Consider the following 144179-nt stretch of genomic DNA (forward strand, 5'->3'; position numbering starts at 1 on the left):
TGTTGTTCCAACTTGCTTAGGAAGAATTAAATGGCTGCCACTAATTCACTCAACCAAAGGAGAAATATATAAGTGGGATTACAATACAATCAAGACCTGGACAAAGGGATCATCCAACTAGTCCTGAACAATCTTATCAAATGAACAATGAGCACAGGTTTTCGTGAGGAAAGGACAAAATGACAGATAAGAAAATAGAAGAGAAACAAGGAACCCAAGCCAAATTCATCCTTTGATCATACTTTAGTGATGATTACCTTGGTGACTTAGAGTAATAACTGAATCATGAACTGACTTTAACAAACATACAAAAACTACTCCAATTTGCATCATCTAACGCACTCAAGATTATGAACAGGCTTTAATAAGAATCAAATTCTAGAAATAACAACTATAACTCCAAAGACCTTATAGTCCATTCAGGCTCAACTTCAAAATGAGCAAGTGAACATAGAGCTAAACCAAAAGGAAATAAATAAAATACACATGTAATTTCAAACCAGGGGAATCAAATATGCAGACTACTTTTTCGTACAGACTCCAATTCAACTCAAAATGAAAACTTGTTCATAACACTTAAGCTTGATGGATTAGCTGTCCAATATATGACATGAAAGAAATCTAACTAAACAAAACTATATTAAGACAAAAGATCGCACAACACTAGCACATATTCACCCTCGTAAAGAAAAATTTCACAAAGGAGAATACAGAACCTAGAGCTGATATATCTATTAGCCCTTTCCATCAAAACATTAAAATGAATCACCATAACCAACAGTACTCCAAAAATCTCTCTAACAGACTGATAACCATCCAAAACATAAAGGCGATTCGAACAAATTGGTCCTGTTATGGATTCTCCTTCCAAATTGCTATAGCAAATCAACTAATCATAGGCTCAATATTATCATTATAAACAAAATTCTCATTCAAACCATGATTTGCAGAGAAATAGCAAGAAAATTACCTAATGAAGAGTTTTTCAAATGCACGGAGGTAGTAGCAGATCCTCTCGGTTATGTCCTCTCCTCTTGCCGTCGTAATCACCGAATCGAGGGGTATTGCCGAGATTAAGGCAATTTAGTCAGAATGGCAAAGTTGCCGGAGTTGTGAAAATGAGGTGGGTTTGGAACGGTGGTGGCTGTAAGGAGAAGATGATGGGTTTGGTCAGTTGATGGTGGTAAAAGGGGTTGGGCAAAATGGGTTTTGGGAATAGAAAAGCAAATTAAGAGGGTTTAAAGGGGTAAAAATATAGAAGAAGAAAGAGAAGGTGGGATGGGAGCTGAAAAGGAGGTGGCCGGAGTTGCAGAGAAATGGGGTTTCAATAAGCTTGAGTGGGTTTTGGTCGGATTTAATGGAGACCTACCAGATCTGAGGGCAAGGAGGACGAGAATGGTGAAATCTGGAGATGGAGATGATGGGGATGGGGTTCGATTTTAATGGTGTTGGTGATGGAGAGGATGACGGTGGCTGAAATTGCAGAGGTGAGGGTCGAATTTGTAAAGGGATGGTGGCGGTGCCGGATTCCGATGGTCGGATTCCGGTGGCCGAGGTTGGAAGATGGGTTGGACGGAGATGGTTTCAAGGGAGGTGGCTGTGGGGATAGAAATGGGTTTGAGAAGAAGGTAATGGATGAGGTAGTTGAGGGTGGAGAGGTCTTGGGAGCGTGTTCTCGGATTCCGGTGGGATTTGCCGGAGATGGAGGTGGTGGCTCGGTGGTGGTGGGAATGGGTTTGGATTTTTAGGGATTTCTGCTTTCTTCCTCTTTCTCTGTTCTCTGGTTTCGCAAATGGAAAAACGAAAAATCCTCTTCCTCTTCGATGCCCTTTTTTTATATATATATGCAATGAGAAGATGATATATTTACATCCCCCTTTTCCTCCGAGACAGCCCCTCTAATGTATTCAATGACCCCACTTTTACACAGCAAAGGGGGTGGCCAGGGTGAGAAAAATAGAAATGATATTGTTTAAAGCCCTGCTGTTCCATGGGCAGCCCCCATCCATGTATTTTGGTATTCTTCTATACAGGGCTAGTGGTCCAGGTAGGAAACAGGGGGGATAAAACTTTGCGAAATATCTTCTCTCTTTTGATCTCAACCCTCCAAATCACCTTTATGGATGGAGGGTTGGGATCGAGGGCTTTTTAACAACCTAGGAAGCTTCCTAAGATGCTCTCCCAACTAATCTTAACCCTTAACCCCCCCTTAAGCTAGATTAGGGTCTAATGATTACTTGCAAAAGAAGAAAGGAATCTTTCTTATTTACAGAAATGCCCAGCTTCTGGATAATGCACCCCTCAATTAAGTTGTACATTAATCTGCATACCCCTATATCTCCCCGGATAGCCCATTACAGAATATTTGAACTGGTTTTCTAGGCTCCTGCGCACCCCTTTTCTGGCTAAATCACCACCCTTCTGAACTTGCCCCACGACATTGTCTTAGCTCGTTTGCTAGGCAAACGGGCTCGGATCGCGACGAAATTTTACAGGGACCTTGGTGGGATCCTAAGCTAACTTGGTAAGAAATTTGGGGTCCTATCTCATTCATTTGATGTGGTTTTGCTCCAACAGGGAAGGATTAGGACACGGTCAAAATGGGGTGTCTACAGATTCCTATACGGGAAACTTGATAAGGAGATCTACATGGTCCAACCACAAGGATTTGAATGTCGGAAAAATCCTAGCTATGTATGTAAGCTAAGGAAGGCATTGTACGGCTTAAAGCAAGCACCACATGCTTGGTGTGGGAACATGGCAGAGTTATTGGTATTCAATGGGGTATACCATAGCACCAGCGGATTCCAGCTTGTCTGTGAAGAAGATAGGAGGACATGTGGCTATTGTTCTTATTTATGTTGATCTTGTCATCACGGGAGATGCCATAGAAGAAGTAAAGGCCATTCGTAAATATCTTACCGTAAGATTTGAGATGAAGGAGCTCGGAGAGCTCAACCACTTTCTTGGTTTGAAGGTAATCTATAGATCTAAGGGTCTATTTTTGAGTCAGAAGAAATACACATCGGACATCTTAAAGAAGTTTGGTATGACCAACTTCAAGTCGGTCTCAACTCCGATTGTGGTGAATGAACAGTTATGGAAAGAATATGGGGAGATTTTGAAGGACACTACAATGTATAGATGGCTAGTTGGGAGTCTTATATAATTATCGCTTACACGGCCTAATATAACTCATGCAGTCAGCGTTATAAGCCCATTCATGGAGAAAGCAAGAAAGCCACATCTGGATGTAGTTCGTCCAATATTGCGATATCTTGCAGGCACGATTGATTATGTATCCTTTATGAAAAAGGGGTTCCATTTGAGATTATGGTTGTTGTGATGCTAGTTATGCAGATGACCATTCTATATGCAGATCAACAACTAGATACATATTCAGTGGCAGATCTAGGGGAGTATCTTGGTGTAGCAAGCGACAATCAACGGTTACTGTAAGCCCGAGGGTTCATCTTCTTACCTTGTTTTGATGATTCTCAAACTAAATTGATTATGTTTTTTAATACTAATCAATTTGCTTTGAAGTGTTGTTTTAAGACAGGACAATCATGGAAGGAACCAACACACCACTTGGTTGTGCTTGAAGATGTACCACACAGGAGTCAAAGGAGCTAGAGATCACATGGGCCAACTTACCTTGGAAGAACCATCAATGTGGAGCTCACCTCAATACACTCAAGCAAAGCAAGCACACAATGGAAGATCTATGAAGACCAAGACCAAAGAGCAGTGTAACTATACTTAGACTTGTTGTCCATCATTTCTCTTTGGATTTCTAAGTCAAGGCAAGCTTTTCAAAATATATTTTCAAAAAGACTAACACTCCCCGTATTAAACTTAATTGGTTAAGTGAATGTTTGTGTGGTGGACCAACATGTTAGGACCCTCACAACATTCCAAATTATCATAAAAATAGAGTTCCAAAAGCCCAAAAGAAAATCAGCTCAAACAAATTGAAAAAATGATGTTATAGGCTTCCCGGAACTCAGAGATTTGTCTCGGAACTCCGAAAAATGATCCAGGGATTAACATTCTTTGGTCGTTTTCTCGGAACTCAGAGAATTTTTCTCGGCTCTCCTAGAATGGTTCTCGGAACTCCGAGAACGTCGCGACAGCACAAAATATAGCCATTTTAATTCAAACGGCTAGTTGCTTTTTGAGGTGTTTTTGTTACCTCCACCCCCAAATGGTCATATCTTGTTAAGAGCTTATAAATACACATTCAAGAGGTTCATTAATTTCTATTGAATGATTTACCAACTATCCTAAGCATTTAAAAACACTTGCAAACCCTTTTGGCTTAAGATTTTTCCTTCTCCACCAAACTTGCCTTGCACTTGCAAATCTATTGAGTTTAGACTTAGGTTTTCAACTTGTTATCTTGGAGAGCATTCAAGGGGACTTCATTGTGCATCAAGCCTTAGAGGAAGGCATAGCAATCTTCTTTCTATTCATTGTAAAGGTGACTAGGGCATCCTATTCTTAATACCCTAGGGAGAAGCGCTTAGAACTCGGCGAAGAAGGAGAGTTGGTGTAAAGGTTACAAGGGAATCCTCATTTAATATCCTTGAGATTGTAATCGCCTCAGAGCCGGGCATCGTGGAGGTCTCAAATAGTGAAAATCCTTGAGGACGATCTCAAGAAGAGTGGAGTAGGACTCTGCCCGAACCACTATACATAAGTGTGTTCTTTTCTCTTCTTTGGACTTTCTTTGTTTTGAGTTTTGGTTATGCATTTGTATTTTGATACTTCTTGAGCTAACAAAAAATTAAGCAAGAAAAGATAATTTGAATTAGGTTTAATATTTGAATTTAAAATGGGATAAATTTTTGAGAAAACCAATTCACCCCCCTCTTGGTTCCCTAGACCGTAATTTCAATTGGTATCAGACCCTCGTCTCTATTTTTCAAAACCCTAACCGCTCTAGAAAAAAGATTCTAAAATGGCAAACTACCCTCAACACCAAGAAGGTTACTCAAACACTAGGCTACCTTATTTTGATGGAATAAATTTTGGATATTGGAAAACCAAAATGAAAATCTTTTTAACCCAAGACTACCAAATTTGAAGAGCCGTTCAAAATGGATATACCTTGCCCACTAGAAATCTAAATGAATGGACCGAAGCCGAACAACAAGCCTCAAACTATAATGCCAAAGCCATGAATTCTTTAGTTTGTGCTTTGTCACCCAGAGAATTCAATAGAGTTTCAAACTTGAATTCGGCTAAAGAAATTTGGGACACCTTAGAAGTTACCCATGAAGGAACTAACCAAGTTAAGGAATATAAAATAAATAATCTATTTAGGCAATTTGAACTTTTTCAAATGACACCCGATGAGACCATTGCCGATATGTACACTAGATTCACTAACTTAGTCAATGGGCTAAGGGGACTTGGGAAATAATTTTCAAACCGAGATTTAGTAATCAAAATCCTTAGATCCCTACCTCTATCATCGGAATCTAAAACCTCCGCAATCACCGAAGCCAAGGACATGAAAACATTAAATCTAGATGAACTAATAGGGTTCTTGATAACTCATGAAATGATTTTCAAAACAAAAGCACCTGAAATTAAAAATAAAATAGAAAAAAGAAAATGTGTTGCTTTTACTTGTAATATAGGTGATGATGAAGAAGTGAAAGGAGATATGGAAGATTAGGTAGCCTTCATAACAAGAAGAATCAAGTTCTTACAAAGGAATATGGGAAACATGAAGAATAGAAAGGCCAATCCTCCATTCAAGAAGAAAGAAGAGCTAGGTGATGGATCATCTCAACCCCGATGCTACGAATGCAAGAAACTTGGACACATTCGTCCGGATTGTCCACTCAACAATGAGCCTACTCCAAACAATCGATTCAAGATGAGAGAAGGCAAGAAAGGAATGACCGTCACATGGGATGAAGACAATGAAAGCGAATGTGAGCCGGATGATGGAGAAGATTACATGATCTCAAGAAACGTGTGCTTCATGGCTTCAACAAATGATAATAAAGAGGTAAGTACGTTAAATGATGTTATTACTTTAAAAGAAGTGCACATGATCAACTAGAAATTGAACTTGATAAGAATACATCTCTTGAAAAACTCTCTTTCTAGTTTGACAAAATAATTTGGTTGGTTAAAGAAAGATCATGATTTTCTAGAAGAAGAAAATGAGAAATTTAAACTTGAAATTCATGATTTGAATGCTACCATCAAGAATTTGAATAAAAGTAGACAAGAGCTATCTGTAGACACCCCATTTTGACCGAACCCCTAAACCCTCCATGTTTGAGCAAAACCCATCAAACCAATGAGTTAGCGTCCCAAATTTCATCCTAAGCTAGGTTAGGGTCCCACCAAGATCCCTGCAAAATTTCGTAGAAATCCGAGAACGTTTACCTAGTGAACGAACCGAGGCAATGTCGTGGTGCAAATGCAGAAGGGGGTGAATTTATCCTAAAGGGGGGGTGAATTTATCCTGAAGGGGGGGTGAATGTATCCTGGAAAGGTCGCGGCCTGGGGCAGAAAAGACACGATTCGGTCGTGTATATATCAAATTTTCGCGCAATCCGCGCGCCCAATCAAGTGGTTGTGCCAATATTAGAGCCCTTTTTACTCTATAAATACCCATTTAAGTTTTCATTTTCTAGAATTAGGGGATTTTCTAACCTAAATCAGAGAGAGAGACAGAGAGAGAGAGTTTTTCTACAAACCCTAGCTTCATATCTTCTTCTCCGGTGAATTTCCGCAGGAACCCGGCCAAGCTTCTTTCCGCCAGTTTCTTCATTTCTTTATCCTTTTAATTTTGCGTATGTTTTTCCTCTCCTTTGTCATTTCACAAACCCTAGATCTCACCATTAAAGCTATAGCATTTAGGTTTCAACCTTTAAAAACCTGATTTCTATCTTTTTTCCTTGTTTTTACAAGCCTTTGTCTCAAATTCGAAGTTTATCCTCATCTCTCTTTGATTTTTTTTCAAATTACTTAGATCTGAGAATAAGAAGAATTCATAGGGTTTGCAAAGAAAAGCAAACAAAAGAGAATAAATCAAGCTGAGTGAAGAAGAATTTTTATTTTATTTTTACTGGCAGAAGTTTGGATCGTCATTTTCATTGATCAAATACATCAATTTCCTGCAAATTGTCGAAGATCCAGCTAGAAATTATATCGTTACTTCATTTGTCGAATGAAATTTTATTGGATCTGAAATTTTGGCTTCATTTCTGTTGATTACATAGCATTTTATTTTGGATCTGATCGTTAAAGAAGCAGAAGAGCAAATTAATCTTGTCATCTGGATCTGATTTCTCCAATCTAAAGGAGGTAAGCAGCAAGAAATTTCAGGCCTCAAGTACTTTCTTTTCCGTGTATTTTTACTTTGATTAGCTTTAGTTTTTTTTTTACTCTTATTCCTTTCAAGTCTTTATAATTTTTTCTAGTTAAGGTAATCTTGTATTATTTGGTTTCATGGTAATTTAGTGATGACTACACTGTTTTGACGGTAGAGTATAACTTGCTTATTTAATACAGTTATGTTAATTTTTAATGCCAAATTTGTTTGTATTACTCTCATTTTTAATCAACACCACTCAGTTTTGACAGGAAGATATAAATCAATACTTGTTATAACAGTCAAGGCTTATGGAGTAGTTTTTTTTAATTTTTTTTATGCCTATGGTTCTTTCAGTATGGATCCTAGCATATAAAGTTTCTAGTGTTTTTATAATCTCTAAGAGTTTCAGTTTTTGTAGCACTATGATTATAATACATATGTCTCATTTAATGCTTTCACCTTATATATCTAGGTGCTCATTGAATGTCTGGATTTATTGCGCTGCATTTTTATCCGGAAATCATGTGTTAATCTAATATACTTCAAAGTTAGGATGGCATCTTCTTTAGCTTTGTTTATGTACCAGCAGAACTAAATTTTGCATTTGGCCGTATTGTTCACGATAGCATTCAAGTTGGTTGTCTCTAGTTCCTTGTAGTTGCTTGAAATCAAATTTCCATTTTTATTTCCATTTTAGTCCATATTTCAGTGTATTCATGTTGAATTGTAGTATTCTGGAAGGTTAAATTTGTAGTATGGGTTGAATTGGGTTTGGTGTAATTCGCAAGATAGTGTAACACCAATACAATCCTCTTCTTTTGGATGACAGCGAACCCCTCATCATTTACCCTGCGTCACAACCTACTCCCTCATCAACCTCCTCCATAGCCTATCTCTGCAAATTTTTTTTTATCATCATCGTCATCTCTACATCCGTCTTTTATATCCTCCATAGCCATAATCATATCCCATCAGACCCTGTTTCTTTCAATCTAAAATTCCTTTTAGCCATATCATTTTTTTCTGACCCTCACTTAACCCCCTGTTTTAACAGACCTAAAACTCTATTACTCTTGTCTCACATTGTAGTGATGGGTCATTATAAATGTAGCCCAATTTGGTCCTTCTCCTTATTTGCCTAGAAATGCGTCAATTTCTTTTTTCCAATTTACTGAACATTAAAAGATGAAATGTTAGAACCTAATAATGCTCACACTATTGTTTGTTTATCCCAGTCATATTTTGACTATAGTATGACTTATCTGTTCATTTTTTAGTTGAGGGAATTTGGTAGGATTTGCTTGTTAGGTAAATTTTGTATGTATAGATGACTAACCCCTATATATATATATATCTATATATATATATATATATATATATATATATATCTTAACATAGTCATAAAATTATGCTAGTCACGAGTGTGTGATAGTTCCCCAAATCCGTTGGGTTACTTCTTTTTTATAACAACAGCTCTTGCCCTTTTAGTGTTTACCCTTCACACCCATGATCCGGCAGCCCTTTCATATTGATAATGATAACCCTCACTCTCATTTGATATTAACAACCCCATACATTTTGATATTTGCAGCCCTTTCACTCTTGATGACGGTAGCCACTACCATTTTTGTATTTGCAACCCACACCATCTATTTTGATAATGGCAGCCCTTATGGCTTTGTTTTGGCAATCATCTCTTTGATAATGGCAGCCTTTACACCATTGATAATGGCAGCTCTCATACCCCATTTGACATGCACAACCCTCATTTTACTTTTGATATTTTCAACCTCCATCTCTATTAATTGTAGCAGCCCCTACACCCCTTTGTGTATATAAGTCATTTGGATTGTAGTAATGTCACACCATATTCAGTAAGGTAGTAGTGTCATCAGATTCAGTAGGTTTAATTTGTAGTAGCACATTTCATCTCATAACAGTTGTATAATCTAATACATTGATAGCTTATGTCATTTTTTTATGCGTGTAGATGATTTTGTTGAGTAGATATTCACATACATGAAAAGGGTATTCACTGTTTTCTTATTTGTATGTTCTGCACATGTTGTATAATATTTGCTATGTACAAAATTCGATTTTAGATTCTTTGCTTGCATGTTTGGATTTGTGTTCAAAATTCTAAAATATCATTCAATTTTAGGAATCTCGCACAGTTATATCACTTGTCTTATGGTCCAGTAGACTTATTTCAAGCATTCTTTCTTTCAAAAATCTCTCATCATTGCTGAAACATTAATTCAGGACAGCAACAATACTATATCATTTTGTTTGACACATTGACTGCATGATAACATTCAAAAAATCAGTTTTTCATCTCCTTGGAATTGAATTATCTTTGTGTATTCTCAATTGAATTTTGGTAACTCAAGGACTAATTTGGAATTTGGAGCAAGGTAGTTTCTTAGCCATTAAGGAAATAGATTGAGTCCCTAAAGATCTCTTAAATCATCTCATCATAGCTTGCTCATAAGAAATTGATTTATGAGACTTGGGTGGCATAGTGTCCTTGAGTAGTATAGGGTGAGTTTCTTTTAAGACAAAATTTATTTAGTGATTATTCATTTAATACCACTTTACTGACTATAGAGAAAGGTTTGTCTTGGTTATTACTTTTAAGGTGTGTGTTATAGGTTATAGGAAATGCTTATTTGGTAATTATTCATTGAATACTACTTTACTGACTATAGAGAAAGGTTTGTCTTGGTTACTAATTTTAAGGTGTGTGTTATAGGTTATAGGAAATGCAAATGTACTGTCTATGTCGAGTTACTCTCTTGAAAATGTTCGTGAGTATGGTGTTGTTAATGAATAAATTTTTTTTATCAACTCAGATAGTATTAGCTTTGTTATATATTTATTTTTGTTGCAAGGAATATTATGACAAAGGATAAACCTAAAATCAATTAATATAACCTTAAACTGTTTGGCATATAATCTAAATTAGCTGTAATACAGTGTGTGTTCCGTGCATTTCATGAATTTAGATTCTCATATTAGTAGCTCAGTTTACGTTTTTGTGTGCTTGTGGATTTAGTTCGTCTTGATTCTAACTCAGATCAGGTTTTGTGCATTTTATGCATTCAGTTTAGCTCATCTGTGATTCAGTTTAGGTGCAGTGCATTTCATGATTAATTTGTGTTTACATGCTCAGAGTATTTTGTCATTATGTTGCTGATGTTTTCATTTTAGATTTTAAAATTACATTAAAAACTTCATTTTCATAGATTATGGTAAGGTTCTTATTTTATTTGTCTGACCAAAAGGGAATATGCTCAAAGAATGTGATTACTTGATTATGATTTTTAATTCTGAATCCATAGTTTTAGAAATGCTTTTGATTAAATGAGTGAAGATATGGAACTTAACACTCTATTTCTATTTGTGGTTTTGGTACCTGAGTACTTGAGATTATAGGTCAAAATAATGGTTTTATAAAACAAGAGAAATTCAGGTTTATATGGTTCATAGAGGTCTCCTCAATTTAGTTTTGGTGTTTGATACCTTCTTTATTTTGAGAAAAATGTTATTTTCATTATACAAGAGTCATCCTAGGCAATTCTTTTAACTTGAGAACGCTTATGGTGTTGTTTTGGGGTATATGTTTTCAATGTTTTGGCATGAAGAATATCTGATTATGCTAGTTCTTTAGTCATGATAGTCTGGTATGGCAATGAAGGCGATAGCCCAAGCCCATCCTTAGGGGATTAGCTCGGTCCAAGCAACACTCCCCTCTTCTATTTAGAAGTCTTTCATAGTCCTTTAGACACCCTTAGACATAGGTTCTCTTGTTCATTGCATGGGCGATGAAAGAGTTATCTGGAGCCCACCATAGGAGACACTCAGTGATTTTAATGATCAGTGTCTCATTAGATGGTTATTCTCATTTAGAGAGACTCGCCCAGTCTTATTCTCTTGTTGATTCTTCTCTTTTAGGAGACAAGCCATGTGTCATTGATTTTAATGATCATTTTCATTTGAGAGACAGGCCTTGTCTCATCTGCACACTCTTTCAGAGAAGCGCAGTGCAAGACTCTTTTTTTGACTCAGTATTCTTAGGTTTTTTACATCTTCTTGGGATTCCTTCCAGTCTATCATCTATTTGAGACACCGATTTGTTTGTTTAGGACAATCCTTAGGCTAAAAGGGTTCCGTCTTTTCATCTGACACTTCTCCAGGCTAGGATCACAGGAGTGTTCTTTTCTTTCTGGTTGTCTCCTTGTTTTCCTTTGGCTAAAATGGTTAAATCTCTAAAAAATTCAAAAAACACTTGAAAACATGAAAATTCAAAAACAACAGAAATAAAAAATATTTTGAAAATGTCAAGAGTGATTAAGAGTAGTTGGGAGAGTCTGTTTCCGAACTACGTTGGCTTGATCCCTTTCCACAGGGTACGTAATGCAGCTTGGGATTCTTATCCCAGGTCCAGCCAAACCTTTCAAAATAAGCATTTCAAACCTTCCAAAAATATAAAAATTCTTCAAAATCTTTTACAAAAGATCTTCCCCTAGAGTTAGGAGTCTGTCCTAGATGTTTGGGGTGTTTTAGAGTTAGGAGTCTGTCCTATTTGTATTGATATTGTGTGTCTTGTCGTGTGAGTGTCCCTAGAGTTAGGAGGCCTCGAGTCGTGGTCGGTTAGACATTTAGTCGAACCGATGGCTAGACTAGGAAGCATTTAGTCAGCCCATGGTTTTCCTTAAGATGCACAGCTTAGTTACACATAGGATGTAAGGCCCACCTGCATTAGCTTAAGGTTAATTAACTTGCATTAGTTAGAGCATATAGAGAGTCCTTAAAATTACAATTCACTTGAACTTAAGCAATCGCACAAAAAGCTTTAAAAACCAGTCGAGTCTAGTTGATCGAGTCTAGAATAGCGGTTCTAGATGGTTAGGCATCGTAGTTTAGAATAGGTCATCGAACTACGTTGATTCTGATTCTTCCCGAGGCCAGGATAAGTAGAGCAGCCGGGATGGATGGCCATCCTGGTCCGAGTCAAGTATTGCATTAGAGTTTTAGGGTTCGTCGTGTCGAGTTGTGTGTGGGGTCGAGTTGTGTGTGGAGTGAAGTTGTGATGTGTGTTTTGTTGTGTTTTCTTACTTTCTTGTGCAGACCTTATACCTTTAGCTGTAGCATGCATGTGTTTGCACACCAAAACTTAGACATCATTTAGGTATGACACTCATAACCTAGTTATTCTTAGGTGACACTTATTTTATTTCTTTTATGTGTGCTTATTAATCATTTCCGAGACATGCATGATTAGGTAGACGTCTTCTTGGAGATATATGTTCCCATCTCACATGACTTTCGCCCAAAACTCTTCAAAATCAATAAATAAATGGCATAAGAGACCAGGTGCTCGCACTTGGGCGGATGAAGTGCTCTTCGGACCTTTCAAATTCGTAACCAGGCACGAACCTTCTTTTATATCTTTGGTTATCCATTGCAACAGAGTATAGTATGGGATCCAGGGCCTACTTCCTTGGATGGCGACTCTTCTTTGTTTAAGGTACGCCTCGAATCCGGGCTAGTCCCCGAATCGAGAGGTATCTCACTTTTCATCGCCACTCATGCTGTGAGAGGCAACCTTTTTTAGAGTTCCTTGGTAGAGCTCTCCATTCACATGGATGATCCAGAGAGACTCTCTGGGGGCTCGTCCCCCGCCTCTCTCGGATCAGGGTCCACAGGCTGGCGACTCTGCTGGGGAGTTCTTGGAACATTGCCTAACTCTGCTAAAATGCTATTTTAATTAATTTGAAGAATTTTGGGCTAAAATCATTTTAAATGGGAACTTTATCGTAATAATCCAGGAACACCATATAGGTGCGTAAATAAAACAAGGGCTCACACATTCACTTTCATCCCTTGCATATATTAGCATGTTTTGTGTTTACTTTCTGCTATGGTTTGTTGTGGATATACTATCAGATGACCTATTCGAGATACTATGAGTAGGAGCCGTGAGGGCTATACCCGCCTTCTAGTGCCACCGCACCAGTAGTATACTCAGCACCTGGACACTTCATGTGTAAAACAGACATAGTTCGTACACTGGACTCTCTGTCACAGTATACAAGTAACTATGCACCCAGCCAGGTGGACCTCGCAACGGTACCCCTTCTATATATTGCATTGTCCTTTTGTTTGCATAGAGGGACGAACATGTGTTGCTTACACATGTGGAGCCTAGAGTTAGGGGCCTTCTCCTATCTATAGATTAGGGTAGTTCACCTTGTGTGGCTACAACACGGTCCTAGTACACTCATCAGTCTGTCATGAGTCAAGACCTCCTTGACTCCGTTAGACTAGACTAGGGTTGGTGCCCCTGGTTAGGATATATGTATATATGTGTATATACCTATTTATATTGATTATTAGTTTAGGGCCTTCTTATTTAGTGGAGATTACCTATCTAATTCAATCAATTATATCAATTCATCTTTTAGATCTAGACCCGACCAGTGGCTCTTATTCATCACTCTTATGGTCGTGGTCTATCTTTTGATCTATTCTTGAAAATTTTGTCCGTGTAGTCCTTGATTATTGGACTAGAACCTACTTTTTAGTAGAAATTCCTTGTCCAAATCAATCATATATATATATATATATATATATATATATATATATATATCCATCATTCAGATTTTAGATCTGGTCTATGACCCTACTTCGTCGTTTTCTGACCATGATTTATCATCTGAACCACTGATTATCAATTTGATCCATGATCGTTTACCATCTATCTTACTTACCCTTGGATCATTTCAACAATCATCGATGGAAAAAGTATGATGTTACTCGTAACCTTCGAATGCATGATTTATTGTCAATATCATTCCTCTTGTGACCTTATATTTAAGGTTGACCTTTGTTCTTACCCTATCCTATTTACCATCTTTGATTATCAGATGATTTATATTATTGATATCATTCTTTTTTTTTGTAACCCTATATTTAAAGTTGACCATTTTCTCATCTTATTTACTTTCCTTGAATCATCAGGTGATTTATTATGTCTATTGAAGTGTTCAAGGAGTGGATTTCTGATCGTAGAGGTGGTCGTCTTAGTTTCTCTGGTCATAACTTTTCCCATTTCTACCATCTTGTTACCCATGAGATTGACTGGAACTTCCTTAAGGCAGCTGCCACCTTTTGGCAACCTGATGTCCATGTGTTCCGATTCGGCATGCAAGAGGTTTGCCCAATTTTTGATGAATGGTGTTACTTGATGGATCGCGATCGCTCTGGCCCCTTGGTCAAGATTGATACCAAGTTAGGTTATAATCATGTCTTTAAGCAACTGATTCCCCCTCAGGTTGCACCTGTCAAATCCTTCTTAAGTGATAGGGGTGTGTCTGTTAACCAATTGGTCAAATTTTTTGCTCAGCCCAGTAAACTTACCAAAGAATTCCAAACCAGTCGTAGTCATGCCTTGGTTTTATGGTCTACTCCAGATGGTTACTTTACCAAGATATCCATTATGCTTCTCCTAAACTTTTGGACTTTGTATATCAGATTTCCCAAGGGAGTAATCCAATCCCCACCATGCTTGCAGAAACCTTAAATGGATTGGATGATATTGTCAATGAGGTCCGTACCACTTTTGCTGGATCCCCAGTCCTTCTATACGTTTGGCTCTGTTTAAAACTCCAAATTTATGTACCTTTGCAAAACAAAGATTTTACCTTGTCCAAGTATGATAAGTGGGAACGCAAAACTTTCTCCTATACTAAGGATGAATGGATTGAGTGGTTAGCTTCTCGTCAAGCTGACCAAATTACTTGGTGGTTCCCTGTTTATCATCAGTTTGTAACCCAGACCCGAGCTAATAGAATTGTTTAATTTCTTGGTCTAGAGAAAACCTCATTCTATATCCCAGACCATATCTTCCGTCAGTTCGGAGGACTCCAAACTGAATGTTCGCATGGGATTTTTCAAACTGAGTTTTATCTCCCAGCACCTAATCGTCCTCTTGTCCAATTCGATCGTCATATTGCAGAAGGAATTCGATCGTCATATTGCCGAAGGAACCTGTAGAGATTAGTATCATAAAGTAATGCAATCATCATGGAGCTTGCGAGGCAAGACTTATTGTGGCGTGTCCGAAGAGTATTATCAGTGGTTACTGGAGAACATAAAAAATCGTAAGCCTAAGAAGGCCAAATTGGAGGAAAAAGATGATTGAGAATTTTCATCTATCTTTTGTCATAAACATCTTATTATCCAGAGTTTCATTTGTTATGACATTCTATCTTTTATTTTACCTGTTTTTACCTTTGTAACTCATTCGGACATCATCAATGAAATGTGATCTTGCTTTATCTTATTTTTATTTGACCAGAATACATTATCTCGATATCAATGTTGTAATCTAGTGTTTATACTTCCATTTCAGGATTCTTGAGTAAGCAGTCATTGTTTCTAGGAAATCTCATATTTCAAAACTAACCTGGTCCCGTCAGACATCTGATTCCAGGCTGAGTAGACAGTCTTTATCACCCCCCTCTTTTACTTCCCCGCTATTCCCCCTTTCAAACTTTTAGGAAACTCTTTCACCCATTCTACCTATACCTGAGCAAATGGCTTAATCTGCAAACACTCTGGCCGAGATGAATGAGTTGATGAAGACTATGCTCCAATAGATGAATAATATGAACGAGGAGATAGTCAGGCTGAAAAATGACAGAGAATCTACTTTTAAAGAGCATGCATCTCGGCAAACCCCAGTTATACCTCCTCCACCTCCTATGATGAATAGACCAGCAATGTTCACTGTTGATGATGACTTTGATGAAGAGCAGTATGCAGAAGAGAATTGTCACCCTAATCTAGATAGAGCTGATAAGGGCAAGGTGATAACGAACAGACTGGACAGGTTGACCACCCAGGAGATGGAAAATATAAAATTTCAAGGTCCGAAGAAGTTGAATATGGCTGATTTCATGATTTATCCAGGAGTCACACTGCCTCCGAGATTCAAAGTGCCAAATATGGATAAATATGATGGGACCGGGTGTCCTAGAATCCATCTGATGTCAGTTCTTCCGCTTCTACAGCAGCACGGTTTATCTCCAGAGCAGGTTGCTCTCCTATTCCCTCGATCATTAGTCGGAACAGCCAAGAAGTGGTTCCTGCGTTTGAAAGCAGAAGAGATCAGAACCTTGGTGAATATTGCCAATAGGTTCGTCGAACAGTTCTCCATGGAGGAGGGAATCGACGTAACCAAAAGAGATCTCAAAGCGTTGAAGCAGGGTCATAATGAAACTTTCACTTCTTTCATCCGCAGATGGAGAAGGAAAGCTGCGCAGATGACTTATCGTCTGTCAGATGAAGACCAGATAAAGATTGTGGTTAAGAATCTGTCTCCACAATATTACCATCATATGGCCATTCAATACTTCCTTGATTTTAATCATCTTATAAAGACTGGGACCCAGATATACGATGCATTGGCTAAAGGCTTAAGGTCGAGAAATCCCTCTGATGTCGGAGAGGGGAAGAGACATGTGTTAGCTCCGAAGGAAGTACATAATGTCAATTATGTCAGACCATCACCCAGAACAATCACTGAAGTGAGAAGAACGCCGATGGAGCATAAGCCACCTCGTCACTTTGATCCTCTCCCATATTCTTTGTCCGTGGCTTTGAAGAAGCTGTTGAAGGACAGGAAGATCAAACTACCTGACATTAAGCCTTTGCCCATTCCGTTACCGAGATCCTGGAGAGAGGATCAGTTCTGTGACTATCACCGCAATACCGGCCATATCACTGATAAGTGTTTAGCTTTGAAACATCAAATACAGAACATGATCGATAGGAAGGAGCTGGCAATTGAACCGCCAAATGTAACCAGAAACCCCCTTCCGACACATGCAATGCCGCCTCCAGCTTCGATTAATGTCATTTGCACTGAAGAGTCTGTCATTGATCCCGCTTCTTTCATATGTGCCATTGAATCTGAGGAAACTTATGTCTAGAAATTTGAAGAAGAAGATGAGTGGACAGAAACAGAGGAGCCATATGTCTTGTCATGGAAAGACCCCGATGTAGCCGGGTCGTCAAACCAATCATACGTTGTCCAGTGTGAAGATGAGAAGAAAGAAAGCGAGGTTTTTATTCAAACTGACAGGTTTAGGGTTTGGTCAAAATGGGGTGTCTACAGGTATCGAGTCGTGTTGAATATTTTGTTGTGTTTTTTTTAACTTTCCTGTACAGTCCTTATACCTTTAGCTGTAGCATGCATGTGTTTGCCCACCAGAACTTAGACACCCATTAGGCATGACACTCATAACTTAGCTATGCTTAGGTGATATTTTTTTATTTATTTTGTATGTGCTTAATATCCCCGGGTCATGCATGTTTTGGTAGACGTTTTTCTCGAGGATATTTGTTCCCATTTCACATGATTTTCGCCCAAAACTCTTCAAAGTTAATAATAAATGGCATAAGAGACCAAGTGCTTGTACGTGGGCGGATCGAGATGCTTTTCGGACCTTCCTCATTCGTAATCAGGCACGGACCCACATATATTTCTGGTTATCCATTGCATAGAGGATTTATTTTTATGGGTTCCAAGGCTGACTTCCCTGGATGGCGACTCTGAGTTATTTTAGGTACTTCTTGGTTTCGAGCCCTGATTCTGGATCAAGGGGTATCTCACTTATATCACCACTCGTGTGTAGACACCCCATTTTGATCGAACCCTAAACCATCATTTTGAATAAAAAATCTTTTAAATAAGCGAATAGTGTCCCAAAACTCACTCTGAGGTAGTTTAGAGTCCCAAGAATATTTAGGATTTATAGTGTAAATAGGAAAATAGCTTATCCATTTAAGGAGGGGTGTCCCTGAAAAAAAAAGCAAGGAGTGATACACCATTGTCTTTAAGGATTTAGAGGGGTGAGTTATCCTAAAAGAGAAAAATTCTGTACAAACAGAAATGTCACAATATTTTTTTTCCACATGTCCAAGTAGTGGAAAAAAAAGAATATCTTTTACATTTCCGCCTAGTTTTTCGAGCACAGGTATGACTGGCATAAAATCTACGATTGGATTGAAAAAAGCATAAGCTTCGGGGAATTTGGCGGATATTTCTCTTTCTAACCACACAATCACGAGTACCCCTATTGTGATCCCCGATACGGGAGTAAAAATAGGGACAAGCGTCCCTATAAGGCCATAGCCTTCTTAGACTCAAATTCAAACTCTCCTTCTTTATTTTTATTTTTTTGAGAAAATCGTTTCTTTGCTTGAAAGACTCGAGGAAGAAGTTGAAAAAAAAAATGGAGCTATGGATTCTTGCGCAATTTAACTCAATCTTATGTTCCAACTTAAATGAATCTTTCAGGCCGGGATTGTCAGTAATAACTCCACTATCCAAAAGAAGATTGTTAAGAGGGAGAAATGGTCTAGCAAATATGTCATTGTTTTTATTTACCCATTTTCTACCCAAGCTGCCCCTCTAGTATAAAAATAATGGGCTGAAAAGATGCTATGAGGGTGGCACCATTTCGAGAGTTCCTTGGTAGATCTCTCTTTCATGTGGAGATCTAGAGGATGTAGGGACTCATTTCCTCATCATCCTAGGATCGGGGTCCACAGGCTGGCGACTCTGCTGGAGATCTTTCGAGATATTGCCTAACTCTGTTAAAATGCCATTTTAATTAATTTTAGAGAAATTTGGGCTAAAATTAAGTTAAATGGGAACTTTATTGTTAGAATCCAGGGGCACCAGATAGGTGCATAAATAAAACAACGGCTTACACACCACTTTCATCCCTGCATATATTATCCTGTTTTGTGGTTGCTTTCCTGATGTGATTTTTTTGTGGATATGCTATTAGATGACCTATTTGAGATACTATGAGTAGGAGCCGTGAGGGCTATACCCGCCTTCTAGTGCCACCGCACCAGTAGTATACTTAGCACCTAAACACTTCGTGTGTAAAACGGACATAGTTCGTGCACTGGACTCTATGTCACAGTGTACAAGTAACTATGCACCCGGCCAGGTGGACCTCGCAGCCTTACCCCCTTTATATATTGCATTGTCCTTTTGTTTGCATATAAGGACGAACATGTGTTGCTTACACATGTGAAGCCTAGAGTTAGGGGCCTTATCCTATTTATAGACTAAGGTAGTTCACCTTGTGTGGCTACAACACGGTCCTAGTACACTCATCAGTCTGTCATGAGTCAAGATCTCCTTGACTCCGCTAGATTAGATTTAGGGCTGATGTCTCTGGTTAGGATATATATATCTATATCTATATTTATTGATTATTAGATTATGGCCTACTTATGTAGTGAGGTTTCCTTATCTAATCCAATCTATTATATCAATTCATCTTTCAGATCTAGACCTGGTCAGTGGATTTCACTTGTCACCTTTATGGCCATAGTCTATCCTTTGACCGACTCATACTTCGTATCATTGATCTATATCCTACATATTTAGATTAGGGCCTATTTCTTAGTTAGGTTTTCCTTCTTAATCTAATCAATTCTTTCTACTTATCCATTCTGTGAATAATCATTAGATTATTGGCTCTTTATCCATAATTTATCCCGTGATCTATTGTTCATAAAATTGATCCATATTTTCCATTGTGAATTTACATTATTAGATTAGGGTTTACTTCTTAGTTAGGTTTTCCTTCATAATCTAATCAATTATCCTTATCCATTCATCTTTTGGAATATGATTAGATCGATGGCTTTTCATCACCATTCTTATTGCCATGATCTATCCTTCGGTCTTTTTGTCACAAATCTGACCCATGGCCAAGCGTCGTCATTCATGGTCAGTCTTTCATTTGATTACATCTCTCTATGACCATATTCTGTTTACCGCTCATGAGCCCATCTTGCCACCATCATTTGGGTACAAATATCATTGCTGAGGGCCTTATACTACAACGATTATTCACATACACATATGATGACTTGTGGGGATCTCTTTATATAGCCGTCATGCTGCCAAATTTTATCCAATACACTTTCAGTGTGATTGCTATCCTTTTAGGTTAGTTGATAAACCATGAGTTTACCTTACCACAATCCTTTTTCAGGGTTGTCATGCTGCCGGATTTTACCCAACACATTTTCAGTGTGATTGCTATCCTTTAACGATATTGATAAATCATGTGTTTATCTTACCATGACCATTCTTACAATTGTTATGCTGTTGGTTCTTACCCAAGGGAGAGATGTGTTTGTATTATCTCTTGTTTCAACTTGTGTATAACATTCAACGAGATTGCCTCACACTAAAGTTAGTGTTTGTCATTTCCATGACATGAGTCAGACCTAATTGACCTCACCCATCTGCTGCACCGGTTTCCTTTTATTTTACCTAGACAAAATGGCTGTACCTATGGACATCCTAGCGAGAGTGGTAGAATTTCTGAGGGAAGTATCAAGAGAAATGTCAAGTGTGAAAGAGGAAGTGGGCTTTCTGAAAATAAAAGAAGATGAAAAATCCGTGATTTCTGAAGTGGTAGAATTTCTGGGGGAAATATCTAGAGAGACGTCAAGTGTGAAGGAGGAAGTGGCCTTTCTGAAAATAAAAGATGATGGAAAATCCATGATTTCTGAAGTGATAGAATTCCTGAGGGAAGTATGTAGAGAAATGTCAAGTGTGAAGGAGGAAGTGGCCCTTCTGAAAACAAATGATGATGAAAAATTCGTGATTTCTGAAGTGATAGAATTTATGGGGGAAGTATCTAGAGAAATGTCCAGTGTGAAGGAAGAAGTGGCCTTTTTGAAAATAAAAGATGATGAAAAATCCATGATTTCTGAAGTGGTAGAATTTTTTAGGGAAGTATCTAGAGAAATGTCAAGTGTGAAGGAGGAAGTAGCCCTTCTGAAAACAAAAGATGATGGAAAAATTCGTGATTTCTGAAGTGATAGAATTTTTGAGGAAGTATCTAGAGAAATGTCCAGTGTGAAGGAGGAAGTGGCCTTTTTGAAAATAAAAGATGATGGAAAATTCATAATTTCTGAGGACTCTGTAGTCCAAAATCATCCTCATGTGATCCTCGTTCCTGTCCAGACCATGGAAGCACCAATTAGTGATTCTAAAGACAAGGAGCATGTTGAAGAGAAGAGTCTCCCACCTCCCATTGCCGTAAGAAAGGAGAACGAACTTGCTAAAGACGTTGAGAAGTTGCTTCCTATGATCCTTGTTTCTGTCTCAGTCACGGTAACACATATCGACGATTCTAAAGGCAAGCAACAGGTTAAAAAGAAGTGTCTCCCATCTCCCACCTCAGTAGGGAAAGTGAAAGAACGTGTTAAAGAAATTGAAGAATTGACCATTGATCACCAAAGCGTGAAGAATCCAAGGAACGATAGCAAATCAGTTGCTGATTCTAAGAAGCTCAACATTATTGAGTCATCTCATCAAGCATCTCGAGCCGTTGTGTAGAAGTTTGGTCAAGGAGATGAGAAACCAGTACAGAAACCTAAGAAGAAGTTCACTCCACTACCGAGACCTCCAACGATCATTCTCAAGAAACTTGTTAAGGATGGGCAGTTGAAACTCATGGATCCAAAGCCACCACCTAAGGTTTTTCCAAGATTCTACAATAAGGACAAATTCTGTGAAGATCACCAAGGCCCTGATCACATCACCAATCGTTGCCGTTCCCTCAGATTTGCAATCCAGGACCTCATAGATAGGGACTGACCCATTTGGCCCGGGTTTAATGCTACTCAGAATTCTTCACCTAGACATGTTACAATTCTCTCAACTGCTACAAAAGCTAACTCAACGGTTGAGCATTTTGAAGATCCCTTCGTCATCATTCATCCCACATTTGAACTAGGAGGTACTTCGGCTACAAATTTGGGAATGTCAGAGCTAGAAATGTGAGGAGGTAGTTATATGCCAACGAGATCGTTACCGATGCCAGTTATTGAAGATCACCTGAACCAGGTCAACAGGACCTACACCAGGGTTGAACCTCTAGTTATGGACATCATGGAGGAAGGAGTGCTACCCATAACCTTCCAATGCCAGTTCATTTACCATTGAAGAAGTGTCTTGTATTTTAAGTTTGTCTTTCACTAAGTGTACACCAACTTTCTTCTCTCAAAGTTGGTAAGTCTTATTGTGTCGATGTCAAAAAAAAAATGTGTGTTATGTTTGTCAATCGTGTTCATTCAGAGTTTGTTGTTTCCGTCCTTTGTCAAGTCCAATGTAGAGCCCATTGAGGCGCGTCGAAAAAAAAGCGATACTGATGTACTTAAGAGTCTTCAATTCAATAAAGTTGTTCATTTTGTATCTTTAATGTTCTGTGATTCACTTTTAGATCTAATGTTTAAAATAAAATTAAAGACACCCTTCTCGGATGAAAATGCGGACAAAATTTCCCTCAAGATCTGAAAGATGGTCAAACGAGAGGAAGAGCGTCGAGCATAACCACTCAAAGAAGAAATCGAAGCTATTGATAGTGGTATCGAAATCTAAAACTCGGAAAAGATGGATTGGCAAAACTTTATCTTCCGATGAGCGTAAAGAATTGATAAACCTATTTAGAGGGGTTTGAGGTAGTCTTGCTTGATCCTATAAGGATAAACTGGGTGAATGCCTTGTTGTGATGAAAAGCACGACTCCATTGGCTTTACACATCAGTCGACAAGCAAAATTCAAGAAAGAAAAGCATCAGACATCCAGTGGAGCTGATGAAAATTTGATAGAAGGCTTTCAGAAAGACGAAGTCATAGACTTTAGCCCTAAAAAAAACATTTGGGTTGTGTATTTTTAGTATGATTCCAAGGTGGAACATTTCAAGAATGAGGACATTCCTAATGTTAAAGGCAAAAGAAAAATGAAAGAGAATATTCAAAAGAAAGAAAACCATGAGAGCAAGACAAAAAGGAGAAGGGAATGTGTCCCTAAGACAACTCCTTAGAAAAAATCAAAGACCCAAGTGATGGAGTCTATGAGATATATTGAATATCAGAATCAACTTCAGCATTTGGGGATTACTGAGAGTTGTATAGTCTTGAGCATAATGTCAAGATCTCTGAGACAAGTATAAGTTTGAGTGGAGCATTGTGGTCGAAGCCTTGCCAGAAAACCGTCAGACTCTTCGACAAAAATATTCAAAGTCTTTGAACCTTAAGCATTCAAGAGCTTGTACGTCAAAAACACCAGGAGGCTATCCTTGGACGTTTGAGCCTTTATCGCCAAAATCCCAACGTTTAAAAAATTCTTTTGTGAGTCCTTTGAGCCTACACTTTAAAACCAAACATTTCTTTCAAAACACATAACAAATCAGGGGCATTTTATGCACCTGAACTACGCGGACATGATCCCCATTTTTGGGGTACGTAGGTAGTCTGGCTAGACCAAATTCGGTCCAAATCTTTAGAACCTTAGATATCTAACCTTCTTGAACCCAAGCCTACCTAGAAAGTCCTTCTGCTGAAACAAGCAAGGGTTCAAGGTGTATGAAACAAAAACAGAAAGAAAAGAAGAATGAGAGTCTGAAGACCCACTAGGTTGAAAACCCGAAAGGGCGGTCTAGAGTTATGTATTTGCTAAGTCAACAGCCAAAGAGGTTGGCTTATGCAAAGGTTAGGGTAGCGATTTACAGGATTGAAAAACCTGAAAAAGGAATCCAGTCAAGGGCAAAGACTTCCCACAAAGATAGAGTTGATGAGATACAGAATGAATCTCCTTCCTCATTCATGAAGAACTCAAGAATTCAGGTAGTGTGAGAATTCCAGGCAGAAGGTGAGACAAATGATCTGCTAGATCAGAAACCTGGAAAGCAGTAGTCATGGATTTTTGTGAGAAGAGAATCAATGAGATGGAGTAGCGATCAGTACACACGGCAGGATCTTGGAATCCGAGTAGTGTCAGTGAGACGTACTGTGACACCTTTCTAAACTAGGGGCATTAAGACTGAGCAATCTGAAGGGGGTAATAACCATGACGAAAATCTTGATGGAGGAAATTAGTGCCTTTTGACATGGTTTTCGAAATTATTTTGAGAGTGGTTAGCCTTACTATAAAAAAAACACATGAGGTCTAAGAGTGAATCAAAATTAAGTCGAGTCCTTCGAATAACGTACATCTTCTTTGAGAGAGTCTTTGGAAGTCTATTCCTCATTCTTATCCATTTTCCTTCAAGGTCCAAGTTGTATGGCACTGGAAGAATGAGTGGATACCTTCCAAAATGAAAGAAAAAAAAGAATAGACCCAGAGAAAGGCAAGAACTATCCTGTTCAGACATGGTGAAGATGTCAAATCTCACAAGCAGTGAGTATTGGGAAGAAGAAAACCTCAAGTGATGAACATCATTGAAAGGAGAAATTCTCGGGCTCAGCTATTATTCTATCTTATTTTGAAAAAAGAACCTATGCAAATCCAAATCTTCCTTACCTACCCTGGTTCTGCTTTCCTTGAGATTCTTGTTATGGAAGTACAACACACTAGGGGCATCTTTTATGACTTGCGTCATAAAAGATATCAAACACACAAAGGCAATCAGTGTCAATGTTTACAACAAGTTGAGATAAGAGAGATACGAGCACGTCTTGAGCCAAATCTCTGAACTCTTCAAATGAGCCCTCTTTCTAAAAGAGTCAATTTCCAAAGAAAATTAATTTCTCCAGCGGAGTCTAAAATTTGCTCCCGCAACCTTCAAAACCTCAGCAGAATGCCTTTTCACATGTTGAAATGACCAATACTCAGAAAAAACCCATTCAGTTATTTGAGTCTGATCCTCAGCAAGGAACTCGTACTCCCCAATCTTCTCGGCAAGAGACATTTAATCCCAGAAAAATCATTCAAAATCAATCAATTTTCAACAACACCCATTGGTTCCCAAGGCTCTTCGTGGTTTGCCAGTTAGGTACCCCATGGACCCTTGCATTCATGTGTGGCTCTTCATGATCTGTCTTTTAGGCTGTATCACGGACCCACTACTCTTATTCATTCAAGGCTCTTCGTGGTCTACAATTTAGGTACACTATGGACACTTGCTCCTTGAGTGGCTCTTCGTGATCTGTCTTTTGGGTTGCATCATGGACCCACTACCCTTATTCATTCAAGGCTCTTCGTGGTCTACCATTCAGGTACACTATGGACTCTTGCTTCTTGATTGGCTCTTTGTGATCTGTCTTTTAGGCTGTATCATGGACCTGCTATCCTTGTCCTTTCTTGGCTCTTCATGGTTTACCGGTCAGGTATGGCATGAACCCTTGCCTCCTTTATGGCTCTTCATGATATGTCCTTTCAGATATATCTTGGACCCACTATTCATAGTCATTCCATTCATATCTTGTACATGTCATTGTTTCTGCATGCTGGGCTCTTCGTGGCTTATTGCCATGGATCCCAGATTCAATGCTTGGCTCTTCATGGGGTATTGTCGTGGACCCTTGATTCTTTTCTGCTGGGCTCTTTGCGGTTTATTACCACAGACCCCAAATTATGGCTTGGCTCTTCACGGCTTGTTGCCGTGAACCCTCGATTACTTCTTGGCTCTTCGTAGCTTATTGCTATGGACCCTCGATTCTTGCTTGCGAGGCTCTTCGTGGCTTATTACCACGGAGCCTCGATTCCCACCTGCTTGGCTCTTCGCGGTTTACCACCGTGGACCCTCGTTATCCGCAAGGCTCTTCGTGGCTTATCACCATGGACCCTTGATCAAAATTTTCATTCAACTGTTGTTCTTTCTTGTCTAATTTGGTGAAAAGCTGGACCGCAGCTCTATCTAGTTATTTTGTTGTTAGTAATGAAAGTCAAGTCATGATCCGTCATTCCACAGTGTACCGCCACCTAAGTGCAGAGTCACGAATACCTGTGTGACCGATGTGTTACCTGCGTTATATGTCTGGTGGGAGGCTGTCTCACCAATATGTTTTGAATGCTGAGTTATGTGTCGAGAGTTTCACCAGATTAATCATAAGTCATGTTGAATGTGAAATTTTAAAACTAAAATCCATTTTACCCTTGTGAATACCGTTTCAAAACCTAAAAACCCAAAAATTTATTTTGTTTTGACCTTTTTGCTAGTTTACCTTTGTGAATATCATTTTAAAACCGAAAACTCAAAAATTTGCTTTTTTTGATATCAGGTCGGCCAAAATGTGTTGTCTTGTCAGCTTTGTCATTCGTGTGACAAGCACACTCTGCCAAAGAGGGGCATTTGTAGACACCCCATTTTGACCGAACCCTAACCCATCATTTTGAATAAAAAATCTTTTAAATAAGCAAATAGTGTCCCAAAATTCACTCTGAGGTAGTTTAGAGTCCCAAGAATATTTAGGATTTATAGTGTAAATAGGAAAATAGCTTATCCATTTAAGGAGGGGTGTCCTTGAAAAAAAAAGCAATGAGTGATACACCATTGTCTTTAAGGATTTAGAGGGGTGAGTTATCCTAAAAGAGTTGTCCCGTAGAAGAAAGAGGGCAATGCATTATTGGTTGTTTCTATCTATAAAGGGGTGTGTATTATCCAAAAGAAGATTGTTAAGAGGGAGAAATGGTCTAGCAAATATGTCCTTGTTTTTATTTACCCATTTTCTACCCAAGCTGTCCCTCTAGTGTAAAAATAATGGGCTGTAAAGATGCTATGAGGGTGGCACCATTTCGAGAGTTCCTTAGTAGAGTTCTCTTTCATGTGGAGATCTAGAGGATGTAGGGACTCGTTTCCTCATCATCCTCAGATCGGAGTCCACATCGTGCTATGCTATGAGGGTGGCACCCATTTTGAGAGTTCCTTGGTAGAGCTCTCTTTCATGTGGATGATCAAGAGACTGTTGGGGATTCGTTCATCACCGCTCTTAGGATCAGGGTCGTATTGGTCTGTTGGCGAGTCACTCATTTTTTGTCTATTTAACCGTGATTCTCTTGGAGTCACCAGATGGTAGTATTGGAGTGTTGGACAAACCTTCGAGGTCAATAATGATACACGACCTGGAATTCTTTACCTATTTAATTGGATAACATCTACGGTTTTGGTCAGAGCAGTAGGCCTAGAAAAGTACCTAGGCATGTGGATTTGATAAAATGTTTATCAAAAGGTTTTCAAAAAATAAATTTTAAAATGGTTTTAGCAAATGCATTTGCGAGCCGACACTGCTTGGCTGAAAGGTATACCATGAGTGAGCCTAAGGGGTAGTTAATGTCCACTCTCCGTAGGTCTCAACTCTATAGATGTGGACTTGGAGAAAGGACTTGCATATTTGATGTGATTAGAGGTATGATGATTTGACGGTTATCTTCAGGGTTACGTCTCAATGAAAGCCAATAACTCAATGTGATTGTAGCATTAGCTACATAGCAATAATCGAAGTGGGGCCCATTTATAGGCTCTACAGGATCTACCGTTACATCCTTGCTACGATCCCACTCACTACTCGATTGAACTATTATAATCTATTAGATAGAGGTCTCGCATTTATTTGGTTGCATAAAAGAACTAGTTTCGTGGCATTGGATGCGTTGAAAGGGTATACACAATGTATAAAGTGTATTTGCCCTATGGGATACATTGGGAATACCAAAATGGTTAAGTATTAACCATAAAGGTTATTTTGGAAATTATAAAAAAATATGGATGGATCTTTTATCCCATTGGATGGGAGGAAATATGTTTATTTAATTAAAAAATTAAATAAACAATTGTAAGTTTAGCCTATAGACTAGTTTTACTAAAACAGTCATAACTTACTCATCTCTTTGCCAAAATTAATGTGGAAGTACTCTTTTCGAAGAACTTTGAAAGATCTACAACTTTGTAATTTATGATGTTTTCTAATTCGGCCATTTACTTGTCCAAAAATGAGGTCAAAATTTGACTTACAACATTATAGCTGGAATGTAGAAAAAGGAAAGAGTGTAGGAGATATTTTAGGGATTGTTTTTATCCAATAAAGCAACCCACGGTTTTTACTTGGAAAAACTCAATTTAGGAATTTCTAAAAGTCCAAGAATTTCTAAAAGCGTTCCCCACATTGTTTGGTTTCTATTTTGAAAAAGCAAACTAGTTTGTTTCCAAATTGGAGCTTCCAATTGTGGTTAGTTTTCATTATTTTGGGGATTTCTCTAGAAACTTTGGATTGTGCATATGGAAATTGAAAACTCTATAAATATAAGACATATTGCTAGAGTTTTCAACAGCTCTTCCATAATTCCATATGCTGAAAATTCGTAGAGACACCCCAAAGTCTTTCTCTTCTTCTTCTTCTTCAATTCCATCAACTAGTTTTGTCTTTTCTAAGTCAATGGCAAACATCCAACCAAGCTCCATTAATCTAAATACATATTTCCATATTATAATTTGATTTAGATCAGATTATAATGTAAACAAAGAGTTGTTTACAAGATCCTTTGTGCAACGAAAGGAATCCATCGGTTCAACTTGCGGTTTCGCATCGATTAGATCATAGGCAGATTTTCGAGGAGTAGATCACGCAGACGTTTTTCTTCTCATCAGAAAAATAAGGTATTTATATTTATGTTTATTAAATCACTATAAAATCAATTAGTCCATAGGAATCCTGGATTAGAGCAAAAAATTTGTTCTACACAGCTTAATTTTCCGCTACGTGTAACAATTTTGCTCGGGGTTTTTCCAAGCTTTCTAAAATAGCCAATATCATAGATGAGAGGGCTTTGTTTTGTGGGTCAGAGGGACTTGTGCTGTGTTTTTCCTTTTTCTCTCATTCCTAGAAACGCCAATGACTTGCTAATCGCATATCAAGAGCATCTTGCACCTCATTTTATATTACCTGAATTGTGTTGTAAAAAGTGTAGTATTTCAAAGCCTTTGGCGCAGGCTCCCCCCCCCCGAGAGTGGGTTTCGTTTTGCTATATTATTTTAAATTCAATTTTTATTTTTGAAAATTGAATGGTCAGATTACAACTGTATACAACCTTTCATTACCGTTGTTGTTCATTTAATACTGAATTATTTGTGGGATTTTGTCTAGCGTTTTTTTTTTTTTTTTGGGCAATTTAAGAGCTGATTGATTTTCCATTCAATGCTATATCTGACGTTTTTGAACGTTTGAGTGCAGAAAATTAATATGAGTTAATTTTCTATTTATTCTGCTGTCCTAGAAATTCCTATAAATAGAGGCTTTCACCTCATTCAGAATACACACAACCAGGAAAGCTCTCTCCCCCTAGATATTGTCTTTCCAAAATATTTTTCTCATATACCGTCATTATTATACACTGCCTTCCCAAATATGTTTCTTTATAAAATTATCTTTGCTTGCTTTTCCGTTCAATCCAGTAGTGCGGATATTTTTGTACTATTCATGTACCCACTGCACTTGCGAGTGCACGCTTGTAGTGAAGAGTTGTTGAATCCTGGAGGGTAAATCGCCAACGAACCTGTTGCACCGAAATACCATTTCAGAAGGGCGAAACTATTCTTAAGGATATTGTCATTCGACACGCCTCAGTAATTTCTACTCTCTATCTTTGATTAAAATACTAGTTTATCCAACAAAGTGAAGTGCACCTACTCTTTTCTTTTTAATTAATTTGGCATCTTTAGAAAAAAAAAAAAGTGGACAAAATTAAAATACTCCGAAAATGGGTGTTTTGTTGTTGAATGGGTATTTTGGAGAGGTTAAATTGGTGTTTTGTTGTTGAAGCTTTACGGCAGCAACACAGAGTAAAACCAAGAGAAACTATTGATGAGCGGAAGGATCCTATCTAAAAGCTTTGGACTGTGGTAGAATTATTGGGCTGTTCGTGAATGAAAATAGTGAATCTATAAGATTCGATTGATCTAATAGTGAATCTTGATCATCCTGTCTTCTACTGGCGAATGCCCCTATATCAAAGGCTACGAGTGTTTGACCTAGAGGACAGAGTCATGCTAAGGAGAGGGTTGCTTGGTATTGGGGTCCACGATCTTACATAGGTGTATACATGTTATTTACGTGAAGCAATGTTCTAGTCTATCTAGCAGTAGGTCATTCGAGTCACATATGTCGTGGGAGTCTATTTAGAGAGGGATATATGACGTGGGTGGCCTAAGGCCTTTGCTAAAAGTCGTCAATTATTTATCTTCCTATAAAATTGGGAGATGATAATTTCGCACCCCCTGTAGAATGATTCACCCCACTCTAATGTGAGTTGACGTCTATTTACATTGGAGTGAATCATCCTACATAGGGTGCGAATTCATAATGAAACATCAACTTTAGCCTACAGCTGTCTTTCTCAGTATTTATCCTTTTTATTTTCCCAAATTGGGCATACTCTTATCAAGGGTTATAACAAAGACGTTTTCTTCTATATCTAAGTCGACCTAGGGTTTCGACGAGATTAGGGTTTTTCCTGCTAGGGTTTCTGGATCGACGAAATTAGGGTTTTTAGGGTTTCTGGATCGAGGACGAAAAAAAAAAAAAAATCCTCATATATCTTTGTTTATCTTAAACGATCTCAATGAAAAGAACTCCAGCGGGGTATCCTTGTTCTGTTAATACGGCGAAATCTCTCAAGTTAAAAAGGGTTTCTTGGCCTTCAGATCTGAATCTCTGTCAGGTAAAACCCGATTTCTTCATAAATCCTTCATATAAGAAAATCGTAAATCCCATGACGTGTTTGATTTTGTGGGGTATTGGTTCTATTTTTTGTTACTTTTGTATTATTCGTATACGAACTCCTTAGTTTTCCACGAGAAATGTTTTGGGTTTACTTATTTATATTTTATTAGTTTATTGCCGGGAAATCTTGTGCTTTACTTATTTATGTTTTATTTTTTCGTTATTTTTGGTGTTCTAGATTGCTTTTTTTTTTTTAAAATATATATATTCGATTTTTATTTTTCCCATTTATTTTGGGGTTTCCTTGGTTATACTTTCTTATTTTCATGTTCTTGATATAATTTCACAAGTTATATACAATTTTATTGGGCGATGAATACCCCCCGGTACTACGCATTCACCCCCCTTTATCATGATTTGATGTCAAAAAGCGTTAAAGTTGCCCACTGTTCACATCATAAGGGGGGCGAATGCGTACTGCCGGGGGGTGTGTGAAAATATCGTCTCCCATTTTAATTTCCAATCATGTATAATAATATTATTTTTATATATCAACAGCCATCTTTTTCAATGCGTCCAACAAAGAATTGGCGAAGGAAAAGTTGCATTTTGAATCCAGCTCTCAATATTCAAGTCATTGTTATGAAAACATAACTTTAAAATGATTTCAAGGAATAGCCATATTAATAATTAAAATTAAGCTCTCTTTTAGTAAGGATGGTAAAGTTTTTTTTTTTTTTGAATGGCAACTGCATTAAATGACCAAGGCGAAAGAGACTGAGGAGAGGTCAATACATGAAGAAAGCAAACAAAACAACTCAAGCAAAAGAAAAGAAAATAGAAAAGAAAAAAAACAAGCAAACAAAGTACCAGACTCCTAAGCGAGGGAGGAAGTCAAAAGTCAAAATCTCATCTCTGGCAACCCTCTAATGGGCGAGACGATTTGCCTCACAGTTAGCTGATCGCTATACGTGTCAAATCTTGATGTCGTGACTCTTCTCGAATCTCCTTGATGATGTCAGCCAACCTCCATGGATAACTGATATCATCTCTCACCCATCTATCTGAATCACCCTCAATAATCAAAGTGATCAATCTTAGTCTGATCAACCATTTGAATCCCAAATCGAAGAGCTTGCACTTTAGCCCCATTAGAGTCTGTCACCAATTGGGCCTGGAAATACCCATCTAATCTCTTTGTCAGAACTCCTCAGAAAGCCCCAAATGCTGTCCAAACTCAGGTTCCCAATGCTCGAACCATCGAATTTCAATTTCAGGAAACCTTGAGCAGGGGAGTTCCACCTTGGGCTGGGACACTCCATCATGTAGCAACTTGACAATATCTCTTCCTAGGATCTTTAGAAGGTAGTCGTCCAGAGTACTCGTAGCCCATTGGATAACCGTAGAGAGATTTTCCCCCTTGCTGCGATTGATGGACTCCAATGAACATCTGCGACCTTTGACTAAACTACAAGAAGCTATGAGGATAGTGCCCCTGTCTCTTGTTTTAAATGTACATCTTGAAGTAAGTTAATGGATTGTTAAGAAAAAAATAACCAAAAATTTGTTATTGTTTTAAGATGGTAGCTCTGAATGTACCATGAGAAGACCCAGACTAGGGTAAAGCTGATACTTGTGATTTCATTTCTGATAAATTCAAACTGAATGACATCAAGGAATGAACATATTACTGGAGAGCTCGGTTGCAGATAAGTTCTAAAGAGCTGGTAAATCAATTGAATGATATTGTGCATCATTATATCACTTAATTCATAAAACAGGTATGGAGGTTACCATTGAACGACTTGCAGAAATGCATGAATAATTTTAATAGAAGACACTATAAACTATCATACTACTTTTTCTTTGCATATAATTTTAATGTAAAACCAATGTCCTTAATGATAAGCCTGATCCAAATGGACTAGAATTTTTTATCTCTTTTTGTTAGGGATGCAAGATTCATTTTAAAAATGAAAATAGAAGTATACAGGGATGCAAAATTCATTGATGCTAAAAATATACCAATGAACGACAACAAGAATGAAAATGCCAAAGCACTGATTTCCAATCCTACATTGACAAGGCTTCTTTGATTTGGTTGGGGAAGTTCAAGAAATACCATGAACGCAACAGCTTACCAAGAATAGTCGGATTTAAAATGTTTAAAAGGTGTGACTTTTTGGATCTGCATACTGATTGAACGCGTAAATAGAATGCCCAAACTCCAAAAAGCAGCACCAGTTCCTCTACAAATTCCCTTGAACAAATTGCTGATTTTTCCCTATAAGCTACAAATGCATGAGAGTTGATTGTTGGTTTGGATACTGCACCTTAGTTAATTGTTCACTTCATAGTAACCAGTAACATTGCCCTAACGCGACCAATAACATGGAATTGGTGAAGTGGACCTTTGAAGGTTGTGGGTGTCTATTCATTCCAGGCTTCCATTCTATCATCTATCAAGAATGAAAAAGGATAAATCAGTTAAATACCTGTATGTTTAATGGCTAAAATGCATGGTTACGTTACCAAGATTCCAGACTAAAAAATTCCACGCATTCCATGTAAGATGCTATATAAAAGTGAGTTTTGTTTATGTGATTCATAGTGGAAGGAACAAATAGGTTAGCATTTTCATTGCAACCCACACTTCACAAATAAAGTTTTTTTTTTCTTTTGATGTAGGGAAACATATCCAAGAAAGGAAAAATGTTCCATAAATATATTTTCAACTCCCAATTAAATCCTCATTGTCCCCCTCCTGACTTTTTACCCAACTTTTCTTCTCTCAGGCACAACGAAATTCTATAGCAAATTCAAATAAAATCACAAAAAAATTAGTAGCTAATATAACCTGAAAATTATCATTCAAAAAAAATATATATAACTTTAAAACCCCAGTTAGTACAAGAAAGCTTTTCCAAGTATAATCAAATTGAAACTAGCTGATATTAAGTTCTTAATAATAATAAGGGATTTGCTAGGGACCATCGCAAAAGGCATTTCGCAGACAGGTTCTTGCATGTGAGGGCAGCCACATAGGCTCACTTTTCAACAAATTTGGTCTAAATTCATGAGGTGGTGGTTCTCTTATGCAACAAGCCATCTGTGAAATGCCTTCTGATTTGGTCCCTAGCAAGTCCCTAATAATAATTTGTTTACAATTTACAAAATAATAATTTTAATTTGTTTAATCCAATTGTTAAGCTACCCTCTTATTGTAACAGAATCAATCTCAATATAACTCACAGAAATAACAGTAGCATCAGTCTAACTGATCATGTAGCATCACATCATGAACCTTACGAATTCACACTACAAGAAGAGTATCATGCATCACACTTAAAAGAAAATAAAATTTCTTTCTAATATGAAAAACTACGAAAAATTTACAACAAAAGGAACTTATATAACTTGTAGATAAAAAAGGAACTTATATAGCTTCTCAATCTTTAAAAATCATTCAGTATGGTATATGTGAAACTTCTATAACATCGAAAGCACCCGTAATTTTAGACAGACCCCAAACACAAAGCTTTTACTGTTCTTATTTGCAAGACTTCTAAACATTCTTGAACTACCTTATTAATTAGAAAAAAGAAAAGAACTCCTAAAGAGAAAATTGGAAACATGTTGGGTCCATCAAATTTCTTTAATTTTTCTTGCTCATTTCGTATTTTGAACCTTTAATATGAATTCTTATCTTAGTTGTTGATTCTGTATTGTTCCAAACATAGTTTTCATAAAATGTCATTTCAAAATTGAATCTGGGATAGAAATTTCCACAGAACATTCCCATCAGAATTTCAAGGGGTGGTGTTCCAAAAATTACATCTCGAACACCCTCCACAAACATAGTGACGATTACCATCAGGATTTTTTTTTAATTTTCAAAAATTTCCCCATCTTTTGATAGAATTTTGAGAAAAATGAGGGGCCTTTTTTGTATTTCATCACCTCCTAAATAGAATGGCGGGGTTGAAATTCATCAAAAACCTCAATTTTGGTTGCAAAATCTGTTAGCAGGTCTGAAAGCATTACCAAACTGCTAACATATAGTAAAATTGTTGGGTCACTTACAACACCAGGTTTGTGTTTCCTCTATCGATAGTTTTCCCTTTTGTTCTTTACCTCTTTCCTTTTTTAGGGTCACTGGTATATGCTATTATTCTTTCATAGGTAAAAAAAACTTGTTGGATAACATTTAGATGACAACTTGCTGGTAAAAAAACTTCCCCTGAATTGGATCGTTCTGGTTTCCCTATTCCGGTCATCCATTTCAAAGAAGAGGTTCTAAGTGTAGAATAGAGAAAAATAAAATTTTGAGAGAGCACCACAAAATGATGAAAAAAAGTTTTCTTCATTCTTCAACCTTTGTTTGGGGTTTTGGGAAACAAAATAAGCCTATCAAAAATGGGAAAAATCTAGAAAATTTAAAAAAAATATCATGACGCTAACTGTAATTTTGTGAACAAGATGTTCCGGATGTAATTTTGGTAACACTTCATTCCTATCGAAATTATGATGGTAATGTTTTGTGGAGATTTATATTCCAAATTCTATTTTGAAATGTCCGAAACATTAAAGAATCGACAACTAAGATAATATTTCATGTTAAAGGTTCAAATTACAAAAAGAAGAAAATTGAAGAAATTTGATGGGCCCTATATGTTTCCAACACTATCTTTATGAGTTATTTTCTTTTCTTTTTTTTAATTAATTGGGTAGTTTAAAAATGTTTAGAAGTCTTATAAACAAGAACAATAAAAACTTTGGGTTTGGGGTTTATATAAAATTAGGCGTGGTTTAGGTTTTATAGAAGTTAACATATACCCTATTAAATGGTTTTTAAAGATCGAGAAGCTATATTAAGCTCCTTTTGTTGTTTTTTTTTTTTCACTTTTTGATATTAGAATGAAATTTCATTTTCTTTATATGTGATGCATGTGATTCTTTTTTTAGAGTGAATTCACAAGGTTCATGATATGATGCTACATGATTGGTAGAGTAATGCTATCATTTCTATGAGTTATATTGGGTTTGATTCAGTTACAATAAGAGTAGATTAATGATTGGATTAAACAAATTATTATTTAGAACTTAAGTTCATCTACTTTCAATCTGATTATTATTTTCGCAGTTGGAAAAGCTTTCTTTTACTTATTAGGGGTTTCAAGTTATATTAGTTGTTGAATTTTGTGATTTTATGTGAATTTCCTGCAGAATTTTTTGTCTGCTTGAGAGAGAAAATTTTGGTAAAAAAAAAGCAAAGAGGGGGATGAGGAGGATTTAACTGGGAGTTGAAAATATATTTTTTGGAATATTTTCCCATTAATCTTTATTTGTGAAGTGTAGGTTTCATTAGGCATGCTAACCTATTTGTTCCTTCCACTATGAATCACATAAACAAAACTTATTGTTTATATAGCATCTTACATTGTGTGCTTGGAAGTTTTTTGTCTGAAATCTTGGCAATGTAACCATGCATTTTGGCCATTAAAAGTACATGTATTTCAAGTCCTGCATTTTAATTTTGTAAATAAAATATTTCCATGTGTTCAATGGATCCATTGATAAGCATATCATTATTTCAGAGCCACAGCACATTCCGTATATCGAATTAATGCTGCCCAGACAGATCAAATATTTCAGTCTCAAGTCTCAACAGCTTATCAACAGTATATGCTTTTATAATTGGAATTATTCTACTAAAGTTCTACCCTCATGGAGTTTATACTTTATACACAACCGCCTCTTATAACAACCTAATGACCTGCTATATCTTCATTGAGATTGTCGAGGAAAACCTTTTACATTTGTTATTTAAGACACCCTTTATCAAATGGAATTCTTGGAGGAGGCTCTGGGATGTCGGTTACATGCTGAACATATGTTGAGAGGGAAGATTAAGGTAGTGTCCAGGAATATATTTTTCTCATGTGTTTTTGTGGGATCAGATGGTACATGGAAGGATTAACTTTTCTGTTATTTTAAAGAAATTTACCATGAACCTATGATCTCAGTTATTTTATGATAAAACAATGGAAGTACAATCATTCAAAAAACAAACAAACAAACAAACAATGGAAGTACTGAACATCAATTGATCATATATCTCTTGCAACTAAATTGCCACATGGAATGTGCAGTGTCTTGGAAATAACGATATGCTTATCTATGGAGCCATTGTTGAACACGTAGGAATATTTTATTTACAAAATAAAAGTGCAGGACTTCTATAGATCTTATATCAAGCTAAATTTGCATTCAATCATCATTCAATTGTAATATGACTAGAGATTACCCTATTTTCTCCATTGTTCTTATTTATACGACTTGTAACAATCGAATAGGGACTTTTAATTCAAAGGCATTCAAGAATCTTGTGACAATTGTCATGAGATCTCCTATGATAATAGTTCTAGAGAATCACAAGAACTGCAGTTGAGATGATTTAGGCTTCACCTTCCACTCATTAAAAGTTTACCAGTGTTAGAGCTTCCAAACAAGTCCCCAGAAAATGTAAGTTCAGAGTGGGATACTACAACGATAAGCCCCAGAAAACGGAAGTTCAAAGTGGAAACTAACTTGCTACTACAACGATAGGCCACTTGGGCTATCATTACTGTACATTATCAAATTAACCTTGACGCTGGGATGCGGGACTATCATTCAAAAAAAAAAAAAACCTTGACAATTGAGATGAGAAACTACTGCATCTGAGCAGAGTACACATGGATTCATCTGACCAGAGCACACATGTATTCATCTACCAACTTGGAAAAGCTCCACTAATTAAATAGTGATAGTAACAGTTCTAATGAAATGAGAAAATTGAAAAGAAGAAGAAAAAAGGCGAACTTACCAATTCCCACCAGTGAAAATTTTCAATTAGAACAGTTCAAGCTTACATATGAGTAATTTGGAATATCCTCTCCCTAATAAGATGTGATAATATTTCATGACTCGAATTATAACCTTAATGCATACTTTATATATTTAAAAGGATGGCATGATGCTTTTCCAAGAATATTGTGGTCTTTGGATCGTCATACATGTGTATTCATGCATTAATGCATCTAATAATGTTTCGATCTCCTAATGCAGCTTTTGAACTTTTAGTTCAACTTCTATGGTTGATGGAGCAAATCTCCATCCTGAATTCGTTTAGCTGATTAGATTTTCCTTGGAGGTTAGTGGATCCAATGTAGGAAGTTTTAGATTTCTGGGATTTAGTTATTTTATCCTTGTTTACTTGTTCGTTGTTAGGCCAATTCTAAAGCAGAAACCTTGACCAAGGACGGGGGTGGGAAGGAAGGATTTACTAGTCATACATATGGAGTGGGAAGGAGGAATTCTATTTGATTTTGTGCCTTTTATTGTTCATGATTATGTTGGTCATATCCTCTATACCTCTTAATGCTCCCTTGATGGTAAAAAAGAAAAAGATGTGCTGCTGAATTTGATTTTAGTCATTCATAGTCTTGTACAGGTAGCATACATAGTCATGTACAGGTCTTCAGACGTAGGTTGGTGCAAGTAAGGAATTATTTTGGAGGTGATTTAGATTGTTGGATAAATATAACAACACTGATCAAGTTTTCATGCTCTCAGTTGCAGACATACATGTATCATTGTCGGAACGGTGTGTTCAACCTAGAAAGCCCAAAAATTAGGATTCATGGATTTGGCAGCAAAATTTTAATCAAATTTAAGAACTAAACATTTTTATGTAATAATATGTAAGGGTGTTCATTATTCGGTTATAACTGAAAAACCGAACCGAACCGAATTGGTTCGGTCGGTTCGATTTCGGTTTTTTTTTTTTTTGGAAATTCGGTTATTTGGTTTTGGTTTCGGTTATCTCAAAAAAAAAATCGGTTAACCAAAATAACCGAAATTTCGATAAAAACCATTATTTTTTTAAAAAAAAGTGCTATATGGGCACTCCGTAGGATGATCAAAACCATCCATTTGATTGATCACAACTTAATTAGGGTGTGCTCAAAAAATCATTTCGATTTGATGATCCTAGCCTTCCGATCGAAACCAAGATTTTGTTTTTTTCCCTCTTTTTCTCACACTATTCGGTTAATTGAAATAAACGAATTTTTTATCGGTTCGGTTTCGGTTTGGTTTTGGTTACCGAAATTTGATAACCGAAATTATTTCGGTTATCAAATTTCGGTTATTTCGGTTCGGTTATAACCGAATAACCACCCCTGATAATTAGGGGTGTCAACGGATCCACTTCGGGTCGTATCCACCTATGTCACAGTCACGATCATAGTTGTTAAACTCTTACGATTCGTACGAGTCAACTCTCGAGTAGAGTCGAGTTGCCGGGATTTCGAGTCGAGTCGCCCATGCGAGTCGCCTCTGTCGAAAACTCTTACGAGTCATTTGGTGACTCTTACGAGTCGCTCCGAGTCGAGTAAAAAAACCATGACTCTTACGAGGTCGAGTCGTTGGGCCTGGGCTTTCTTGCTTTGATGGTTGAAAACTTGGAAGTAGGAACTTAAAACTTAATTATTTTTGTTCATGCAAGTTACAAGCATGTAGTTATTTACTAGTAAAATGGTGGGCCCCGCGCCATCAAAACATGAGATGTAAAATGGTGGGCTCCAATCAAATGCATAGGTTTGGGTAGGGACGGTGGACACCACCTTGTCACATTAGGGGTAAAATGGTGGGCCCCACTTTCTGCATTGGTTTGGGTAGAGACAGTGGGCCCTACCAATCCTAGGCATGGCCATTAAATATTGGGCCCCACCCCATCATAGCATGAGGTGTAAAATAATTAGTCCAAACCATTAAAAAAAAAAGTTGGTCCCACGGTGTATGCATGGGTTTGGATAGAGTTGGTGGGCTTGGCTCATCGGATCAAGGGTAACATAGTGAAGCCTACCCATGCTATTCTTGGGTATAGAATATGGGCCCCCCCCACCCCATCAAAAGATCAAACCATGATGCAGGGGAAAATACTTTCCAGGAAAAACTTTTTCTGGAAAAGGTGAATGACATTTGGAAATTTACGTGCTTAGTATATATTGTGGATTATGTATAGATATATTATGGATAGATGGATACTTTTGGCTTAGTGCTTTATCTATGTGCAATTGAGTTATATATTTTTTTACATGCTTCATCTTTTGAGATATAATGATATTTTTTTCAACTACATTTCTATTGTTTTCAAAAACTCTTACGAGTCACGAGTCATAAAATTAAGAAATCGAGTCGCGGGTTGACAACTATGGTCACGATCCGTTCAAATTCCTTATCGGTCGGGTCGGAGTCGGATTGTTCTTCGGATCCTACTTTCCACGTCATGATCACGATCCATTTTAATTCGGACCGTCCATCGGAGTGTCATTATGTCCCACTAAGCTAAGTAAACAATTAATTTTTTAAAAAGAGATAGAATAGCAGTCCACTATTAGTGTGTCTCTATGCATTTTCTTCAACTAAATTAAAAATTTATCTATGTTTAATCTATGTGTATAATGATGCTTGTAAACAATAAAACTAATCAAAATTTCATACACAAATATAATGTATAACTATTATCAAAGAATATGATGCATAAAGAACAAAACCCATCTCTCTTTTTCTTCGTGAAAGTATGAAATGAAACGACTGAAATGAGTGAATTCGCATTCACATCAGATTCATTAAGTGATAAGAGAAGTTTTGACCAAAATACCCTTCATAGAATGGTTAGCATTAACAAAATTTGGAGGGTATATTTGTAAACCATTTCAGATCGTTACTATCCAATGGGCATCTGTGGCGTGCCCATACACAATCCAAAATTTTTCGGAACCCAAATTTGATGATCATGCCCTTGGATCCTATTCATATGTTTACATCCCGTTCATTAACGTTCGGATTCGGACGATCAATCGGACCGTCTGGATCCATTGACACCCCTACTGATAATATATAGCCACAATAGGTTATGAATTGGGAGCTTTAATAGGTTATGTACATGTAATGTTTAATTTTTGTAAATGTTTTCTATTGAAATGGTGGAAGTAGAACTGAAGCCCTATGCAAGTATGAATTTATATTGTTTGCTATTCAGATAAAAAAAATTGGAAAAGGGAATCTTGAAGTGTTTGGCTTGAATCCATGGAGTGTCGGTTGGGCACATGTCCGACATGGGTAGTGTGCCCGTTTACAAGAATCCGTGTAACATAGCTTGTTGTCATTTTACATATAGAGTTTGCTACCTTTTTTTTATTATTGTTGTCAATTAGGTGGGGACTAAATTGTGTGATTTGAATAGTCATTGTCGTATGAAACAAAATTATGTGAGACTAAATTGTGTGATTTGAATAGTCATTGTCATTTGAAACAAAATTAGGTGAGAGACTAAATTGTATGATTTGAATAGTCATTGTCGTATGAAACAAAATTAGGTGAGACAGTCAAATTGTGTGATTTTAATGGTCATTGTCCTATGACACAATAAGTTGTACTGTAAAAGGTGTAACAACAATGTATTAGTGATTTGAAGTTGACTAGAAGAATGATGTATCCATTCAAACTTGATACTTGCTCGGCATTGCTACTGCATCTATATCTTTGGTCCCTTGGATGAGCCTAATTCCAAAAGTCTTATTCGTATCATTCGTAGGGAGGGTGGAACTAAAGTTGATTGTCTTGCAAAATTCGGGACATGTAATAATTTTCTTGCCATTTTAATTTCTAACTGTTCTGCTCCTCTATTGGTCAGATGGTGGGGAGTTGGTCGTAGGGGAGTGTTATAAGAGAGTTTGGATTAGAGGTGCGGAACCTAATATCTATGCGAACCTTAAAGTATGAGGAAGTAGAACGTCTAATGCTTTCATGTATAGGTCGGATGAGTTTAGTTTAGTGGAATTGGCACACCTCCTCCCCCCCCCCCCTGCGCGGTTAACGTTATTCTTTATGTTTTAAAGGCAACGAAAAACGTTAAAGGGGGTGAATTTATCCTCAAGCAGTGAACCATTCTCACAGAAACCGTTAAAGGGAGAAGGGGGGATCAGTTCCCTACTTTAGTTGTGGGACTCTTTAAAGTTTATATTCATCTAAATCGTTTTTCTATTCTCTTACATGGTTGGAGGTAACCCATAATCTCAATCTCAAGCGTGGGCATGGGGACTTCTTCCTCCAAGACTGGACCTTTTGTTCGATCAAAAGTAGGAAATTATGGCTTGTGAGCATGAGTATGATGTGTTGAGAGGTGGATGATATGGCCGATCACCTCTTTATCCATTGTGTAACGGGTTGTATGTATATATACACACACATATCCAATGCATCAAATCAACAATTAGTCGATGCATTTGTGAAGAAAAGAAAAATAAATAAATTTAAAAACCCATAAAACAAGCACTTGCCAAGAATAATGTGAAATACCAAGGTTTTCGATGAACTTTGGTCGAAATTTCGACATGTCGACCGAAGTTTTGTAATTTACAGGCTAAGATGATAGCATTTCGGTCAGCTTGACCGAAACGTCGTTACTAAGATCTACATATGTTGACTGAAGGATTTCGTTTCTGTGAGGATGGAAATGGAAACATGCCATTCGTTTCATGTTGATGTTAGCCGAGATTTAGAACCATTGGTGTGGATACAAATGAGTGCAGAGCTTCTTTCAGTATGTTATATGAATTGAGTGTGTCTAGCAGATTAGTTGGGTGGTCTCTTTGAGGGACAAAGGGCACATTTCACGAATAGCCTTTCATATGCTGATATTTTGAAGCAGAGGATTGATACAATATTTGGAGATGTTATGTGATATACAATTATTTTGAAGGAAGATGAAGTAATGGTAAAATCGTGATGAAATGACAAAAACCCCACTTGGCTATCTGAAATTAAACTTTGATGGGAGCTCAAGTGGCAAACCCAAGTTCGCTTGGCATTTGGGGGCTGGTGGAGTGGGGTGGGATCCATCTATCTAGATATCATCATATACATCCAGAAAGCCGTATGCTTTGGAAGAAGCTTGTACAGTTTGGGAATAGTTGTAGCCCCTTTTAGAATGAAAGAGTTAAAAGAATTTGGGGCTTGAGAACTCTTGGAATGGCTGAGGACATTCTATATATACCTTTGTACATTCTATATGTGGAATGTGGGGGTGTTTAGAGATGATAAAATTGAATTAGCCTTCTTAGGTTTTTTGCTCCTATTAGAATGAAAGACTCAAAAGAAGTTGGGGCTTGAGCACTCTTGGAAGGGTTAAGGACTGATGTGATTCGATCTCATTTTTTCCCTACATACATAGGGACTCGTTATTTGTCTAGCTTTTATTTTCTTGGAGGACTTTATATTTCAGCATATCAGTATTTTAGAGCCTAGATGTGAGGATGTCCACATCTTCTAGGCCCCACACCACTCACACACCACCTCACCATATCCCTTACTTTGCCTTGACCATGACTTCCATTTTGATCTTTATCCTACTTGTAGGGTATCAAATATTATCCGTTTTTCTTGATTTTGGTGTCATTAGAAAGGCTTTTCGATTACCTGTCTAACGAGCCCAAGATCACGCAATTCAAACGTGGTTTGAGGAAGTTCTGGATCATTTACCGGGGTAGTATATATTCATGATTGGATTTTTATTTCAGAGTAGTTTTATTTTTAGTGTGGGGGTATTTAGGTTATTCGTTATAACTCAAGTCACTTAAGTTATAGCTGTCCCTGGAGAGAGTCGGCTACTTCATGTATTTAGTTTACTGTTCCAAGATGGATTTTCTGTAGGACTGAGACTCCTGCAATGACATACGCACACTGTTGTTTACATTGTAATTATCTAAGAAACATACACTTTTTTTCTATTTCGATGCTTAATATTTCTCAATTTTACATATAATACCCGAATCGTCCTTTCTGGCTCGTAATTTTTTAATTTTCAAAATTTATTTCCTTGATTATATATTGTTCACTGGATGTCGCCTCAGTTGGTGAGTGACGGACCAATTTGTTTCAATGCTTACGAGCCAAATCTTTGTTATTGAGCCCCGTCTTTGTTATTGGACCTTCTTGGAAAGCAGTCACGAATACTGCTCTTAAGTCAGCACAGTGAGGATCATATTGTTGTATTTGAAGGTGTGTATGAGCATTCGGACATACTTCTATGATATATTGGATAACTTATCGTTTTTCTTCATTACTAAATCCATTAATACCTCACAAGATTTTCATCAGTGTTTTACTTTGTATTGGCACTATTTATCCTTAGGAATTGTGTCCTTATTTTCTCAGTGCAATGGGAATACTTGCAAAGTATATACACTACTAGACCGTTTATGGTATTTATTCCCGGTCCTCATTTTCTGAGTTAATTTTCTGAGTTAATCGAGAAGTCCCGCAAAATATATACCCTACTATACTAGACCATTCTATAATACCTTTTCTGCTGTAAAGTTTTTTTTTTTTTTTTTTCGGGCCTCAGTGTTATTCTGACAAGACCTTTTTTGTTTAAGCATATCTTTGATTTAGCCCTTGTTCATCCCTGTTTAATCAGCTATGGACTGCCTTCTGATTACAGGTAAGACTCTTTCTGTCAGAAGATGCTCCTTCGCAATCTGGATTGAGTTCCCAAGATCACCTCCAAGCAAAGACTTCATGGCTATGGCATTCGACAGTAATAGACTCCGATGACAACCTACCACCTGGGTTTGAAGGGCCTCAGCCAAAGGCCCCTCAGATACCTCTGATCAAGTGGCAATGCCCTCGCAGAGTAAGCAAGTGTTCAGATAATTTTTCAACTTTTTGATTCAATCCTTGAGATGAGTTCATGATTTTATGAGGTCTTTTCTTCTTCAAATTCCCCCATTGGGAATACGTTATGAAGACAAACAGACTTCATATTTATAGCCACTTGTTTCTTTGATGTGCAGCTAATATTGAATCCTGACTGGCTAGTTGTAGCTGGAGAAGAAAGCAAAGAGGTAGAGGTTCAGAACCAACGAGAGTTGAGAGTTCTCGAAGCAGTTTATCCCCGTCCATCTGCCATTCCTCCAAGGTGAGCTCTCTCATGAATTACTCTCATGGACTACTGTCTATATCTCTAATTCACAAATATTGTCTCAGGAATTTCTCGGCAAGGGAAAATCTCGGGATATATTAAATGTCTTTTATTTTTTCGGGTTTATATCGGAAAAAACAATAAAAATAAAATTATTTAAAATATAAAAATTAAGAAAAAATAAAATATCATTTAAATATTGTAATAATAGGTAAATGATATTAGCACAACCATATTTTAATACATGCGCGGTCCGAGCTTGTCTTTTAGCGATGTTTGTGTTGATATCATTTCCCTAAAAAATATCGTGATATTAAAACATCGCTATCTTTTTAAATTTCTTGACATTATTTCGAGATTTTTTGTTTTATCCGTTTTATCAAAATGTCGCGATAAAATCGCTATATTTTGAAAATATTGGAGATATTTGTGACATAGCTATATCTTACACTGAACTTTATTCATTCTCCACACAGCCCTTCTGTTTCGTCCGAAGCACATGAGTATTATCTTGACAATCTTCACACTCCTCTCATTCCCATAACTCCCGCTGAAGAAGACGATGCTGCCGACTCATTCGATCCAATGCCATCAATACCCACAACTGTAAGCTCAATACAACCAAGCTTACCCAAAAGCTTACCTGAGATGGGAAAACCACCACAGTTGATAGACTTCAGGTCACAAGATAATATACTCTCTGTTCCAAAGCCAACACTCCCCAGTGAAAAACCTACGGTTGGGATCGTTCCTGGTGTAGAACCTGATGTTGTGGCAGCTGCCTCTGCTGTCTTTACGGCAATTACGAGAAGCAACGAGGAAGGAAGCTTAATAGACCCTGATTTGCTCATCAACATCTTAGCCAACCCAAAATTGTTAGAACAATTGGTTTCAGCACACGGAATGCCCACCAACCTTCTAATCACACCCAAACCCACCCCAATGCCAGCTACCGTCTCAACTTTGCAGCCTCCCAATGTGAACATTATGGAGTCTAAGTCACCCTTTCCCGCCCCTATGCCTGGAAACTTATTTCCCCTACCAAACACCATAATTTCAAATCCAGGGCCTCAACAGGGCATTGTTCAAGTCACGACGAATGCCCCTGTTGTGAAGGATATAAACTACTACAAGAACTTGATTCAACAGCATGGAGAGGAAAAGCAAGATGGCCCAGACCATAAGCAATTCAATAACTACCATAACTACCATCCTTTTGGTGCGAATTTGGAAACAATACAGAGCTCTAAACAAAGAGATTCGAGACCGAAAATTCCGAAGCCTTGCCTCTATTTTAACAGCTCGAGGGGATGCCGACACGGGTCTAATTGTCAGTTCCAGCATGATTTATCGTTCAAGAACCGGACTGGCAGTATGCCGGAGGGACCAAATGGGAAGAGAATTAAAATGGAGAGTGAAATTACTGGGAGGAGCTGAACTGGGGTATGCTGTTTTTTCATGTATTTGTTCTTGGGGTTGTCGTTGGCTGTTCTGTTCTGAATGCAAAATTGTAAATGGCAGCATGTTTTCTTACTCCTTATCTTCTTTCATGTGCTCGGTAAATATTGTTTATTTCGTCTCTTCCTTTTTTTCTTTGAAATTTTGTGTTTAGAATTACTTCTAAAACTTAATTAAATGTGGAAATGGTATTTCCTTTGAAAGTTTGAAATTTCAATGTTGTGTGTGTATGTGCGTGTTTGGCGATATTGGGATTTATCCACTGAGATATAGTTTTTTTTTTTTTCTTATTATTTTTGCAGAGCATATTAGCCAATAAATTGGTAATTTTTTTCTCGCTCGGAATTTCCATCGCATCGAGTTAGGAGCAATTTTGATGATTGGAGGTGTCATGGGATCCACCTTTTTTTTATCGGTACCCTGTCAATTTTTTAAAATAATTATAAGGGATTACATTCATGTTTAACCAATCCCATTATAATCCTCATCAAGAATGCTTAACAAATCATCCGCAAGAGAAGAGAAGAGATAGGAGATTTGCCTGTTCGCTTCACTCCCAGTATGTGAGAATTTCCATTAAGATGAATTTATCTTGAATTTTCTTGATATCAGAAACACTGTTTCTTGCTGTCCATGAGCCTGCAAACTTCTCAGCAGTGATGTTTATAGGAAACATGAAATAAGATTCAATGAAGAGGAGAATCAAGGGTGATCCAAGTCAATCCACAATGAACACTTGATTCCACTTTCGATCAATTAAAGCACCCAAAAAGTGATTAGAGCAATCATTAGGCCCCACATTATGAGAAGAAACATGAAATGGTAAGGTGTGGCCCATCATGGAAAACATTGTCGAAATTAAATTATTGCCATATGTATAGTCATGGTATACATCAAAATGATATGGAAGGTGGCAGGAGTTCAAATTGTCTACGAAAATTTCAAAACAAGTGATTGTCCTGGTGAAGTTCAATTAAACTTGAATTAGATAATCAAGGTAGGTAAGATTTCTCAATCTAGCATTAGTTTTCAATCTCGATTCGCCTTAGATCACCCTTTGGGCATGTTTGGACTGCCAGTATTAGGAATCAGAATTGGCATAGGAAGTAGATGGTGCCATAAATTCTTCCATTCATTTTGTAAAATAAGCTTATATGAGCTAGAGCTCACAAACATAGGGGCCCGACATTGTTTGGATGATCCAAACCATTCATTTGATAGGCCATCATATAGATAAGGTGTGCCCAAAAAATTAGCTTCATAGGATCATCCTAACCCTTCCATTTGTGGAGGTTAAAATGGGCAGATTTATGGAGGTTTATACTTGTCAATTTTAACCTCCACAAATGGAAGGGTTAGGATGATCCTATGAAACTTAATTTTTGGGCACACCCTATCTATATGAGGGGGCAAGAACCGTAGAAAAACGCAGGATAGAGGAGAAGGAAGGGCAAGTTAGTTCCTAAGGAAAAACCGCGGAAAAACGCAGGACAGAGGAGAAGGGTGAATTAGATCATGAATTGATGAGGACTGGACCCTAGTGGGAAAATAACGGGGCGAGGGGGGGCATGGATCGGCTATCACGCATCCTCATGTTTTGATGAGGTAGGTCCCATCAAATCTCTCAGTTTTTTCGAACAAAACCTCAATCTGAGTTTGAATTCCAATTCGAATTTTGATTCAATTGAGGACTTTTTGGCATTGGTTATTCTAGCACAAATCTTTTTCGTTCTTAAAAAGGATCAGTTTGAGTATGTAAATGCATTCATTTCCTTTGCATCTATCCCAATCTATGATACTATCAGAGTGAAACAAAGGATCCAACGAAGAGGGATAACGTTGAGCCAAAAGATCTGGATTCAAGATAAACTCGTGAGGAAGTGGTATCTCTAGATCTTTCGGTAAAAAAACAAAACAAAAAAAACGTTTTGACAGGGTCGTGCTCAGTTTTTTTCCACCATGCATAGTATGGGCCAAGAATACAAGCATATATAGAAACTAGTATTCTGGTCCCTTGCTATGCTGGTGTAAAATGATGGGCCCTACACCATCAAAACTTGAGGTGTAAAATGGTGGGGCCCACCCTAATGCATAGGTTTGGATAGAGATGGTGGACCCCACATCATCAATAACATTTAGGGGTAAATAGTGGGCTCAACCTTATGCATAGGTTACGGTAAGGATGGTGGCCCCCACCCATCAAAACTTGAGGTGTAAAATGGTAGGCCCCAACACACAAAAAACATGAGGTATAAAAAGTTGGCCCCATCCAATCAATAACATGAGATTTAAAATGATATGCATGGGTCTGGGTGGAGATGGTGAACCCACCACATCAAAACATGAGGTGTAGAATGGTGGGTCCCACCCATTCTAGTCATGGTTGTAAAATGTTGGGCCCCACCAATCATAGCATGAGGTGTAAAATAACTGGCTCACCAGAGCAAGTGTAAAATAGTGTCCCCCAAGGCCCCAAACATGCTATGCTTGAGCCTAAAGTGTTAGGCCCCATCTCATCCTATCAAAACAAAACATGAGGTATAAAGAAAAGGTTTTCCAATAAAAAACTTTCTTGGAAAGAAAGCAAAAGACAATGGAAAGAAACATGCTTAGTATATATTATTAGCGAATTGCTATCGTCAATCTCAAAAGGATTTTCGCGGCTAATCTGTCGCATGTCAGACCACCCACGTCGTGAATAGAGACAAAAGTTGTTGTCTCCATTCATGAGGTGGCTGGTCTGACATGCAACAAACCAACTGCAAATATCATTTGCGATGGACCCTAGCAAACCCCAAATCATTATAGATAGATAGATTATATTCCCAAGATTTTATATGCCAAGTGGGCAGACACACTCGTTTTGAAGGTGCCGCCCTTGATATTTGGTCCAACAGCAGCTCAGTTTTAAAGAAGCTTCTATTAGATCAAATATCAAGGGTCGTACTTCCATCGTACCACTAATACGAGCATGTCTGACCACTGAAATATAATTTCTCAATATTTCCATACCCATGATTCAAAACATATCATAGTGTGTCATGGGTATTTTGGTATTTTTACAAGATAATTTTCATCTTTTCACATTAAGGACATTTTGGTATTTTTACATGTAAGGACATTTTTATGAGTGAAAGATTGAAGGCCCTATGCATTTGAAAAATCCACTCAAATGTAAAAGACTCTTGTAAATTGTCAAACTAGACGACTGCTTTTGCAAATAAAGCAAATGAGAAGACCTATTTTGCAATTTCCACTTTCCAAATTCCAATTCAAGTTCAAGGGGTGCGAATTATCCTACAGAGTGTGCGAACAATTAATAATTCCTCGAGGACCCAAGGCTAGTGGGTGTTTTGAAAAATTCACCCAAATGTGAAAGTCTTGTAAATTGTCAAATTAGAAGACTGTTTTTGCAAATAAAGCAGAGGAGGAGACTTATTTTGCAAAAACCCATTTCCAATTCAAGTTGAAAGGGTGCGACTTATCCTACCTACAGGTAGGGCTGCAACTCGAGCCGGGTTTTACCCAACCCGCATCGACCCGACCCGAAAATAGCCTGGGTTGGGCTCAGGTTTCATGGGTTTCGGGTCGAGCCGGGTTGATCATTCAAAAGCCCGCATGAATCTCGGGTCGAACCGGGTTTGAAGGGGCCCGACCCGACCCGACCCGACCCGAGTTACATAAGTTATGTACATTTTTTTCTATTGTTAGTTAAAAGTTAAAAGTGAAAACCCACGCACCCACTGTTACTGTATGTGAGTGTAATTTCTGCTTCTATGGGTTGAGTTGATTCAAGTGTTTGATTCAGCATTGTTTGATTGTAATTACAACATTGTTTGATTCAAGTGTTATGTGAGTGTAATTACATCATTGTATGATTCAAGTGTAATGTGAGTGTAATTTCTGCTTCTATGAGTTGAGTTGCCTTGCCAAATAAGAATTTTCCTTAAAAAATTGCGTCAACGTGAAAAAACCTGACCCGACCCGAACCGACCCGAGATTTATCATGGGTAGGGCCGGGTTTGGGAATCGTGGGTTTTCCGGAAAAAAACCCGACCCGACCCAACCCGAGATATTTCTCGAGTAGGGTTGGGTTCTCCAAAACCCGACCCGCCCGACCCGAGTTGCAGCCCTACCTACAGGGGTTGTGAATTTATCATCTCCCTTTCCAAAAGACAACTAATAATTTCTAGGGGTGCAACTCGAGTCGGGCGGGTCGGGTTTTCCAAAACCCTACCCTACTCGAGAATTATCTCGGGTCGGATTTAATTTTTTACATGAAAACCCGAGATTTCTAAACCGACCCTACCCAAGATAGTTTCTCGGGTTGGGTCGGGTTTTATTTTTTTAGCGTAAGATAGCAACCAATTTTAAAGATTGCAGAAGAAAAAACAAATCTTCACACCAAAAATATATAAATTTATGTCATCAAGTGTATATCTTTAAGAAGGACACTATATTTTCACATAACAGACATGAACACTTCAATTAAAACAATTGTATCAATATGTTGGTAAATAATTTTCTATGTTATTCAAGAGATATTTAAGAAAGTCACAGTGCACCTATATGAGTCGGGGCGGGTTTCAGGTTTTTTTTCTTTAAACCCAGCCCTGCCTAAGATTGAGTCGGGTTTTAAATTGAAAACACAACCCTACGCAAGACCCAAGATTTCTAAACCCGACCCAAGTTATTTTCGGGCAGGGTCGATGCGGGTCGGGTAAAAACCCGACCCAAGTTGCAACCCTAATAATTCCTCCATGACCCAAGGCTAGTGGGTGTTTTTGAGGGCTCTCTCTCTCTCTCTGTCTCTCTCTGTCTCTCTCTCTCGATCTCGACCAAGAGCAAGAATTTCAATGGCGCCTCCTGGCCCTTACTCCGGCACCAGCACTTTAGCTCTCGTAACTCTCTCTCTTCTCTTGTCTCTCCTTTTCTACATATTCTTCTTCCAAATCTCTTTCCTTTTTAATTTTCATCTTTCCCAATCTACAGGTAGCTCGTGCTTCAGCCCTCACCTTTGGTCTCGTCTACGGTACCATGAAGCTCAAATATCTCAAGGTTAATACCCTCCTCGCCAAGTCCATCAACATGAATTTTTGTTTCAATATGCAATCAGCCTTTTTAATTTTACGCAGATCAGATCAGATGAGATCTTCAGTTCTTCTCTTTTTTTCTTATATTTTTGTTAGGGTTTTAAACTCTGCACATCTTTATTTGATTGGATTTAATTTCATTTATTCTCTATTCTTCTATCGTTGTTATGAGTAGGTGGAGTTTAGATCTTGATCTAGGGTTTAGCTAATCAGCAGTGTTTATATTTTTTAGCTTCATTATCTGATGGTTATGCTGTTAAGGAAAAGGAGATTTGTCTTATTTGATGAGCTGGATCAAGTGTGACTTTACTCGCGGAGATTAGGGCAGTTTGATGAAAAACTTGTTTAGAAAAAAATGATGCCAATTATGACTTGAAGGAGCATTTGATGTTACAAAATTCATTTATTAGCTTATAAATGTATCCACCTTGTTCTTCATGCCATTCGGCTCGTTTTGTAGGGTTTGGAGATTCTTCATTGGCTGAAGGGGCATTTGTTAGGTGTTTTTTATATGATGTCGTTTGTGTTTGATTCATTTGATTTCCATGAAAATGATCATTGTTTTAATTGCTCCTCAAGTCTTTATAATTTTTGGTGTATGGAAAGCCTGGATTGGGATGAGATTTTAAATGGAAAGACATCTGATGCTCTGCAAGTGTGATTCAGAGCTACATGTTCCATGACGGACGGAGCTTTGATCACTTTCCATACTGATACAAGTTCTTGGTCCAACACCACCCCTGAAGGTTGGGGTGGATGTGAGATAGGTATTTAAAGGAAGCTAGGAATCATTCTTCTTGGATTTCCTTTGAGGAGGGTGCAAATGGGCAGGTCCTCGCCCATGTGGTGATCGCCTTCAGTGTTTCAAAATGCGGATGTAGCTCAAAATGTGGACAAGGCAAATCCTAGTCGACTCAGCGTGGTGCGATCAAGTGCTCGGTTGATTTTTTATTTTTTTTATTTTTTGAAGAGGTAACTTTAATTGATGAGAAGAACCCATATACATTTACAGAAATAACCGCGCTAAAACAGTCAGCCACTGCTCTGCTTCTGATCTCCTGAGTATTTGACAAGGGTGCTCTTTTTACATACCAAAACAAATCCCCAATAGGGGCCATTACTCGAAGGTTGGAGCCTCACCTGAGATGGTTATCATTCCTTCCGTGTCTACTCCTTCTTTTGCAAGCTTATATGCATCCTCTTTTGCTGAGCGACGCATATGTTGAAAATTTGGTTTAATCGACACCACTAGATCTCAGATTTCTGTGATAATATCCACTAGGGTACAAGGTCCCACCGCTTTGGAAGTAGCCCATGATAGAACATTTGATGCGCCACCTTCGACAATCAAAGGACCGTTACCATTGGATGTGTTGTGCAGATGTCTTGTATTCTGGCATTATACACGACCCTAGACGGGTCGTAGAATAGGGTAGCCTACCATGTGTCGCTACATACGTTGTCCTAGTACACAAACGAGTCATGAGTCGAGACCTCCTCGACTCCGCTAGATTAGGGACTAGGAATGGTGCCTTTGGGTAGGTTAGTTGCTATACTTGTTAGATTTAGAATCATCCGTATCATCTTTAGATCTAGGATTCCCATGTCATCACACCTTACCCAATCAAACATCATCAATCTTCCATGGCTTTAGCTCGCGATTAGATCACTGGCCTTTTATCATCCATCTTGGATCGCCATCTCCATAGCCGCGAGCTATTTACCTTTTTTTTATCTTTTGATTGTGAGCTTGATTCATAGCCATGTTTCATCATTCTCTCTTATCCCCGAAAGTCAAATACTGTAGACACCCCATTTTGGCCCGGCCCACAATCTCCGCAACCAATTCCTGAATTTTCGAAACCGAGCCCTGACTTCGCCAAAATCGAACCCTAATTGTGAAAAATTCGAGAAGAAACTCCTTTGCGAAACCCTTTTGAAAATTCTTACAACCCGGACAATCCCCAAACTCCCATCGGTACCCTTTATTTGAAAGTCCCAATCTTTTCCCTCATTTTCGAAAAATGAAAATTACTAAAATACCCCTCACATTTTGATATTGGCACCCCTTTCTAGTCGAATCCCAATTCCAAAATTTGTTCGCATTTTCAAAAGGAATTTCCATCTCCATTTCGAAAACAAAAACAAAAAAAATGGGGGTAATATGGATTTTCCAAAAAAAAAAAAAGTATTTTTTCAAAGCTTTTTAATGATTTTTGAAAAATGATTCCAAGTTTCCAATTTAGAAGAATTTTGGACATTCGCTCGCATTTTTAATAAATTTTCTTGAAAGAGAATAAATAAAATAATAAATATTGGAAATTCCCTTGAATAGGTTGCTTTAAAATGGCTTTTATAAATTTTGAAAAATAATTGAGAAACGCCTAAGTTTTAGAGAGACATTCTTCTTGTTTGTCTCTTGTGGTAGGTTTCCCCCATAAAGACAATTGGACAAACAAAAAGGGGTATTGGGTGCAAATTGGATTGGTCTCATTATAAGGGGGTGTTTTTGTAAATGACACCTTGCTTCCTTTTGAAGCAATCAAGGTGTGCCATTAGATCAAATGGGGCATGTGTAGGGTAGAGATTAGGTAGAACTTTCTAGAATTATCTAGATATTTTGGGAGGGCAAATCCTAACCATGGATCTAATGGGGTGAGATGGGAGGCCTAGATGAAAGGAGAGGAGAAAATATTTTAGCAAATATCCTTGGAATATTCCAAGTTAGTTAGAGTGAGGGCTATTCTTAGCCATTAAGAAAAATCAAATTAGATGGTTTAGATCTAAGCCTAGAGGGAAATTATCTTGAGGATAATTATTGGAATATGCCAAGATTGGTTAGCCCTAACTACTAGCAAAAAGGTGAAATCAAAGGCCATGATTTGAGAGATATTTTCTAGTCTTCAAGGGTGTTCCAAGTGATCATAACCATAAGACTTCATATCAAGGGCTAAGACTATGTTAAGGAAATAATAGCTCCATTAGAGTGCGCAAGGGCAATATTCATTGATGCCAACAAAAGGGCAAGATTGAATAGGGAGAAAGAGGCTTGAAGAAAAAGACAAGAAAAAAAAATCAAAGGGAAGGGAGGAGAGGACTCTTGGTTTCAAGAGACTCTTGAAATTTTGAGGATGATCCTCTCTCTTTTGCAAAATTGATTTTGCAGGGAAGAAGACATTGGAAATAAAAAAGAGCCACAAAAGGAGGAGTCTTTCGGTTAGGGGACTTCTCATTTTTCTTCTTGCCAGAAACTAACTGAGAGAGAGAGAGAGAGGAGGGGCCGCCCATCTTCTCCGGCCACTCCCTCGTCTCCGGCGAGCACCCACCCTCATTATTTCCTACAATTCCGACCCCGACCATCCTCTCCATCAAACCCTCCTAAATCCATAGCAACAATCTTGTTCTCCAACGAACCACTATTTCGGCAACCTCTACAATTTCCGGCCACCCCGTACCATTTATTCGACTGGATGATGATTTTGATTGGCTCCACTAGGGATTAATGGCATTTGTCGAAGAATGAAGGTGCGTTTTTTGCTGAGGACTGGACTCGAATAACTTGTTGGGGATTTGGGTGTTGATAGTATTTTGTTGGGGAATTGGATTCTGAAGGGGAGTGATTTCTGTGGGGAGTTGATTCTAGAATCTGCTAGGGAAACTGATTTCGTTAGGGAGTGAACTCTGTTGGAGAGTAGACTTGGTTGGCAATTTGGAAGTTTGGCCCGAGATGTGCTCGGGCCTCTTTCATCTCAACTTGCCGAGGATAAAATTGTTCATACCTTTGTGTATTTGGTTGCATAAATGACTTGGCTAATAAAAAAATGCCCCTAGTGTATATTGTGCTTTGACGAGGGAACTAATATTATGTGGAATGGGATGTCTAGTTATATCAGGAAAGTGGCTAGGGAGGTACTTGGAGAATCTAGAGGAAGTGGGCCGCCGTCTAAAGACACTTGGTGGTGGAATGAGGAGGCCCAAAAGGTGATTAGGTCTAAAATAGAGTGTTATAAATGTTTGCTTAAGTGTAGAAATGAGGAGAACATTGAGAAGTATGAATTGGCTAGAAAAGAAGCTAAGAACGCAGTAAGGGAAGCTAGAGGCAAGGCATATGAGGATTTGTACCATATGTTAGGGACGAAAGAAGGAGAAAAAGATGTCTACAAGCTTGCTAAGATGAGAGAAAGGAAGAGTAGGGACTTGAATCATATAAAATGCATCAAAGACGAGAATCAAAGATTGTTGGTAAAAGAAAACGAGGTTAGAGAGAGGTGGAGAAGTTACTTCGATAAGTTGTTTAATGGAGAACCCGTAGCGAATTTGGGAGAATTTGATGACGTTTTTGATGATACAAATCGGAGGAATGAAATTAGGTAAAGCTAGGGGGCTTGGCGATATTCCTATTGAGACTTGGAGATGCTTGGTTGATGTGGGTTTGGTTTGGTTAACTATATTATTTAACAATATTTTGAAGACTAAGAAGATGCCTGATGAGTGGAGGAAGAGCACATTAGTACTTATTTATAAGAATAAAGGGGATATTCAAAGTTGCACCAATTACTGGGGAATTAAGCTAATGAGTCACACCATGAAGCTTTGGGAGAGGGTAATTGAGCATAGACTAAGAAAAGTGTAAGCCCAAGGGTTCCCCATGGGTTCATTCCTCGGATTTCAAAAAGAGACTAAGGTGTCAGAGAATCAGTTTGGTTTCATGCCTGGACAATCGACTATGGAAGCTATCTTCTTGATTAGGCGGTTAATAAAGAGATCTGGAGAAAATAAAAACGGACCTTCATATGGTTTTAATTAATTTGGAGAAAGTGTATGATAGGGTTCCCAGGAGTATTATGTGGTGGGTCATTGAAAGGAAAAAAGTGCCCACTAAATATGTTGATGTGATTAAGGATATGTACGACGGAGCAGTAACTAGTGTTAGAACTACGGATAGCACGTCCATCGAGTTTCCAATTACAATAGGACTGCACCAAGGATCAGCTCTAAGCCCTTATCTTTTTACGCTAGTTATGGATGAGCTTATGGAGGGTATCCAGGATGAGGTGCCGTGGTGTATGTTATTTGTAGATGACATAGTATTAATCGACGAAACCAAAGCAGGAGTAAATGCTAAATTAGGGTATGGAGAACTACTTTGGAATCCAAAAGTTTTAGACTGAGTAGGACTAAGACAGAATATATGGAATGCAACTTTAGTAATGTTAGGAGGCGGGACGAGGATGTAGTAAATATGAGTGGACAGGAGGTACCTAAGAGGGATATCTTTCGCTATCTTGGTTCAATTCTACTTAAGGAAGGAGAGATTGAAGAGGATGTTAACCATAGAATAAGAGCAGATTTGTTGAAGTGGAAGCTCGCCTCAGGAGTTCTGTGCGACCGTAAAATCCCTACCAAGTTGAAGGGAATGTTTTATAAGACAGCTGTGAGGCCAGCCATGTTGTACGACTCAGAATGTTGGGCCACCAAGAAGCAGCATGTGCATAAGATGAGTGTAGCGGAGATGCGAATGCTTAGATGGATGTGCGGCCACACAATGTTAGATAGAATTAAAAATGAAGACATTCGTAAAAAGGTGGGGGTGGCACTAATTGAGGAGAAGATGAGAGAGCACCACTTAAGATGGTTTGGACATATCCAACGTATGCCTTTGGATGCTTCGGTGAGAAGAGGCGACTCGTGCCAAATTGATGGAGTAAAAAGAGGTAGAGGCAGACCGAAAACAAGTTGGGTAGAAACAGCGAGGAAAGGCTTGATAGCTAGGAAAATAATAGAGAATATGACCTTGGATTAGATAGAATGGAAGAAAATGATCCAGAAGAACCCAACTAGAACCAGGATTAGAGCTAGGTAGATTCCTTTTACCTTCTTTATGAATTTTTTCGAAAGGATTCATTTAGCCGACCCCAACTAGTTTCGGACAAAGGCTTTGTTGAGTTGAGTTGAGTTGAGTGTTTATTGTGCTTACATGACTCAAAATTTCAAGAGTCTTTTGCATAAATGTCCTAGCTAGCCAAGTCATAAAAAATGCCCCTATTGCCCTTGCACACTCTAATAAAGCTATTATTTCCTTAACATAGTCTTAGTCCTTTATATCAAGTCCTATGGTTAGGATCAATTGGAACACCCTAGAAGACTATAAAATATCTACCTTTTAAGCTCAAATCATGGCTTTTGATTTCACCTTTTTGTTAGTGGTTATGATGAACCCTCTCCTAACCAATCTTGGCATATTCAAAGAATTATCCTCAAGATATTTTCCCTCTAGGCTTAGATCTAAACCATTCAATTTGCTTTTTCTCAATGGCTAAGATTAGCCCTCCCTCTAACTAACTTGGAATATTTCAAGGCTATTTGGTAAGATATTTGCTATGATAACTCCTCTGGAAAATTTTAATCACCATTTGATAAATCTTTAAATGATAAAAGACTAGATTGGAAAGTGCAATTAAAGAAACATGGTTGTGTTAATGCCATTTCCCTTGGGTATAAGAGTTGTCTTTTGTGTTTTCTTGGCCAAGAAGAAGAGATTTGTAACCCGAGACCAAAATAGTGGAAAATCTTTCCCCGTGGACGAAAGCATTGCCGAACCACGTAAATCTTATGTTTCTTGTGTGATTGTGTTTCTTTGCATTGTTCTTTTGGTGTTTTGTTGCACATCATGGTTGATTCTTGTCGAGAAGGTATTTCTCAGTTTTTTCTACAGGATGAAAACCACTTCAACCCCCATAGGAGTGCTTGAGCTTCTGCTTAATTTGAATCACAAACGCCAACTGACCCAGAATATGATAATAATACTCAACCCCCTGAATCACGAAATAATCCTCCAACGCTTGCGACGCCTTGGATTTCCTTTTGAGCATCCATAAAAGTTTAGTTTTGTCCATCCAAGTGGCAGAGCAATCCACTTTGGCTTTAATTTTGCTTTCTTCCTCTCCTCCTCCTCCTTCTCCTTCTTCTTCTTCTTCTTCTTCTTCTTCTTCTTCTTCTTCTTCTTCTGAAACACTTTCTCTTTCAAATTTCTCAGAATTTCGCCAACACTATAGTAAAATGCTTCATTCCCCGACCCACTCCTTGCTATAATGTCAGATTTGATATCAATCGCTATTTTTCCCCAACCTCTGGTCCCATCTTGGAAAATCCGGTTATTTCTCTCCATCCATGTATGCCAGATCCATCGCATAGGGAGCTAGTCTCCAAAAGGATTGTCCCACTTCACCAAAAGGACCTCCATTCCAATCCAAGACGATGGTCTTGAATTCTTGATGGACTTTTGAAATGACCAAGATAAACCAAGGCTCTTAATGGTCTTCATCCACAACCTATTAGAGTAGGGACAACGAATTAAAAGATGTTCCAACTTTTCTTCGCTCAACTTACACAAAACACACCAAGAAGCCAAGTGGACTTTCGTTCTCTTTAGGCAATAACACGTGTTATTCTTTTCCTTACCATCGTCCAAACGAAGGCCACAACTCTTGGCGGTGCTGATGACTTCCATATCCGAGCGCTACGATATGCGTCTCTATTTAAAGAGGCCAACCTGAAGAAGAAAGAGCGAACCGAGAAAGAGCCATTTGGATTTGGGATCCAGACTCTATGTTTGATTCATTAGGTAAGCAATAACATGCGTACAGGAAGGAAAGAAAGGATGAAAGGCTAGAAATCTCACTCTCTTTAAGGTTATGCCTAAACCTGAGAGGCCAAACCACCCTCGCATCACCCCCTCTCCAAGTAAGGGTCACTAGGAGGTATAGGCTCGGAAATGCATGGCACAACATGGTTTTGGGTAGAGCTGTGGCTAGGCAAGTGCTTGGTTGATGTGGCTGAGTACTAGATTGATGCGGTCATAACTCGGGAAAGTCAAAGGAATTTTGATTGACTTTGCCAGGCAAAATGCTGACTTTGACAAGAATGCGGCTAAGGTAAAAGGGAGTCGACTTGGGTGAGTTGACGATGACGCATGGGAGTTTTGAAACTATGGTTGCCTTGGCAACCTAGCTTTCCAGGCTAGATATCTACAAGCATTGTTTAAAAACTTGCATCAAAATTTTTACCATTAAAAATAAAATAAGACTAAAACTTGTATCAGACAGGAACTCGCCCATGCTAAAACCATGGTTAGCAAATGCCGTTTTTTATTTTGAAAAAAAATCTTTTGTAGGGATACCGTATAATATTCCGTTTTAGACTATTCAAAGGAAAAAAAACTTCTTTATTTTGAAGAAATTTTTCAAAACACATTTTAGACATTTTAACGTGTTTTTTTGGCAAACTTTTCAACTTCACCCCTATTATATTTTAAAAATGACACAATTACCTTCAAGAGGTATAGCGCTTGATGTTTGTCTTTTATCCATGTCATAACATTTTTTACAGATTCTTCTATATTTTTTATATTAAAATTAATGTTATTATCGGGATTATGGTTTGCATCTCTACATTGATACACAGGCACACATATATGCACATGTACTTGTTTTTAGTCCATTTATTTAAAACCAAAATAGATTAAACACGAACTTATTTTTTGAATATCAGTTTATTGGACCGTTTTTTACTACATTTTTTTTCAACCAATAACGTATTAAACTTGAATTTTTCCGCTCCCCTTTTTTTTGTCGTATCACATTTTGCTTACTATGGGTAAAATGTGCTTAACTATGGTTAACTATGACCTTAACTTTGATGGCTCTAGCTTGGGGAATCCTAGTCTCCTTAGAACCGAGTTTGGAGTGGTGCTCTGGGCGTTTGCAGGGCATATTGGGACAGCTGACGCTTTGGAGGCAGAGGTGCGTGCAGTATACCAAGGTCTGGAGTTGGTTAAGAAGGGGATTCATCTAAACTCATGAGTTGGCTAAAAGGTTCTCACAAACTTCCCTGGAGATTTGATAGGTTATTCGGTGAGATGTTTAATTGGGTGAGGCCTATGGAGGTTGTGTTCAATAATGTTTGGCGATCTGCTAATCAGGTGGCGGATAGTTTAGCTACATAAGGAGTCTTCAAGGATTCTCTAGCGCTCTTTGACTCTCTCCCGCCGTGATCTTCCTGTTGTGGTCTTTTTTACGCTGTTGTATCCTCTTCTTTCGATGTATCTTGACCATCTCCGTCGTTTTTATTAATATAATTGGCTACCATTAAAAAAAATGTGTAAAACCAAGTTGAGTTAGTTGCGTTTTTCATTTACTCAAGGAGTTTCTGATTGATTCTCATAAGGCCAAAACCGAGTCACATGCGAGCCAATGACTTGACCTGACGAGTTATTAAACAGTGGCCACCACAATTTGCGCCAAAAGCTACGACCCTTAAAATGGTTATTTTCCTCTTTGGCAAGGTTTTTAATTTCGGTTTCGGCCACGGAAACAGAAACGTTTTGGTTTCGGTTGAAATTTGGAAACCTGTAAAAACATGAAAACGAATGAAAACATATGCAAATTATATAATTTTAAGATGAAACCACATGAAAAGCTAGAATAAGCAAAAATACACAATAAGAAACCATCACATAAGAAAGACAGTCATCCATCATAAGTTTTTTTTTTTTTGAATGATCGGCATAATAGTTTAACAACACCGAACACCCAGTGACATGTATTTCCGTGCATGTCTATTATTCATTACATACCGCGTTTCACATGTAATTCATATAAAATATTATACATAATACCATAGTTTCAAAACTCCTCTGCGTCATCGTGGACTCCCCCGAGTCAACTCCCTTTTACCTTGACCTCGTTCTTGTTCTAGTTTGCATTTTGCCCTATAAACTCAATCAAAACTCCTTTGACTCTCTCCAGTTATGACCGCGTCAATTAAGTACTCGGCCGCGCCAACAGAGTACTTGACCGCATCATGAACTGCCTAGGATTTTCTTTAGCCGTATTTTGACCTGCATTCGCATTTTGAAACTGTGCATAATACATACTATAGTAGTTGGAAGCTCCTTGGGTGGCTATGAAACTCATTTCCCCATAACCCCATTCAGAAACTTTACCGAAAATTGGGGAAACGTTTTCGAAATGCACGGGAAACATATGAGAAACATGCATAAAACTTATGTGAAACACTTGAGGGGAATGTATGGAAAATGCGTGGAAACCATATGTGAAAAGTGTGGGAAACATGTGTGAAACTTCCAAAAATTGCAAAAACACGCCAAAAAAATGTGGAATAGATATTAAAATGAAAACAATAGCATATATTATAATAAAAATAGAAATAAGTAAAAAATTATATTGCCATTAAAAAAAAAAGTAAAAAATTATATTAGAAAATAAAATATATAAAGAACATACATAAATCAACGTATGCCTCTAATTTAAATAAACATTACGAAAAAAATTATAAATGTATGTATTTATGCATAACATCCCATAGAAATTTGAAATTAACAAATTTAAAATCGACAAAAACATTTTTTTTCGCGGTCATATGCGTTTCCATTACATTTCTCTATCGTTTTTGAAACGTTTCTAATGCGTTTCCTAAGACGTTTCTCAATGCATTTCTCTTACGATTTTCCATTGTTTTTCCGTTTCTAGTTTCTCCTATATTTTTTCCCCGTGGTTCCCGTTGCCGTTTCACATTTCGCTTCCTGAATTCGTTTCCGAAACTGGTAACTATGATACTTGCGCCACATTTCACATGCAATTCTTACGAATATAATTAAGTAACATATACTGTTATAGTATGGCACTTATACACTTGTGGTTTTGGTTTCGCTATACGTTTTAGTTTCGGTATGTATTTCCATGGGGATGAAAATAGAAACATTTTGATCGTTTTGTGCAAGATTCAATTTAAATTTAAAACATGCTCTTTGGAGTGAATTTCTGTAGATGAGGGTTATCAAGCTCTTAACCTAGGAAGAACGCATATCTTTACACCTTTCATAGATTGATTAGGAGATTGGAGGAAGGATGCAACTGTGATTTTGTTTTACAAGTGCTTTTAAACATTAAAACAACCTTTTTTATATTAAATAAGTGGTTCTACAATTGTTTGTTCTCTGTTGAATGGTGTTGAATGATGATTTTGTTCTATAGTTGCTTTTCAATTTCCATGATTTGGTTGTTTTAATGTTTGATTTGATTTGAATTATTATTATTATTATTTTGTAAATTATAGTGAATAGAAATTGCTCTCCATTATTCATAGTAAGTACTCAAACTTTCACTGTGCAGTATTCCTGTGTAGCAAAACTTGCATTGTTCCTGTTAGCTGCTAAATATTTACTTTATCCTCCTTTATCATTTTACACAAAAGAACTCAAGTGCTTGCTTTCTCTAAAAAATCCTTCTTTTAGTTGGTTGGTGTAGTCAAGTTTTGTTACCTCAGAAAAGTAATAACAGTGTGTCAATTGGATGGCTGGCTACTTTTGTCCATTCTGTTTTATTGAAGGAGAACTATAAGTGATTGATAATGCTACAAGTCTTTCTTTTCTACGCCTTTATTTTCATACAGAAATCAATGCAAAATTTCAAAGAATTGCTTCCTGGTTGACCAATCTATATGCTACAGTTGAAGAAGGTAGTAAGGGTCAGAGTTGGGGTCGGATAACAGTTGAAGAAGTTTTTTAGATTCTTGTACATTTTAGATGGACAATGGCTCAAGGTGATACATGGTTGGGTTCAAATAGAAGTGTGAGTAATTGAGCACTGCTTGTTGTAGTTGGATCACCGCACACCATGGAAGCCACTTAGATCTTTATTCATATTAGGTGGAGAATAGCCCAATGTTACACTGATTAGGGCTCAAATAAAAATTGAGTTCTTTTCTTTTAATTGAAAGTGAATTTAATTAAAATAAAATCAAACTGCAGTAGCAAGATTTACAATTTCCAATTCTTAGTAGCCTTAAAAGTGGCATTCCAGTTCACACTTTATTTGTTTTGCTGCTTTCCTCGTGGCTGCTGAGATATATGCCCCCTTTTTGTTGAAGAAACAAACATTGATATTATGGAAAATTGAGATGGATTGAAGTAGGAAAGTGTCTCCTCCTTGAGACATCTAATGTTCCTTAGTAAGGCCCGCCTCAATATCCATATAATCAGGGAAAGCTAGACAAGAGTTTAACTATTTTGAATGGCAAGAAACTCCATTAGGACTTTCAAAAGTTTACTCCTCCCATCACCATCGTCAGGATCTGACCTCTTAGCTTGGCCCTTGGACTTGGACCCCATCAAACTCAAAGGAGTGCTTGCACTTTTCTCTTAGTTTCACCTAGCTCCTTTGTGGCCTTTCCTTCCTAAAATGGATGGGCATCAACCAGTAGGGGAGTAAGGTCCAAAAATGGCCATCTAATATATCCTAAGTTAATAGAGATGCTTTTGAAGCATTGCTAGGGCATGTCATATCCTGAAACTTCTAAGATAATTCCTCTAAGAAGTTCATAGTTGAGGACAGTTTACCACATGCACTCCTTACACATGTTATGTGTTGTTAAGAAGAACATGCATAAAATAGCATCCTCTTGCTTGGCTCCCCATGTTCCAGAGTGATGATATTAGCTTACTAAGGAGACAGACTAAAAAAAACAATTATATACATAAAAGAGAAGACCTGTTCATACTAACAGTAACATGTAAAGAAATAACGACATGTCCATCTTCTTACACTACATAAAATGACCTTGAGTGAGCAATGTTTTGATTTAGAGTTAGTCACTTCTCAAAGCCTTGTCCTATGTTGCCAGCCAACTGAAAGGAAGAGTATGAGCTACAATTCTTTCCATAAGACTCTAAGGACCTTCATAGAGAGTAGAGGATAGAAAGATTTTAGTGAAAAGGCCCAATAAGTTTCAATAAATAGATCGTCGAATTTTATTCTCCCTTGATTAGAATAAAGATGATTTGGATGGGCCATCTTCGATAGTCCAGGATCCATCTTGTTCGCTTTTGCCGATCCCATAGAGCTACATGCAAGAAAGGTAAATGTAGTTCTAGATCGAATGGAATAGGGCTTTTTGCTTGTCAAACCAATCAAAGATCTATGCAAGGAGATTCATTCTTGGGATTAGATTGTGGAAGAAGGAATTACTCACCATGCATTCAAAGCTTTTTTTAGAGAGAGGAATCATATATTTCTGTGTTGATTGTATCACATTGTTGATTGCAATAAGCTACCAACAACTAGGTCATTTGGATAACTACTATTACTTCTCCAAAACCACTCGACAAAAACTATGAAGGGAATCATCAATGACTCCCTCAAAATACACCCCAACAGGGACCTCATCGACTCCCACCCCTCTTTCCACTCTCTCGTTGGTCTCTGTAAATCCATTTTCACTCTAGATTGCGCTGTCTACTTCTCAATGTGTTAGACTATATGCCCTAAAAGCCGGTCATTTTGTAGTGCATATGAGTAATTAATCTATTTTTTGACAATTAATGGGTACATTAAAGGAAGTGTTACATGCTTTATTACATTGACACATGTTTGTCCTTCGCTAGAATCGTAGTTATATCATGCCAATGGATTCACGGATCCTAAGGGACCGAGAGATTTGCTATTCCAGTTCTTTGCAGGCCTAAATGGTTCCTGGTTGGGTTTGAGACTGGACATCTCTTCCTGTACACAGCCAGCATCAAACCTTGCCTCCATGCACGCATTGGGGTGGCCTATCTCGGTCGGCACTTAAAACCAACACCAACGATTGCAGTACCGCGCCAAAAGGCAGCTAGATGACATCATCTCTGCCCAATCAAAGGGGCACCAAACCTATTGCTCGCCCCTTAGTGAATCCTTTCTACAATTGAATCGCATTGCTTCCTTAGAACAATGTCCCTCCGTAAACTGCATTCCTTATCAAATTTCCCATATACTGCAGTCGTTCGTAGATCTTGCCTTGCGCAGTGGAAAAACAGATCCCACTTTTATCTTCTTTGTTTTCTGGTTTCATTCAAGTAGCTTAAGGAAATCAACCTCCTGGCACCTGAACTGTCATTGACTCCGAATGCTGGTTGCCTGAAGAAAGTGGCTCCCTTGCCTTGCCCTGCCCTGCCCTAACTGAGATGGATGGGGGGAGTGGGAGTGGGAGTGACCATTTGCGAAAAGTGAAGAGAGGCCATGACTGATTGCACACTGGGGTAATGGACCCTAAGTAGTCATAATGGGTGCTATGATTGGTTAACACACTGAACGTGATCATACTAGAATAGCTTGTGGACAAGAAACAAGGATGAGGATATTCTACCTAGATAAGGCCCTGTATATGTCCTTAGACCTAAGGGGTCATATTGGTCTGTGGGCCCGCTCTATGGCTTTGGTCTACCTAACCGTGATTCTGACTTCGGATCGCTTGAGGGTAGTACTGGGTCATAAGGTAACCCACGAGGTCAATAAGGATGCCCTACATGGAATACTACACCTCTTATAAAGGAAAGTCACTTGCAGTATCGATATCAACACGAGCCTTTAAATTAGCTTGGCCATACGATTTGGTAAAACATTTATCAAAAGGTTTTCGAAAACAATGGTCATTCCTTTCCATAATGATTCTCATTATCCGAGAAGGAGTGTTGTATTTGGAGCTTTTCTGTTCTCCAAAGACGTGGTGCGTTTGGCCCGTCGTTCAAGTTTTCTATTCTGCTCTCTTTATTTGAAGCAGTGTAGTTCTTCCTTAATGATGGCTTATGGAGGGGAAAAGGTTGTACCTTCTCTCCTTCCCGTACCAGTCTCTCTCACTCGATCCGGGTATCCCAGAATCATTCTGCGATTCCATCAGCCACTGATGTATCGAAAGGACTCCAAGGCTGATCTCTTATGCTCTGTTTGGTTGCCGAAATTTTTTTGATTCTTGGGACTTTTGTGGAATTTCCGCAGGGAATCCACATTTGGTTGGTGGGCCCAAAATAATCCCAGGAACCAAAATAACCCCGCATGAAGCCCCGGGAAGGAAAAAAAATCCCAAGAACCAAAAATAAGCTTGCAGAAGAATTTTTTTCTTCCCAACAGTTCAAGCAACCAAACAAAGCATTTTTTTTCCCACCATAGTTCGGTCAACCAAACATGGGATTTTTATTTTACCGGAATACTTCTAGGGAGTTTTTTGTCCCACCAATCTCCTAGGAAGTTTTTTGTTCCACAAAAATCCCAAGAACCAAAAAAATTCCGGCAACCAAACGGAGCATTAGTGAAGATGTACCTTTCTTTCTTTTCTATCTATCGTGTTGTCAATCTTGCACCACCGATTCGAAAGAAAGTTTTCTCTTCAATAATATCCCCTTGGACGAACCCTGGTTCAGTATTAATGCGGGTTAGTGAGACTAAACTCGATCTTTCCGCGCTCATACATCGGTATATTCCCTGGGTTTCCACGATACCTCTTTTTCAGGGTATCTCATGGAGACCAACCTGGAAATCGGTACCGACCGATTATCTTCAATATCAACACGAGCCTTTAAATTAGCCCGGCCAGAGGATTTGGTAAAACATTTATCAAAAGGTTTTCGAAAACAATTGGTTGTTTTTCAAAGGAATTTACAAATGCATTTGCGGGCCCAGGCTTATAGATTGGAAGGAGTACCTTGGGTGGGCCCTGGGGGTAGTAAATGTCCACCCCCTGTAGGACCCAACCTAGTGAGGATTGGAGGTAGGAAATATGCATAAGATGTGATTAGGGGTATTTGGATGATATGACGGTCATCTTTAGGGTAATGCCGCCCTGGTGGGGACCACTTACCTAAATGCGACCGTAATAGGACTACAAAGCGAGGTCGCAGTGGGGCTCTAAAAGTCTTGAAGGATCGACAGTCGGATCTCTGCTACAATCCCACTCATTACTCACTTGACCCTTGGTTTTCTTGGAGAATCTGGGTTTTGGATTTTATGGATTGCATGGATGAATGGGATCAACTGTATGAGATATCGCGAGGATTTACACCGTAACAGTGGTGTATGCACTTAGGTGTACATACTGTAGTATTGGTTTATGGAGATTAATTAATTAATTAGATTAATTTCTCATTGGATGAGAAAGTTTCTAATTTTAGAACTCTCCTACGAATGATTCCAAATTAATTAATTGGATGAAAATTGGAAACTCCAAGTTTCCACTTCCAATTGGACTTCATAATTTGTTCGTGTAATATCTTTCCTGTTTAGGATATGCGATCATTCAAAGGTTAGGAAATCTTTTAGTCTTCATATATGAAAAATCTGTTCCCAGATTTCATCATCTTTCGTAACTAATTAGATCATACAAAATGTTGACATTATCTGCCTTAGCATCTCTTGTATATTCTTTTCTTTGCAGATAGCACTTTGTCAATTTATATAGGTTGTTATTTGATTGATATAGTGATCTTGGATCTACGTCCGGAATATGATCTAATTTTATCCGGATCATTGATTTCTATCCGTTCATGATTTTCGAAGCTTACTCTTTTGCTTAAACTTCTTCCCAATGGATTTGATAATTTGTTCATGTAATACCTTTCCAGTTTAGGATATGTGATCAATGTAAGGTTTCGAAATCTTTTAGTCTTCATATTTGAAAAATCTGTGTCCAATTTTAGATATACAGTACCCGAAAAGCCACCAACATTGTTTCTCTTCTTAGAGCATCACTATATCCTGTTTATCTAAAATTCGAGCTAGCAGTTGTTGTGTACTTATAAACTACTGCGTGCATGATTGTAAGTGGACGAGATCCATTCACCGCATCTCGTCCTTTAGTTTGCACCAGTGTTTAAAAGCTCGTTGACTCAACTCGGAACTCGTCCGAGTCAACTCCTTTTTACCTTGGCCGCGTTCTGCGTTGCACCGCATCTGCATTCCGCATTTTGCCCTATAGAGTCAATAAAAACTCCTTTGACTCTCCTGAGTTATGACCGTGTCAACCACGTCAACTATGTTCTTGGTCGCGTACTCGCCGAGTCGACAAGGATTTTTGTTGGCTGTGTTTCACATCACATCCGCGTTTTTAAACATTGGTTTGCACGTTTATGACAATGCTATCCAATATAATTACGCCATTATAGGGAACTTGTAAATCTGTGTTACACTCGAAATATATTATTCCATTTACTAGATTTATGTTCACAGCTCCTATTAACTGATCTTTTAGATGTATCCATCTCTTATCTAATACAGTGACACATATGAGGATATCTTTATTTTTGGTTCCTAATAGTTTGGAACAACCCTGAATTTTCCCATTGTGCGTTTATCCTCTGTACTGTGATATACTTCCCTTGACCCTAATAACCTATTGTTGACATTTTGTCTGCCTTTGCATCTCTTGTATATTCCTTTCTATGCAGATAGTATGTTGTCAATTTATCAAGGATGGTATTTGATTTGTATAGTGATCTTGGATCTACATCCGGAATTTTGTATAATCTAATTTTATCCAGATCAACGATTTCTATCCTTTCATGATTTTCGATACTTACTCTTTTGCTTAAACTTCTTCCCAATGGATTTGATAATTTGTTCATGTAAATTTTTTTTGTTTAGGATATGTGATCAATCTAAGGTTTGGAAATCTTTTAGCCTTCATATATGAAAAATCGGTGTCTAGATTTTCATCATCTTTCGTGACTAATTCTTGGTTAGGACTAACATTTTCTTTTCTAAGCCCAATGTTTTGATTAAGTGTTTTAATATCTTGACAATATTTTTGTTCTTGTTTCTCTGTTCTTGACATTGGACTTTTATCTCCTATACTTTTTTTTATATTTTTTAATAATTTATCTAAATTATTAATTTGTTCACTATCACCTAGTTTATTTAATTTGTGTAATATTTCTAATGTAATACTTTGAGTAAGATTGTTTACTTCAATGTTTTGCATTTGAAAACCTGTAACAGTCTTAATTTCTGGTTCATTAGAGAATAAAATACTATTAACATATTGAAATGCTTTTTAACTCTTATCTAATATGTTTTTTCCTAATGCAACTAGCCTATTTTCTTCTTCTTTACTAGTCGTTATCCTAATCTTTCTCTTATCTTTTCGAGGGATGAGAGAATCTTTAGGTTAAGATCTTCTAACTTATTAATATTCTTTTCTGTTTGATTTCAAAAAAGGATTTTTAAGACTAAGATCCGAAATCAGATCTTTTCTTAACTTTTGAAATTCTGATTTAATATCTATATAACTACTAGATGCTGGGATGCTTGATTCTAGCTGAGATATTCTACGCTTTATTTTGATATTATGCTTTTCTATAGTTTCTAGTTCATCTAATATTATATCTATATTTTGCTTGGATACAATGCTTTCTATATTTTCTTAATGCTTAGAATGCTTTCTGAAATACAAGTGTGGCAACCCGGGGGGGGGGGGGGGTGAATTGGTCAATTAAAATTTTTGGCTTTAATTAGGTGTGGTATTAAAAACAATTTGCCAAGTTAAGCAATTTAAATCTAACCTTTGTTAATATAGATTAAAAATAACCAATCACAAAAGAGAAGGGGGAGAAGAGAATCACACCACAATGGACAAGAGATTTATAGTGGTTCGGTCTATCAACAAGACCTACTTCACTCTTCTAAGTTTTGCTCCTTGGGTGCTCCACTAAAATTGAGATTCTCCACAATGGCTGAATCTCCAAGCCGTACACAAACCTTCTCCGCCTCCGAGGGACAAACCCTCTTTACTCCGGATTCTCCTTTCTTAACGGGCCGAATCGGAGACCCTCTACAATCAAGCTTCTCCTTAAGGCCGAAGCGAAAACTCCTCTCAAAACTCCACGATTCACCTTTCTTACTAGGCAGAATCGGAGACCCTCAAATACAAAGAAGAACAAATGAAAAACTTACAAAGCCTCTTAATAGGCGGACTACAAATATGATAGCTACTCTCCAAAAGATAACAAAGATAAAGCCTATGGAGATCATCTTGTTGAATGGAAATGCACAAATCAAAGCATGAAGAGGAAAAACTAAGAACCTTTAGATTTGAAAGTTTAGGCTTGATGGATTTGAAAATGAAGTGCCAAAAGGTTGTTTAGTTGGTCTTGGATAGGGTATAAATAGCCCATTTGAAAATATGACCGTTTGGGGGTAAAACCGTAAAAAAATGGGTCGAAAAAATCAAGCTCCGAAAGCCCCAACGACTACTTTTTGCTACCGGTGCGGTCGACTGAGGTGTCGCGGTCGCCCGCCCTATCGGGCGCTCTCTTTTTTACTTTTAAATTTCAAACCGTTGCGGTCAACCGAGTCATGGTGGTCGCCCGACGAGAGCTACCTGGACATTTTTATTTTTGTCCAGTTCCCTATCCGCGGTCGCCCGGCTCTATGGCGGTCGACCTGCCCGACCATGATGGAGTGTTTCTGGATTTCCAGGTACACCTTCGCGGTCGCCCAGGACGCCCCGGTCGACTGGCCCGCTATGCTTCGGCAGGTGCTGGATTTCCAGCCACCTTGCCGCGGTCGCCCGGGGAACCCCTGTCGACCGGCCCTGTTTGAAAATCCATTTTATAGTTAAAATCTTAGGGACTTTGGGCCATGGTCTTTGGGTTTTCGTCCAAGGTTTTCAAATACATTTTGGGGAGTGTGTAGATGGTTTTCAAAGATGTTAAATTTGTTATGAAAACCATTTTGAAAACCTTTTTGAAAGTGCACATACAAATAACAAGAGGACTCCAAATACAATCTAAAAAGATAAAACCTTGAGTCTTCCTGGATTGCTTGGCTCCTCCGCACTTTCTTGAACAACTTGAACTTGTGAGTGAACTCTCCGACTTGATTTGGCTCTTGTGACATCCTCCATTCCTTGAGCATGTTGAATGGTCCATGAGGTGGTCACCAAGGCTTGTTCAACTCCAAGCTTCTACTGGCACTTGCTAGGCAACTTGGGATTCTTGACTTGAGCTCTTGACTAGAGTATCTTCCGAGGATGATCTCTCCAACGTATGTGCAAGCTCCTTGGTACATTGTGCATGTTGATCTGCAAGCCATGTGTTGTGTTGTGTTATGGCGATATGACATGTCAAGTTCCTTCTAAGGCACAACACTCAAAGACGACACATTAGTCCATAAAGACTAATCAATTTGGGTTTGCTAGCATCAAAACAACAAGGTAAAGGTGAATGTATGAACCCATGGGAACCCTTGGGCTTACACTTTCTAGAGAGATTTTTTTTATAATATCTATAATGTAATTAATACCATTAAAAAAATCTATAATGTAATTAAGAGTTTTTCCTTTAAGAGTGATACTAGGTGACTCTTGATATGTATATACATGACAATTATGTTTACAGTCGTAATCTAATGGCGAGTTATAGTGACTAAGCCGCCGAGCTCGTTTATGTGAAGTTTGTAACCCAATGACGGGGGCATTAACGTGGTGTGGACGGTTAGCCCTGACTTTTGCTGGGTTGGAATGCAAGGTGCAATTTCCCGATTAATTATTGATTTTAAAATTGTGTTCTTTGATGGGAAGGTGACTTTGAATAAGAGAATAAAAGAACTAAAAACGAAATCAAGAGTGCAACCCTGAAACCCCTCGTTAACCACTTTCACTCCGAAAACTATATTTTAAACAAGCAAGAGGAAGGTGGATGGAAGAAGCAAGAAAAAAATGACTATCAGGGACGTCTTCAGATGTTGTCGGCCTCTTCCTACGGCGACCGTTGTTTCAGGATTCCTGGTGGACTCCCTTATCTGCTCATGTGGCTTTAACCTTGATAACACGGTGATCACTTCCTCCTTGAAGCAGGGTACCATGCTCTGGAAGTATTTGAGTCCTTGGGAATCCTCAATATTTGTTGTAGGACTCCCAGTTTATTTGGGCAAGGTGATAACCTGAATAGGTTTCAATGGGCTCCTCCCAGATCCCACTCGGGGTCCCTTGGGTAGCATCGAGGACAGGGATACCAGAGTGCGACGATTGGAATTCGAGGCCAGAAGAATCCCTGGTAGTAGAGCCTCTGAATTTAACCGTCGTTTGCCCCCGACTGGCAGTGACTGGATGTGTCCCAAATGTCAATACATAAACTTTGGTTTGTGAAATGCCTGTAGAAAATGCTTAGACCTCAAATCTAACTTGGCCCCAGCCATGGTGTGGAGGCCTAAACCCTCTCAGGCTAATGTACATGTTGACCCCTTAGCCCATGAGGTTCTGGCTTCTTTGGTAGAGGAACGAAATAAATATCTAAAGAGCTGCCTCATTGGAAGCTTGAAAGTTGGAGCTTGGTTGCTGGAAGATGTATGGGAGTGGGCTAAACAATGTTGGGGCCTGCCGGAATTGCAAAAGCCTTTCTCTATTAATTTAGTGGATATCCTCTTCTGTTTTGAGTCAGAATCACAGGCGACGACCACCCTCAGGCGTGGAGGTGTTGCTCTGGGAGGGCTTCTTTCTTCCAGCCGTAGTTTCCAGCCTATAATACGGATGCTAGAACCATCAGAATTAGATTTTACAATATTCCTCTTCATGCCTGGTCAACGTCAACTGTGGTGTCTCTTGGGCAGCACCTGGGCCGGTGATCCAGACCCAACTTTCTGGGAATCATGACCATTGCATGTCTTTTGCCTCAGCCTTGGTCATAACTCCCCTTTGGAAATCTATCCCTCATCCATTAATCTAATAGTGGATTTCAACATTTATTTTGTTGGAGTTAAGATGATTTCTGAGGATAGCATTAATAGTTTGGCGTTGTCGGTTATTGGGGAATCAAGCAGTAAGGATAATTTGGATGTTTGTGAGGGCACCGACCAAATCTCCATCGTCTGGTTGCCGACGATGGTTGTCTCACCGGAAAAGGCGACGGGCGCTAATCCCGATACCTTCGACCCATCCAGGAAGCCGTTGGTGGGCCCCGTTTTGAATTTTGAATGACTCAAGCCTTCTGCCACCAACTGACCCAGATTGCCAAAGAGTACGATAGCTGCAGTGCTTGGAAAGTGGGGTCAGAAAGTGGGCCAGAATGGAAATGGATCGACACGGAAAACATTAAATGCAGCAACTCGTGGCGAGAAAGGAAAAGCTTTCCGAATGGATGTTGCTGACAGTTGTGCTCTGACTTTAGCTAAAGAGAAAAAGGCGCTAAGGATAAAAACTAGATTTAATAGTGAAAATAAAAAAATTAAGGAAAAGCGCTCACATACCGGAAAAGGCATCGTACCCCGTAGAAGTATTAACCCAGAAATACAGGTACTAGCTACTTGAGGTGGTCTTTCAGTGTTTACAAGAAAATGTTTCTTTAGGAAAGAGGATCATAGGAGGAGGAGACTGGTTGCTGACACTCAAAAGCTCCTTCAAAAGTTCGACAACTCCAGTTCGCCAGCTATGTCAGGAAAGGGATCGGCTCCGGGTGGAAATTCTCCGACGCTCAAGATTTTGTATATTAAAGTGCATATATTAAGCTCTTGAAAGATCTTCGCTATAACGAAAAGCTTGCTAGAAAGGAGTCGCCTACCCCTTGTGAGACTTCTCTTAGCCCGTTCAAAAAGCGTTGGGCCCAGTTAAAGAAAACCTCTACCAACAACACTAGTCTTGACAATAATTCTGAATCGACGAGTGATAGGGAATTTCACCTACCTCTCCTTGACCTTCCCATGTTCAGTAAAGTCCTAGAAAAGGAAAGACGCACTCACCAGCGCCTTTGGGAAGAGGAAAGAAAGTCTGTTATCAAAGACCTGGAGGATAATCGATCCAACCCGAATCCTGAGGTATCTGTTACCTCGGTTGGTTCAGGACGGATTGATGACCTGCATGCTGGGGGGCCAAGAGGACTAGTGGGGATGCTAAAGGTAAGGCAAAACAGGTTGATGATAGCTCTGACAATTCAAGGAGTCGGGATCGTTCTCGGAAGAATTCAAAGACTTGTTATCGATGGGGGATGTATTTGGGATTCAATATGATGAAGACTTGGTGGCAACTAAAGACATGCTTCTTGCAATGGAGGTAAGAGATAAGGAAGAGAAGAAGATGAGAGAAAAAGAAACTGAAAAGAAGATTGGAGAAGGTGCTTAAGCAACTAAGTTAGAAGATGGACATTGATTTCTCCCTCAGTATAGTGTCTGATGGAGTGATGGAGTTAATGAAGTTTTGATTTAATGTGATGACTTTTGTTGAAGTTCAAAATTTGGGTCGTAGTACTGTAGGGGTTAAAGTCCATCCATAATCATTCAAGATGCCTCCTGTTGAATAGCTTTGTCAATTGTCTGTCGTTATACAGAAGTTTTCGATAGTTCTCAGGAATTTCAGTTTACCTGTAGTTTGAGAGATTCTTATAGTGCCATAGCTTGAGAGATTCGTTCTGTTGCTTAGGTTCCCTTGTCTGGATACTCTAGTTTTGCTATTCTTTATTGGAGGTCTATATCAGTCCTGGAGTTTTAGAGTTCAATTTGTAAGGTTTAGAAGCCTGAAGTTTTGATAGTTCTCAGGAATTTCAGTTTACCTGTAGTTTCAAGAGGTACTGGTCTAGAGGACCCAAAATCATGCACAGCTCAAAAGGTACAGACGAAAGGTTTGAAAGAATGCTATGAAAAGATGTAAAAAGAAGATACTATAGAATAGAGGAAATGAAAAGTTGTGTTCTTTTGCAACTCATTTTGGGTACTTTTCAATTGGTCTGGGGTAGCCCGGGCCAACCCATCTTAATATTTTGTAATGCGGGATGGGACGTCTGGTCCCGAATGCAATTTGAATATTAATGAAATGTCATTTTTCCAAAAAATAATAATTTAGTCTTTCGATATTCTTTTTAATCGAGTTTGAAGTTATGAGGTAATTTGTGACCTAGCTCTGATTCCAAAATACTCTTCACCACTGCGGACTAGCTTATATCAGAGGGTTATGGATCCAAAACTGCTTCCCTAGGTTGCTCTAGGTTTGTTATTCCTAACTTTTCTTTTCTTTTCTTTTTTCTAAATTCGGTCCAAGCTAGAAAATTGCTTCAGAGATGCAGTTATCTGAGCTCCTCATTATCAAAGGGTTTGGATTCAAAATTGCATCTAGTTTCTCCTAGCAGGCTATAGCTGAGCAGACAACTATTTTCACCTTTAGATGGAACTTAAGTACTTAACCCACCTCAATACCTTCGACTTACTGTCGGCTCTCTTTCCCCTAAACACGGCTAAGCGGGCACCTCCCCAAACGCCTTCAAAAGGGTACTTCTTGGGCCTGTCCTTAGTCTATCCTTTTGAGGCTGCTACGCGAAGCTTCTTCAGGCTATGTTCATCGTCCTGCTACCCGTGCTCATTTTATAGGTCTCTGCTAGACTACTGTCGTGATAACAATTTGTTTATAGATAGAATAACCGTTTAATAATAGAAACATAAATAGGGAATATTCTAGGAATCACACCATATTGATATAGTCACGGCTGATTTACATGGATTGGAGGCTCAGTGACAACACATCATGGATCTACAAACCAGAGCTCACACCTTCAAACTCACTACCGTACTACTCACACACGACTTTACTTCACACTTGATTGTTGGACTGGGCAACGATAGTTACAACTGAGATCTATGCCTCTTTATATAGACTCAAATTACAAACCAAAATTAAACTTCTTCTGATGTCCATGGGGAATCTTCAAACGACAATAACACAACTAAATCAGGAAATAGAAACCACATATTACAAAATATCTTTGACAAAGCATCTTAAAAAGTTGGCATGCTGGAATAAATGGCTTGAAGCTTCCTTCTGACATCTGCTTTAATAATATCTCTGACGGAAGAATCTACTTTATAAAGTAGCTTTAGTTTACGCGTTGATGTTGTGTAAAGCTACTGCATCAAAGTTTTCATCTTCGTCATCTCATCTATTGGTCATTCTGGAGGGTTAAATCAATTATGGAGGTTCTCCGCAACATTCTCTGCAACCTTCTTGCTGCCATCGACCTTGCCGTCCACAATGAGCATAGAAAGATAGGGTTCATAGTGGGTATCTTCGACAAATATGGACATTTTTGATGAATTGTAAATCATTTTATGAGGGTTTGGAAAATCCTTAGTGTTGATTTCTGTTAAGCTTAGAAATCTGATCCTGATTTTTTTCTCTATTGAGAGTGCTTTTCTAAAATCAATGACTTTAACTAATAAATCTTCATGGATCTGGTGAAGCATTAACACGATCATAGAGAGATAGGGTTCATAATTGGTATCTTCGACAAATGTGGACACATCTCTTCTACATGTTTAAGAACATTTTTTATTACTTCAGCTGAGACATGTAAGGTTGCGCTCAAATAATTTAGTATTTTTTTGTGGAATGGTAGGAGGTCTGAATATTTAGGAACATATCGGTGAATTTTTGGGATACAAGGTATATTCATTAGGTTATTTCTGTACATCTTGATTTTTTCTCTTGGCTGAGCATATCCAGTAGGAAGGTAATGAACAAATCCAAAAATTTCTTTACATAGAGGCTTTTCGGGTATTGGATGAAGACGATTAGAAAGATAACGGAATAATCCTAAATCCCAAGAAAATAGTATTGTGTAAGAAAGTTCCCATTTTATACTTTAACCCTCCAGAATGGCCAATAGATGAGATAAATGAAGATGAAAACTTTGATAAAGTGGCGTGGCACAACATCAACACATGATGCCATATGAACCCTAACAATAATTCTCCAAAACCCGCCGAAGCTACTTTATAACTTTATAAAGAGTAAATTCCTCTGTTCCAAATATTATTAAAGCAGATTCCAGAAGGAAGCATCGAGGAAGCTACCTTTATTTCAGTAGACATGTCTACTGTTCAAATACTTTGTCAGAAATATTTTGTATTGTGTGGTTTGTATTTGCTGCATTAGTTGTGTGGTTGTCTTTTGAAGTTTCCCAACTGATTTCAGAAGAATTTTATTTCTCGTTTGTAATTTGAGTCTATATAAGGAGCCTTAGACCTTAGTTGTAAGATCGATTGCCCAGTCCAGCAATCAAGGGTGAAATAAAGTCATGGATTCGACTTTGCAGTGCTTTCAATGACCTCTTCCTTTTGTCAAGGGATAAAGAGGTGAGAGAATGCGATTATATGGAAAGAAATAGGGATGGAAGGATAGACTGGATTATCAAGCTGAGAAAAACCTGAAGGACCAATAAATAGCTAGCCTCGCCCATCTCCTCTCTCTCTCTCTCATTGTTGCTCCCTTGCAGTGCAGATTAGATAGTTTAGGCCCTGATATATCGGGCTTTTTTTCCGTCTGTTCCTTTTTCGAAAGTTGGTGAGTTGTGATGAGGCGGAAACCAAGTTCTCAAGCGTATGACAGTCGGCGACTCTGCCTAGGGTAGTAGCCTTTGCGTGGACGGTGGAAAATAGATAGATCAACACATGTAATAGGCTTAACAGGCGTCGTATCACTTTGGTAAGTGGATGTGTTCTTTGTAAGGTGTTAAATGAATCCATTGATCATGTTTTATTATATTACCCTTTCTCATTCAATCTATGGAGGGCCATCATCAGGAGTTTTGGATTCTCATGGGTATTCTCATGGGTATTCTATTGCTCCATCAAGAGAACTATATTATAATGGAACAGTAGCCCGTTCGGCAAGATGGGTAGTGCATTATGGAACCTTGCCCCCTCTACTATCAAAGTGGCATTTATGGCAAGAGAAACAAAAAGAATCTTTGACGATAAAGAAAAATGCTTCGGCAAGATACTGTTGCATCAAGGTTGATTTGGTCACTTGGGCCAAATCTGAGGATGCCCTATCCCCCAATTCCACTATGGATATTATCCGCAATTGGTGGTCGATTATTTAGGAGAAAGCAATTATAAACTGCCCCCTGGTTAAAACTTAGATGGAGGCGCAAAAGGAAAACCAGGTCCGGCAGGGATTGGAGGCTTGATCCGCGACTCATATGGTAGGATTCAGATGTCCTTTCCTTTTCTGGCCCAATAGGAATCTGCGAATCCAATGAGGCAGAGTCAAAGCCCTGTTGTGGGGACTAAAGTGGTTCATGGAGCATTTATCCTGCCCATTGGTAGTGAAGGGAGATCCATCAAATGTCATAGCATGGGCGAATGACTCGTCATCTGAGCCATGGAAACTATCAAACATTATATTGGAAACCTGGGATTGTGCTGGACCATCCAACCCCAATTCTCGCACATGCTCCAATTGGCAAACGAGGAGGTGGATAAACTCGCAAAAGGGGGAGTGTATAAAGCAGGTATGGAAGTCATGGTCGATAACTTTGGGTAGCGATAGTTCTCTCTGATGTATAGGGCGGTTCAATAGGTACCACATGAAATTACTAGCATTAGTAAATTCAAGAATGGTTTGATTCTATGTAATGCAAGTAGGGACCCCTTGTCCCCAATGTATTTTTCATAGTATCAATGAAATTGTCAATTTAAAAAAAAAAAGTAAATTCAAGGATGGGGTCCTTCTCAAGATCTCTAAGAACAGAGTCATTTGGTTTCTTATCAAGATCTCTTTGATAGGCTTCCAAATCCATCCTAAGCCTCTTTTCTTCTCTCCTAGGTACGGCAATTCTAGATCATTAATTGGGAACGAATAGGAGCCCGCCCTTGGCGTAGAGTAACTTCTGCAAAATATCCTGCAAAAAACCACTCAGCTTTATCTTCTCGAAGTTTATCCTATATATGGCTGAGCTGAGTCTGCGTCCTTGAGCTTCGACTTGCTGACTTGGTCTGCTCTCCTTGCCTTGAAGTAGGTGTTTCACTTTGGCCTTCCCTTTGACTTCGATCTCCTCTTTCCTGCTCCACACAGATCAGGTATACAAAGCTCTTCTCTTCTTCGCTTAAAGGGGCAATGCACCCTTTGAATGGTACTTGATTCATAAAGAATGAATCTGTTGGTTAGAAGTTATACGGACTTTCTCAAAGGCGCTCCGCTCCGCGTGTCACACTCCATAACCGGTTACAGTGCCTCTAGTCACCCTAAACAACGAACATGAATTTTTATGATTTTGATAATATATGCTCTTGCTCAGGTGTGAGGAGGGTTATCATCCCTCCCACTCACTCAGTGTGTAATATATGCTCTTGCTCAGGTGTGAGGAGAGTTATCATCCCTCCCACTCACTCAGTGTGAACTGAGATGAATGCCACTGAACACCTTCTGAATCAGCGTGGAGGTGACATCTCTGGATGTTGGAGTGCCTTGAATTGGACAATTTCTGCTTGGACTCTCCTATGGCCCTTCGCTGAGGAGTCAACTCCAGTTGGGATATCACCCCTCCCGACCCCAACAACCTTAGTCCTTTTTGCAGATACGGATTCCATTTTTTTTTTTCTTTCACATGATTTGTGTGCTATCAGAAATAGCCTAATCAAACTGGACAGAGAATTTAGATTTACAGCTCGGTAGGCTACTCAAAATTTCCAAGCTTTCTAGGGGTGTAACTGTGTTGGGTGACACCCTGTTTCCCGCTCCAATCTTGTACTTATTGTTGGGATTACCAAAGTTACTGGTTCTGAACAAAAATCCAAAATGAACAGGGCCTTATTCAATTGAGTCGGACACTGCCAATCTGATTTATCCTGTTATTTCGATGAAGTTAAATTTTGATGGCATTGGTACAGGGAAGCTAGTGTATACTTACATTTCCAGATATGCAAAAGTCATGGGCACCTGTCTCCTGATACAGAGAAAATTAATGTCGTTTCTTGTTTTCTATTTTTCGAGGGTTATAAAATGATAAGGAGAGATGTCACCAGCCAATAGATATGCCAATTTGAACAGCAAGATTATTCTTTGGTATTCAAGATTGAGATTAATCTCAATAAGTTTTAGGGGCTTAGTTTCATTCTTCAACTCAGCAGCCACGCAGATGCTCTTACATGGATTTGCCATTTAATGCCCAAATATTACGAATCACTTCTATGTCCCCGCTTTGATATCATGCGTTGTCACCCTCTCTAATCTGTTTTCTCGGAATCCAGATTGAAAACCATGATCCAATGCACATGTTGCATTTGTGTTTGGTGATTGAGACTGTTGATCTGATGGGTCATCGCAGGGCGACCCAGCGGGTCCAGGTCTGATGCCGAATGAAGATCATATTTGCAAGATTCATCCATAGGGATTAGTCCCTCCCTAAAATGGTGTGGGGATACCCCATGTCATAAAATAAATAAAAAATTGAAGAGGGTGGAATCAATGGAAATAGAGAGGACTTGTGATCGCCAAAAATATTACCTGATTGCCGTAAATGTGGCAGTGAGATCCCATACCGTACATGATTGTTTAAATAATGCTAGTCTTAAAATATATTTCCAAATTTGATATACTTTCATGTTTACTGGGTGATTAACACATTGTTCTGTTCTATAAATTTGGTACTAAAACTCATTTGCTTTTCACAGGCGAAGGATAAGTCCCATAAAAAGGCGGAGGCGAAGGCTCATCACTGAGGGGGAGATAATGTAGGTTCCGATTTGATTGTTGGAGTCTTAACAGAAGACTTTTAGCATGTTTTGTTCATTGCAAAGAGCAAGTAGAGACCTTGATATTCTCTCTGCTTACACTGCTCAGATTAGTATTTCGTTAAAGTTGTGTCCATGCTGAACCATTCTGCCTGGTGGAACAAAATGTAGATGTTTTCCATCTTTAGTTTTAGAATAATTACTTGTCGTAAAACTGTTTGGCCATTTACTGGTATGATCTTCTTGGATTTAAACAGTAAACTTCACCATTGTAAGTGAATCAAGATAAAAGGATTGAGTCCTTTCATTCATGCTGCATTTCAGATTGCAACCTTCATCCAAGGGCTAAGATACTCTGGCACCCATAGTTCTGATAAGGGCACCTCATAATTTATTAATCCTTTTCCTGATTGGCTATTGAGCAGTATTTCAAAAATTGATCGAACCAGAAAAAAACCTGGTTTGGTCCAAACTGGACCAGCAATGGTTCAATTTGAACCGTTATATTATTAATAAATTAATTTTCAAATTTTAGAAAACACAATTAAGAATAAATAGATAAAAAAGAATCAGAATTTATAGAACAAATGAAATATGACAGATGGAAAAGTAAAAAAAAACAAGAAATCAACAGCCTTAAATTAATTTTTTGTTAATTAATATGGTAACTGGTTTGAAACTTATGCAGGCTTAATCAAATAGAAAATTGGCTGGTTTAGGTTGAACCCTGTTGGATTGGTTGGCTCAGTTCGGATTTTTAAAACTTTGCTGCTGAGACTACCTGGATATTACAATAAGCTTTTTAATTCTAAATTTTAAAGGGGAGCTGATATTTCCGCTCCACTTTTAGACTAATCCACTCCAACTTGGAGTGGATTGGTCTAAAAGTGAAGTGGAAATATCCAAAGCATAGGGGAGTTGATATTTCCGCTCCCCTTTTAGACCAATCCACTCCAAGTAGCATAGGGGAGTTGATATTTCCGCTCCCCTTTTAGACCAATCCACTCCAAGTAGCATAGGGGAGTTGATATTTCCGCTCCCCTTTTAGACCAATCCACTCTAACTTGGAGTGGATTAGTCTAAAAGTGGAGCGGAAATATCAATTTCCTTTTAAAAAAGCAACTGCAAAGGTGTGGATATCAACTCCCTGACTTGTATTGTATGCCCTTGTTTTTTTTTGGAAATAGTTGTATTGTATGCCTTTTCACGCTCGAAGTGCATAGACGAACAATGCAATAGCTTTTCAATTCTAAATTCAATAAAAAGTCGAGTGCCATTATTGAAATGAGTGCCAATATGTTTTTTCATGCTACAAGTCCAATTGAGAACCAGTGATACAACAATTAAAACCTCTTCCTACTTTCAAAACAGTATAAGTGATTGTAGCATTCCAATACAAATGAAGCCCACCATGTAGCCAACTCAAACAATGCTATGAAAGTACAAGAATGATGTAATGGCTCTCTTTTTTCCTTCATTCTCATCCTGCATGTAGTTCTAAGCATTTGCCAGCGAAACAAAAAAATTGATCAAGTCAATGACCTATCTGAAACTTTATTTGGAGCTACACATCTCTTAAGACAGGCCATCCATTTCTGAGTATATTGTTGATCTTTGCGTCGATCTGCTTGTGGATATTCGGCGGGCAAAGCTCTGCGGCATAGCTATTTAGTCTTGTTGCTAAGGTTGATCTGGTGAGTTCTTCATCTGGGATGTTCCCCATCAGCTGGAGTAGAAACGGATTTCGCTTCAGCTCAAATTTCTGCCATAGTTTGCACCACAAGAAATGAGTTCAGCTTAAAAGAAATCTAGGACGTCCATTTGAGAATTAAGTAGGCAACACAAAGCAATTATGATAGTCTCATTCTTAATTTTATGGTCACAAACAACTCAAAAACTCGGGAAGAATAAGAAATGCTAGTGGCTCTGAAAAAGAAGATAAATAAAAAAATAAAATAAAAATTAATATGCATGAAGATTTTTAGTAATTATTGGAGATACTCCTCCAACCTGTTTGCATTGATTCTTCAGAACCTGAATCATTCATTAAACACAAAAAAAATGAAAAATACGAGATGGTTGCATCCTCGAACACGGCCAAGGTAAAACCAAGTCACTAGGGTGAGTTTATTATTGAGTTGGGGAAGTCAAAGTAGTTTCTGGTTGACTTGGTTAGGCCGAACTTGGGGTCAGATGAGAACTTGGCAAAGATAAAATTGAGTCAATAGGGTGCGTTTATTATTGACTTGGGGAGTTTTGGAAACAGTGGATGGGATAGTGGTTTGTGTCTTCCCACAATATAGGCCCTGGAAACTTCTCAAAAGTGGCAAGAGCACTGCTATGGATAAAAACTAGTTGGTGGGGGAAATGACGGTGACTTGACCATCTGGAAGCAATAATAGAGAATAATTGTTGAGATTGCCTCATTCGAAGCAAAAATCCACTTGGCTTTTGTCAATAAAGGTAAATTGAATTTCTGGCGACACAATCACGGAAAATGATGATAAAAGAAACAAAATACAGCAGGACAGTGATTTCCTCATCTTGCAAGTCACAAGCCCATCTGCTAAATCATTAGCCTCTCGCAATATAACTAAAATAAACATCCATTCATTCCTAATATCTGCTTAACTATATCCGACGTTCGAGCTTCTATCCTTGTTAAATTCTCCTCTATTCCTTTCATTCAATCTCTCAAGATACCCAATAAGGCCATATGACCCAAACCATATGGCCTTATTGTAAGTAAAGACATAGGTAAATGTGGATTCGAACGGACCAAAACCATGGTCCTAATGTGATATCTATTACCATATGGAACCATAAATTGACGAGAAATGGCTTCCTGTCTGTAATCTGTTATTGGCATCCTCACTCAAGGGTTTATGATAGGTGAAGACACGAATATTTTAATGCCTTCAGGTACACACATATAAAGCCAACGAGAGATAAAACAATATAGGAAAATGCACCAGAATTGAGTTGGGGACACAAAAGGCTGAGGCTAGCGTGGATGAGGACGATAGATATGATGTAGCTTCTCCATTCTACATTTCCAAAGCCACATCAGGTATAGTTAGTGCTGAGAAAATCACAGAACTAAACTGATGGGAATCTTTTATGGGTTTTATGACCTTTTAGCTTCCTTTTCAGGATAAGTCCGCTAATAACATTTTCTATGGAAATCATAGTGATAGTGGTTCTTGTGCATGATATCCACAAACTCCACAAAAAAATTGTCGGAATTCAAAATTCTCATCTGCAGTTTTCGATTTTTAATCAGTTCAACCCTTGCAGATTATTATTTGAGCAAAAAAGTTCCATGATTATTCTTTTTTATATGAAATGTCCACATCAACCTATCAAGCATCTCAGCAGTTGGCCTCAATGACAAGTGCTGGAAATTTTAAATCATGGCTAATAGGAATATAATATAATAAAAACTTTTCACAACTATTAACAAGAAACAATAACTGTAACATGAAAAGAAAACTATACCTGATGATCAGATTCAGCTGGATAAAATGGGCGCAGTTGCTGAATTTGTGTAGTGACGATAGTGCTCTTTGTTTTGGTTTGTTCCTTCTCTTTGCTTGCAGCAGCCAACCTGGCCTCCTCAATCCCGTCTGTGAATATTATAGATCTGCAGATGAAGCATATGGTCATTGGTATGCAGGGTAAGATTTAATCTATTTCACAAATATCGTTCTCGGGAATTTCTCAGCAAGGGAACATCTTGGGAATTATTTAGAAAATGTATAAATATATAAAATTTAAATAATATATATAAAATAAAAATAACGTAAAATATCGAGATAATATCATGATTTATCGGGTCATTTTATGATAAAAAATGGAAATATCGCTATATTTTTAAAATCTAGGGATTATTTCGGGATTTTGTCGTTTTATGAAAATGTCATGATGAAATGCGATTTTTTGAAAATATCGAAGATATTTGTGACATATGATATAATGAATTGTTGCTAAAGGACTTGAATGAATTACCTGTACTGGTTACCTACATCAGGACCTTGGCCAAAAACTTGCGTAGAATCATGGCTAGACCAGAAGACATCCAGAAGTTGCTTGTATTGAATCAACTTGGGATCATATTCAATCTACAAAGCATCAAAAAAATTATGAATGAAATATCTTTGTGTTCACAAGGTCATGCAGAGTAGAGAGAAGTTAAAATGCAGAATTTGGCGACAAGTAGCTGCCAAGTGAAGAGACATGGGCCCACATTGTGGCCAATGTAGCATGAACATCCACAGAAGCCATTTTTACAAGGCCATTAAAAGTTTAAAACTGGAAACTAAAATAAGGACAAGGAAGTTTAACAACAAATTAATCTGGTATTATTTCCAAAGGGAACAAACCAACCAGTACTATCACTGCAGGAGAATCAGTGAGACTCATCCTCATTTTTGTACATTTATGGGGGTTTTCTTGGCTTTTATATGTACATGGGTATTATGGGAATTTCCCCTCACATTATGTTTGTTCTTCACTTGAGTCAATTAAGTGACTTAAGAGTGGGCCCTCTATGGGTATCATGGCAATTTTCCCTCACATTATGTTTGTTTTTTTCAACATCCCCTATCATCCTCGAACAAATGGCCAGAATGAAGCTATTAATAGAAGCTTGGGAAACATGTTGAGGACTCAGGTAAAATCACTTGGAATCTAGGATCTTGTTCTTCCGAAAATCAAGTTCGAGCTAAACAAACCAAAGAACAGAACCACAGGCTTCATACCTTTCCAAGTGGTGTTCAGAAGAAATTTAATTTCATTGCCAGTGTTGATGCGAAAAGAGGAAAGAAAGCGGATGATTTGATTACAGATCTACAGAGAATTCATAAATAGGACCGCGATACCATTAAAAAGAGCGTGAATAAATACAAAACAGTTGTCTACAAAAGAAATAAATAGAGATCTTGTACTGGAATATATTTCAAAAGAAACGCTTCCTAGAGGCAGCAAAGAAGATATGGTCCTTGTACGATCCTTGAGGTGTTGAACGAGAACGCTTACAAAGTTTAGTTGCCCTAGCATTTCAACATCTCAAACACTTTAAATGTAAGGCCATTTGACTCCTTATCATGGTGACAATGGAGATCTGAACTTGAGGGCTAGTTCTTTTCAAGGAGAGATTGATGCAGTACATCATGAAGAAGAAGATTTCATTGAGCAGATTGCTGAAGAGTCTATGCAGCAGTAGGGCCATCCCAAGCAATTAAGACGTAGTGAAAGCTGAAAGGTTGAGATCTAGAGTAGAAAGAAACTACCCCTTTTTACAATTTTATCCCCTCGACCTTGTGACAATACATCAATTCATGGCCTAGAAGTGGGTGCATGCATCCTTGAAGACTGGTTGTGTTGACTTCACTCCTTTTGTCATGGATGGTTCTGCCTTGGCTTCACTCATTTTGTCGTGGATGGTTCTGCCTTGATTTCACTCCTTTTGTCATGGATGGTTTTGCCTTGGCTTCACTCGTTTTGTCATGGATGTTTCTGCCTTGACTTCACTCCTTTTGTCATGCATGGTTCTGCTTTGGCTTCACTCATTTTGTCGTGGATGGTTCCCCATCATCCTCACATTAAACCTATAACACATATAGGCAAAAGGACCCCCAATCTCCACCTCAAAGATCAAGGATAAGCCCATAAATGATCACAACCACAGATAGATACTGCATCCAACATTGATTAAACCCAAACACCAAGGCTGTGTTTGGTTGAACAAAATCCCGGTAGCAGTGGGATTTTGTTTGGATTTGGGATGCCTTTCCTCGTTTGCTTGCCAATATAGCATTGAACTCCCCGGAGACTCCCTGAGATGTCTCCTAAGTAATTATTGCATGTCTATTGAGGTGGAATTATTTTTTTTTTGAAAAATGACAAATATATTCATACTAGTAAACTTACAAAGGGGACCAGTAGTCGCACTAGATTTACATAGTATGAGATGCCCAGGAGCAATCTCCTTAGCTTAGAGGAAAACCCATTACCCCTTACATTATCCAAGCCTTGAATAAGCAATGGGCATAATTTACATACCTCTCAGACCTAAAACTCGATTCTTTCTCAAAACCCTTAAAAAGATCTACTCCTAATGTCAACCCCTTTTAAAGCCTTTGGTAGCCTCACCAAAGTCCTTTATTTCTTGAGGTCCCGCACCCATCTCTGCAGATCGGGAGGAGGGCCATACATACATCAAAACAGACTTGTCATCACCATCTAGATAGTCATTCAATTTGTACTTGTGGACAAGTCACCTAAGCCGAACGTGAACGGCCTGTCTTGAGACTCTAGCTTGAGAAGATTCCAGTATCCTCGACGAAGATCTCCCAACAATTCTTTGTGAGTTGGGGCATTGATGGAAACCCGCTCTTCATTTCGATGAAAAACCGTCTACAACGCCCTCCAGGACAAGAAGAAGATTCTCCTGGGTTGCCGCGAATTTCCATTCCTCCTTTGTTAATGGTGGATATAAATACAACCTGGAAAATCTGATGGAAGTTTTCTTGTGGCTTTTGTGCCTCTTCAAGATATTGGGCTAGAGGTACCTTTTAATACCGAAATCAGAGCCTTGAAGCATCCGCTCCTAGAGAAGAGCGTTGGAATAGAGAAGTACTAGAACATAGGAGAGCTGAAAAGACGCAAAATAAATAACCCACTTCCCAACAACCAAGAAGGGATAAGATAGTGAAGACACCCCCGCATACTCTTTATTCATTATAGCCTCCCGCCTAAGATAGATGCTAGATAAATAGGCCACACCAGCCCCAAAAAGCCAATATCTACAACCGTTCAGGGGCTAATATTACTCGATTAGCCATAGACTGAGCCAATCCTGCCAGATTTGGAGTAAAATTTTAGGAGATTAACCAATCTGCTGGTTTTCTTCCTTGACCCTAACTTTTTAACCAGAATATTCTCCAATATTTTCATAAGAAAATTTTCTTGAGATTCTGGCACCCTGGCCAAAAGATTTAAGCCACCATGGGCTCGATAGTCAAAGGTTTTCCTTGCTCTTGGATGGAGGCCCACTGTCTTGGTATTCTTGATAGGTAAATCCAGCCAGGCAACTTTTTGCCTAGGGGCAGGATATTTTGGCTTAGCTGTCTCGGGACCCGCCAATGATAGACAGTATTGACCTAGAGTCCTCTTTTCAGGGCCCACCACACCTTTTTCAAGGAGAACATTAGGCACGTCCTTGGGCGGCATAACCAGAGAATTTGATTGGTTAGGTTTGAAATTTGAAATCAACACAGGATTCGAAGGCCCGCCAAGGAAATAGAGGATTCTGGAGGGCGAACACAAGTCTTTTTTTCCTCAAGATCAACCCCAATGGTATAGGTTTGGCCTAAAATCCTGATTTTAAAACAGGACCTAGGAATTTGCCAACAGGGGGGGGGGCTAGAATTTTGGCCGAGACAAAACTCATACAATTATAGTGGGCTTCCTCACCCTGAATAAACTCCCTTTTCCACGGTGAGAGGGAAAGCAAAAAATTACCCAAGGCCTCAGATCCCTTAGCGAGGATCTGTGATGCCTGAGTTTCTGTTTAAAAAATACAGATGATTTCATTCTTCGCCAAGATAGAAGGACATTGCAAGGATGGAATATCTCATGACTTTTGCGCCCAATTCCATAGCTCCTGCAGGGTCCCATTATGATTTGCCTTTTTCCCTATTAGGCAAGCTTTTAGGGTGTCCATTCGAATATCCACTTCCCTATCCGAGATAGATAAGAGTGGATACCCTGAACTCCTATGATAATAGATTTTACCAGAATCAAGCCAACGATCATCCTCATCACTATTGGATTCTATCTGAGACAATGAGATAACACGGGGTACCTATTTTGAGGGGGTTCTGGCCCAATGACACCATCGACATTTATCCCGCCATATGAAATTAAGGTATTGACAGGGAGAGTAAAACCAGACTCCATATCTATTACCTTTGTCTGGCTTAGAGCTCCCTTTGGGCCTCCCCCCCCCCCCCCCCTCCCCAATGCGTAATAGGTGAGGGGATCGATTTCGCTCTAGCTTGCGGGCACCTTTTGCATCTTTTCCGCCATCCGAAGTTGTGGTAGAATAGGGACACTGCCAATCTTTTCCGCCATCTTTTCTGCCATCCAAACCAGATTCTCCGATTCCTCCCAGCAGCAATGAGAAATTCTGTTGAGGTGGAATTATTGTCCTTTCCTTATGATTTTCAAGCCTAAATACACAAAAAAGGTGGAATTTTTTGCTTGAAAAATCCTGGGAATGGTGTTCTCTCTCTCTCTCTCTCTCTCTCTCTCTCTCTCTCTCTCTTTATATATATATATATATGAGGAAACTGTTGGTGAGCTCACCAAACTTATGGTGAGCTAGCTTGCCCAATCACATGGTTCCCACATTTTGGGGAGTGATCCAAACCATTCATTTGCAAGGGGTGTACCAAAAATCAGCTCCATAGGATCATCCTAACCCCTCCATTTGTGGAGGACAAAAATGGGGCAGATTTGTGTCTGTCCATTTTTGTCCTCCACATATGGAGGGGTTAGGATGATCCTATGGAGCTGATTTTTGGTACACCCCCCATCTATGTAAGGGACTTTCAAATGAATGGTTTGGATCATCCTAACAAAGTGGGCCCCCATGTGATTGGGCAAGCTAGCTCACCATAAGTTTGGTGAGCTTAAGCTCACCAACAGTTTCCTATATATATATATATATATATATATATATATATATATATATATATATATATTGGTAATGACACCCCCTACTTATTCCCCTACTATTTGAATCTATGCCGCAGAACCAAACACCACTTACCACTATTCTCTGATGTAATTCCAGGCAAATCCAATGCTTGATGCTTGTCTCCTCCATGTTAACTGCTTATTCCACTACTCTCCGAGTCTATGCCGTGCATCCAAATAGACCAAGAGAACCATGGACACCAAAATTGCAACCAGGCAATCATGCCCAACATGCCATAATGTGGCTTGATACCTAGAGTTCCAACATTAAGCTAATCAAAGTGAAGCAACTCATTAACAATGAAGTGGTAGCACCAGTAATTCCTACGAGGCTAGAAACAGATGCAACATCAGTGTATGAAAAACATCCAAATAGACCTTAGGAAGTATCGACTTAGATAAGGAAAATAATCCTGATTTGCTCCCATTAAATGTCTGCAAATTGGATAGTCGAAAGGACTATAAAGTCAACGCACAATTGAACATGTATCATGTCAAAGCACTCTCTTGACAAGATGTTGCTATACAAGCATCTCCAATGACATTGACATTGTGCACCCATATGTTTTTTTTGAATGATGTACTCCCACAATCTAATAAAGGAACCAAACCAAGGATTGCGGGATAAAAAATAATAAAACCAATCTATACCAAGCACTGCACCTTCATAAAATTTGCGCAAAACAGGTTAACACTGCAAGAACCTACCTCTACAATCCAAAAGTTACAAACATGAGACATGCTATCTTGTGATATAATAACAGGCGTATATGCTGCTTTGAGATAATTTCTATGCGAATATTAACTTTGGGTTGGGAATCTTCATCCATTCTCACATTGTGCGCAGAAGGCATACCCTCCCAAAAGAAATTTATAAGATTTGAATTTATTCTCAATGTTAAAAATACCTCATAATAAAAAACTCGCTAATTTTATAAAACAGTATTCTTCTAAGTAATGATCAACTTACAATTTTCATTTGGGAGTCATGCAAAATCTAGTCAATTTGATGGCGTTTCATTTTGATCCAAAAATTTCCAAATATTGCTTTTCTGGCATGAAGGAAAATATCCCAATTATTTAAAAATCTTGTGGGATCATATGTTGCGAGAAGAGAAAAAAAGATAAAATAGAAGATAACTGTGGGGAAAGGATACTACAGTGACTATGTGTTTCAAAATTCATATTAGAGAATGGATACAATGACTTATGTGCATATTTAAAATAAAGATAAAAAGACCTTAAATTAACGGTAAACAGCCATTTCTAGCATTGAACTCAAGCTGAACAATCAAATGGATGCAGAAGGTTTACTGTTTGACACCATTCTAGAACATGTGACTACAAGAATTATACTTGTTCAAAGTTTGTGAAATGATGGAGCATGTGATTACAATAATAGAAGTTGTTCAAATTTTGATGTCATTGCTGGACGATGCACAATGATAAAATTAAGCCCCACAATTGACTAGTTTATTTTTAGCATAATTGAGAGAAACTTATAAAAAGAAAGCCAATTAAGCTCCACAATTGACTAGTATATAATATTTATTTTTTTAACATTACTGAGAGAAACTTATTAAAAGAAACCTAAATTTACGAGAGGGGCAAAGCATGCCCATTATCTAAAACATTGATAAGCAAAGGAATCATCAACTAGAATCTTCCAAAGGTCAATAGTTCGGTTGTGAATGATACAAAGTAGTAGAACTACTTTAGCAAGGATAATGGAACATGGAGTGTGGGACTTCTGGAGGAAAGCTTACTCTGATACCAGGAATACCATATAAATGGAGAGGAACACTAGATGACTTATTTTCCCAAAGTTGGGTCACACAACGTGATAAAAATTGAATAATATTACCTTGAGAGAGGAGATAAATAACAGAAATGTTGGGAAAGTTGCCTAGTTTCCCACACAACTTCCCCTGTTGTGGGTTTTTTCGTGGGAAGCAAAATTAGAAAGGTTGTTTTTTTAAGGTTTTTGGGAAACCTAGATATTAAAGTTCTTTCTCAGGACCAAGGGCTGTGGTGGCTACACGTGAGGAAAGAGAGAGAAAGAACAAGGTGAGAGAAATAGAGAAAGAGAAAGAGAGGGAGGGTTTTCTCTTAGGTTTTTTCTCGGTTTCCTTTTGAGTTTTCTCTTAGGTTTTTCTCATGTTACTCTTGTGTATGGTCTTGGTTGAGAGGACAAGGAAAGGGTTGAAGATTTGCAGATTTTGCGTTAATCCGTTGTAATCCTTTTATTTTGTTTTCTCATAGTGGAAGATTATGTTGTCGTCCGTGGATGCAGGCATCTTGGCCGAACCACGTAAAATCTCATTGTTCATCTTATGGTTTGCTTTTCTTTTTACTATTCCATTTATTTATGCATGATCAAATTAGATTTGCCCCAGTTTTCTCAATAAGTGGTATCAGAGATGTGGTTGCAGTGATTGTCGTCGGGCCGCGGTTGGAGTGATCATGGGTATCATTGTTAGATAATGGTTAGAGTGATTGCTAGAGGTAGAAAGATTGTTTGAGAGATTCTCGTTCAAGGTGGAGCTCCATGATGAGGGTGATCTGATATGACAGTAAAATCGGTTTCTACTAAATTCAACATCGACTGGTTTGATGGAAAGGGTAGTTTCACTATTGGCAGGTGAGGGTGAAGGGCATTTGTTCAGCATGGCCTACCTAAGGCATTGAAGGGAAATGATGGGAAGCCGGAGAAGCGCCCCCCCCCCCCCCCCCCCCCCAGTGTAAATTCCTGGCTCTGCCCTGGATGGATGGATGGAAACGGCAGGTAGAAGGCAAGTACTTACGTAGGATCTCTGTCACAGTTTGCATAGAGACGGACTTTCAGGATGCAGAAGATGTGAGGAGGTGACAGCTCCTGTGATGGGGAGGACGGATCGAGATCCCTCTCCACGGTTGACTAAGTGAGACAATGGGTTGGCAGCTACACATGTGCATTGGACATGTTGATCGAGTCAGGTGGAGTCAGAACTAAGATGAGTCAAGGGTCTGTAGCTGGTACTTCGAAAGACCAGTGGTGATTTGCGTTGACAATGGAATCAACAAAAAATCTTCAGGTCGCTGAGAAATAAGCAAAGGTGGATATTTTTGGGAAAGCTGCTTTGTTTCCCATGCCACTTTCCTAGTTGTGGGTTTTTTTGTGAGAAGCTAAATTAGAAATGTTATTTTTCAGGTTTTTGGGAAACCTAAATAAAAAATTTCTTTCTCACGGCCAAGGGTTGTGGCTGCTACACTTGAGGAAAGAGATAGAGAAAGAACAAGGAGAGAGAAAGAGAAAAAAAAGGAGAGAGGGAGAGTTTCTTTTGGGTTTTTTCTTGGTTTCCTTTTGGGTTTTCTCAAGCTTTTTTATCAGGTTACTCTCATGTACGGTCTTGGTTAAGAGGACAAGGAAAGGGTTGTAAGTTTGCAGGCTTTGTGTTAATCCATATAATCCTTGTATTTTGTTTTCTTGTAGTGGAAGATAGCGTCCTCGCTTATGGACATAGGCATGTTGGCCGAACCATGTAAAATCTCGGTGTTCATCTTGTGGTTTTGTTTTTACCAGTCTGTTTATTTTATGCACAATCAGATCAAATTTGTCCGACGGTTTTCTCAACAAGAAGAATAGAAAGATTTGATAATTTTAATATATAACAATGTAATTTTAAAAAAAAAAACCATTCAAAAAAAAAAATAGAAACTATATTAGCTTAGCACCATACATTCTATTCAGACAATTTCTACTGATGCATACATATGTTTAAACCCACATTGATTCCCCGGAGACAAAAAAGAACAAGGGGATGTAGAACAGAGTTCAAATCCTCTCAATGATCTATAAATGCTCATCGTAAAATGAACAAACTGCAATCAAACCCTAATTTATAAACAAATCCAATGGATCAAACCAGTCTAAATCATTAAAAATGTTGAACCGAATCACCTAACAACAACATTCATTCGCTAATTTTCAAGAATTACGAAACCCAAAAGCGATCTACAAGGGTTCAATATCAACACATAATTTTCTATTACTGGTTATTGATAATCTGTAAGATTACCTGAACAGCTTCAGCATGATCTCCCAAGCTTCTGAACTCAGGATTTGTTTTAAATCCTCCGGCGTAACCGACGGTGGTGCGAACAACGCCCGGCAAGCATCCAAACACCGGTTCCGACCACCAGAAACTTCCCAGAGCGAAAACCGCTGTTTTCAGATTCGGTTCTTTGATGGGTTCGTTGTTAATCCGATTGGGAAATCTGATGCTCAGAGATTCATCTGCCATGAAAATGATCAGAACAAACCCTAGAAAAACAAGGGTGTTTTTCTTCTTGGAGAGATCCATCATTTTTTTATATACAGAGAGGAGTGTTGATATCAAAAGAGGGGTATGGCAGGCATCGGCCACTGCGAATGTGATTTTCTTCGGTTTTTCTGGTTGATGAGGAATGAAATTTTTGAAGAGCACGCAAGAGGAGAGCTTTTTTAAGTGGGGGTGCATGTGGTTCTTGAATGGTCGGATCTAACCGGGTCAACTTGGGTCGGGCTCAACCTGAACCCGACGGCTTCAACCCAATATTGGTTCGGGTTGGGTTGGATGGGAAAAGCCAACCCGATTTGATTTCGAGTTGGGCAAGAGTTGAGGTTGGCAATCGGACCTAACTCGAACCTGATCCTGTCCTCTAATTTTATCTTGATTTTCTTTGGGTCATTTGTATTTTTCTGTTTGGCACCCAACCTGACCCGATTTCGACATAGGTGGGTTAGGTTAGGGTTGAGGGAATGCTATCTCAGGTTGGGTTAGGGTTGGCCTCAACCTGATCTAACCCGACCCAGGTTGCATCCCTACCCGCCGAGCCCAATGTGACCATTTAGTAGTGTGACCATTTAGTAGAATAACAATATGGAAAGGAGATTTTATTTGGTGTGTGCAGTGAAGTTCAGTAATTTTTTTTATTTTTTTGAAAATGTACAATGGGGCCCACTTCGTAGGATGATCTGAACCATTCATTTGTTCGGCCTAAGCCCTCACTGTACTTTTTGAAAATTCTGGACTTCACGCGCACCCACGATATGAAATCTTGAAAAGAGGATATCTACGTGCAATCAAGACCGTTAAACTTGCATAATATCATGACACGAATCATGTGTTCTTGATCCCATGGTGTTGGTGCAAAAGTCCTACACTCTACTTCTAATAAGAAAAGAAAAATCGTTTGATCAAAGGTTTTCAAATGTTAGTCCAATTTAATAAAATGTGCCTTGAATTCCAGTAATTATGCGAACCGCGATCAAACGATCAATGGTTCGAATGCGACTTAACAATTCGTTTAGGGGAGAGAGAGAGAGATTTACCAAGGAACGAGACTAGAGAATATCTTTTTTGAGACGATGTCCATTAATTTCCTCACTGTACAGTTCGAATTACGCGAAGAAAATGTAGAGAAAATAAAGTGTTGGGGTTCCACGCAAAAGCAAAATAGTCTCACATCCGTAAAGTAAGATTGGATGGGGAAAGGTTAAAAGGGAATGGGCACCCTCTCTCTAATGGCTAGCTTTTAGGGGTGAGTTCTACCCGGTTAAGTTCCCTACAGAAAGGATCTACATTAAATTGAAGCGTCAATCTGTTCACAATCTTCTTGTATTTATACCCTTTGATTCTGGTAGTTCTTGACCAACCGTTTCATAACTGCCTTGTCTTGTATTGTGTTACGAACTCTTCTTAGAGGGAATATCGGCCTCTTGACCCACTTTGAGGGAAGGGTCAATCCTCCTTTGTGCACAAAAACACAATTTTTAGGAAAAATTCTTCATTCATCAAGTCCATCTCTAGAACTACAATAACGACATTAATAATGAACTCTTAACTACCAAGAGAACAGGAAAGCAAACCAACAAATTAGGAAACACTATTCACGTCCAGCAACAACCTACATCTACATGCCAACACTCCAACACTCTAACACAATAGCACACATCATCATGCTTATCTGCAACAACCACTTCACAGGGTAATTCAATTTCCACGTACCAATTTACCCCTCGTAAATCAACCTTGTCCTCAAGGTTGACCCCTCTTCAAATCAACCTTGTCCTCAAGGTTGGAGATGAAGTACTAGCCAGCTGGAGAAAAATGAATTTTTCTTATGTAGAACTTTTCGAAAGTCTTCTCTCTTATCGTTTTCTTTTTTCCTTCTTGCTCCCTTTCTTCTTTTCTTCGTCTTATGATTAGTCTCCATTTTGTAAGGCGTCATCAAAGGATGAGGCTGATCAATTTTCAAATTAATTTGATCGCGTTTTTCATCTAAGCTCCATTGCCGTGATTTTTTTGAAGCTTTGACACACGGATGGTAGTGGAAGAGGACCTTCTCCGTGGAGTGGGATATGTTGAAAAGAATGGCGGATTTTCCTACGCCGACCTTGTTGGAATTGACAACACTGGCAAACACCTTTCTTTTCCGGCTTTTTCTCTTTTTCTTTTTTGTACTTGGGAGGATAAGAATTCATTAAACCTGAAACACTTGTCACATAGAGGCCATAAGATCTACCTCCACCATTATGGTTTTGGTTGTTGGAGCGTTCCTCTTGACCTCGCGTACGTATAGCCTTTATCTCATCAAACCGAGCATTCATAGCAGAAAACATCGCCTCCAACCGTATGATCCGTGGTTCATCCATGCCTCGCTCTAATACCACTTTGTTACGAACTCGATTCGGTTCGCAACGTGATAGATCTTCTTAGAGGGAAGATCGGCCTCTTGACCTGTTTTGAGGGAAGGGTCAATCCTCCTTTGTGCACAAAAACACAATTTTTAAGGAAAATTCTTCATTCATTAAGCCCATAGCTAGAACTACAATAACTACATTAATAATAGACTCTTAACTACCAAGAGAACGAAAGCAAACCTACAAATTAGGAAACACTATTCATGTCCAGCAACAACCTACATCTACGTGCCTACACAGTAGCAACAGTTCCTGGAATATTACAAAGTGATAACAACACCTCACAATTATTATTGACTAAAATCTACCCAAAATTCATGTGGTTTATCCCAACAGCCACATCATCATGCTTATCCGCAACAACCACTTCACAGGGTAATTCAGTTTGCTAGTAACATATTGTCTCTTCAAATGTAAGCAAATTAATTCAACTGTCATTGCACCGTTGTCCGGCATTCGGAATAACGAACATGCCGGACCTTCAAGCGGCAACCAACCATATTTTGTTCTCCGTCTATATCGTCTCACAGGTGTCAGACGCTATGCCAGTGCCATATATCACACTATATAGATATCATATTCATGGAATACGATTCAAGATGCCTTGATGGTAAAATGATAGACACACGAGACTCAAAACATCGTGACGAATAATAATGGTATTCGAATTCCAATTCAAATTGCTGTTGGTATAATGCGCCTATTCCAATGTGCATTCCATTCGAAACGCTCTTCAAATCAGCGTGCGGATGGCTTGAATCGAATTCTTCTTTTCTCAATCTTTTCTATAACTTCTCCACATGTATTTTCACCCTTTTTTAAAATCTTGGTACGCATCAAAAGATTAGAGTTCTCCTCGGATTCGTCTTGGGTTTTCTCTAGGGTTTTTTTTCGGGGTTACTCTTGTGTACAGACTTAGTTGAGGAGAAAGGTTTGGAGCTATAATCCATTGTAATCCTTGTATTTTTCTTTTTCACAATAAAGATCATGTTCTCGCCCGTGGACGTACGTAGGCATTTTGGCCGAATCACGTAAAATCTTGGTGTTCATCTTGTTGTTTGCTTTTATTTATACTATTTATTTATCTGTGTAGATTCCAAAGCGCAAGTACTACCAAGGTTTTAAATTTCGACAGAAACTGAAACATTCCGAAACCAAAATTCCCGAAACGTACCGAATTTCTTTCGAAATTTCGGCAAAATTTACGATTAAATATTAATTTTTTATTCCTTTACAGAATTTCAGCCAAAATTACCAAAATTTCGGTCAGCCCCAAAAACGACATTTCAAGCGCCCGTTACTGAATTTTGCCTGAAATTTCTGGATTTCGGCTAAAATTTTGGTTTCGGATAGGACCGAAATTACCTCCGATGAAAGAAACTGCTCAAATTTTCAGTGGAAGAATTACTGACAATTGATGCTCTAGTAAAAGTTCTCCACCAGAAAAATTAATCTGTGATTTTGTACCTAACAAAATGGCATGGAAGATCCCATTCACTACAAACTATCTGTTCACAATAACTGCAACTACACTTATTTCCAGTACAACAGTTGATACAGAAACAATTAGACGTTCTGAAGCTGTCTTTCAGAAACTAGAGGAATCACTACCTGCTCACAAGTAGCAAAGAAGGCTGTATCTATGTTGTCAATCAGAAACAAGTCAGTACTTGCTCACAAGCCATTGAGTTCTACTCATTTGTAACAACACTAAAACATTAGTTGGGTCGAGTTGCGTCGTTTTTCTGGACACAGAACGAAAACACTTTGAGACGAATTTTTGCCGTCGTATACTAATTGGCATTTGACTTGCTTGAGCACGAATAGAGATCTTTCCCTTTTCATGGTCCATCCCAAACATGGTTTCCTTCTGGAAATGAAGTGTCGTTCCCCTGGATTACAGTGCTATTCAGAAGTTGCACTCCCACTTCACTCATTTGCTGAACTTCAGATGGTGATAAAATTCTGATGCATCTGACACAACTCACAAATTCCCTGTACATGAGGCCCATTGGTTAAAATCGTGTTAAGGCATTGAATATCAAGAATCAAGATAAGACAAAATAGAATGAAAAAAGGCATGTGAATCATTTTTTTTTCTTGAATGGTAAAAAACATGTGACTCATAGTGAAAATTTTAGTTAACTACACAAACTACAATTCTATAGCTTGTTCTTGTTTTGTCTTTTGCATATTTTTCAGGAGAATTTTTTGCGTTATCAACGAGATTGAGTTTTCATGGGTTATGAAGATTAAATGCAAACATAACATGGCAGGGAATTAATGTCATATGGACTCAAGAAGTTTCTATTCCTGTAATAAATTGATTGGTTTAACAGTTTGGGGTGCATTCAATTAAGGGTAGTCTTGCACCCATATATCCCATACATTTTTTGGTGGTTATATATCCCATACATTACAAGGAATGATTTATGTAATTTTAGTTTAAATCCTTATGACAGCTGAGGGTCTAATTCATATTTTTGAGATAATTGTTGCAAGGAAGTTCTAGTATCAGGCTATCAAAGGCTTCCGTAGCCTCTGTAGAAAAACCGAGAAATACCTTCTCAACAGGATCAACCACGATGTGCAACAAAACACCAAAAGAACGATGCAAAGAAACACAAGATTTACGTGGTCCGGCACTGCCTACGTCCACCGGGGGGCGGGGGATTTCCCACTGTTGGAATACGTAACTTGCCTAAGAGCGATAAAGATATGAGTAAGGGAGAGATAACCCTAACTCATTTATTTTCTCTGTCTAAACTTTCGTCTAAAATGGTATCGGAGCCTTAGGGTTTTCTGATCCCTAGGGTTCTCTAGCAGCCTCCATCTTCTCCGCCACCCCCCTCGCCGCGAAACCCAACTCCGGGCCAAGTTTCATCGGAGGCAGACCGGCACGCCATCTTTTCCTCCTGAGAAGGAGCCGTTCTCTCCGAGCCGAAGGCAGCCCTCCCTCCCGCCACGTTTCTCCTCCCCTGCGCAGAGCTCCTGGTTCTGAACCCCCGCGCAGCAACCCCCCACACATTTTCTCCTCCCCTGCGCAGGGCTGTGCTTCGCCTCGAATCAGATTTTTTTTTTTTTCCATCCCCTAATTCCTAGGTTTGCTGGTAAGCCTCACACCCCAAGTTTTTCAACCCACAACATTTTTTCGCCTCTTCCTTTCATCCCTTGGTAAACCCTACCACTCTTTTCTCCCTGTTATTATGTGTTAGATCTTCATCTCTTACCCTACTTTGATTCTTGTTTGTCTTTGCGACTCCCCTCTGTATCTCATGGCTTCCCTCTTGTCAAGCTTCGTCGATGCCCGTCATTCTTGGAGCCGCGTCTAGTTTTCTTGGCCTATCCTAGTTTGCCCACCTATTCTGTTATCTCCTGTTATTCGTCTTGGTTTGGATTGTCTGTTTCTTTCTTGCTTGTTGTTATGGAGGAGGTGCTTGACAATCCTTCCACAGGAGTGGCTCCTGGTGTTCGTCCGACACCCTCTTTGGCGTCTTCTTCGTCATCATCTCTCTCTGTGGATGGATCATTCCCACATATCACTACTGTTAAGTTGGATGGGGCAAACTATGTTACTTGGAAAGCAGCCGTCGAGAAGTATCTTATTGCCCATGGGAAAGCCCACGTCATTCGTCGTGATCCTCCTCCTACGACGAATCCCACCTTTGATCGATGGGAACAGGAGGATGCTCTTGTTTGCACCCTTCTGTGGCGAGTATGGCCCCTCACGTCTCTGGGCCCTTGATGCTTCTGCCTACTGCGAAACGGATTGGTATCAGGTTACTCTTCTTTACTCTGGCGTGGCAAACATTAGTCGGATCTGCTCTACCTATTGTGAGTGGATGCGTTTCCGCCGTGGTGATCTTCCTCTTGCCACCCATTACAACCAATTCGTTGGCCTCTGTCAGCAGCTTGATGTTTACATGCCGCTTGCCACGGATCTCACAGAGGCTGCCCGTCAGAGGGATCAAATCCGTGTTGTGCAGTACCTTGAGAGTTTGGGTCCAGAGTACATGCTCAGGGGGAGACTTCCTCCTACGTGTGTCGCCTACGCAAGTCACTATATGGCCTCAAACAATCTCCGCGTGCGTGGTTTGGGAGATTCAGTGAGGCGGTCATGCGCTTTGGCATGAAACAATGCGCAGTGGATCACTCAGTCTTCAGTTATCACTCTTCAGCTGGGTGTATTTTGTTGATAGTTTATGTGATGACATAATCATCACAGGGAGCAATTCACAAGGTATACAACGTTTGAAAACCTTCTTGCAAAAGGAATTCTCTACTAAGGATTTGGGTCGGCTCAGGTATTTCTTGTGGATAGAGGTTGCTCGTTCCTCTAGAGGCTTGTTCCTATCACAGAGAAAGTATGCCTTGGACTTGCTAAAAGAAACAGGTAATCTTGGAGTTAAACCAGCTTATGCACCCATGGATCCTAATGTGAAACTCGTTCCAGAAGAAGGAGAGTTGTTGGAGGATCCTAGCAGGTATCGCAGGCTTGTCGGTAAACTTATATATCTCACGGTTACTCGGCCAGATATTTCATATGCTGTTGGAGTTGTCAGTCAGTATATGAGCTCTCCACGTACTTCTCATTGGGCTGCGGTGACACAGATTCTTAAGTATTTGAAAGGGGCTCCAGGGAAGGGATTGATGTTCAAAAGACATGGCTATATGAAAGTTGAAGGCTTCTCTGATTCAGATTGGGCTGGATCCCCAGTAGATAGACGGTCCACCACTGGGTATTGTACATTTGTAGGTGGCAATCTTGTTTCATGGAAGAGTAAGAAGCAAGATGTTATAGCTAAGTCCAGTGCAGAGGCTGAATACAGGGCAATGGCACAGACAAGCACGGAACTTATTTGGCTACGTTCACTTCTTTCTGAAATTGGCTTCATTTCATCTTCTCCTTCGCAGCTTTATTGCGACAACAAAGCTGCAATATACATTGCCAACAATCCAGTCTTCCATGAGCGCACCAAGCATATTGAAGTGGATTGTCATTTTATCCGTCAAAGAATCCAGAAAAGAGAGATTTGCACTGTGTTTACTCGGTCAGGGGACCAATTAGCTGATATGTTTACAAAGTCCTTAAATAAGTCAAAATTGAATGATATATGTAACAAGCTAGGAATGTATGATATCTACATTCCAGCTTGAGGGGGAGTGTTAGAATATGTAACTTGCCTAAGGGCATTTAGGACTTTGTACATTCCTTTATGTTTTAGTATAAAGATATGGGGAGATAACCCTAACTCATTTATTTTCTCTGTCTAAACTTTCGTCTAACACCCACTATTTCGGTCTAGGTTATAAACTCTCTCCTTCTTGGCATTAATCCCGTAACATTAACATGTGGCTTATATATCAACGCCATTACATGTAGAAATTTACCAAAATACCCTTTAGTGAAGAATCCGAAAATTAAAATTTTGATACAAACAGATCCTCCTAAGTGCTTTAGGTAGTTACCAAGTTCATGGGCAAGATCAATATTGTCAGACTTCAATCTCCCCTTTACAAAGGCAGATAGATTATGTAGGATAAGTTGAGGGAGCAGTTAATCAATGCGGATGGCTAAAGTCGTGAATCCCTCTCTCTCTCTACATCTCTCTGTATATCAACTAGTAGCTTGGGTGCTAAAGAACTACTCAAAAAGGAGGAAACATAAAGTGCTGTTTTTCTATAGTTTGAAACAAAATTAACAAGTTTTTTTTTTCCTGAAAGATAACAGGTTTTTATTCCAAATCTGAAAGAGATACATCAAGGGGCCTAGATGTCCCCAAACTGACTACAATATGATACCCAACAAGCAAGCACAGAAATGACCATACTGGTTTTAAATTTCAGCAAAATTTCAGATTTCGGCTGGGACAGAAACCGAAAGCATTCAAACCCGAAATTTCTGCCAGAGTACCAAATTGAGGCCGGAATTTCAGAAAAATGTGATTTTTAAAGTTTGTTTACAAAATCTAGGCCGAAATTTCGGTACAATAATGAAATTTGCTTTGATTTTTTACCAAATTTCGGCCAAAATTTTGGTTCGGCTATGTCCAAAACCGAAACCGAAATTTAAATCAATGCTGCTGCCTCTCAGATACCGGCCAAGCAATAAGAAGTAGACCAACTCATACGAATTAGACAGGGAAAGGGAGCATCAGCCCAATCCAGTGACCACTGACCAGAGAATCCCGAGTAAACTACTCCACTTTAAATGCAAGGTAGAAGAACCTCTATCTCCGCCTTCTCTGCACCTTCTTGGCCAAGCAATCTGCACTATCATTAGCAGATCTTCGCCTATGCTGAATACGAAGACCGACCTTACGCACTAAATCTCTGATTTCCGCAGTGAGGTCTCCGATCTTTGAAGGCCCCCCTAACTTTGTTTGAGGCCCAATCCAAGACATTGGAGGAGTCACCTTCAATTATTAGAGGTCCCATCCTATGCCTCACATACCATCTGAGAGCCCAAAGAAAAGCCCTTCCGCCTCATTTGCATCACAAGAAGGTATTTTGAGGGGTTAAACAGGGGTGATGAGTGAAATCCCTAGGTCATTTTCCAGCCTTGAGATGAGAAAATGATCTTTATAGACCTTGAGGTGGTAACTTCTGCCTCAAATTGGGGAAGTCGACTGTCACTACACAACTAGGAATTTGCATAGAAGATAGGGAAATCAACTAGGATCAGAATGCCATAGGCCTCTATATCCCATGCAATAGACCTGGGTAAATGTCAATTTGCCTAGATCAACTCGGCACCTAGACAAATCGCCTCGACTTCTGTGTTTCTATTCGATATGAACAAGGATGAATAATGGCGCTAGAATATAAGAAGAAAAAGAATAATGAATAGAATTTGATAAAAAAGACGAAGAGAAGAGGGAGAGAAAACGAAGAAAGTAGAGAGGAACCACAAATGCCTTGGAACAGTATCTTATGAAAAGTAATATTAGTGAAAGTCTTGAATAGTACCTGGTTTTGAATAGGAGAGTTCTGGGTAAAAGATTTAGCAATTATTATGACAGTTGTCTGACCATTTTTTCAATTCATACTAGGCGGTTCCTGTTGATGATAAAGGTCAAAAAAAGAATAAAGATATATTTTAATGGAATCATCTATGGATATCAAATTAGAGCCCTAAGGGCATTGTTGTAGGAATCTTTCAGTTCTCTCACATTGAGCCATAGAGGTCCTATAAGGACTCTTTTGTTTGTTTTCCTCTAAGAAATTCAACTTGTATGAACCCAACTCATCTGTAATTGAATCCAGTAGTAGAGCTTCAGGCTAATGGAGTAGGGAGTTTGGACCAAAAGTGGTTCTGACAGTGCAATACGTTCCAACAATGTAAATCATTTTATGCTCCATTATAAAAAATCAAATCAACAGTATTAATCTTTGAAGGCTGTTCAAGTGCCCAGCTAGATATGAATTTGGTTCCTTGCAGATTTGATGTCCATGTAGAGAAATTAGACAATGGTTAATAGATTTACAGTATTCTGTGTCCAAAAAAAAAAAATGAAAACTTTATGAATGAAGTTAATAATCTGATGAAAATGAGAAGAATATCCATGAATTGCAATTAGGTAACAGTTTTGTGATTGCCTAAAACTTGAGAAGTTCAAACTTTCATAATGGATTTAATAATAAGATGAAACTGAGCAGAATATCCATGACTTGCAATAAGTCATCACAATTTTTGGCGGTTTCCTTGGACTTGAGAAGTTCAACTGGATGCATAGAGAAACACTTGGGATTTTTTTGCTCGAAAAGTTTAAGAAAGGAAACTAATCAAGAAGCAACATAATATGCTGATACACCATATGATAGCTACAAGTAAACCATGCTTATTAAATTTTCTATTTAAACTACCTAATCTACTAGAGAGTCAAACCAGTTGCATTTAAAGATAATCAATCTGAAAGATCGTATGGATAGCAATTAATATGCTACAAGAAGCTAAAATTCAGTTTTTATAGGACCATCAAAAGGATGAAGCCATTAACTGCATGATAGAGATAGAGACTTACTCCCATGGATCATCCCCAACAAGAAGTACATCATTTTCATAATCCACATATACAAGTTCCCATCTTGAACCTCTTGGGTCATTGAGTTGTCCTTCAAGCCCAAACATGCACGCAATTGCAAATTTCAGCTCATCATAATTTTTGAACTGCGTGACATCAATAGACCTTCCAACAGATCCTAGCTTTTGCACCTGTTAGGATAAAGCAAATTCAAACAGCAAAGCTATTAAGGAACGTGACTATTCAACAACTCAACGCTCACAGTACAACAGGTCCTTTTTTAAGTATTCACTCTCTTAACCGTGGTATTAAATTTTGGCCGAAATTACGACAGTTCGGATTCCGGCCAGGGCCGACACCGAAAGTACATGAATTTGGAGTCGGACCAGATTTTGGCCAATGTTTCAGAATTTCCAAGATTTCGGTCGAAATGTCAGCCATTTATAATTTTATAATCTTTTCTTTTTCCCAAAATTTCGGCAAACGAATGAAATTGTTTTTTATTACCGAATTTTGGTATTTGGGCCAAAATTCCGAAACCGACACCGAAACCGAAATTTTAAACCCTGCTCTTAACATGTCGGTCGAAGATGGTTTTCCAGTAGTACCTTAGTATATGTTCGCAATGGTGGAGATACTTGCTGCCATGTGCCTTTATGCAAGAAGCTACCCTCATCAACATTCACATTGCTTGAAGACGTACCTCCCGAATTGTCAGGGATCTCTTGGAAAGGGAAGGCTTGAGAATTTCCCAGGCTTGCAGAGGTAACCCGAGAATGAATATCGTTGCTCGTACTAAAGTTCCCAACCAGGCCTTCTGAAGGATTTTGAAAAACAATGTCCTTCAGTGTACCGAAGCTTTCCAATCCTGTACTAGACACAGACGGGTCGGCAATTGTGCTTGCGTTGCTATTTTCAAAATGAAAACTCCCATAAATCTCACTTTGATCATTACTCTCCTCGGGGAACTCATGCAACCCACATGAATTAGAGACACTCTGCAGGACATTTGTATCTTGTGGACCCATTACATATCTTAGGTAAGTTAGCTGCTGAGGGTCGAAGAATTCTTGATCCAAAGAAGGAAAACACTGGGCCCCATTTGTATTTGATACGCATGGAAACTGAATTCTTTCGATTGGACTTAAATTCTCCAGATTTACAACAGGAGAAACATTTGGCCCAGTGCTAATATTCCAGTCCCCGGTGTCCAAATACTGGGTTGACTGGTGACTTGTGTACGAGAATAAGCTGTTAAGATTATTGTTCTCCAATTGAGGCACCTCTGTTTGCTTTTGTTGGGCAATATTTGGTCCACTCTGTGGTTGCACCGGTTGGGGAGGCATAAGAAGTTGCATAGGTGACCTGTGGTTCGAAAACATCTGATTTACAAGGTTCTGAGGATTGAGGGGGGTCCCACCTATTTTTTCTTCATTAAATGGTAACATAATCCTCTGAGACTGAGAATGATCTCTTTGTTGATCTATTGCTGACACAGTTGCATTGTCTGGTTTCTCGGAATGTGTATCCTGAGGCAACATATTTTCAAATTTATTTACCACTTGATCAATTTTATGTTCTTTATACTTATCCTGCGAGCCTTGATTTACAAGTGTCTCTTCTTGTTGTAACAGAGTTCCCTTTATAAGACATGTTGATAAAGAGGAAGGGATGGCCTTTGAAAATTCATTACTTCTGAGGCTCTGCACAATAGAAGCATTGGTTGGCTGATGACACCCAGGTTGGGTATCAGGACCAACACTTTGAGCTTTAAGTAGTGCCCTAGTCAGTTCTGAACCAAGATATGGAGTTAAGGGAAACTGGATGCCACCAATTTCACTTTCCAGAAGCCGTGAAAAAGGTCTTTTAAGTAAATTCCCCCATTCGCTTTCTTCTCCAGACACTGCAACAGTAGCCAATTGATGCCTGTTTTATAAGCTTACCCTCAAAATATAATATAAAAAACTCTGAATCATGAATATCTTGAAAATAAACCACTTGCAATCTCACAGGATGAACTTGATTCATAAAACAACAATCAGGGAACTCTAGACAAGTTCGACTACATAAGAAAACAAAAAGTTATATATATTTGGAGTCCCATCCCACAAATTTTAGCTCAACAGATTTCAACAATTCAACAGAATCTTTCTTGATGTTTACAATATGAAGTTCTTCCTGTATAAATTCTCGAGTATCATTTGCAAATACAGCACCAGAAGGACAATGCCTTACAGAAACACCTATATTTACATGAACCTAAATGATATGAGTTATCAACAACTTACATGCCACTCAATAAGCTGCTATAAAACTAAATAGTTATTCTATTTTCACAGAAAGACAATTCTGTGTTTTATTTTACAAAATTAATAGTCAAGATCTACAACCCATTTGAGTATTATGATCATGAAAAGAGAGATGACATAGTCAAGATCTACAACCCATAATTCTCAACATTGCACAAAAAAATATGAGAACAGGTTCAGAAGGAATTGCACATATAGAGATAAAAAAAATTGATCTAATCCATTTGCATCCCAAATTTGTTAATATAGGGTCGAACACGAGGAATCAAAGAACAATAACTGCCAGTGATGGGCGCGCGAGAAGGTTCAGTGGCAAAAAAAGTGGGATTTTTAAGTGGAGTGGCATCTTTGGAGGAAGACTCCAGATGTTAAGTATCAAGGAGATGACAAAGGTCATTGAAAGAGGGACATTACCATAAAAAATTGGTAAGTCATTTGGTTGTCTACACTACTAGCTTTGCTCCCTAAGGAATTGAACCACTAGATATCCACACTCTTAACTCATTGGAGAGAAGAATTTCTCAAATACTGACAAAAAGTAAAAGTAAGATACACTACTAACAAACGGAAATAAAGTGAAAAGCTTGAAAACAAAATGAAGGTTTAGGACTTACAAATATATCCAGGATGAAATGGTCGTTTGAGACTTGAAATTGGAGAGGGAAAAATGAAGGGACTTTCCTGAGTCTCAATTTCCCACACACTCACCCTATTTTGTCTTTCACCAAAACCGGGTTCATCCCATTCTACCTGATTAGCAATTCACAAGATCTTCATGCTCACACTTGTGGTAAAATGAATAGATTCACACTTGTGAAATTGGCCTTACCTGAAGATTACGCCACTTTGAGTTAGGCCACTTGAGTGGATCCAGGTCACTACATCCTACAATTGTGCCCATACATCTGCAAGAGGGGAAAGAAATTGTAAACCCGTACTGGAAATAATTCAATACATATAATTATTCATATTAAATAGAAGAGGAAATCTTACTATTTCAAAATATAAAAATAAAAAATGTAAATCTTATTATTGCAAATATATGTCAACCAGTTGGTAACCATCACACGATTTTAAGAGCACAGACAGTCAGTACCAAGCTTCAAACATGAGTATAGCATATGCTTGCCAAATGTTTGAAAGTTTGTTAATGAGTTGCAATGAAGATGAGGGTAATCCGGTTATTTCAGATCAATCTCATGACCATATAACATCCATTAAACTAAATGTAGCAACTATGCCTAGTGCGCTAAGGCTATCAAGGTCCTTTTAAGATTAAGAGGAAATTTGGTGTATCTAATCATCGACAAGCCAAATTCAGATGCTATGAATTTTAAGAAGTGACTTCAAGGAGATACTGAAATTATGACGTTATTATAGAGTAGTATGGAACAGAAGATCAACTGCACAGTGATGTATTTGGACTCTACTAAGGAAGTCCGGGTTCATACTAGGATTTTATTCTCAGGGTCAAATAACATGAAACCAGTGTGTAAAACTTTCATAGAGTATTTAGATCTACAATTGGGTGATATGAACGACTAAGTATTATTCTTCCTTGTGAATTTGTGTGAGAAGTTAGATATGCACCATCCTTTTTCCATAGATCCTCAAATTCATAAGAGGTCCCTCAAATTCAATAAGAGGTTGGAGGATCTGAGAGTGGTTAAGTTTCTTAATGGTCTCCTTCATTAGTTTACTCCTACTCGATGGCAGATTCTTGGTGCTAGTACTTCCATCCTACATAGAGGCATTTTTGAGGATTCAGAGATCCATGCCATCTGAATTTACTGGTGATCCTGTTGGGGATGGATCTGCAGTAATTGTTCAACGTGAAGCTGATCGTGGGCATGGAGAAGATGGTAGTGTTTTTTTTTTTTTGAAGAGAGAGAGAGAGAGAGAGAGAGAGAGAGAGAGAGAGAGAGAGAGAGAGAGAGAGAGAGAGAGAGAGAGAGAGAGAGAGTTATGGCCATGGACATGGTAAGGATGGGAGATTTGGTGGTTGTGAGTCTGGCCGTGGTGGAGGCCAGGAGATAGGGGGAGGTAGACGTACTGGCAGTGGACCTAGAGTGTGTACCCATTTTGGTTATGAAGGCCGTACAGTTGACTATTGTTGCGATTTGAATGGAAAAATGCAGAAAGAAGAATCCTTTTGTCTGTTCTAAACTTTCGGAATGATTTGCTGGCGTTAAAATATTCTGGCATTAAAATATTGGAGAGAGTTATTACCTCCTCTCAATGACATATACAATTTTTCACATGAGAGAGAAGAATGGGAGTTCCCTATGCAGCAGATTTATTAGTGGCATCACCAAGAGGTCTGCATTGATAATTATAAGAATGCTAATATCTTTCTTGATCATATCATTGAGACATGAAAGTTCTTTATCATTATCCTTAATGTCTGCTCTTCATATAGTGTCACATTGTCTACCTAGTCAACGATCACATATATTTTTTTTTGAAAATGTCAACGATCACATATATTACCTAAAATAACATACATTTTATGTATTTTGATATTAGACTTTAACTTCTCAAGTAGTGCCAAACTAGTCTGAAGATCCATAGCCCAGATTAGAAATTAATGAAATATCTAATATTTCTGCAACTGACCTTGGGAAGGATGTAAACAAGGGTGTTGTTGCTTCTAATGTTCCCAGCAAGCCTGCATTTTCTGCAGGTAAGACCCATAGCCCTGTTTTGGTGCAAGATGATGATCCGAAATCCCAAAAGTCCTTCAAATCATCCATCCTATCCCCATCTGAAAATCCTATTGCTGATCCTTCCTCAAACCCCTCAAGAGTAGAGAAAGTACAGGTGGTGCTAAAACTCATTGTTCAGCTCACTCTGATGCGAAAAAGGGAGCTTCATCAGACCCACCTCAAAACCCATGGAAGCAATTATTCTCAAACAAACCAGACATCTCAATCCCTACTGAGCTTGATTACTTTGAATCGGATGATCCAAACGAAGAGGAAGAAAAAATTATCCTCAAAGAAGAAGATTTCGGAGAGGTTGATGATAAATGGAGAAACTCCCTAGTAGGCTACTTCCCTGGTAAAAGGCCATTCTTTGTTGCTCTCAAGTCTTTTCTTCAGCGAAAATGGAATTTATTGGGAGATTTTAACTTATTCGCCCTCACCAACGGTTTCTTCCTGTTCAAATTTTTAAATGATGAAGACTATTTCGTCAGTTATTGAATCTCCTCCTATCACCTATGGAGGGAGAGTTTTGATCCTCCAAAAATGGTCACCGGAAGTGAAATTGGAGAGGCTGAAGATAACAGAGATCCCGATTTGGATAAGATTTCCTGGGCTCCACCTCAAATTTTGGACTCAGAGGTCTGAGTAAAATTGCGAGTCGTTTTGGTCGCCCCCTCTATATGGATACACAGACCGCAGAGGCCTCTTGTTTGATGTACGCCAGGGTTTGTGTAAAGGTTAGTGCTGGAAAGAAGCTCCCTGATTCCATCACAATCGAATCCCCAACTGGAACCCGCATCCAGCCAGTAGAATACAATTGGAAGCCCTCGGTTTGTGCCCTTTGCTTGGATTTCAACCATAGTTCGGATAAATGTAATGTTAACTGTGTTATCCCATCCAATCCCAGCAAACTTGTCTGGAAGCCAAAGAAAAAAGTTGTCAGTGAAGTAATCTCATGCGAAAACCATCCTGCTTCTGATGCCTTTGATGGCCATCATAGCTCAATCCCAATAGTTGCTCCCCAGAAAATTGGTTCCAGAAGGGGTTCCTGGCGTAGTCGGAAGCGCGAAGAACAAGACGAGGGTGGAATGCCGTCGACCTCCGTTCAGATGTGGACACGTCAGTTCCCCATCTTCAAAATCTGAAATCATTCACCAAAACCGGTTTGCAGCTCTTGATGATTGGAAGAATTTGGAGTCCTCTTCAGGAGTTAATCCTTCCCCACTCTACTGGGGTGGATCATATCCCCTTGAACGATGAAACTTGGCACAAGGTCCAAAGGAAAAAGGGTAAATCTCCAGCTTCTCTCCTCAGTCCATCCCCAAATTGCGTGCTGCCATTCCTCTCAAAGCTCCCTTCGAATTTTGGTTGATGGTTTGGTCTTGGAGAGGATGACTTGTCTTGCAGTCTTGAGATGGATGGGCTGCGCTTTCTGCCTTATCTCTTGCCCCTCTCTTGGGATTTGGGGGCTTCCCCCTGTTTGGTTGTTGGTGTTGTTTTGTGTCCATAGGCGCCATTATTCGGTTGTATTTCCTTTTGGTTTGTTTTTCCTTTGGTGTTTTTGGGTAGCTCTTTGAGCTCATGTTTGGCACTTTCGTTAGCCGCCCCCCTCATATGTGTTGGGGTTTTGCTTCTCTGATTTTCGACGTATCTTTCTTATATTTTTATTAATATATTCTGGTAGGGGTCTGCCTAACCCCAGCTTACCCATAAAAAAAAAAAAAACTAGTCTGAAGAGTGAATCCATGTTGCCAACAAACTTTTGGCAACCATTAATGTACCATCTTAGCTAGCCCATACTAACAGTTCTAAAACATTTAGTTTCTTGCTTTTATATTTCAATTGATATATCATGATAAATTCTTAACATGCTGCTGTATTAAATCAATGGGCACATAACGCATTTTTTTGTCATCCAATAGAAATTCTAGGCAAATCTAACATCACTTGCAATTCCCACTACTAAGACCTAATATCCATTGATGAGCATGTTAATGAAGTTGAGTTGTAGGGTTTCTTCTTTAAAAAAAAAAGGAATGTTCTCTGAAGGGATTCCATTATCACTATAAGTACATAAAACATTTAATATACAACATTTACCACGTTAAAAAAAATTACTACATTAGATGATGATTAATTCTGCCACATAATTGGAGGATCCAAAGTAACTGGCCTAGACCTAAGCTATTTTCTGATAGTATATTGAATCATATCATAAAAAAACCTATAAAGGGAACATAAACTTTGCAGATAGTAATTCAGACAGATACCTGCGTTTACCTGACTCCTCCGTTTCAAACATCATTCCAAATCTCATCCCAATTGAAATCTGTGTGCCATACACTGCTTTATGGTGCTTCGCCAAAGGAATTACAAAGTCCGAAGGGCATGCCCTGTGAAGATATAACAAGATAATGTGATCTACAAATACAGTGAACACAAATGTTTCAGAATATGCTGCCCAAAAATGCCAAAGAACGATAAAAAAGAAGATGCATTAACAGAGATTTTATATCTTGTAAGCCCTTGTAGTCCTGTATTTTTCAAAAAGTACTATACGAACCACATCATAGGATGATCCAAACTGTCCATGCGATGGAACACAACGTAAATAGGTTGTACCCCAAAAATCATTTCCATAGGATGATCTTAGCCCTCCGATCTATAGAGTATGTAGTTCCTCTATAGATCGGAGGGTTGGGATCATCCTATAGAAATTATTTTTTGGGCACAATTTATTTACATTATGGCCCATCGCATGGACGGTTTGGATCATCCTATAGTGTGGTCCGTACAGTACATTTTGAAAAATACGGGACTATAAGGGCTTACACCAAATAAAAATTCGCATCAACATACCTTGGATTATAGAAAACAGTAAATGGGCTGCGATTAGCTGCAGCATGAGCTGCGGCCGCAAGGACACCGATATGCATACTATCGGCAGAGAGGACGGACGATGGCAATGATGTTTGCTGACGATTTGCACGCCTCACGCCAACAAGTAATTGTGACTTTTCATCCCTTTAGACAACGGATATAAGTATTGTGAAATATAAGAATCCAAAATAGATGATATATAAACAACTTCAACAAATTGTATCTCTTCATCCTTCTAGAAAGAAATATTTCAAATCAATAGGTTATTTTGAGTGGTTAACTGCATTGCAAAGTAGACAACATAATTTTCGTGTAAATGACAATGGGTATTAATCAATACACTAGTTATTTCTCAACAGGTGAAGGATCCCCTCTTATACTGAAGCATGGTGGTGAATCATAATATTTGACATTTACTTGACTTGACGTCACCTTTGCAGTTAATAGAGTGTGCCAGTTTCTCCCAAGTTTTAAATTTCGGTTTCCGTTTCCATTTCGGTCGGCACACAGAAACAGAGATGCGAATGCTTAGATGGATGTGCGGCCACACAAGGTTAGATCGAATTAAAAATGAAGACATCCGTAAAAAGGTGGAGGTGGCACCAATTGAGGAGAAGATGAGAGAGCACCGCTTAAGATGGTTTGGGCATATCCAATGTAGGCCTTTGGATGCTCCAGTGAGAAGAAGTGACTCGTGCCAAGTTGATGGAGTAAAAAGAGGTAGGGGCAGACCGAAAACAACTTGGGAAGAAACAGTGAGGAAAGACTTGAGGGCTAGGAACATAACAAAGACCGCGACCCTGGATAGGATAGAATGGAAGAAAATGATCCATGTAGACGAACCCAACTAGTGTCAGGTTTAGACTTAGTCAATTTGAGACAGGTAGATCCTTTCACCTTCTTCATGAAAATTTTCTACAGGATTCATTAGCCGACCCCAACTAGCTTGGGACAAAGGCTTAGTTGAGTTGAGTTGAGTTGTGGTAGAAGTTTCAATGGAAATCTTGTAAAATTACGGAAACGCATGGAAACATATGTAAATGATGAAATTTTATGATGGAACTTTGGGAAATGCTAGAATAAATACCGATACATACTTAAAAGGAACATTTCAACTTGAGGGGGCTTAATAAGGCATATACAAGGGTATTATCAGAAGGACCATTTTGGACCTTGTCTTACTGTCATATATTTGTGTGTGCGTGCGCGCGCGCATATACATATATGATTATATATGACTATATAATTATATCTGTGTGTGCGTGCATGCATGCATGCCATTCAACCTTTTATTGTTATTGAGAGAACATCTACGTCTTATTTCCATATACTCCTCCATGCTCTTCTTTTATATATTCAAGATTAATGCTTAACATATAGAATATCCTAAAAATTAAACTAAAATTATCTAAATCCGAAAGAAATACATATGATGAGTCCCTTTGAACCTCAAAACTAATCAAGGCCAGTGGATCCCAGAGTTCACATTAGGATGACATAATGGCTGAATCATCTCCAAGGACAATTTAGAGCTCCTTTCATCCCCTTGTTTCTGGAGTTTTTTGCTGTTTCGATTGGAACTTGGGACTGCCCTTTAGATAATCCAAGACTACATCACCACTCCAGTCCACTAATATTCAGTGGCACCTTGGAAAGAAGCCACGGATAACTATCTAAATAGTACTATGTGTAAACCAAAAGAGGAGTTTTCAGTCATGAAAGTAGAACACTTCTTTTTTCTGAAAAAATAAAAGGAAAGTTATCGACAAGGTATAAAGTATAGCTTATGGATTATATTAGTACTTTTAGGTGTATGACCATACCTGATAAATAAAACAGAATCACCCGCTCGAAGCCGTTTTGCACCCACAAATAAACTCCAACCAGTTGTTAGGAGGTGTCTTTTCGGCTGTCCTGTGAAGAAAAGGAATGGAAATAAAAAAGACATCGAAGGTGAACAGAACCATGCAATGGGTATACATTCTCTGCTGAAAATTGACAATTTGACATTAAAGCAACTGGAGCTAAATAGGTTAGGATAGAATAAACAATATTTGACCTCTTTAATATCAAATGAGACTTATCCTTTAAATGCATATAATATATGAAAGTAACCCATATTACTGATATGTTAAACAGAAACCCCACCGCGATATATGTGTCGAAATGTCCATGAGTTATCATGCAAGTCTCGAACTACAAGCTCCTGGGTTGGAGGTTGCATTGAATAATCCTGAAGTACGTAAATAAAAGTGAGTCTAAAGACGTGAACATGAGTGCACCATTCATTCCAGACCTATGTCACAATTATCTCCGATATTTCAAAATATAGCGATTTTATCGTGATCTTTGATAAACCGACAAAATCCCGAAATAATCCTGAGAATTTAAAAAAATATTGCAACATTTTCATTTATCAAAATAATATCATGATAATATCACGATATTTTTATTTTATATTTTTTCAAAATTTATAAATTTTTATATATTTATAAATTATTTTATTTTATCATTTTCCCTGATATAAACCAGAAAAATAAAAAAATAAAATAATATATCCCAAGATTTTCCCTGCCGAGAAATTCCGGAGAACGATATTTGTGACGTAGTTCCCAGACACATGTTGTTATGATCTATTATTTGGCTTAAGATTCTCACCAGAGAAGGAAATAGCTTTTCTGCGGCCCTACGAGGAACTGAAAATCCACCATGTGTGCTTGTATCGCTTGCAGTCAAATTCTTGCAAAAGAACTCTGTCGGTTGCTTACTTGGTTTTAATCCAAAATCTGGAATAGAGAAGACATCGTTTTCCTGACAAAAGAGGCAGCAATAGATTGTTCCCAAGTAGACATAGTATCAGAATATTCGAATTTCTAGAATTCAACATCTCATTCTACTCTCAACTATGGTTTTAAATTTCGGCTGAAATGCTGGGGCCGACACAGAAAGTAACAATTTAGGTGTCAGCCCAGATTTCGGCAGAAATTTTGGAATTTCGGCTGAAATTTCGGATCTTTTTTTTGAAATTTCATTTTTTACCTAAAAAATTCGGATTTTAATTTTTTTTTCTTTTTTACCGAATTTTGGCCGAAATTTCGGTTTCAGCTCTCTGAAACCGAAACCGAGATTTTAATCCTTGCTCTCAACCCATTTACTTTATCCACAATGAACTTTTTTCTTGATATCTGAATTAAGTAAGTTCATTTCAGTATTACCATATGATACCTCAAGATCAAATCCTACATCGAATGATAAATAATAAATTGAGAAAATCAAACAAAAAGAATGTGAGTTCTCAAATGTCGCTTATAAGTGAAAACTCTAAGGGGCCGTTTGGATACGCGGATTTTAGAATCCAGGTTTTTAGTTTGAAAACAGTGTAAAAGAGGGTATGAATCAAGCTGCTGGATGCCGTCCTGGCAGCGTTTCTTGGATTTTAAGCAAGAAAATCAGGTTTTAAAAATCTCTCCTAAATCCTATGATTTCTAAAACCTGAAAATATGGGAGCATCTGCTACTCTCTTGCTGATGGAAAGAGGGGAGAGAAGTAAAAAATGAGTAAAAAACGACAGCTGGTCCTCTTCTTCTATTGTCTCTAACCCTCTTGTACACTGTTTTCAATCTAAAAACCTGGATTTTAAAATCCGCGTATCCAAACGGCCCCTAAATGGATTTGGAGAAACTGTTTTCAAAACACCATGCCAGCATTGCATAAATAAATTGGTCCGAAGTTTTGATATTAATGACCAAAACATCATAAGCATTCATTCAAAGGTCATAGCTTAAAGACTGATTTTAGTCAATACCAGCAGGTAACAGAAAAGTTTGCTTACAGAGTTCACTGGCTGAAGAGTCATTTGTGCATAGATCTCATCAGTATCCCTGTCTGCCTGTGATTCCAAATTATTTGTAAAAGAGAGGCAAACATCAGATAAATTTTTCTAAATGAAACAACAAAAACATTTCTAAATAGATTCAACTATCACTTAATACATACATGTAGCGCAACATTGTGAAGCTGGCACAACAACTGAGATGGGAGGTTTGGGTAGTTAGGAATATGTGAGTTTGCTGCTCTGTTTGTTGAAACTGCAACCTGTTGAAACAGATGAGAATAACCCAGTTAAACCAACAAATATGAGGGGTCAATATACAATGGAAAAATAACAATATTGTCAGCTACTTTCAGAGGCTTATTAAAGATCATGAAATTTCTTGACCATTCAGTAGTAATAATTGATGAATCAACATGTCCAAAACTTAAAAAAGTGGAAAATATGCTTAATTTTATATGAAAGAATCCTCTTTGGCACATCTGTCATGAACCATTAAGAATATTTGGAGTTTTTCACTTAATTGTTTGATATATAAAACCATGCGAGTAGCTATGGCCAATCTAGGATGAACCACACCATGCGAGTAGTATATTGTTGACATTTAAATGTGGCACTAATATATTACGTACGCCCATGGGGGATATTTGACGACTTGGAGTCCTACTTGGAATAGGAAAGAGAAAGAAGTAGAGTCGTAAGTGGACCTCTCCCTCTCTCTCTCTCTCTCTCTCTATTTAGAGTTTTGATAAAATTAAAACTCCGGTGCACATAAAATATGAAATACATGGAAAATCTCTACTATCTACGCATCTGTGTTCTTCTTTTCTCCCCTCATCTCTTCCGATCATGCAACCTTTAGGTACCCATCGTGCAAGTCTTGGGAACGTAGTGTTATCTTGTGCTAAACACCTGTTACATGTTTAATCCCACGGACGAGAGACGAATATGGTAACCAATTTTATTGAAAAATGAAACGACCGAGATGGACAAGGCACAAAGGAGAAGACAACAAAAAGAGAAAAGACAAGAAACAATGGGATAAGAGAGGCAGAGAATCAAACAGAGCAAGCGCTTCCATAGAGACACCCTCTCTAGCAAGAAAATCAGCCACTTGATTTGCAGAGTGACGAACATGGAAGAAAGTCCATGAGTACCGGGCCATCCAATCCAACATTTCATCAAATAGATAATCAAAGTACCAAGGCGGTTTTTGAGACTTCTTGAGCCTCCGAACTACATTCATAGTCTCCTTCAATTTGTACATTTTCCGGGCAATCTCTAGCTACTAACAATTTCAAGCCTTGATGGACCGCCTTCACTTCTGCCTCCATTGCAGCAGCCATCCGTCAAAACGACTTTAGTCGTTATTTTTCCAAACTTATTATATGTGTTTTTTTTTAATGACGTATATTTGTGTTTTTCTTAAAATAAACATCTCTTTAGTGTTTTTGAAGAAAAATGTTGACGCAATTTGACTCGACCCGACCCTGTTAGATCTGATCTGACCCTGTCAGAGCCGTTCCGAATTGCCGTTTCAATTCTGTTGAGTTGAGTCAATCATTATCTCTTTGATGAACCCTTAACTCGTCTGATTTGACTTGGCCCGTCAGGCCCGATTCAGCTCAGTTGACCCGGCCTGGCCCGTATCGGTGTTGTTATTGATCATGATGATTGATGAGGTTGAGACTTGGGTGATTGAGAGAGTGCGCATTTGTTGTGTCCAACTATGTGTGAGTGGGAGATGTTGACATGTAAATGTGGGCCCAACGTATTTGATATGTCTCTACTCTCTCTGTATGTTCTTTTCTCCCTGCATCTTGAAGATTGGGGCGTCGAATGCGCAAAAGGAAATTCGGGAGAGAGTTAGGGTAATGGTTTTTCAATGGAAACCTCTGTGCTCTCTTAGGGGGGGTGTAAATTTTCAGCTTTCTTAGATTTTTAGCACTAACTTTTTTTATTTCAGGGATATATCCTCCCGCATGGCGGTTGTTGCTCATATAAATCAACTCCCTGGAGAGGCTACTCATCTCCAACATGGAAAGACTTTTCATCTCCAACATGGAGAGACTTTTCATCACCAACATAGCCTTGTCTTCACCAATCACACACACCAGACGACTACCCTATCAAATTAAGTGGGATATTGTCAACCATCTGATGGGTCACCCACACCAAGTTGATTCATCAACTCACTGTGTGTATCAATCACGAATCCAAATTATTTGAGCAGTAACTATTCATTTCCAATTAATTGTGTTTAACAAATTCATGATTTTGCTTATCAAGCAGTAAGACAAAGTTATCACTGTAAGATGAATCAGCTTCAGTTGACTTTTGAAAAATGCATCATTAGAAATGAAAACAAATAAAAAAAATAAAAACAGAGAACCTTAAATATAAATTCATCAGAGAAGTGAACCCACATCTTAATGAAAGAACTCTTTTCAACACAACAAGATCAAATACCTGTTCGCTATGACCTTGTGGGAAGTAGTATACAAGACTGCCCAGTTGAGGCAAGGAAACAAGTGGCCCAGCACAGGCATGCCAAAGCTCAGAATTGATTATCTTCCTCGCTCCTGAAATCAAACCGAAAGAGCTTAAAGACCATTTATTTTGTGTAAATAGTAAAACTTTAACGGCCCAGTTTTGTAACCATGAAAATTTTTTTCCACGGAATATTAGTCTACCAAGTGATGAGAGATTGGCTAGGGAGGGTTGGGGATGAAGAGACTTGAGATGGTATGACTGCGAAGAGGGTAAATAGTGTTTAAAAAGCAGGCAAAAAATAAATTGTATTTTGATTAGAGTTTTTTCTTTTCCTTGTTTTTGAGCCTTTTCTCACCCTCTCCTCACTCATGCCCTCTTTAGTCTCTCCATCTACCACCCTCCCTAGCCGTCTCTCACCACTTGGTAAAATAAAATTCCATCAAAAAAAATTTCATTGAAACCAAACATAGCCTAAGAAAATATACCCACCCAGGTGTTTAATCCAAGATAAATACATAAGGAACCCAGATAAATCCAAGATAAATACAAAAGGAACCCAGATAAATTTATGTCACATAAGTTATTTTTTAAAACTAGCTTAGCTCATCCATCAGAGATTCAAAAGTTTTGAATATCCAAACTAAAATATTGTTAACACTAATCTAGGAACCATTTACTAAATCAACAACTCTAGCACTAAAACTATAAATCTGCAAGAAAGTCCTAACCTGATTGGCCTTGATAGCCTCCCAAGATCTTCATCTCCTCAAGTAGACTTTCCCCATTCCTCAATACACTGGATTTGGTATTCTCTTGAACAGAATACATGTTTATCTAATCTATGAAGCTACAAATATCATTCTCCATAGCACCAAAACCCCCATCATCTCAAAAAGAACACTCAATACATATAACTAAATCTCTCAATCAACTTTCCCCAACTTCAAAACCCTTTCCAACAAAAAACCCATCTCTCAATCAACTACATGTTTATCTCCCCAAATTCTAATCTTTCCTCAAAAACCCAAGTAGCAAACCTTGTCTTGAACACCAAATATTATCCAATTCAGCAAAATAATCAGCTCAAAATGTAAACCCATTAACAGAAATTAGAAACAAACAACTATAGAACTAGCTCCTTAACAAACACCAATCCAAACCCATCTTTCCTCAAAACCCCATATGTCACTTACAATAAGAAGAACAAATCCAATCCCAAACCAACAAATAAAAACAGCCAAAAATCCAAACCCCACAAACAACACCTGAAAAAGTTACTGAGCTCTAAGTGGGTGTGTTCCTAGTGTTTGGAGAAAGAAAATAACCTTTCAATGGGAATAGCGATGATTCCTCTCTGTCATAAACCAAAGCTAAGTTCCTTTTTCTTACCCAATTCCCTCTCCTTTCCCTTTCCCTTCTTTTCCGTGAATCAGTCTTGCAGCTTTAAACGGTCGAGCAAGCAAAAAGACTAAGAAAACACGAAAGCAGGACTGACAGTGTTCGAAGAATTTAAAATAGTTCTATACGAAGTGTGGCCGTATAAACCCGTATTTTTAAAGAGTACGGTAAGACCACATCATAGGATGATCCAAACCGTCCATCTGTTGGTTTACAAACGATTTCCATAGGATGATCCTCACCGTCCGGCCTATAGAGGGACTGCAGATAAGGAAACTTCTATAGGTTGGCTAGGATAAGACCACATTTACGATTTACGTTATGGCCCCAACATATGGACGATTTCGATCATCCTATGATGTTGGCGGTACCGTACTTTTTGAAAAGTACGGATTTAAATGAACACACATCGTATAAAATCTTGAGCTTTCATACGGTGGAAGCTCATGTAGTCAAGTATTTTTTTTCAAAATGTACTGTACGGCCTACACCATATGATGATCCAAACCCTCCATTTACTAGGCCGCAACGTGAATAGGGTGTGCCCAAAAAAATTATTTCCTTAGGATAATCCTAGCCCTCCTATCAATAGAGAAACTACTTATTTTGAAACCCTATGTGGTCGGAGGGTTGGAATCATCCTATGAAAATGAGTCTTGGGGCACAACACAATTACGTTGTGGCCCATCAAATGAATGGTTTAGATCATCCTATAGTGTAGACCGTATAGTACCTTTTTGGGAAAAAAAATGGGCAGTGATAAATTCACCTCATATTTTTTAAAATGGACTGTATGGCCCACGCAATAGGATGATCAAAACCGCCCAACCTAACTCATTTCCATACAATGATCCTAGCCCTCTCAAAACACAACATAGTCCCCTCAATGTAGTCATGGTGTACAACGTAAAATGAGCTGAGTGTCCAAGGGCCACTAATAGGCGTTTTCGGATGGCACAGTAATGAAAATGCGCATAGAAGATTTATTGAGAATCTCCATAATCAAACTTCTATAGATCGGACGGTTGAGATCATCCTATGGAAATGATTTTTGGACACAATTTTCACTGTGGCCCATCGAATGGACGGTTTGGATCATCCTATAGTGTGGGCTGTACGGACCATTTTGAAAAATAGAGGGTGAATATATCCTAGAATGGGGTGAATTTATCACCAAATAATGGACTATTAGGGTATTTATCACCGCTCTTTTTCAAAAACTACCGTATGGAAGAATAGAATCGAACTGAGGAGGGCATAGAGAGGTCTCAATGGTCTTCAGCTTTTTCGAAGCTCCCGTCTTTTTCTGACTTTTGTCATGTTGCGTGCAAATTTGACCCTTTGTTCACGCGCGTGGCGCACGACAACGTAAGTGTGGTCCCACTGTAACAGTGCGACATATGTTGTGCATGATCATGTGGAATCTTACACATACACATGGAAATATGGAATATGAATGCATCATAGATAGGAGAATGGGTGTCCGTGAAAACACGTGAAGTCTTGGAAAACAGGTATGGCCCACTTTTTTTTGATGATCCAAACCGTTCATCTGTTTGGGCACAACGTAGATAGGTTGTGCCCCAAAAATAATTTCCATAGGATGATCCTAACCCTCCGATCTGTAGAAGATTCCATAAATGGTTTTTGGAAATCTCCATATTCAGATCAGTTCAGATTAGAGGGTTAGGATCATCCAATGGAAATGATTTTTGTGGCACAACCTATTTATGTTGTGCCCAAGCAGATGAACGGTTTGGATCATCAAAAAAAGTAGGCCATACCTGTTTTCCAAGACTTCACATGTTTTCACGGCCACCAATCATATAAATTCTCCATAGGTAGATGCAAAAGAGATAAAATGGGTGACTGTTGAAGAAATTTGGAATATTTAAGGGGATTGGACTTAATCACTTTAATTTGATGATGGTGATGATAGCTATGATCATTAGTTATGTTCACACTATCCTGGCCGTACACCTGATTTCATACAGAATGTTATTTGCTATTTAATGAAGTGCTCTTAAACCGTTATTGCTTGTTTCAGTTACAAAGTTCTTCCAGTAGGGGGCATGTTTAACAACCATGTAATTTTTTTTCTGTGGAATATTAGTGGCTCTAGTGCTGAGAGATTTGGGGAGAGAGGTGGAGTGAGGGGAGCATAAAAACCCCATGAAAACAGGAAAATAAAAACACCCAATTTGAGGTATAGCATTTTTATTCACTGTTTTTTAGTGATTTCTCATGCCCTCTCCCTGCGCTTTCCACTCCCTCCCCTCTCAAGTCTGTCACACTCCTTCTCAGGTCCTATCTTGCAAATGGGCCAACAAATATTCAATGGATTAATTTTTCATTGTTGCCAAAAATTTATTGAATGATTTTTTCTTTGTAGGAAGTCAGGAATAGTTTTTTGCCCCATTTTAAAGATCAGCAAATGCAATTAACTAGAAAACTTACATTTGTTTATGAAAAAAGGCCAATTTTAAAAAAAAATACGTCCAATTCTCACATATTATTTGTAAGGAAAATAATAAAAACAAAGTTATTTTTAGGGGAGTGATATCGGATAAAATCCCCCCCTTTAATGTTATCCCCGTTAAGTTTTAAAGGCAAAGAAAAACGTTAAAGGGGGTGAATTTATCCTCAAGCAGTGAACCATTCTCACAGAGACCTTTAAACGGTGTTGATTTTATCCGTTTTGGGGGGGGGTGTATCATTTCCCTATTTTAAGCTCCTTCCTAAAAGATACTGATTGATCCTCACTGTTTCCTTGTTTAGTGATCTGATCTGTTGATCCAATGTGAACATTAAGTTCACCCAAATATCGTTAAGAACATCTTGATCGGATTATCTTATGCCTTTGACCCATCAAGCCTCGTTTAAGTTTCTTCCCATAAAAAGCTAAATTATTGATTTTCGGTAAATGGTTGTGTGAAACAACCAATTACTCAAAAATATTAAGCCGTTAGAGTTGGTGTTATTTAATCATTTATATTCAACACGGTATTTTTGAAAGCAGTGTAGAAAAGGTTCATAGGAAGACTAAGGCTGCGTTTTTTAATATTCTCACAACTCTCATTCTGGGAGGTAGAATTAATTCTTATTTTTTGGAGTGCTTCCATAATTAGAGTCATGTTTCTTAACTTATTTCTAATAATCATTTTTTTCTATTGTTTAGAATAGAATCTTGTTCCCTGTTCGTCAAGAAGAAATTGAACTACTCGATGCCTTATTTTTAAACATAATTTTTTTTGTGTGTAAACGGCATCAAGAGTTCCTAGAAAGCCTAATAGTGGTACCTTTCTATATTTACCGGAATATAAAAATTTAATTTCGAAAGTGATATATTTGCCCCCTTTTCTTTCTTGGGACAGCCGCCTCTAGTGTATTTATGACTACTCTTTTACACTAGATGGGGCTGTCCCACATAAGAAAAGGGGTGAATATATCATTTCCATTTACTTTTTATATTTTTCCATTCTTTGGAGTAAAAATTATAAAAGTCACTCCAAAGAATAGTTAGAAAACGGACCCTAAAATTTTTGGAAAGTGAGGAGTGGATAGGGATTAGTATCCTTCCACTCCTACTTACAATTAGGGCAACTGTCATTTTGCAAGTGGCGGGGCTGCACGCGAGTGTGGCGGGGCTGTAAGGCCCTAGCTAGTGCCGGACTTTGCACATATTCGTCATCCCGAGGAGCGGTTGTGAGCGTTAAAATTTTTCAGATTAGATGTAGGTCACTGATCTAAACCGTGTTGATCATAATCGGATGTTGTTATTAGACGGCGATCGGTTAAGATTGGTTTTAAGTGCAATTTAGACCATAGGATCACACTTAGGTGTGTTCCAACATTTCAAGCCACACTGTAGGATTGTGCGATAATGGTAGAAATTTGAACGGGTGTAGTCTAGAATGCAAATTGGCGACGGGACGCATAGCAATGATCGAACTCCTTCGGTTATGATTTGGACAGCAAAATCACGACCAGACACGTATCAATGATAAGAACTCAATCAAAACGCAATCGAGACCATTAGGTTGGCTATCGATCGTGATCCAACGGTCAAATAACCATTATGGGGAGAACGATTTAGATCGTAAAGTCAAAATTAGGTGTGATCTAACGATCAGATTATCAATCCATCTTCGTCAGGTGCCTCAAAAAGGTGTAATTCAAAATGAAAAGGCACTAGAAGGTATATAAATAGACTAGCAATTCACCATTCTCAATGGGAATATGAGGTTCCATTGTAGGTATCATATTCTAGGGATCTCTGTAACCTTCTTCTAGGGCTGCAACTTGGGTCGGGTTTTATACCCCACCCGCATCGACCCGACCTGAAAATAACATGGGTCGGGTTTAGAAATCATGGGTCTTGGGTAGGGTCGGGTTTTAAATGTAGGAAATCCCTCTCTAGTCGAAACACATGCTTTGGAAAATTAACCCGACTCAATCTTGGGTAGGGCCGGGTTCAAGAAAAAAAACCAGAAACCCGAAACCCGACCTGACTCATATGGGGTGTACTGTGACTTGCTTAAATATCTCTTGAATAACATAGAAAATTATTTCCCAATATATTGACACAATTGTTTTCATTGAGGTAATCATGTTATGTGAAAATATAGTGTCTTTCTTAAATTTATACACTTGATGACATAAATTTAGAGATTTTTGGTGTAAAGATTTGCTATTTCCCCCCCTTACAATCTTTAAAATTAATCACTATCTTACGCTAAAAAAATGAGAACCCGACCCGACCCGACCCAACCCGAGAAACTATCTTGTAGGGTTGGGTTTACGAATCTCGAGTTTTCCTGTAAAAAATTAGACCCCACTCTACTAGAGATAATAGTAGGGTTTTGGAAAACCCGACCCACCCGACCGAGTTGCACCCCTACCTTCTTCACTCTCTTTAGAAATTTCTAAACTCTCTTCTTATTCCATTTTGTGTCTGACCTCTCAAGCAACAGCCGTTCCAAGAAATCACTTCTGCGATGGTCCCTAGCAAATCACCTCTCCCCCAATCAAGGTACTATAAATAATGTAATCCCATATATATAGTAAGAAACATTATTTTCTTCTGAGTGTCTGGGTTCCTATACAGATATCTCCACTTTCTTTTTCAACTTTTATTTTGAAAAGAGCAAGAGCATGAACATATGAGGAATGGATGAATGGGATTACATAAATACGCATGCATGGAAATCTTTCATGTATATGTGTTGGGAACTTGATCCAATGGGGAGAGTCTTAGATAAGATCGAGTTGCATGCGAGGTGGGGGAAATGATGGCAGTGTTAGGGAAAGGGTGTGGGGATTGAAGGCGTGTTATTCTAAAGGGGGCGGGGATATATTGAGCTGAACAGCACGCTTTCCAATCCATTGGAAGAACTTATAATTATCAGTGAGAGTTGAAATTCCTGTTACTTACACTATAAAACTGCTCTAAGCTACCGTCACTCGCTCCCTGATCCCTTGTTCATTACAATTCGCGTTTCTAGTAGTGATCACAGCCATACATTTGATGGGTCACTTACCACATGCATAGTGGGCCCCAAAGCAACAAAAGGTTGTAAGAGGTGTGACTGTCCTTATGGTCAAATTATCAAAACCATCAATTTGTCCCCACAATACAGAAATTTAGTTCCCATTGATCTTAAAAGGTCTTTAGAAATGACTCCAAAATTCATCTCCATAAGATGATCTTAACCCTCCGATCGGTAGAGGTTGATCATATCACTAGGATTGGATTCTGGCCCATCATTGCTGGGGCCCACCAATTGTTTGTTGATCCACATGTTTGTATGAAGCCATATCCGAACGCAATGTTCCAGCTTTCATGGGAGAAAAATCATTGCTACTTACGACCTTAATTGCTGAAATAATGCTAAGATTATAGAACTAAGTAGCAATTTGATTGAAAATAATTACATGTACATTTAGATGATTACGTGGGGGCCAGAAGCTAGTGAAAGTCTTCATCAAAAGGGAGATCCACTACTACACAAAGTAATAGTGAAAGTAAAAGTTTGCTGTGACTTGAATCTTTCTTTGTAACCCCTCCTTGAATATGATTGAACCTAGTCTCCTTTGATAGAAGAGAGAGGATAAGAGTGTGAAAAAAGCAGACAAAAAAAGACACTAGATAGAAATGAAATCATGGTATTCCTCGTCTCTTTAGTAAGGTGTTAGGGGAACATGCAGCCTTGTTGAGATGTTGGGGAACATGCCTTCTCTCCTTACGATGATGGCAACTTCCTTTTGTCCTCTGTCCTTCAATCTCTCTTTCTCTCCTCGTTTAGCGAGATTGGAGGGAGTGGGGATTGTTTGTCGTGACTTGTAAAGGGCAATATTTTATGAGAATTTGCATTAAATATGTACTACGTAGAGCTTTGGGTTTTATGGCTTTGCAAGGAGAACTGCTAGGAAAACAAGCCTAGTGTGAGGGAGATCCTAACTCTCCTCCTGATGATCCACGCATCCTACATTGTATTAATTGAAAAAAAAGTCCTTTGATAAAATAAAAAACATATTTCTATTAAGTGTACAAGGCAATAGCGTGCTGGGCAGTACGGGGAGGGCTGCTCGGGATAGCCTTGACTCATAAGGGTGCGACTTGGGTCGGGCCAATTCGATCCCACGGGTTTAACCCAATTTCGGTTCGTTTTAGGGTTGGGAAAAGCCAAACCGAATTAATTATGGGCTGGATTAGGGTTGAGGGCTTTAACCCAATTTCGGTTTGGTTTAGGGTTGGGAAAAGCCAACCCGAATTAATTATGGGTTGGATTAGGGTTGAGGGCTTGGGCAACCCAACCCAATTTGAACAAAAAATAGCCATACTTCTTTTTATCACAAATCTATTGAGACCCAAAACCAATCTAACCCTGAACCCATATTTGTTCTTTTTGTATTTTTCTGTTTTTGTCAGGGCCAAACTGGATCCAATTTGGAAAATCTAATTAGACAGGTTGAGAGATTTAAAGGCAGGTTGGGTTGGAGCTCATTCCTCAACCCAAAGTTCCAGTTGGATCGGGTTAGGGTTGAGGTAATGCTACCTCGGGTTGTGCTAGGGTTCGCCTCAACCGGACCCAACCCGGCCCAAGTTGCATTTGTTATTATTATTATGGAAATATTTCGTGGGAACTGAAATCAGCACCACCATGTTTTGATAATGGGATTATTTTAAACTTCCCTAGGAGATCTAAATTTGTTTGGGGAATTGTGATAGCTTTTCACACAGGATAAAAAAGTGTAAAACAAGGTGATTCGTCCCATTGTCAAAGCATGGTCGTGTGAATATCAGTCTTTCTCCTTTATGACTCGGGTTGTTTTCACGTATGACGTGGACCTACTGCACGATCTAGTCCATATAGATGTTGCCATCACATGTGCATTAGATTTTACGGTGGAAACGACATTTCCACCCCCTTGTCAGCAATTCTACCCCTTTTGTTTGTCTTCTCCTATAAATAACTGCACTTTTTGTTTTTCTTTCCATGAAAAGACAAAAGAAAGGATTAAAAATGCTTGGAAAGAAGGTGGAAATATCATTATCATTGTTTGAAATAGTAGTTAAGGGGCTTGGCAAGAGTATGGATTAGTAACAGGAGCTATACATTTTTTAGAGCACGCTTCAAATTTTGTCGGATGTAGAGCATGAAAGTAGGGTCCACAAGTTTTGGATTGTGTTATGTTCCGAATTGAGAATCTGTCGAAAAGGTCCTTGCGAACCACTCTTCTTGCTGCCTCGAGCTATGATGTAGTTGAAACACTGCTCAAAGAGGGTATACAAGAGAAAAATAAAGAGAAAAAACAGAAATAAAAGGAGAAGAAGGGATATATTAATCTTCCATATCATTATTTCTGGACGAGAATGGCTTTTAAATACAAAAGACTCCAAAACACTACGGAATTCTCCTACAAATTAGCAATAAATCGTAACTTATTCTTTCCTACAAATCAACAAAAGACTCATAGATAAATACCATAAATAAATCTAAACCTATCCTGCCAAACCATACTCATAACATCCCTAAAGAATCTCCTACTTTGCCTCTCCAACAGTTCTCAAGCGTTATCTCAAGAAAATACCTGTATCAATCCACGCCCTTACAACAGCCTTGTCCTCAAGGCCGAACCTCGGACAATTCTTCTCACGTAATTGAACGCCTTCCTCCTCTTCATCAAATTCAATGCCTTCGATCCAAAATAATTGTTGGAACTTGCATCGATGGCCCGGATGAAACCTTTCATCACAGTTGTAACATAACCCACGTTCTCTCCGATCTTTAGCTTTGGCTGGTGTAAGACGCTTGATGGGCGGAATTGAAACATCCTTGGTTGTGGTAGGACCACAAGGCACCATGCTTGGTCGAACCACTTGAAGCCGAATAGCCTACTCTTCTTCCTGAAGTCGTGCTAAGTTGAAAACTTCAGGAAGAGTAGTCGGTTTCATCTTCTGTACACCAATCCTTAACTCGTCCTTAAGACCGCTAATGAAAACCTCAGTAAGGTAGGATTCAGATAACCCTTTTACCTTATTGGACAACACCTGAAATTACTTTTGGTAATCCAAAACCATGGATTCTTGCCGTAGCTTTAATAATCGGCCGGCATAATTTTCGCTATGCGCAGGACCAAAACAGGCACCTATTAGTTCTACCATCTCGTCCCATGTTGCTTTCAGCTTAAAAACTACCAACCATATTACTGACCTTCAGGAAGCTTTCGCGGTGTTGCGGAAATATCAGATGAAACTCAACCCCTCAAAGTGTGCCTTTGGTGTAACCTTTGGTAAGTTCCTCAGATTTATGGTAAGTCAACGAGGCATAGAGGCTAATCTCGAGAAGATATAAGCCACCCTCGATATGACACCTCAAAGAACTATGAACGAGATAAAACAACTCGCGGGACAGATAGCGGCCCTAAGCCAATTCAAGTCCAAATCCGCCGAGAAATGCCTCCCATTCTTTAAAATACAAAGAAACATGAAAGATTTTCAATGGACAAACGAATGCCAAGGAGCGTTTGAAAGACTCAAACAATACCTCAAATCTCCTCCGGTGTTGATGAAACCGCAACCGAACGAAGAACTGTACCTCTATTTCGAGGTAAGCCCCTTGGCTATTAGTGCCGTACTGGTCAGACAGGAGCAAACTACAGAGCACCCCATATATTATGTTAGCCGGGTACTACATTGAAATACAAGGTGACAATCCAAGAGCCGAGGGGGGGGGGTGAATTGGCTAATTAAAAAATTGGGGCTTAATTAAGTAGATATTAAAATCAATTTACCAATTAAGCACTAGTTAATCTAACCCTTGTGCAAATAATCAATATAGTGAAATCTAGGGTTTAGTTGTTACTTTAAGCTTATATACTCTAACCCTTGTTCAATAAACCATAAATGCTCAAGGGTAGAGATTACCAATCACCAAGTGCAAAGAGAAGGAGAGGAGAAAGCATCCACAAGGCACAAGATTTATAGTGGTTCGGTCACCACCTTGACCTACTCCACTCTTCCAAGTTTTCCTCCTTGGGATTCTCCACTAACAAATGAGATTCTTCAACGGGCGAATCTCAAAGCCGTACACAAACTTCTCCTTCAAAAGGATCACACCCTTTTCACACAAAGCCTTGCGAGGGCACCTCCCTCTTACAATGATTCACCTTTTTTAACAGGCCGAATCGGAGACCCTCACAAATACATGAAGAAATAAAAATAAGAACTCTCTTTGCCTCTTAGATAGGCTGATTTCAACTTTGAAAGCTCACAAACACTCCAAGGAAGATAAAATGTAAAGCCTAGAGTACCTCTTGATAGAATGTACAAATAGTAGTTTAAAGAGGTTTTAACCTTTCATATAAAAATTTAGGTTCAAGAAGATAGGATTAGATCTTCCAAAAAGATTGTTTTGAAGGTTTGGATAGTGTGTATATAGCCCACAAGGAAATATGACCGTTTGGGGGTAAAACTGTAAAATACAGGGTTGAGAAAGTCAACCTGCGCAAGCCCCGACTGATATATTCCCATGTCGCGGCGGTCGACCGAGGCACAACGGTCGCCCGCCCTTATCGGGCTCTTAATTTGAATTTCAAAATTCATACCAGCGAGGTCGACCGGCCATAGGATGGTCGCCCGGCGAAGGTTACATGTTTGAAATAAATTTTCGGCTCAAAAACACTATCGCGGTCGACCGGACCTATGACGATCGACCTCCAAGCCCAACCTGGATATTTTCTAGATTTCCAGAAAACATATCCGCGGTCGCCCGGCTTACCCCGGTCGACTGGCCCGATAAATTTTGAGATGCCCTGGAGTTCTAGGTAGCATCCCGCGGTCGCCCAGCATAGCCGGTCGACCGGTCTTGAGTAAAATTCTATTTTTAACTTTTAAAATCCAGGGGCTTTGGTCTTGGGCTAAAGTCCTAGGTTTTCAAACACATTTTTGGGTGTGTGTATGGTTTCCAAAGATGTAAAAAGTTAAGTGTGAAAACATTTGAAAACCTTTTTGAAAGTGCATTTAATCATAAAATCAAGAGGACTCCAAATACATTTTAAAAGTAAGAACCTTGAGTCTTCTTGGAATGTCTTTGCTCTTTGCACTTCATTGGACTTTTTCAGCTTGAATGAACATCTTGAACTTTGTCTTGGCTCTTGTGACTTGTCCTCCAATCTTCAATGCATGTTGAGGTACATGAGGTGTCACCATGGCATGTTCAACTCTAATCTCCTTCTTGACACTTGCTGGGGAACTTGTGGGATCTTCATGTTGAGCTTCTTGACTTGATCATCTCCAAATGGTGATGACTCCAATGTAGGTGCAAGCTCTTTGCTCCTTGCTTTCTTGATCCACAAGCTATGTGTTGAGTTGAGTTGTGTAATGGTGATTATGACATGAAATTCTTGTATATGACACAATACCTCAAGGCAACACATTAGTCCATAAAAGCTAATCAATTTAGTTTGCTAGCATCAAAACAAGAAGGTAAGGTGAATGATTAACCCATGGGAACCCTTGGCCTTACATTCACCCCCTTTTTTATGATGGTAAACAAATTGATTAGGGAGGAAGGATATATCAAACAAATAGATGAATATGCATGATATGATATATACAATAGAGCATAACTCCCCCTCACTATATGCACAAACATAATTAATGACTACAATGCATATGGTGCGTATACAATTGGACTACCAAATCAATTCCCAAAATTGTCCCCCTTTTGGCAGCAGCAAAAAGGTAGGTATCAACAAATGAAAGTGCAAGTGGGGTGTCAAGATGAATAATAGCTTTTTTAAGCTATGTGCCTTGTATATGATATACCATTCAAGCTCAAGGAATGCTTATCAAAGAGAAAACAAAAGTGAAATGTATGATAAGCCTTTTTTTTTTATCAAATAATTCGCAAGTTAAGCAAAAGAATAGGGACAATAGACATTGTGAGTACATCACAATGATCTATAGAAGCATGAAGATATAACCATTTGGCTCTCACACTTTGAATTTATCATTGGCCATAGGTGAAACCTATGTTGTAGGGCTTGACATGGCCGAATGATTTGAATACTTTGGCTTCATTTGCAACTTTTTGAAGCAGATAAGTATCTACCTGAGCACGGATATGCTCAGATCTATAACTTAACCTTTCAGGTTCACAAGTTGTATTATGTAGGGGATTTCTTGTCATAGGGCATACAAGTCTCTTCCTGAGCATGAACATGCTCAGAACTATAAAATAACTTTTGAGTTTAAGTTGTTTGGCCCTAGATAGTTATACATTCGCAAGTGAAAGCTCCACCTGACTATGTGCAACAAATCTAAATGTAAAAAGTTCAAAGCACATAGGCCTTTGATTTAAATTACCTTAATCATTCTAATTTTTGCTCCATTCAACTGAGAAGTACAATTTGAATTAGAATGGATGATTATTAGACATAGGATTATAAAGTTGAGGCAAGTACAGTCTAATAACCACATGGATACTGATGGGACACAAATACGGCGTCGCCCCAGGAATTGCCACGTGTCGCCCATGCACAAATATGGCTTAGACCATCAAGAAGAAAGGCGTGGGGAAATGGCAAGACCATACGATCACGCCACGTGTCGCTCTCTCGCCGCCCAAACCTCATGATCACAAGTTATGGAAGGAAATACCCGGCAAAGCCATGCGCGCCGGCGGAACAGGGGAACGGCCCAATCTTGCAAAGGAAGGTTTTCTCTCCATAATGATGAAAAGGCCCGCGCGCTTCCCTTTAAAAGGAGGGGAAGGGAAGAAGAAAAAAAAGAGGTTTTTTGGAAAGACTTCCCTTTTCTCAAGCTCCCACAAAACAAACGGAGAAAGAGGCGAGGCAACAACGGAGGAGACTAGGAACTCAATCTTACTCTCCCTGCTAGTCCCCTCCGACCCACTCACTCACACACCCAGAAAAGAACCCACGTTTTGGTCCTGGTAACCCTGATCAAACCCCCTCCTCTTCTCGCTGTCCTTTATATTGATTGGTCGAACGATCTGACTTGGGTGTCGAAGTGGTCGTCCGGGACCCACCCCGGACCCCCTGACCCCCTTTGTTTGTGATTGCAGACCCCGCGGAGACCCTCTACCGACCGCGCGATCGCAGACCTGGATTCAGACGCCATCATATTGGCGCCATCCGTGGGACTCATCGAGTACTGAACGCCTTATGGCGATGAGAAACCACACCCAACAGCAAGAAATAGGGGTAATGACCAGGAGCCAGGCTCAACGCGCACAAACCCATACTTCGAGCTCCCGGGAGCCCAATTCACCGCTCTCGGGCTGACACCAGCCCTCCTCCAGCACACCGCAGATGGTCCCCACCATGGAAATGTTCAACGAACTTCGCAGAGAACTACTCCAACGCTTGCCTCCGCCGGACCCTCCGGCTTCGGGGAGGCCCCTGACAACGCAGGACCAGACGGAAGCCTATGACGAAGGCGACGAGGAACAGCCTGGGGAGCGTCATCCCCGGCAAAAGCGAGTACCGACTCGCCGAACGCCGTCCCCATCGGCGAATATCCCTTTGCCCCCCGCAGCAAGGGGACACCAGCGAGACAGCGGGAAGCAGGCTACGCTAAGCTGCGCTCCCCCTGTTCGGGTTGCCCGTTTCCAGGAACCGCCCTTGGCACGGGTGGAAGAAGTAGCAACCTCAGCGCAACCGCCCAGCACGGATCCGATAGCCGACCTGCAGAGGCAAATCCGAGAGGTAAAACTGGAAATGAAAAGCCCTACGCCCACGGCATCCTCGACGAATGGTAGAGGGAAACGGCATCCCCATTCACCTCGGAGGTCTTAAAAACCCCAGCAGAAGCAGGCATAGACCTCTCCCATTTCGGTCTGTACGATGGAAGCACGGACCCCCTCGAGTTCCTCCAAACCTTGAAAATGGTAATGACGCTCCGGGGCGCGTCGGATGGATTCATGTGTAGAGCCTTTGCCTCCCTGTTGAGAAAGACCGCTAACGACTGGTACATGAGATTGGATCCCGACTCCATCGCATCCTTCCACGAATTCGGAAGAAAGTTCAGCGCAAGGTTCGCCAACAACAGCCTCCGCCACGATCCAGCAGACGCCCTCTTAGCCCTCCGACAAGGAAGAAACGAGACCTTAAGAGACTTCATATTAAAATTCAACGCCGAATTGGCCCAGCTTTCTAACATGGACGTCCAAATAGCGGTCGCTACACTGAAGCATGCTACCACGACCCGAATCTCAAGCTGTATCTTACCCTCAAGCCACCCCAGGACCTGCAGGAACTTGAATCAAAGGCTGACAAGTTCGTATGAGCAGAAGAAGCCTGCGCCCGAGAACAGGGCCAGGCCGGCCCCGACGAAAGAAAAAGCAACGATGGCCGAAGGATCATGAGGCCACGAGCCGAGGAAAAACAGGCGAGCCGGAACCCCGTCCCCGTCTTCGAACAACTGGGAAGCGCCCAACTAAAGGTTCCCCTCTCCAATGTCTTACTGGCTATCAGAGATCAGGGTCTCCTGACCCCCCCCAAGAGAATGGTGACGGACCCGAAGAAGCGGTCCGCAAGAAAGTTCTGCGAATTCCACGGAGACCGCGGCAACGAGACTGACCATTGTTTCCACCTCCGCTTCCAGCTAGAAAAGCTGGCCGAGGAGGGGCACCTAGATCAATATCTCAGGAGCCCTGGCGAAAACTCGCGCGAGGCCCAACGCCCGCCCGACGAAGTCAGAGGCAGGCGTCAGTCACCCAGTAGGCGCCGGTCCAGCGGCCACCGCCGTTCCAGTAGCCGCCACCGATCCACAAGCCGACGCCGATCCCCGACCAGAAATCACTCCCGATTCAGACGCCGATCCCGCAGCCGACACGACGCATGCCGCTGTGGGACCCGATCCCGCGAGAGGGTCGCGGCGCGCGAGGCGCCACGCTCTCTCTTGGTCTCTCGTACCCACGCGAATGGCGTGTGTTTTTTATTATTGATTTTAATTACCCAACCGAGCAGGCAGCAACCAAGCCATAGGGTGCAATCAAACGTGCAACCCAGTACCCATAAAGGCAGGGGTAAGCCGCCGAGCTTAGCAAGGTGTGATTTAATTCCTCTTTTCCGTGAACTTGGGATCACTAAGGCAATCCGAATTCCACGCAAAAGTGAGTGACAGAGTCGCCACCTAGATGAGGGATCTAGGACCCATAATTTACCAGAAATCTAGAGTCGTTACCTGGTTACAAGAATGGAAGGTATGGGGAGTTACCACCACATGCACCATTCCTGCCCGATAATCGGTCTTCAATTTCAAAAGTTAACTCTTTTGAATTTTTTTTAAATAGCTCATCTAACTCTACATAAATGTGCGAACTATGTGACATGCATCATAAGATCTAATTTCAATGCATTTCCTAAATGGGGTGAATGTGAACTTTATTAACCTAAATGCATTCTAATTTTTTTAGCCGTACACAGTTTAGACTCATGCGGGCCAGGAGTGCATCCTACATGCAACTACATGCCTATGTGCCTATGTGATTGTTTTAAGATTGATGAGATTTGATTTGAGTTGAATTAGGTTGATTGATTTGAAGTAGAGTGATCTATGCTATATGAACCTAGATTTAATGCAATGGACCTAAGTTACATTCTTAGTATATTTGTGAACTTTGGATTCTAAGAATTCTATTTTGAAAATCTAGAGTGTGGTCTCTAAGTTTAGAGCCTAGAATTTTATGATTGGGATTTTTCATCTTAGATGATTATAAGTTCTTAGATTCTTTTAAGATTTTTGAATTCTTTTGAGTTCCAAATTTAACAAACACAACTAATCATGCAAAGAAAGCAACTAGCATACTAAAAAGCAAAACAACTATGTAGACACCCCATTTTGACCGGACCTGGGTTTGAGTTACTTGTACAAAGCCTCGTCAAATCGGTGAGTTGGGGTCCTAAATTGAACCCTAGGGTAGCTTAAGGTCTCACTGGGGTCCCCGCCAAATTTCATTGAAATCCGACTCAATTTGTCAAATAGGACGAGCCGAGAGAAGGTGCGCGGTGCAGATCACAAGGAGGGTGATTAATCTGAAAAGGGGGCTGTCCATGGGGGAAAAGGAGGTAAAGATACCTTTTTTGTGTATAAGAGGGGTGAATCAGCTCGTCTGGGACGGAGCCAATTTCGCGCGCCAATCAAATATTCGTGCGCCCATTAATTTCTGTGCGCTTATCAGTTATAGGAGTGCCAATATCAACGACCTTTGTTTTAATATAAATGTGAAAAAATCAAAGAAAATAAGGGGAGTTTTCTCATTTTTCATTCTCGTGAAAGATTCCAGTAGAGGGAGAGAGAGAGAGAGATTGAGAGAGGAAATTTCAGGTTTAGATCTGAGAATTCAAAAAAAATCGAAAGAAGGAGAAATTCATTTTCTCGTGAAAGCAGAGAGAGAAAGAGGAGAAAGGAGAAAATACCCATTTCTTCTCTCCGATCGTCTTCTCCGATCGTTTCTTTTTCTCCGATCATCCTCCGATCATGTTCCGATCATCTCATCACCTCGAATCTCTATTCCGTCCAACCTCCAGCCATATCTGATTGTCCTCCGATCCAAAGTCGTGAAAGAGAGGAGCGGAGAGAAAGAGAAGGAGAGAGGGAGAAGGAGAGAGGGAGAAGGAGATCTGAGAGAGAAATCCCGAGGTTTGAAACCCTAATCCTTGATCCTTCTTTTCCGATTGATTTCTTCGCCAAGCTTCGGTCATCTTCCGTCTAAATTCTGGCCAGTTCACCATCTCCGGTAAGCTCAATCTCTATTCAGACCTTGTTTTCTTCTTCTCTTAGTGCTTAAGCATCAGATCTAAGGTTTTTAAAAACCTAAGATCTCAAAGTTTCAATCTCTAATCTCTTCATCTCTTCATTTTTCCTTATTAGAAACCCTAGATCTGGATTTGTATAGCCTTGATTGAAGCCTCGAAACCCTAAATCAGAACCTATAAACCTCAGATCGAGATTTTTACTGTGCAAGCCTAACTCATTTTTTTTATCTCTAAAGCTCTAGATCAGTTATTTCTATTCTTGTAAAATTTTAGATTTGTTCTTTTCTTTCTTTAAAACCTTGATCTATTATCTTCTATCTCCGAATATCTTAGATCTAAGGAATTCTTGAAAGAGAAGCAGAGAGGGTTAAAGAAAAGGAGATCCAGAGAGGGTTTGCTAAGAAGTATTAAAGAAGAAGGAAGGAAAGATCAAGATCTCGTGATCTCGATTTGAGCTCGAATACTCTCATTTGGTAATCGTTTGAAATTTCATTTTCATTTCTACTGTTCGATCATAGGATCTTCATCTTAATTGCTGATTTTTACTCTTTATTGCATATTTGCTTTCTTTTGATTTCTGGTTTAAATTGCATTATAATGTTTATGCGATTCTCCTCTTCCGATGATTTAATTATTGTTGTATAGTCGTGATTTTGCTTGGAATTATGATAGTTCTGCTTAGATCTGTAGCAATTTCACCTTTGATATTTAGTTGATTGCATGTGCACATTATTCATTAAGACTTTATGACAATTCGTCTTTGCTCTGTGGAGATTTTCTTGGATGATCCTTGTTATCTCTCTTCATATCCTGGAAGTTGTCTTTGGTCACCCATGTCTTAGAAGGTCTACGAATTTGACAGGTTCTCTCACCAAGTTCATGCTTTAAATGGTAGTGGCCGCACGGATGCCTAAGCTTGTTCTTCCTCTAAATTCTCTTTGATTTACTAGCATGGTCATGGTACATTAGCAAGTTACTTTGATTGACATTTCATGTCTCTATTAACACCTTGCTCATATTTTCCTTTGTATAGGCCATTGGCATTCTCACTACTATGCCTAGATAATGAAGCAGACTCATCTTTCCTTGCTAGCTGTCAGAAACTAGTGCTGTTTTTTAATAAGTTTTCTTAAAATAAAAATGAGGAAGAAGAGGAAATAATTTGGGTCTGAGTCATTACCCAAGTGTAGCATTGTTCATGTCAGCGGCCTCGTCACTTGCCTCCTTTCACGTCCCTTTTATAGTCCGGTTTCTCATGTAATTTGTCAAATACCTTGCCATGTCTAGTTACTTTGATTAACTCGCTATATTCTTATCAATTAGATGGCCTTCATGGGCGGCTCTAACTCTCAGGTAGTTCGATTTGTCACCAGTTATGAATTTAAATGTCTCGCATTCTTATTTGTTGATTGAGCTTAAAGTTGGGATCATACCCTCCCATATGTGTATTTGAAAGAGGGCATGACCAATGGGTTGTTCCCGAGACATTTTCCTTATTTGATAAAGTTTAGGTGTTCAGCTGAAATGTCAAAAGCTTCATGAATCTGACCCATTATGTTCAATGTGTTCATAAATTATACCTTGTCTTTTCGTGAGGTGATATTAGCGCAGCCATGGCTTGTTATGTACACTGTCCTACCTTACATTCCAGCCATGTCTGTATAGTTGCATGGCTCAAGTTCAAGTATTAAAGCAGGGCAGCAGCTAACCAATAAACAAGTGAATCTACCTCATGGACTTCCGACTACTATAGAACCACAACAGTTGGTGTATTTGCATCTTCCCATCCCTCATGGTCAAAGTCAAATGCAAATAGATATGTCATCGTAACCGCGATTGAGAGGACAATTTCAGAATAAAATTGCAGGAGGAGGGGGGGCTTCCGGCTCTTATAGGGCAGCCATCACTTTCCAATGAGATCGCCAGTGGGGTCTATGGAAGAAATGAAACTGTTCTAAATGTTAAAGGCACATCATCAGTTGGAGCTTATACGAATGATCCTTCATAAGTATCAGTTTCCCGACCTCCTGTGGATTTTCCGGTCATCAGGGATAATTCAAACAATAGGAAGCGTGGAAGGATTGAACCCCAACCTGAAAGGGCGCATCACCTTATATTTTACTGTCGAATGTATATTTGGCAGCAGGTAGATGGTAGAAAGCAAATGATTTAGAAAATGGAAGGAGAAGGGGATGGTCATAGTTCTTGATTGTAGTTGGATTGAGATCAAGAGTAAGGTTCATATTTTTGTCAGTGGGGATAAAAGAAATATCCATTCGGATGATATTTATATGCATTTCAAGGGGTGTTTGAACATTTCGAGGAAAACACAACATTTCAAGCAACAGGAAAAGAAACAAGAAGAAGAGAAAATGCAATCTACCTGGAGCAGAGCTAAAAAGGAAAGTAGAGAATTGGTTAATTTTTCTAACGACCTTGCCTCATTTTTAAAGCCCTTTTAGGAGACGTGTTTTGTCTCATTTGTTTCCCTCTTTAATGTTTAAGTCTTTGACTAGCTCATCCTTTGATAGCGGTATTAGAGAATCTTTGACTCATTTCCCCCTTTCCTTTAGTTGTTTTTAGGAGCTTCTCCTTAGTGTTGTCATCGCTCTTATTCGCTAGAGACTTGCCCAGTCTCATTAGAGCTTTGCCTTTTGGGGTCTTAGACCATTTCATCATCCTTGTTAAAGCTAACCTGGTTTAGGGGTTTCCCCTGTTAGCCCTAGGGTTTGGCCCTAGGGTTTTGCTTTGTTTTTTCCCTTAGGTCTTTGACCAAAAGGGTGAAAATTCTTTAAACTCCAAAAACATTTGAAAATTCTTTAAACTTCAAAAACATTGGAAAAAGTTTTAAAAATCTAAAAACATTGAATATTTTAAAACTCAAAAACATCAGAAATTCAAAACATCAAAAATACTTGAAAAACCTCTAAAAAGCCAAAGTGTTGAGTTTTTTATTTTATTTTTAGAAATAGTAATTAGGAGAGTTCGTTTCGAACTACGTTGGCTTGATCCTCTTTCACGAGGTACGTAGTGCAGCTTAGGATCCATATCCCAAGTCCAGCCAAACTTTTTATAAATAATATTTTAAACTTTCTTCAAAAACCTTTAAAACCTTGTTTTTCAAAAGATCTCCCTCTAGAGTTAGGAGTTTCTCCTAGATAGAGAGTTTTAGAGTTAGGTGTTTCTTTTGATAGGTTGTTTGTTTGTTTGTTTGTTGTGTGCTTGTTTTAGAGTTAGGGGTCTGTCCTAGAGTTATAGGAGCGCCTCCGTCCGGTCAGTCGGCGATCCACATCGCCGAGTGATGACTAGAATAGGATACGCTAGTCCACCCTTTGTTTTCCTTAGGAAACACAGCCTCGTTTCATATAGGTTGTAGGAACCACCTGCATTAGCTTAAGGCTAATCTGCATTTAGTTAGGGCATATAGGGTGTCCTAAAATCCACAATTCACTGGAATTTAAATAATCGTACAAGAAATTTTAATAACTGGTCCGGTCTTTTAGATTGAGTCTAGGATAGAGGTCTAGGTGTCTTAGGCATCCTAGCTTAGAACAGGCGCGAAGAACTACGTTGCCTTGATTCTCGTGGAGGCAGAGATACGTAGGCTTCTTTGGATGAATACCAGACCATCCGAGGACTCGGGCTAATAATTTAGAGACTTAGGATTTGTTGTGTAGTTATTGTATGATTTGATATGTTTTCTTACTTTTTTATACTGATCCTATACCTTTAGTTGTAGCTTGCATGTGTTCGCACATTAGAACTTAGACACCTATTAGATATGTCACTCATAACCTAGCTATGCTTAGGTGACACATCTTTCATTTTATTTTATATGTGGTTATTATTTTATCCTCAGGAAATGCATGCTTAGGTAGACGATTCCTGAGGATTGTTCCCATTTCATATGATTTTCACCCAAACTTCTTTGGATTAATAATGAATGGCATAAGAGACCAAGTGCTTGCACTCGGACGAATCGGGGGTGCTCTCAGACCTTCCCCATTCGTAACCAGGCACGAACCCATATATATTTCTGGTTGTCCATTGCACAGAGGATTTGATTTTAGGGTTCCATGGCATATCCATGGATGGCGACTCTGAGTTTATTTTAGGTATGTCTCGGTTTCGAACCTCGGTTCTGGATCAAGACATATCTCTTTCTTTTTATATCGCCACTCGTGCTATGCTATGGGGGTGGCATCCGTTTTGAGAGTTCCTTGGTAGAGCTCTCCATTCACGTGGATGATCTAGAGGGTGTTAGGGACCGCGTCCCTCGGCGCCGTCCTCGGATCGGGGTCCACAGGCTAGCATGTGATTCTAAGCTTACGATAAGAATAATTAAAAAAGATCTAAGCATGCAACTAATCATGCAACTAAGTAAAAGAAAATATCTAACATGCAAAAAGGGTTTAAGGAAAAGGAAATGATGAATAGGGGAATGGAAGGGATGAAGAACGGTGTAGGGGAACGAGAAGGATGGAGAAAGGTGCGACTGAACTTGGGAGTGCCAAATTGCCTACGTACCCCGTGGTGGGGATCAAGCCACACGTAGTTCCACTGTGCTTTGGACATGTAGATGGTAGCTTTGCTGCCATCTGGATGCTAGGAAAGAGTTCCAAATTGTTCTTTGGTTGCAGGGAAGGATTTTTGGGTGTTGTGGTTGCAGGGAATGGTTTCTGGGCATTGTTTGGTTGCTGGAAATGGTTCCTGAGTGCTGTTTGGTTGCTGGAAATGGTTCCTGAGTGCTGTTTGGTTGCTGGAAGTGGTTCTTGAGTGCTGTTTGGTTGCTGGAAATGGTTCCTGAGTGCTGTTTGGTTGCAGGGAATGGTTCCTGAGTGCTGTTTGGTTGCTGGAAATGGTTCCTGAGTGCTGTTTGGTTGCTGAAAATGGTTCCTGAGTGCTGTTTGGTTGCAGGGAATGGTTCCTGAGTGCTGTTTGGTTGCTGGAAATGGGTGTTCAGGTGCTGTTTGATTGCAGGAAATGGGTTACGTTGAGTTGGGTCAAGGTCCAGTAAACCACTGGGTTGGGTTAAGGCTAGGTGAGCCTTGGGTTGGGTAGAGTCTAATGGACGGGGTTTTGGGACAAGGCCAAACAGGCTTGGGTTGGGTGTATGGCTGGGTTGGGCTGCGTTAGATCTTAGGTTGGGTTGGGTTAGATCTTAGGTTGGGTTAGGTTGATTTTGGTTTGGGGTTGGGGTAGATTTGATCGGGTCAGGTTAGATTGGATCGGGTTGGGTTTGCCTTGGGTCAGGTTCGGGTTAGATTGGGATTGAGTCTCAGGTTGGGTTGGGCGCGGGTTAGGGTCCATGGATTTGGATTGAGCTAGGTCGTGGGGTGTATCTAGAGTGGGGGTGAGTTGGGTTGAATTGGGTCCGGGTTGTACCGAGTGAAGTTGAGTAGGGTCGAGTCTCATTGTATGTACCGAACATGCTAGTTTGCCTATTGAGATGGGTGCCCATACATGCATAGCAGTACCCTACATCCTTATGTGTACAACACATATGATGCATGTAGTACATGCCACATTGAATTATAGGGTACATATAATCCATGGGTCTTGACTCTGCATTGCATGTGAGATGCATACAATACATAAATGTGATCTTCCTATTAAACTTGGGTTGTGAAATTGTCAAACAACACTAGGGGTATTGGTATGGGTTGATGGGTTTAATGGGATGGTCTATTGTGTATGGATCATTAGGGATGGTCGGTTGAAAACTTGGGTCAGAACATGGGAATGTTGGGTTCGGCTATAGTGTACAGGTAATGTATGATGGGGACATGGGTGTTAGGCCGTGGGGATGATGATAAGGCATGGGTTGGTTATGGTCATGGATGTGGGGTAATAGCTATGGTCGATTGGGATTAATTTTGATGATGTGGGTGTGGCGGCATAGCAACATAGTTAAGGGATGTAGGATATTGGGTTCGGCTAGGAGGGTTGTGTTGGGTGAGCCGAATGGGGATGGGGTGAGGTGTGGCTTTGCTGTGGGGTTGGGGTCAGGTTGCTGGTTGAACCGGATTGAGTCGGGTTAGGTTCAGGTTGGACGGGATTGAATCAGGGTTGACTCGGATTGGGTTGGATTGAACCGGGTGGGTTGGGGCTGAACCGGATTGGGTTAGGTTGGGCTTGGGTTGGACCGGGCTCACTCGGACTGGGGTCAAGTTGTGGGTCCGAGTTGGGGCTGAATCGGATTGGGGTCGGGTTGCGGGTCCGAGTTGGGGCTGAATCGGATTAGGGCTGAACCGAGTTAGATTGGGGTTGGAACTGGGCTGACTCGGGGTGGACATGGGATCGCTCGGGTTGACTCGGAGTGGACCCGGGCTCACTCGGGTTAACTTGGGTCGGCTTGGGCTGATCTGCTTTGATCGGGTTGGGTTATATTCGGTTGGGTACAGGTTGACTCAGTTGGGTCATGCTAGGTTCGGGTTGGGATGAGTTGAGGTTCACTTGGGTTGGGTCCAAGTGGGTTCGGGTGGGGCTTGGTTTAGGTGAAGTTCAAATGAGGTGTGGTCAGGGTGGAATAATCCGAATGGGTTTGTTTAGATCAATGCACACAGTGTATACCTAAGGCATAGGGGAAATGGGATACACCCACAGCACATGCAAGAGCCACATGAACAGACATATTTAAATGTACTCAAGGCACAGGTTCTGGGCATTGGGTTTTGGTTCAAGTCCGAGTTGGACTCGGGTTAGGGCTGATGCGGGGTCGGGTTTGTGGGCTGATGCGGGTTCGAATTGTGTGGCTGATACAAGGTTCGGGTAGGGGCTGTGGGTTCGGGCTTAGGTGTGGTTAATGGTTAGGTTGGATTGGGTTAATGGTTAGGGTCAAGTGAGTCGGGTCTAAGTTAGGAGCAAACCCGAGACTAGCCATGGTCTAACCAGGAGGAAGCAGGGTATGAACCAGGGTGCGGACCAGGGTGAACCAGGGTGCGAACCAGGGTCTAACCAGGGGAACCAGGATGTGAACTAGGGTGCGGGCCAGGGTGCGAACCAGGGTACAACCAAGGTGTGAACCAGGGTGTGACCAGGGTGCGAATTAGTAGGGAACCAGGGTGCGAACCAGCAGGGAACCAGGGTGCAACCAGCATCGAACCTAGGTGCAACCAGCAGCGAACCAGGGGCTAACCAAGGGGAAGCAGGATGTGAACCAGGGTGTGAACCAGGGTGCGAACCAGGGTACAACCAGGGGCTAGCCAGGGGGAAGCAGAGTGTGAACCAGGGTGCGGGCTTAGGGTAGTGGCCGATTGATAATGGAGTAGGTTCTACAGAAGTTTGGAGAGGGCTTCAGATTGTAAAAATAAAATAAAGGAAGATAGATTGAGAGAGATGAGAGATGCATCCTATGATTATGAAATTTTCATTAATATGATTCTAACATAAAAGAAGATGAGAGATGAACATGAATGTGGGTGCATGAATAAGATGACCATGAAATCTAGCTCCTACATGAATTCTAATTTAATATGAATCTTAAACTTAAATAATAGCAAATAAACCAACCTCTCCTGTTGTTTGATGTCGATCCTCTCTCCTTTGCCTCTTAAAATATGATGGAGATTTTGGGTATCCTTTGAATAGGACAAGATTTGAAGGCGGGGATATGGAGGATTTCTCTAGTAGTTTTCTTTGAGTCTTATTCCTCTTCCTTTGAGAATGAAGAGAGCATGGGTATTTATAGGTGAGGGATGAGCCAGGTTACCATCTTTAGGGCCTAGAGGTGTAGGGTGGAGATTGAGTGATGGAAAAAGGAAAGGGAAAGAATGGCCAAGATCGGATTTTTCTAAAATATTCTCCCTCTTCTTTGGCATCTTCCATTTAAGCCATGGCTATGTTCAAAATGGCACGCACTTATGCGGCCAGGATCAAGCACTAAAGATTTAGGAACAATTCAAGGTCCAAGATGATGCCACTTGTCCTTGGAATCTTTGTAGATTTGGAAGCAAATTTCAAGGC

The 144179-nt window shown here is 39.2% G+C and overlaps 4 protein-coding genes across 4 annotated transcripts; 2 read left to right on the top strand and 2 right to left on the bottom strand.

Annotated features, from left to right (window-relative positions):
* The first annotated feature begins 30621 nt into the window (after positions 1-30621).
* On the top strand, positions 30622-46596 carry LOC143886414 (Zinc finger C-x8-C-x5-C-x3-H type family protein). The gene is made up of 4 exons (XM_077390386.1): positions 30622-30893; positions 44448-44639; positions 44800-44924; positions 45404-46596. Exons 1-4 carry the CDS (start codon positions 30795-30797, stop codon positions 46362-46364), a joined length of 1377 nt encoding a protein of 458 aa, XP_077246501.1. The 5' UTR covers positions 30622-30794; the 3' UTR covers positions 46365-46596.
* Positions 46597-51064: 4468 nt separating this feature from the next.
* On the top strand, positions 51065-81114 carry LOC143886140 (uncharacterized). The gene is made up of 3 exons (XM_077390096.1): positions 51065-51286; positions 51378-51443; positions 80737-81114. Exons 1-3 carry the CDS (start codon positions 51242-51244, stop codon positions 80782-80784), a joined length of 159 nt encoding a protein of 52 aa, XP_077246211.1. The 5' UTR covers positions 51065-51241; the 3' UTR covers positions 80785-81114.
* A 902-nt stretch (positions 81115-82016) lies between these two features.
* On the bottom strand, positions 82017-94030 carry MSRA5 (Peptide methionine sulfoxide reductase family protein). Its single transcript, XM_077390097.1, has 4 exons — positions 93618-94030; positions 84805-84917; positions 84295-84439; positions 82017-82558 (listed from the first exon to the last, which is right to left on the bottom strand). The coding sequence occupies exons 1-4, from the start codon at positions 93903-93905 to the stop codon at positions 82361-82363; spliced, it is 744 nt and encodes a 247-aa protein (XP_077246212.1). The 5' UTR covers positions 93906-94030; the 3' UTR covers positions 82017-82360.
* Positions 94031-97704: 3674 nt separating this feature from the next.
* On the bottom strand, positions 97705-119976 carry MP (Transcriptional factor B3 family protein / auxin-responsive factor AUX/IAA-like protein). The gene is made up of 14 exons (XM_077390387.1): positions 119255-119976; positions 118503-118615; positions 116198-116296; positions 116034-116090; positions 114860-115012; positions 114350-114434; positions 114025-114115; positions 112181-112345; positions 111592-111714; positions 107446-107521; positions 107231-107366; positions 104916-106210; positions 104308-104498; positions 97705-98278 (listed from the first exon to the last, which is right to left on the bottom strand). Exons 1-14 carry the CDS (start codon positions 119352-119354, stop codon positions 98125-98127), a joined length of 2838 nt encoding a protein of 945 aa, XP_077246502.1. The 5' UTR covers positions 119355-119976; the 3' UTR covers positions 97705-98124.
* Positions 119977-144179: the final 24203 nt, after the last annotated feature.

The sequence above is a fragment of the Tasmannia lanceolata genome, unplaced genomic scaffold (genome assembly GCF_043159265.1).
Source record: "Tasmannia lanceolata isolate RefF3 unplaced genomic scaffold, GAP_Taslan_0.1 ptg000011l, whole genome shotgun sequence".
NCBI lineage: Eukaryota > Viridiplantae > Streptophyta > Magnoliopsida > Canellales > Winteraceae > Tasmannia > Tasmannia lanceolata.

Coding starts and splice junctions, on each gene's coding strand:
- LOC143886414 (XM_077390386.1), top strand. CDS start 30,795: ATGAAAAGAACTCCAGCGGGGTATCCTTGTTCTGTTAATACGGCGAAA. Junction 44,640..44,799: donor AGTGGCAATGCCCTCGCAGA/GTAAGCAAGTGT, acceptor TTTGATGTGCAG/CTAATATTGAATCCTGACTG. Junction 44,925..45,403: donor CCATCTGCCATTCCTCCAAG/GTGAGCTCTCTC, acceptor TTCTCCACACAG/CCCTTCTGTTTCGTCCGAAG.
- LOC143886140 (XM_077390096.1), top strand. CDS start 51,242: ATGGCGCCTCCTGGCCCTTACTCCGGCACCAGCACTTTAGCTCTC. Junction 51,287..51,377: donor GCACCAGCACTTTAGCTCTC/GTAACTCTCTCT, acceptor CCCAATCTACAG/GTAGCTCGTGCTTCAGCCCT. Junction 51,444..80,736: donor TGAAGCTCAAATATCTCAAG/GTTAATACCCTC, acceptor TGCTTTTCACAG/GCGAAGGATAAGTCCCATAA.
- MSRA5 (XM_077390097.1), bottom strand. CDS start 93,905: ATGATGGATCTCTCCAAGAAGAAAAACACCCTTGTTTTTCTAGGGTTT. Junction 84,440..84,804: donor GATGTAGGTAACCAGTACAG/GTAATTCATTCA, acceptor CTTCATCTGCAG/ATCTATAATATTCACAGACG. Junction 82,559..84,294: donor CAGCTGAATCTGATCATCAG/GTATAGTTTTCT, acceptor AAACTATGGCAG/AAATTTGAGCTGAAGCGAAA.
- MP (XM_077390387.1), bottom strand. CDS start 119,354: ATGTATTCTGTTCAAGAGAATACCAAATCCAGTGTATTGAGGAATGGG. Junction 116,091..116,197: donor TTCACAATGTTGCGCTACAT/GTATGTATTAAG, acceptor TTGGAATCACAG/GCAGACAGGGATACTGATGA. Junction 114,435..114,859: donor AAAAGCTATTTCCTTCTCTG/GTGAGAATCTTA, acceptor TACGTACTTCAG/GATTATTCAATGCAACCTCC.